The sequence below is a fragment of the Lucilia sericata genome, unplaced genomic scaffold (assembly GCF_015586225.1).
Source record: "Lucilia sericata isolate MDLA Ls3-8-SP2 unplaced genomic scaffold, ASM1558622v1 Contig000524F_arrow, whole genome shotgun sequence".
NCBI classification, from domain to species: Eukaryota; Metazoa; Arthropoda; class Insecta; order Diptera; family Calliphoridae; genus Lucilia; species Lucilia sericata.
Genome location: NW_023994536.1, coordinates 36,271 through 154,242, shown reverse-complemented (window position 1 = coordinate 154,242; position 117,972 = coordinate 36,271). Strand labels below are relative to the sequence as shown.

The 117,972-nt window shown below is 32.4% G+C and overlaps 5 protein-coding genes and 1 non-coding gene across 12 annotated transcripts in view; 3 read left to right on the top strand and 3 right to left on the bottom strand.

Moving 5' to 3' along the window:
• The first annotated feature begins 29,540 nt into the window (after nucleotides 1-29,540).
• Nucleotides 29,541-95,662, top strand: LOC119605828 (serine-rich adhesin for platelets). Of its 7 annotated transcripts, none has more exons than XM_037959149.1 (18): nucleotides 29,541-29,954; nucleotides 30,028-30,366; nucleotides 30,429-39,470; nucleotides 41,946-42,033; nucleotides 43,440-43,578; nucleotides 48,310-48,559; nucleotides 48,784-48,873; nucleotides 51,052-51,255; nucleotides 53,351-53,502; nucleotides 54,211-54,389; nucleotides 57,215-57,769; nucleotides 88,144-90,496; nucleotides 90,564-90,834; nucleotides 90,901-91,153; nucleotides 91,260-91,500; nucleotides 91,661-91,937; nucleotides 92,032-92,421; nucleotides 92,486-95,662. In XM_037959149.1, the coding sequence occupies exons 1-18, from the start codon at nucleotides 29,911-29,913 to the stop codon at nucleotides 95,274-95,276; spliced, it is 17,658 nt and encodes a 5,885-aa protein (XP_037815077.1). In that variant the 5' UTR covers nucleotides 29,541-29,910; the 3' UTR covers nucleotides 95,277-95,662. The 7 variants fall into 7 exon arrangements, with proteins under 7 accessions (XP_037815077.1, XP_037815076.1, XP_037815078.1 ...); XM_037959148.1 differs by having other exon boundaries at nucleotides 43,440-43,593; XM_037959150.1 differs by lacking the exon at nucleotides 57,215-57,769.
• Nucleotides 39,477-41,450, bottom strand: LOC119605831. The gene is made up of 2 exons (XM_037959153.1): nucleotides 40,769-41,450; nucleotides 39,477-40,320 (listed from the first exon to the last, which is right to left on the bottom strand). Exons 1-2 carry the CDS (start codon nucleotides 41,394-41,396, stop codon nucleotides 39,545-39,547), a joined length of 1,404 nt encoding a protein of 467 aa, XP_037815081.1. The 5' UTR covers nucleotides 41,397-41,450; the 3' UTR covers nucleotides 39,477-39,544.
• On the top strand, nucleotides 41,784-41,869 carry LOC119605841. The gene has a single exon (XR_005231607.1). It is a non-coding gene; the product is annotated as a small nucleolar RNA U6-53/MBII-28 (small nucleolar RNA).
• Nucleotides 95,663-101,511: 5,849 nt separating the features above from the next.
• LOC119605824 (TBC1 domain family member 15) lies at nucleotides 101,512-105,234 on the bottom strand. Its single transcript, XM_037959141.1, has 3 exons — nucleotides 104,890-105,234; nucleotides 103,493-104,830; nucleotides 101,512-102,997 (listed from the first exon to the last, which is right to left on the bottom strand). The coding sequence occupies exons 1-3, from the start codon at nucleotides 105,064-105,066 to the stop codon at nucleotides 102,341-102,343; spliced, it is 2,172 nt and encodes a 723-aa protein (XP_037815069.1). The 5' UTR covers nucleotides 105,067-105,234; the 3' UTR covers nucleotides 101,512-102,340.
• A 749-nt stretch (nucleotides 105,235-105,983) lies between these two features.
• On the top strand, nucleotides 105,984-107,272 carry LOC119605833 (KRR1 small subunit processome component homolog). The gene has a single exon (XM_037959155.1). It carries the CDS (start codon nucleotides 106,108-106,110, stop codon nucleotides 107,140-107,142), a length of 1,035 nt encoding a protein of 344 aa, XP_037815083.1. The 5' UTR covers nucleotides 105,984-106,107; the 3' UTR covers nucleotides 107,143-107,272.
• A 6,001-nt stretch (nucleotides 107,273-113,273) lies between these two features.
• Nucleotides 113,274-117,972, bottom strand: part of LOC119605823 — a 24,143-nt gene continuing 19,444 nt past the window's right edge. The window contains exons 4-8 of the mRNA XM_037959140.1: nucleotides 117,572-117,972; nucleotides 117,322-117,443; nucleotides 117,038-117,153; nucleotides 116,828-116,945; nucleotides 113,274-114,131 (exon numbers count right to left, since the gene is read on the bottom strand). The exon at nucleotides 117,572-117,972 is cut by the window's right edge and continues 9 nt beyond it. Coding sequence (XP_037815068.1) covers nucleotides 113,664-114,131; nucleotides 116,828-116,945; nucleotides 117,038-117,153; nucleotides 117,322-117,443; nucleotides 117,572-117,972 — 1,225 coding nt within the window. The 3' untranslated portion in view covers nucleotides 113,274-113,663. The remainder of the gene's footprint in view (nucleotides 114,132-116,827; nucleotides 116,946-117,037; nucleotides 117,154-117,321; nucleotides 117,444-117,571) is intronic.

Here is a 117,972-nt window from a genome sequence, read left to right as displayed (position 1 = left end):
TAGTTAGTTAATTAGTAGTTAGTTAGTTAGTTAGTTAGTTAGTTAGTTAGTTAGTTAGTTAGTTAGTTAGTTAGTTAGTTAGTTAGTTAGTTAGTTAGTTAGTAGTTAGTTAGTTAGTTAGTTAGTTAGTTAGTTAGTTAGTTAGTTAGTTAGTTAGTTAGTTAGTTAGTTAGTTAGTTAGTTAGTTAGTTAGTTAGTTAGTTAGTTAGTTAGTTAGTTAGTTAGTTAGTTAGTTAGTTAGTTAGTTAGTAGTTAGTTAGTTAGTTAGTAGTTAGTAGTAGTTAGTTAGTTAGTTAGTTAGTTAGTTAGTTAGTTAGTAGTAGTTAGTTAGTTAGTAGTTAGTTAGTTAGTTTTAGTTAGTTAGTTAGTTAGTTAGTTAGTTAGTTAGTTAGTTAGTTAGTTAGTTAGTTAGTTAGTTAGTTAGTTAGTTAGTTAGTTAGTTAGTTAGTTAGTTAGTTAGTTAGTTAGTTAGTTAGTTAGTTAGTTAGTTAGTAGTTAGTTAGTTAGTTAGTTAGTTAGTTAGTTAGTTAGTTAGTTAGTTAGTTAGTTAGTTAGTTAGTTAGTTAGTTAGTTAGTTAGTTAGTTAGTTAGTTAGTTAGTTAGTTAGTTAGTTAGTTAGTTAGTTAGTTAGTTAGTTAGTTAGTTAGTTAATTAGTTAGTTAGTTAATTAGTTAGTTAGTTAGTTACTTCGAACATAACTTTTAGCTCAACACAAGTCTATTGTGTCACTGGTCTAGTGTGGGCAGCTTCCAAATTAAAAGATATGCCAAAGAGCTTTCATTTATCTGCTGTTTTTTTTTTTTGTAAAACAACAATTATATTAATTTATTCTAATCAAAATTTTCTGTTTCTTTTCAGGCTTTTTCTTAAGAGATTTGCATTTCTTCGTTAAATTCTTCATATTCCTTTGACAATTTATATCCCATACAAAGTTAGTTATTTAAAGCTAGATTTTTAAAAGTTTTTATTTTTAGATAAAATAATTATTTAAGATAGGATCTAAAATAAACATCTGATTTTAAAATAAGGATACAAATTTAAAATATGTAACTAATATCTAGAGGACAAAAGACTTTGAAAAATCTGTTAAAGAAAATTTTTGAACATTTAAAAGACTAAAATCACAAGTGGCTTTGTTTCTATTATAAAACGCAAATAGACAATGTTTTCAATATACAATAATTTGTAAATTACACTAAGAAAAAGGAAGGAACTAAAATGTCTGCATTCAAATTGGAAACTTTTCGAAATAAATGGTAAGTGAAAATAATTTAAGACTTTTTATTTCAATTTAGACTTATTCGTATTTAAAAAATTGTATGGTACGATTTGGTTATCATTTTTTTTAAATATTAGTATAAGAAATATATGTATACAATTCTTTAACAATTAAAACATAATAACTTATGGCCTAAACAAAATTAATAATAACTAAAACAACTTATGCAGAATTCCACAATTTATTTAGTGAAACTTCGAGAAATTTACAATAAAATTCAGGCAAAAACTGCCTTTTAGAAATACGTACGTAATTATGTATCTTCAAATAATAATAATGAAAAAAAAAACTGTCTATATATTGTATATACACGATTAAAATGGATGTATGTAGGTTTGTTAAGTTTGTGTGCAAGAGAATACATTGATTACAAAAACAAAATACACAGTTTATATTAAAAAAACAAAAACAACAATTAAAATAACAGCTAAAAACACCACTCAAAACAACGATGAGAAGTACGACGACTTTAGACACGACGAGAAGTGTAGTATACATACATATATACATAAACATGTATAAACGTTGAGGTATATTTTTTGTTATTGTTGCTTTATTTTGGTGTTTAATATGGGTGTGAGTTTTGCCAATTGTTTTAGGAAAATAAGCATCATTTTTAAAACATTAGATAAATATTCAAAATTGTAATGCTACAGAAGCCGGAAAGAGATTCGGAATTTGATCTTTTCTTGTACTTATTATACCTATTTGAAAATTTTTGAAAAGTCAGGAAGAGATTCCATATTTGCACTTCTACTGTTATAAAGGATACCATTATTAGGCGTGTGTGGAACTGGGATTGAAAAATGGACGAATAAAAGTTAAATCCCATTATCGTCTTATTTAGCATCACATAGGATGCCTCTGTTAGGTTAGTTGGTAGTTTTATATTAGGTCTACAAACACCGCAATGAAGAGGATTCTTAAGAGACTAAAAGCTTCTGATCTTAATGGGTGGTGATGAGCTATCTGATGATTAAGTTGACATTTTCTTGAATTAAGAGGCGGATTTTGTGACAATTGTAATTGTAATTTGTTGATCCGTTGCAGTATCCATCAACGCTCATTTAATTTGAGCATTGTGATCTGTAGGATCATACTCGTGTTTAGTTAGGCCAATTGGGACATTTTCTAATAGTTTGTTACGAATACATTTATTTCGCATAAAAAACCGACACTTTAGCATTACTTGCGATTTATTGCATATTTTAGTTCTTTATGCTATAACCGTTTATTACACTATAAACTGATATGGCAAGTCGTTGTTAGATTTCGTCCGTTACTCAACGAACAAAAATAACATAATGACGACGGGGACGACAAAAATACAAAGAACAACAAAAGCAGCGCATACAAATTTACCACCATGTTTGACGGGTCGTTTTTTTTTCTTCTCTCCAACATTCATATTATTATGCAGGGGCAATAGGCAGAGACAGCAAAAGCAATCAAAATCAAGTTGACATTCGTAAAAGTGTAGTATTACTACTTTTTTTCCATTAGATAAAATTTTGCTACAGATACAGATGCAATCAAGAAAATAACTGAAAATATCTACTTTTTTGTTTGCATTATATTTACAGTTTTCTTGTGTGTAACTCATTTACACGAATGTAATTTTCTGAATAAAGAAAAAAACTTAAATAAATGCATCGCGTGAGCAGATGTTTGCAAATTTTTCTTTATTAAAAAAGTTTTAAATGATAAATAAAATAAAACAAAATAATATAATGTCCAATACTGTAAAAAAAAGCTATTGCTATTACATATTTCCATTAAGTTTATTTTATTGCAAAATTATTTGCATTTTTTACATTCAATATACATTTTCTTTGTGACAGATACTGTGGCTCTCAGGGATGGAAATAGTATGCAGAGTATTTTATTCATCTTTAAGCCATGGGGGAATATACTAGCATCAATATCCATATGCTAAACAAGATATTACTTCTTAAACAAATTACATGAAACTTCCTTCCTTCCATATTAGACTTGCAGATAACTTAACTGTTTTTACAAACAAAGATATCTTCGAGCTCGTATAACATCTCAATTTTGGCCAAATTTTAGGAGACGATATCTCGAAAACATGATGTAATGGAGTAACAGGGCAGCTTAGGATTCAGCTCATCTCAATCTTTTTTAAAAATATGGATTACAAATTAGTTGGGCTGTGTTATCCAAGGTTATCTATATGATTCATTTCGGACCCTATAAACAACTCTATAGCGCTTGCCTTTGACCGAAATTACTATTCCAGCAGTTACACATTTTCGACCACTGCAGTCACATTCTTGTTTGGGGCAATACAGCACTCACTTTGGAAGTAAATTTTCAATCTTTCACACCATTTTTTCAACTGTAAAACGATATTCGACTTTTTTTCTTCTTACAAGCCTCTCGCTATATTTAGTTCAAAGTTTCTTTTATCAATTAGCTTCAATGAATCAAAAAAAAAAAAAAAAAAAATAAGTTGATTTGCTTGTGCAAATTATTTTTGATTAATTTTTATTATCATTTCTTTTCTAATACTAAATACTAATTGAAGTGTATGAGTTATGTACCCCGATTATTATCGCTACTAAAGCTATTAATTGTATTATTGTCTTCCTTGCTTTATAGATAGGTACCGATTTGACGTTTTATTTTAACGGAATTTCCTTTTGATAATGTTTTTCTTTTTTGTTTCCTCTTATTGTTTGTTTGGCCAAATGTCATCGTACAAGTACCTACAACAACTCACACACAAACACAAACACACATATTGTATGTGGTTGGGTGACGTAGTTGTTGGGTATTTGCATTTATTACTCAAAAGTGTGCGAAAAAAATAAATAAAATCAACAACAATTCTACAAAGCACTCAAATTATTGTGTGTATAACTCTTTGTGCTCTCTTTTTGGAAATTTTCATCTTTTTATGTCAAAATCTTTATAAGAAAATAAATCATTAATTGTCAATATTTGTTGTATTTTTTTTATGTTATGTTTTAAACTTTTGTATATTATCTTTGATATGTTCGTTTTTCTAAGTGTGTGTATCTGTAAAATTAATCGTGATAAAAACAATTTATAAAGAAAAGTGTGCAACACTTTTTCAAACAACAAAAACATTTTACTCTTTAAAAAACTGTTGGTGTTTTGAACTGTATTGTGTGTGAGTGTTTATTGTCTGAACGACCTAGCGATTGTCAGTCTGTCTGTCTGCCTGTCAGCTGGTATAACGGTCTCTACATATATACAATAATAACAACAACAACTAATACTACAACAACAAATGAATAAATAACAAAAAAGGCAGACGTGTGTCTAGTGTAGATTGTATAAATTTGTTGTTGTTATTGTTGCTGTAGAAAAGTCAGGCGAGTAGCTGCACGTGATATTGTTATTTTTTTTTTTGTATTTTATTTTTGTTTATATTTTTTTGTTATTTACTTTTATATTCGATTCCGGCATGTTGTTTTATTTTTTGTTTTCTGTTTTACTGTTAATTTTATCTGTCTTTTTACTTTATTTCATTATATTTTTCTTCTACTCACTCACTTGTTGTTTAGTGAGCGTTTGCTTTTGCTCTCTTTAATATTTGTTTTGTATTCTTTGTTTTTTTGTTATTCAATGGGGGCATATTTCTCCACATGCCAAAAAACAATGTTGCCAACTTATTGAAAAAAATAAAAAGCAGTGTTATACAAGATTTAAGGTTTTAAATGATAATTACCTAAAGCTCTGTAAATGATTTAAAATGAAATATTTAAGGAACATTTCTTTAAAATCATTAAAATTAATGAAATCCATTTAAAAGTTATTAATTAATTTATATTTTTAGAGGTTGTTTGGAATTTATTCATGTTACAAGTTAACATCACTGCAACTTTTTAGATTTGCTAAGTCATTGCCGTCATTTGTGGTTGTTGTCTTTTTTGTTGTTATTGCTTTTATTGTCATATGCACAATATTGACGCCTGCGTTTTTTCATCGCATTAGCTCTTGCGTTAGCTTAGTGTGGGATACACACAAGTAAATCAAACAAAATCTAATAATTTTTCCCAATACCAACCACCCCACCTTAACTCTTGCTCTATATAGGTACATACAGTGTCTCACATAAATATTCGAATTTATTATTTTTTATGAATTACTGTGTTATTGTATGATGCTACTTTAAAAATAATAATAGTATTTAAAATTTTTTAATGAAATTTTATTAATTTATATTATTTTTACAAAATACAAGAAAAAAGTAATAAAAAATCATTAATGGTTTCCAAGAAAATGGAAAAAACCCAAAAAGGGTCATTTCAGGTACTGCGCAAAAATATTCGAATTTTTTCTAAGAACTTTATTAGAATCCTTGAACACGTGTTTTATTGCCCATTAATTAACCCATTATGCAGGTAGTGGTTATATGGAATATTTAACATTATATTTTTTGGAAATTTGCATAATTATGTTGTAAATCCTTCCTGTGAAAGTGCTTAAAATGTTCAAAGAAAAAGAGTTGATCAATTCAAATTAAAAAATTAATTTATATCTGTATAAACAAGGCCGATCAATTAAATATATATAGGAAATGGTTGATAGATTCCCATCGACAATATATTTTGTCATTACACGCATGGAACAAAGAATTCCATCGAGTATTTACCATTATCAAGTCGTCCAAAACTGCTGTCAATACAGGGCGACAGAGAAATACTGAAGAAATACCGAAAGAACCTTCATCTATCAGCTCCAAAAATTAACAACGAACTCATGACAGTCCTGTGAATAAAAATTAGTGTCGAAATTGTGCGCAAAGTACTAGGGAGCAATAATTCGCATGGTCAAGTACCAAGGTGGAAACCGCTCATATCGAAGTTAATTGATGTTAAGTGTCTTGACTCCGCAAATAGACTCATAAGTAAGAATATTGGATTCTGGAAGGAGGTTATCTTCTACGATTAGAACAAATATAATATTTTTGGCTCTGATGGTCGTCAAATGATATGGCGAAAGCTTGGAGATGCCTTGGAATTATCAAACTTAAAATCAATTGTAAAGGACCCAAGTTGCTCTGCCATATTTTGGGGTTCTGTGTCCGTCCACGGTGTTGGACTCCTAAAATTTATTATTGTAATTATAGACTAGAAGGTCCACTTGTCAATTTTAGAGCAGAATTTGCATGCTAGTACCACCAAAATGGGGCTACAACCCATTCAATTTATTTTTCAACAGAAAAACGATCCAAAATACACGACCTGGTACGTGAAAATGTTGATCATTAACAACACTAAGTATCTTCTTTCACCAAATTTTCAATGGAGTTAATGTCTGGACTTAAACTCCATTGAAAATTTGTGGTTATATTTACAAGAACAACTTTTAAATCACTCATTATCCTCTAAAACCACCATACGGTTGCTTTGCATGAAGAATGGGACATAATAACGCCAGAACTATTCCATAAATTGGTAGAAACGGTCCCACGACGATTGGAAGTTGTTTTTAAAAACAAAGGCTACTATACAAAACATTAATTTCATTTTAATTATTTATTTTTACTTCATAATGCTAATCTAAATATGATTTATACAAAAAATTCGAATACTTTTGTGAAGCTATTTTTTGCACTTTTTTAAAAAAAAGTTAAATTAGTTTATGTAAATAATTTTTTTTTTTAATTTTTAAAATGTGGTATAGAATTTAAGGACTGTCTGGACAACATAATAAATTTATTTATTTATTTTTCCCACAAAATCTATTATAAAATGATGTCTGTTTTCATAATACATTAAATTCGAATACTTATGAGAGACACTGTATGTACATACATAATTAAGGAATATTTAGTAATTTAATTTTCTTTCTAAAACTCTTTCACTGGTTTGTTGAAAAATTTCATGTTATTAAAACTAAAAAAAAAAATTAATTTATATTTATATTTAAAAAATCTATTTTGTTCTCATAGCTTCTAATTTTCTTTATTTTATTTTTTATGTAGTATTCTTTGTTGTTGTTCAAGGCCGCCGCTGCCGTCGTTCACATTTACTACTGACCTATCCCAAAAATTGATTACTGAGCGACAATTTTTGTTATTGTTTTTGTTTTATTCTCTATACAAAAATAACTGTAAAACAAAATTATTATGTTTGTAGTATATTTTTCCACTAGAAGAGTGTTACCAGAGTTTATGGGTTTCTAAAAAAGTTGTTAATAGATTTTAGGAGTAGTCTAAATTAAAAGTTTTATTATCAACCTCTAAATGTTTGTAGACCAGATGTAGTAAATGTTATAGAAAATAATATATAGAATTTTACTGGCGAAAATCCAAAGAGTTTAGCAATGAATAACACTGGCTAACAAATTATTAAATCTGAGACCGAATTTCGACTCAATCACATCATGTATCTATGAAGGTATTCTTCTAGTGTCATTTGCTCCCAAAACCCACGGTGTCGCACTAAGTTTCGGAGTCCACACAGGCGCTACATAATTTACTAATGGTTTTACTTTTAGATGGAGAGAGAAAGAGCTACGATTTTGTCTCGATTTAGAGACTGTTTGTTTTAGTGCCCTCAGTATGGGACATCGTACCGAAAAAAAACTGTAGATATCAACCATTTTTTGCTTAATGAATTTCAAGAGTTATCAGTATTCTGAACCATCACCAATATCAAACAGTCTTGAAAGTATTTAAACCCATTCAAGACTGTTGTCAGTACATAGTAATTAAATAGGTTCGGTTCAGTTCTAGTTCAAGTTCAGTTCTAGTTCAGTTCTAGTTCAGTTCTAGTTCAGTTCTAGTTCAGTTCTAGTTCAGTTCTAGTTCAGTTCTAGTTCAGTTCTAGTTCAGTTCTAGTTCAGTTCTAGTTCAGTTCTAGTTCAGTACTAGTTTAGTTCTGATTTTGTGTTCTAGTTCAGTATTAGTTCAGTTCTAGTACAGTTCTAATACAGTTCTAGTACAGTTCTAGTTCAGTTCTAATTCAGTTCTAATTCAGTTCTAATTCAGTTCTAGTTCAGTCCTTGTTCAGTTCTAGTTCAGTTCTAGTTTAGTTCTAGTTTAATTCTAGTTTAGTTCTAGTTTAGTTCTAGTTTAGTTCTAGTTTAGTTCTGGTTTAGTTCTAGTTTAGTTCTAGTTTAGTTTTAGTTCAGTTTTAGTTCAGTTTTAGTTCAGTTTTAGTTCAGTTCTAGTTCAGTTCTAGTACAGTTCTAGTTCAGTTCTAAAGCAGTTCTAGTTTAGTTCTAGTTCAGTTCTAGTTCAGTTTAAGTTCAGTTCTAGTCAGTTCTAGTTCAGTTCTAGTTCAGTTCTAGTTCAGTTCTAGTTCAGTTCTAGTTCAGTTCTAGTTCAGTTCTAGTTCAGTTCTAGTTCAGCTCTAGTTCAGTTCTAGTTCAGTTCTAGTTCAGTATCTAGTCAGTTCAGTATAGTTCAGTTCAGTTATAGTTCAGTTCAGTTATCTAGTTCAGTTCTAGTTCAGTTCTAGTTCAGTTCTAGTTCAGTTCTAGTTCAGTTCTAGTTAAGTTCTAGTTCAGTTCTAGTTCAGTTCTAGTTCGTTCTAGTTCAGGTTCCGTTAAGTTCATAGTTCAGTTCTAGTATCAGTTCAGTTCTAGTTCGTTCAGTTCTAGTTCAGTTCTAGTTCAGTTCTAGTTCCGTTCTAGTTCAGTTCTAGTTCAGTTCTAGTCAGTTCTAGTTCAGTTCTAGTTCAGTTCTAGTTCAGTTCTAGTTCAGTTCTAGTTCAGTTCTAGTTCAGTTCTAGTTCAGTTCTAGTTCAGTTCTAGTTCAGTTCTAGTTCAGTTCTAGTTCAGTTCTAGTTCAGTTCTAGTTCAGTTCTAGTTCAGTTCTAGTTCAGTTCTAGTTCAGTTCTAGTTCAGTTCTAGTTCAGTTCTAGTTCAGTTCTAGTTCAGTTCCAGTTTATTTCTACATCAATTGTACCTGTGTATATGATTGTTTCGTCATATGAACGGATGTTCGGCATACAAACGGATGAATCTTTAAATTCAATGATCGGTTTTCGTATGAGCACGATAGTAGTCAAAGAAGTTGTGTTTTGGACATAAAATGACATACATAGACTGATGTTACAAATTGTAAAGGTATTACGAAGACAAATTCACTCCTACTAGAGAAAATTAGTTGTAGGTATCTTTAGAAAATCCCTGATAGAAGAACCAATCAATTCACGTGGAATTTAATAGTCTACTGATACTGATGAAGGAAGATTTGATATCAACTCAAATTAAAAATGTATTATTGGCAATGTTTTGCTTTCTCTGCGGTTGTATTTAGAGATATGTGTGTATGTATGTATTTAGTGCCGATGTGATTAAGGATTTTAAAAAAATATTTTTGTAATTATTCTATTAACCTAAGAAGACAATTGATTTTATTGTGTGAATTAAACAAAATTGCATAAACGAATAAAAGTGTTAAATGAAAATGAAGCCATTTGTAAATTTGTGGTGAAATAGAGAATAATTTACAGCCAAAGACAGAAACAAACATACAGATGAAAAACAAAAATAATAAAAGTAATAATTGTTGGCATATACAAAAAAAAAAATACAACCAAACAACTAAAATAAATGAGCATAAAAAATAATAAGAGAAAACAAGTACAGTTGGGTAAAAAATAAAAAATTAACATTTAATATAATCAAAAAACAACAACAACTATATACATATAATAAAAAAGTAGCTAAAGTAACAAAATATTTATGTACGTCTGTATGTACTAGTAAGTACATAAAGAACGGTGGCAAGAAATGAAAACAAAAATCAAAAAACAGCAACAACAACACTAAATAAAAGCTACAGCAGCAGTCAAAATAATAAGAAACAACAACAACATCCATACTAATCATAAATACAACAAATGATTGGATTTTGAATGATTTTTGTAGAACAGCAAAAGCAAATTTTATACTTTTTAGATTTGTTGTTTTTTCTTGTTTTTCTGCTACAAAAACAAACATACATAGAAATTCATACTTAAGATACGATATATGTATAAACGTGGACGACTTACACACCAATTTTATAGGTTTCTTTTTTTATTATGGCAGTAATTGTTTTTGTTTTTTTTCTTTTCAAAAAAAGATAGATGAAATATAATAAAAACGGGATAAATGACTGAACTGAACGAATTGCCATAGTAGCTGGAATTGGATACATTTATACATTTTTTCCAACTGTCTGTGGTGATACTGTGCGAAATAACAAGATTGAATTTAAACACACCACCATCATCATCACCACCACCGAGTAAATATGTATGTATGTACATACATAGTTTTCTATGTACACTTAAATGTTAGGATTGAATATACCGATGTAGAAAATGTATCAAACATTATATAGTCATATAATAATCGCATCATACCACAAACATTTAGATATGGATTAGAGACAATGACTGACTGACAGACCAAACTAAAGACGCGACTTCACTTACCTTTAAATGTACCCCACATAGGTACTATTTAGTTTATTTTTTTAGTACATAGGAGGTCTATAGGAAAAGTGTCTTTAAAATTTATGTCAATGCTGTCGAACTCTTGTTAATTTTTTGTCCCAAATACAACTTCTTAGATTGTTCTCGTGCTGATATAAAATTCGACCATAGAAAAGAAAGATTCATCCGTTTTTATGGTATTTGTTATGCCAAACTTTCTATTACACGGCACGACAAAAAGTTTCTTAAACAGGTAGAAATGAACTACTAGTTCAGTTCTAGTTCAGTTCTAGTTCAGTTCTAGTTCAGTACTAGTTCAGTTCTAGTTCAGTTCTAGTTCAGTTCTAGTTCAGTTCTAGTTCTAGTTCAGTTCTAGTTCAGTTCTAGTTCTAGTTCAGTTCTAGTTCTAGTTCAGTTCTAGTTCAGTTCTAGTTCAGTTCTAGTTCAGTTCTAGTTCAGTTCTAGTTCAGTTCTAGTTCAGTTCTAGTTCAGTTCTAGTTCAGTTCTAGTTCAGTTCTAGTTCAGTTCTAGTTCAGTTCTAGTTCAGTTCTAGTTCAGTTCTAGTTCAGTTCTAGTTCAGTTCTAGTTCAGTTCTAGTTCAGTTCTAGTTCAGTTCTAGTTCAGTTCTAGTTCAGTTCTAGTTCAGTTCTAGTTCAGTTCTAGTTCAGTTCTAGTTCAGTTCTAGTTCAGTTCTAGTTCAGTTCTAGTTCTAGTTCAGTTCTAGTTCAGTTCTAGTTCAGTTCTAGTTCTAGTTCAGTTCTAGTTCAGTTCTAGTTCAGTTAGTTCAGTTCTAGTTCAGTTCTAGTTCAGTTCTAGTTCAGTTCTAGTTCAGTTCTAGTTCAGTTCTAGTTCAGTTCTAGTTCAGTTCTAGTTCAGTTCTAGTTCAGTTCTAGTTCAGTTCTAGTTCAGTTCTAGTTCAGTTCTAGTTCAGTTCTAGTTCAGTTCTAGTTCAGTTCTAGTTCAGTTCTAGTTCAGTTCTAGTTCAGTTCTAGTTCAGTTCTAGTTCAGTTCTAGTTCAGTTCTAGTTCAGTTCTAGTTCAGTTCTAGTTCAGTTCTAGTTCAGTTCTAGTTCAGTTCTAGTTCAGTTCTAGTTCAGTTCTAGTTCAGTTCTAGTTCAGTTCTAGTTCAGTTCTAGTTCAGTTCTAGTTCAGTTCTAGTTCAGTTCTAGTTCAGTTCTAGTTCAGTTCTAGTTCAGTTCTAGTTCAGTTCTAGTTCAGTTCTAGTTCAGTTCTAGTTCAGTTCTAGTTCAGTTCTAGTTCAGTTCTAGTTCTAGTTCAGTACTAGTTCATTTCTAGTTCAGTTCTAGTTCAATTCTAGTTCAATTCTAGTTCAGTACCTACTGAAAACTCCGATAAAAGAAGCAAACAATAATAAATTCGAAGTTTGTGATGGAAAGATTACTTAAGGTTTTAAACGTTTGCATAAGACGAGTGACCCAATTCATTCAACCATTTTTTATGTCGTTAGCTGTAGTATTTCAATATGACAAGTAAAAAAGTACATAAAATTACGAATATTGTATCTACAATAGATGTTGTTCTTGTAGCTGACTATGACTACGATGATGATGGGAATAATAATGGAAAACTTATAGAACACGATAGAAGAAATACAAGTAAAAGGTGATAAAAATAATTCGTTACAATGGTGGTGGGATATTTTACACTCAAACATAATATTTTTATATAACAAATATGTTTAAATGTTTGTATGTAGTAGATTAAGGTTCAAAAGATATAAAGCAAAAAATAATTTTATAAAATTTTGCTAAAAACACATTTACAAATGTTAATTTCTTGTTTTTTTTTCTGTTATTCAACATTTGACAGTTTTGACAGATTACAAGCAGAGATGGAAATTTGTAAGAGGATTGTTTGAGGTTTTTAATAAAAAAATATGTAAAAACTTTAAATTTTAACGAAACCAGAAGCTTTCTCTTAAACTTCCATTTGGAATAATATTACCTTTATGTACATTAATTGATTATTTACATAAAGTTGCCTAAACACTGTGTCTGCCTCTTGAATGGCAGGTTGATGAACCCATTTAAAAAAATCTATGTACAAATACGTATACAAACAAAAAGGCAAACATTAACAATCTGTATAACAAGAAAATAATAATAAGAAAAATTAAATTTCTTAATCATTTGGTTTGATTACTTTTGCTTGTGTCTGTCTAATGTTGCTTCTATACTGATTCGCCAAATTGTCCAGAGATGGATAATTCGGTACTATTGTAAACAAAGAACGCACAGGTGTATACATTTTTTTACTTCCATCATTCACTTCAGCTACATATCTAACCATTGATATTCGGCGTCCCCTCCTTAACGTCCGGCAATCTTCTGATCATATACAAAGCATTCTCTTTCTACGATTTGAGTTTCCGCCACAATCCTACGTGCACCCCCAGGTTATCTCTCGAAAAACCGTTGCAAGACAAAGTCGAAAACAATGCCCTGCGGTACACCAGTTCCCTACTCACCAGATAAGTTAGATTATCTGGTAAGACCGCAAGTCAAGAAAATTCGCCAGTTTATAGTACCGACGGACTAGAGCTACTTGTAGCACCTCAATTCCCCTGACGTTTTAGAAGGCAACAGAGTGAAAGTTCAAAGTTTTTAGGAAAGTCGTTGATTTTGCCAACTCTGGATTGAATTATTCCCATTTATGAACACTTAGCTTAACAGCTTGATTACAATTGAGACCACAACTACTGGCGGCAATAAGTTTACATACAAAGGGAAAATTAAGACAATTTTAAAGAACTAGGCATTTATGACTTCGGTAAAAGGTCACTTCATTCAAACTGCCAAAATTTGACGAAAAGTTTATTAATTTTAATCCAAACATTTCAATTAAAAGATCTGTCACAGAATGCTTATGAAAGTGACATGTCGTAAAAGTGTAAACAAACTTTCCCTATTACTATTAAACTAGTCTCATAAATAGTTTGAGTTACATTTCCCCTAGGGGTTTTTAATGTTTTGTGTAGGGCGACATAATGGCTTCCCTGGCTATCCCTTAATTTTAAATGGAATATAATAATAAAATTGAAAACGTCTGTGGCCTGCGGTTTTAATTGTAATCAAGCTTGTAACTTGTCTTGTATTTCGTTGTTGTTGTTTCTTCTAGCTACTTGTATAATTGTTTTTTATTTCATTTTGTAGCCAGATTATTAAAATTTGCACTAATGTTGTTGGTAATCTTGTTTTCTTGTTATTTTATGTATATGAATGTATGTGTTGTGACTGAGTGGCAAGTCTACAATATGTCTGCCTTGTTTTTTTCTGTTGCTACCTTTTCCAACGCTCTTTTTCTTCTTACATATTTCTACATTTAAAAAGTCTAAAATAATTGTGTGTATGTACATATTTTCAATAATTTCATGATGTTTTTTTTTTTCAGTTCACTTAATACATTTATTTAATTCTTTTTTTATAATTCTCCCATACAGGTATTATTTAGAAGCTAGCTCATTAAAAACTATTATAACTTTTATCGTATTTTAGATGATATTTTTATTCCAGTAGTTGTTGCAATTCCACTCCCTGTTTGTCTCTAAGTTCTGAATTTGAATCTTCAACTTAGAAATATGATTCCATAATTGAAACAAAAAGTCGACTTTACGACCTTTTTCGACAAAAAGTCTTTCATATGATTGTTTTAAAGTCGTCTTAGAAATTCTTTCCTCTAGCTTGTAAAGTTCATCTCTTTTGTTACTAACTGGACTAAAAAAAAATAATCTGACTTAAGCTAAAAAGTTTATAGCGGATTTTTCAATTTTTCTCGATTTTACTATTTTTTAGCAAATTTTTTTTTTTGATTCTTTTTGACATAAAGACTTTTTATCTATTGTACGATTGTTTGAAAATCGAAACACTTGCCTCTAGCGTGTCAAGTTGTTCTGTTTTTTAGGCCGTTAATTGGTCTAATCAAAATTTGACGCGGACTTAAGCTAAAAAGTATATAGCGGCGTCGATTATTTCTTAATTGACGGCTAGGATTTTAATTTGCATTTCTTGTTTTCTCAATACTGTAATTAATATACCTATATATTTTTTTCTTTTTAAAAAATGTTTTCCATTTACGGTTAGTTATTTAGATAAAAATTAAATGTGTATTTAAATACAATGTAAGACGTGTTTTTTGTTATTTTCTTTTGTATCTTTACAAAATTTTTTCCATACTTACATACTTGAAATTCCATTATAAAAGAATGTAAACTCGAAAGGGTTACCAATCGTTTGAATTATTTAGGGTAACCTAACGAGTATGAAACATCATTTTACGTAAATAATGGATCAGGATGTATTTTTTTTTTAATATATTTTAGTCAATATCGACTTTTATTGATCAAAATAGTAGACTTCAACCTTTAAACCTTTTTCGACAAAATGTCGATTGTTCGAAAGTCGATCTAATGGACTTTTTTAGATTTATCGATCCTTTTCCGACAAAATAGTAGATTTTTTCTACAAAAAGTCTACTGTTCGAGAGATAACTTATAGAACCCTGATAAGTTCTATAATTTAGCTGGAGTTTACTTCGTATTTCTATGCGAACGTTCTATAAGTTAGCTGGAATTCACTTCGTATTTCTATGCAAAAGTAAATGCTTTCTAAACTTACATACATTAAAGTTGGTCTAACATAAGTTATGCCCCCGAATAGGAAGCTGTGAAATGACTTTTTAATCACCAAACTTTAATTCGAATTCACTCTAGACTATTTAGAAATCTGAAAGGCGGTCTTAAAAAAGTGTGGGAATCAATATCATTAGTAACGAGTCTTTTTCAAAGTAATCGTAAGAAGCGAACACTATCATACGATATATAAAAATTCGCTAATGTTCCGATCAGCACATATGTGATTTTGTTTACATGGAAATGTGAAAAGTTGCTTAGGTTTAGCTCAATACTGTATTTATTCTTTTTGTGGCTGATTATAAAAACTCTTGTACAGGCATGAAACTTCTTTGAAATCGTACTAAATTTGACCAAAAAAGGTACTTTTTAGGATTGAAAGTGCTAAACTACACTTTTTAAAGTTTTTTGACAAAGCTAATTGTTATTGACGCTATGAACTAGCCTATTGTGTATTCTATGGAATAGCCTATTGTCTAGTCCATAGACCAGTATGCTGATTAGTATATCGCCTAGTCTATTTACTATATAATGGATTTTTTTCTAATGTCTGGTTTATTGAATAGTCTATGCACTTGTCTATGTACTATTCTATGGACTAATCAATAAAATAGTCGATTAAATAGTCTATTATCTAGTCTATGGACTTGACAAGTCCAAGGACTAATCAAAATTCTAGAGTAAAGGGCTAAAGTTTAGAAAAATAGATTAACATTCTGGTACTGTGTGGTATTTTTCTATCTCAATAAGTACTGAAATAAGTACAATAGTACAAGGTTTTCCATGCCTGGCCTATCATATACATATTTAGAACATTGACAAATAAATTTTTAACACAACCCTCGTATTTTTTACCAAGATTTTTTTTTCTCTAAAACTATTTATTGCCATTTTTGTAATTACAAGTTGACAATCAATTAAATATTTGTTTGTTTTTGTTTTATACATATTTTAGTTGTTGTTGGTATTTGTTATTGCATTAAGAGTAGACAGCAAAATAAACAGCACTAACAACACCTATTAAAATAATTTAAATTGTAAACTTAAGCAAATAAAACCGAAATGATATAAAATATTTTTAATTTTATATAAAAAAATTTTAGTATGTATGCCTATGTATGTGGTGGAGTGTTTTTAGGTATGTATCATTTTAACCCACCAGTTCGGTGTGCTGGTCCCGATTACAGAATACTCGAAGTATTTAGTTATTAAGAGCTAGTCTAAGTAGGACAGTTGGAAGATTACAACTGTAGTTTAAATTTGTTTCTAAACGGGCAATTGTTTAGTTAACAGATTACTTGTGGAGGGTTAAAAAACTACTTTTTTAAAGTACACTATAGTGTAAAAATCTTAAACACTTTTAGGCTATATTTCCTCTGTAGATGATTAAAAAATATATCAATTGGAGTCAAACAAGTTGTTACTTGGTGAAAAAACTGTCTACACTGCCATCTCTTAAAGCTGCTGGGCAGTTTTAGTAATTTTTTTTGTTATTGTATTTTATTATATTTTATAAAACGCGTCACATTAAAATGTTACAGTTAGTAAGTGAGCGAAACTGTACTTTAGAGTATTTGTGTGTTTGTGGTGAGTAAATGTGTGTGTGCAATCTGCATGTTTGTTGTTGCTGTTGCAAATGAGAGCAAAAATCGATTATAGTTGATGATAATATAAAATATATAATTGTTTGTTGGTCTGTTTGTTTGTTTCTTTCTTTCTTAGTTTCTACGTTTAATTTTTATTCTGGCGTATGTTTGTACAATTTATGTATGTACAAACATATGTACATAATATACATTTGTATGCATCACCAATGTAGGTACATAGTTAGTTAGGTAAATTAAAAACTAAAATATGATGACGTTCAATAACTAAAAACAACAACAACAACATTTACGTTTAATCCAAAGTTCTACAGTAAACGTGTAAAAAATGAATAGAAAAAGGAAGCAAAAATAAGTGAAATTTCTTCTATATTTTTCTTTGTTTTAGTTATTTTTTTAGTTTTCTTTATCCGTAATAATATGGTCATCATAATTTAGTTTCTTTATACATAAAGTATTTGTTGTTTTTGTTTATGTATTGCTGGTATAGCTATTACTTACTGGATATATAATAATTAGTAAAGAGGTAACTACTAATTATATAGAGTTGGATTTATACTGAACACTTGTGTTAAAATGTTTAAATGAATAAAAATGGTGGAAGAAAGCAATTTTAAAATTCAATCAATCTACTATTTGTCGAAAAGTCGAAGTCGACGAGTCGAATAATTCCTAAAGAATTATAAACGATGCAAAGTCGAAGTAAACTATTTTGTTCTAATAAAGTCGTTAGGATTCTATTAAATTTTAAACTATATTTATATACCTATAAAAGTCAAAATTCATAAATTGCAAAATGTCTAAAATTCTACTTATTGTTTCAACAATAGTGACTATCTTGTAAATAAAAGGTCTGAGAGTTCACTTTTTGTTTTAACTATTGAACAGTATTGTTCGAAACATAAGCAACTTTTAACACTTCGTTACCTTAGTTATAATAATATAATAATACAGTAATCAGCTAAATAAATATCCTGAAGCCATCAGAGAACATTTATGTGACATCATTGCGGAGGGAGGTTTAAATTAGTAGACCATACATTTCTGTCATAAGGGTTATGAACAATTACGAATAATGTACCATAGTTACGGTTTCAGTTTGACATATGTATCTGATAATTTTTCACCAGGTATTCCTGAAAGTTTTATAATTTTTTAGTTCTAATTTCTGTAAAAATATCTACCGGGAAAACCTCGCTGATTAACAATACATTCTGTTGAGCTGATTAACAATACATTCTAAATATCATAAGTGAGGACTTCTTCATTCTCTCTGTGGGGTTTTTGCTTTCTAACTCCTCTCACTTTCTTTTTATTTACATTCCTTACCAATTTCTCTCTTTTATTTCAGCTAAAACACCGGAGGTGTTGCCATATTTAATGGAATTATTTAAGAGATTTTGGCAACGGAAAATAGCAAAATACATAGCACTATAACTATAAACTTGACCATAACTAGACTAGACTAGACTAGACTAGACTAGACTAGACTAGACTATAGACTAGACTATAGACTAGACTAGACTATAGACTAGACTATAGACTAGACTATAGACTAGACTAGACTATAGACTAGACTAGACTATAGACTAGACTAGACTATAGACTAGACTAGACTATAGACTAGACTAGACTAGACTATAGACTAGACTAGACTAGACTATAGACTAGACTAGACTATAGACTAGACTATAGACTAGACTATAGACTACTATATAGACTAGACTATAGCTAGACTATAGACAAGACTATAGACAACTATAGACCTAGACTATAGACTAGACTATAGACTAGACTATAGACTAGACTATAGACTAGACTATATACTAGACTATAGACTAGACTATATAGACTATAGACTAGACTATAGACTAGACTATAGACTAGACTATAGACTAGACTATAGACTAGACTATAGACTAGACTATAGACTAGACTATAGACTAGACTATAGACTAGACTATAGACTAGACTATAGACTAGACTATAGACTAAGACTATAGACTAGACTATAGACTAGAACTATAGACTAGACTATAGACTAGACTAGAGACTAGACTATAGACTAGACTATAGACTAGACTAGACTAGACTAGATAGACTATATACTAGACCTATAGACTAGACTATAACTAGACTACTAGACTATAGACTAGACTATAGACTAGACTATATAGACTATAGACTAGAATATAGACTAGACTATAGACTAGACTATAGACTAGACTATAGACTAGACTATAGACTAGACTATAGACTAGACTATAGACTAGACTATAGACTAGACTATAGACTAGAACCTATAGACTAGACGATAGACTAAGACTATAGACTATACTAATAGACTAGACTATAGACTAACTATAGACTAGACCTATAGACTAGACTATAGAACTAGACTATAGACTAGACTATAGACTAGCACTAATAGACTTAGACTATAGACTAGACTATAGACTAGACCTAGAGACTAGACTATAGACTAGACTATAGACTAGACTATAGACTAGACTATAGACTAGACTATAAGACTAGACTATTAGACTAGACTATAGACTAGGACCTATAGACTAGACTATAGACTAGACTATAGACTAGACTATAGACTAGACTATAGACTAGACTATAGACTAGACTATAGACTAGACTATAGACTAGACTATAGACTAGACTATAGACTAGACTATAGACTAGACTATAGACTAGACTATAGACTAGACTATAGACTAGACTATAGACTAGACTATAGACTAGACTATAGACTAGACTATAGACTAGACTATAGACTAGACTATAGACTAGACTATAGACTAGACTATAGACTAGACTATAGACTAGACTATAGACTAGACTATAGACTAGACTATAGACTAGACTATAGACTAGACTATAGACTAGACTATAGACTAGACTATAGACTAGACTATAGACTAGACTATAGACTAGACTATAGACTAGACTATAGACTAGACTATAGACTAGACTATAGACTAGACTATAGACTAGACAATAGACTAGACAATAGACTAGACTATAGACTAGACTATAGACTAGACTATAGACTAGACTATAGACTAGACTATAGACTAGACTATAGACTAGACTATAGACTAGACTATAGACTAGACTATAGACTAGACTATAGACTAGACTATAGACTAGACTAGACTAGACAATAGACTAGACTATACACTAGACTATAGACTAGACTAGACTATAGACTAGACTATACACTAGACTATAGACTAGACTATAGACTAGACTATAGACTAGACTATAGACTAGACTATAGACTAGACTATAGACTAGACTATTGACTAGACTATAGACTAGACTATAGACTAGACTATAGACTAGACTATAGACTAGACTATAGACTAGACTATAGACTAGACTATAGATTAGACTATAGACTATCTTTTACCTTGGCTATGGAAGAGTATTTTTTGACTGTAGTATAGTCTATAGTATAGTCTAAAGTATAGTGTATAGTATATAGTCTAGTCTATTCTATAGTAGACTATAGACTATACTATGGTCAAAAAATACTATTCCATAGCCAAGGTAAAAGATAAAACACTAAGAAGTAATTTCCTACTTTTTATCCTAAAAGTAATATTTAGAAGTAACTTTTTCTGTAAAACACCATAAACATTTCAATACCTAAAGTTTTCCTCATACTGGCAACTCATCTACAATCTAAACCTACATTCATTCTAAATGTCAACGTTTAGTTTTTATTATTTTTTATGCTTGAAATTCTGTGTGTTGTAGGATTATCTTTTGACACTTGTTTTATACACAAATTCTTTCTAATATTATTCTCGTTATTTTGTTTTGCTACACCTAGAATATTTTTTGACAGCATCCTTTTGATTTTCGTTTACAACTGCTCTCATTGAATGTTATGCACAATTGCTATAACAAGTAGTATAATAAAAGAGATGAAAAGAGATAATAGTAGTGAGGAGCATGACAATTTGTGCTCTCTTCTAAAAAAAATCCTTTTTTGACATATGAAATTTTATCTGTTAGTTAGACAAGCAGCAGCAACATGCTAAAAAATTTTGTTTTATAAAGTGGAAAACATTTAAATAAAATTATAAAAAGAAAATTAAAGAAAAAATAGGAATTAAAAAGAATATTAAAATATTTATTAATAAAGGTTTCTAATAAAAAATATAATTTGTTTAAAAAAACAAAAATAACATTTGAAAATGAAAATCCTTTGTGTAAATTATAAATGTCTGGTCCATTTTTTCTTGTAACAAAAATGTCTATTTGAGAGTGTGTCTGTGTTGTTTTTTTTAAATGAAAGTGCATTTTATGGAAATAAACCTTAAAGTAAGTTTTTTTTAAATAATAAATTAATGTTTATTTAAATTTTGTGGTTTTTGAGGGTGTTTTTTCTCATATTTTTTTCAAAGTATCAAATTTTCACTTTGTTACTTCATTATGTTCTGTCTACAAATCCTTTTTTTTCTTTTAAGTGTTGTTGTCATTTCATGCCAGCCAGAGTTCACTGTTGTTATTGTTTGTGTAAAAATAAAAAATCTGAGAAATGTAATATAAATTTTATTCAAATTTTTCTGTGATTACATTGTTTTTTTTTTGTCCCATTTGCCACCTTCTTTTTGTGTTCTTTTTTTATGGCGTTTTATGTGTTTGCTTGGGTTTTTTCCTGTGGGGACTCTTATTTCGAGACATAAAAATCAATAATTGTAATTTTTTAAAACCGTTTTTTGTCAACCATAATTTGGTTTTCCCTAAAACCTTTTGTTCTGTATATGGGTAATGGGTGTTTTTTTTTCAAAGAAGAATACTTTGCAATGATATTTTAATTGTCAATTTTGTTTCTATAATACTTCTTATTCCAAAGTAGTTCAACATTAGTCCACATAATATTCCAAAGCTTACTCTAAAGAATAGGATACATAAGACCATTGACAGACTATTACTTCAATAACACGTCTCAATAGACTAATCCATATTCCATAGACTAGACGTTCGTACGGGATACAGTAGAATAGTCTATGGAGTAGTCAAAACTTATTAAAAGACTAGACTATAGACTAGACTATAGACTAGACTATAGACTAGACTATAGACTAGACTATAGACTAGACTAGACTAGACTATAGACTAGACTATAGACTAGACTATAGACTAGACTATAGACTAGACTATAGACTAGACTATAGACTAGACTATAGACTAGACTATAGACTAGACTATAGACTAGACTATAGACTAGACTATAGACTAGACTATAGACTAGACTATAGACTAGACTATAGACTAGACTATAGACTAGACTATAGACTAGACTATAGACTAGACTATAGACTAGACTATAGACTAGACTATAGACTAGACTATAGACTAGACTATAGACTAGACTATAGACTAGACTATAGACTAGACTATAGACTAGACTATAGACTAGACTATAGACTAGACTATAGACTAGACTATAGACTAGACTATAGACTAGACTATAGACTAGACTATAGACTAGACTATAGACTAGACTATAGACTAGACTATAGACTAGACTATAGACTAGACTATAGACTAGACTATAGACTAGACTATAGACTAGACTATAGACTAGACTATAGACTAGACTATAGACTAGACTATAGACTAGACTATAGACTAGACTATAGACTAGACTATAGACTAGACTATAGACTAGACTATAGACTAGACTATAGACTAGACTGTAGACTAAACTGTAGACTAGACTATAGACTAGACTATAGACTAGACTATAGACTAGACTATAGACTAGACCATAGACTAGACCATAGACTAGACTATAGACTAGACTATAGACTAGACCATAGACTAGACCATAGACTAGACTATAGACTAGACTATAGACTAGACCAGGGGTCGGCAAACTTTTGAGTTGGAAGAGCCAAAATTTACAGTTTACAAAACATGTGTTTTAAAAGAGCCACAAAATTTTTGTTTATTAAAACTTTACAAATCGTCATATGAAATCCAAAGTTACAAAAAAATCAAAATCGACTTTTTGATTGATTATGACGCACCGTATCAAAATACATGTTCCTGCTAAATTTTACACTCCCACAATTAAAATCAGCGCCCCTATCGAAGAAATTTTAAAAGGTTATGTTCTAAAATTACCTTAAAATTCATGAAAATTTTAAAATTCTTTTAAATTTTTAACTTCGAAACTGTTTAATGTTATAAGTCAAATTAAACAAAAATGGCACTTTTAGCGAATCCTTGTAATATAGAGATTATTTTAACAGTTTTAGAATTTTTTCAAAAAAAAATTCCAATTTCCGAAAATCTTTATAAAAACAAAGAAGCTTTATGATTTTTTCGGCCTATTTGACCAACAAAACCAGATTTGAATTTAGTTGAAAATGTTAAAACTTACTATTTTTAATGTAACTTACGCTCTTTTGGGTTTAAGAAAAAGACAAATTGTCAAGGGCGTATGTTTCATATCTCCGTAAGCAAAACGGGTTTTTGCTTCTCCTAAAAAATTTGTTCAATGTAACTTAGGGCTTTTTGGATTTCATATGACGAAATACTTTTTGAATTCACTTCAAAAACATAATTTTTGATTTAATTATCTACAGGACATTATGCAAGGAATCTTTCTTATAGATTTTTGACTACAAATACTTTTTGAATTTTTATGTGTCATTCGAATGCATTTTTTAAACACTCGTTTTATAAAAATATAGAAGTTTATTAGAGTAGGGCGACAGTGCTATAATTTAAAAGACTTTTCGAAGCATATCAGGAAATGTAAAAATAACGAAAATTGATGACGCAGATAATACAGCATAAAGTAATATATTAATTTGGCGGCAATCAAGATAAAGTTTTTTTTATGCATGCAGAAATTATATTGTGATGTATTGCGGACATCGAACCACATTTTACCAACCCCAATATAAGGTCCTTTTCAGAAAATGACTAACGATCATAATTGACTTAACAGTAGCAAAATATATAAATCTTTTATAGATCACTGTAAAACGTTTCTAAAACATGCAATATTTAAATATTGAGGTTTTCAAGTTTTTTAGTATTTAACTGTATCCAAACTCTCCACAATATTAATTAATTAATTACGATACTTTCAATTTCCAAAAAATATGTTTTAATTCGAAAAACATGAAAATTTCGGAATGTATGATCATGATTTACATCTTATCTTCATAGGAGCGCTCATGATGCCCCATTCGTTTATAGTGAACTTTTCAATTAAACATTTAAAGAATTAAACATTTTCTTACAATACTACCTTATACATGGAACAAATTCAGTGGGAGAGATAGGTTTATATGGCTTTAAAAACTTTGGATCACAACTTGTTGTTTAAAGTTTCACAAACGACTCTAAACTTTCAATTGTTAGTTGGCTTTTACATAACTCTATCAACTGTCTTTTAAACTTTGACAATTTTCCACAACCAAAGCTTTACTTTTTAAATTGATCAACTGCATTTCTAGAGATCCAGTACCAATTCTAAATGGCACAAGGGTAAATAAAAGCAAGGAAATGAACGAAAACTAATTGTTTTGTTTTCGTTCTTTCTCGCCCAAAAATAATTTGCTTTATTTTGCTTACGTACAGAACGATTAAACAAAGATGAAAAAGATGAAAAGTTGTGTATATTGTAGAAACGTTTGCGAATTGTTTTGTTAATTTTAACAAACACTGCTCGTTAATCAATTCCGAAATATTTTAAAATATATAAATGTTTTTTTATAAAATAAGAAAGTGTTTATGAAACTAAAGAGCCACAGCTCCACATCCAAAGAGCCGCCTTTGGCTCGCGAGCCGTAGTTTGCCGACCCCTGGACTAGACTATAGACTATAGACTAGACTATAGACTAGACTATAGACTAGACTATAGACTAGACTATAGACTAGATTATAGACTAGATTATAGACTAGAGTAGACTATAGACTAGAGTAGACTATAGACTAGACTATAGACTAGACTATAGACTAGACTATAGACTAGACTATAGACTAGACTATAGACTAGACTATAGACTAGACTAGACTATAGACTAGACTATAGACTAGACTATAGACTAGACTATAGACTAGACTATAGACTAGACTATAGACTAGACTAGACTAGACTATAGACTAGACTATAGACTAGACTATAGACTAGACTAGACTAGACTATAGACTAGACTATAGACTAGACTATAGACTAGACTATAGACTAGACTATAGACTAGACTATAGACTAAACTACACCGTTAACTAAAAAATTGCTTTCAACTTCAGTCTGTGGATCCGTTAGAAGATCAGTTAGTCCATAGTCAACGACTAGACAAGACTATAAACTAGACCATAGATAAGACTGTAGACTAGACGGGATACTCCAAAATAGTTTTCAACTTCAGTCAGTGGACCAGTTAGTCATCGATCTTCTTAATAGACTAGACCATGCAATGATGAAATTAACATTTAAAGAAGATTTGAGTAAATTCTTTTAGCAAAACCATAGTTTGTATATTGCAAATTTGCAATGGTATGATATTTGCAATCAATTCATATTAAAGGAAAAAATTTAGATATTTTGGCAAATTTAATCCATCAGTATAATAAATAACACATTCTACACTACTCTCATATATACATTGTAGAGTTTGTGAAAAAACATTGCAAGGGTAAGTCATAAGTGAACAAAACGAAAAATATACAATTTCTTTTAAGTGATCTTTTTAATTGTTTATAATTTGATACTCCTCCTCTTCCAGCTTCATTTTTGAGGGGTAACGCTGTACGTTATATGTTTTTTCACACAAATATATGACTATTTTATATTCATAAGCGTATAGCTTTTCCCCTTAAATGTGAATGTAATTAAACAGCAAAATTTATACAAAAAAATAAATGAAAATAAAAGTGAAGTGGAAAAAAATTGTGAATTTATGGCAAAAAAAAAAAAAAAAAAATGTAATAGTGAAAAACAATAAAATGAAAAATGTGAATGTGATATTTTTATGATTATAGAAAAAAATACAAATAAGCAGATTTTGAAATAAGCAAGATGTATTGCAAATAAATAATTACTAATTTTTTGCACACTTACATATACAAACAAAAATTAATAAATACAATTAAAAATGTTTAATTAGCTTGAAAAAATTATTTAGTTTTGAGATACGAAATAAATATTCGATGTAATGAGGAAAGAAGGTTAATTCAAAATGATTTTTGAGAAGATTTCGTTCAATAAATAAGATTTAAGCATGGAATTAGTCTAATGTATAGACTAGACTATAGACTAGACTATAGACCAGACTATAGACTAGACTATAGACTAGACTATAGACTAGACTATAGACTAGACTATAGACTAGACTATAGACTAGACTATAGACTAGACTATAGACTAGACTATAGACTAGACTATAGACTAGACTATAGACTAGACTATAGACTAGACTATAGACTAGACTATAGACTAGACTATAGACTAGACTATAGACTAGACTATAGACTAGACTATAGACTAGACTATAGACTAGACTATAGACTAGACTATAGACTAGACTATAGACTAGACTATAGACTAGACTATAGATTAGACTACAGACTAGACTATAGACTAGACTATAGACTAGACTATAGACTAGACTATAGACTAGACTATAGACTAGACTATAGACTAGACTATAGACTAGACTATAGACTAGACCATAGACTAGACTAAGACTAGACTATAGACTAGACTATAGACTAGACTATAGACTAGACTATAGACTAGACCATAGACTAGACCATAGACTAGACCATAGACTAGACTATAGGCTAGACTATAGACTAGACTATAGACTAGACTATAGACTAGACTATAGACTAGACTATAGACTAGACTATAGACTAGACTGTAGACTAGACTATAGACTAGACTATAGACTAGACTATAGACTAGACTATAGACTAGACTATAGACTAGACTATAGACTAGACTATAGACTAGACTATAGACTAGACTATAGACTAGACTATAGACTAGACTATAGACTAGACTATACTATGGACTAGACTATAGACTTGACTATAGACTAGACTATAGACTAGACTATAGACTAGACTATAGACTAGACTATAGGCTAGACTATAGACTAGACTATAGGCTAGACTATAGACTAGACTATAGACTAGACTATAGGCTAGACTATAGACTAGACTATAGACTAGACTATAGACTAGACTGTAGACTAGACTATAGACTAGACTATAGACTAGACTATAGACTAGACTATAGACTAGACTATAGACTAGACTATAGACTAGACTAGACTATAGACTAGACTATAGACTAGACTATAGACTAGACTATAGACTAGACTATGGACTAGACTATAGACTTGACTATAGACTAGACTATAGACTAGACTATAGGCTAGACTATAGACTAGACTATAGACTAGACTATAGACTAGACTATAGACTAGACTATAGACTAGACTATAGACTAGACTATAGACTAGACTATAGACTAGACTATAGACTAGACTATAGACTAGACTATAGACTAGACTATAGACTAGACTATAGACTAGACTATAGACTAGACTACAGACTAGACTATAGACTAGACTATAGACTAGACTATAGACTAGACTATAGACTAGACTATAGACTAGACTATAGACTAGAATATAGACTAGACTTTAGTCTAGACTATAGATTAGACTATAGTCTAGACTATAGACTAGACTATAGACTAGACTATAGACTAGACTATAGGCTAGACTATAGACTAGACTATAGACTAGACTATAGACTAGACTATAGGCTAGACTATAGACTAGACTATAGACTAGACTATAGACTAGACTATAGACTAGACTATAGACTAGACTATAGACTAGACTATAGACTAGACTATAGACTAGACTATAGACTAGACTATAGACTAGACTATAGACTAGACTATAGACTAGACTATAGACTAGACTATAGACTAGACTATAGACTAGACTATAGACTAGACTATAGACTAGACTATAGACTAGACTATAGACTAGACTATAGACTAGACTATAGACTAGACTATAGACTAGACTATAGACTAGACTATAGACTAGACTATAGACTAGACTATAGACTAGACTATAGACTAGACTATAGACTAGACTATAGACTAGACTATAGACTAGACTATAGACTAGACTATAGGCTAGACTATAGACTAGACTATAGACTAGACTATAGACTAGACTATAGGCTAGACTATAGACTAGACTATAGACTAGACTATAGGCTAGACTATAGACTATTAAGGTCCAAATTTAATAATATTTTGCTCTAAAATTTTCTTCAACTTCAGGGCCAAGTAATCCCTTAAACTACCCTCGTTTATGACAGCGCATTCATAAAGCTCATGCATTTATCTAAATATTTAATTATTTTAAAACGTTTTAAGTATCGTTTTGTGTTTATTACTCTTCTACAATTAACACACATACACATACATTACATACATATTTATATACTCAAAAGTAGTTTATATATTTTTATAAAATATTTATGTATACTACTGTAATTTAGGTATATAAATACTATTATTTATTTTAAGCTTATTACATACCTATTTTATAATATTAAATTTTTCAATTTTACAATTTGTTAAATGTTCTCCAAAAGGTTATAAGTTATTAAGGTTTTAATAGTTCTACAAAATGGCACGATTTTTTTTTAATTAAATATTTATTTTAATAATATAAACTTTTTGAAAATACATACATACATTGTTTAAAAATTAAATTATTTTTGTTTATAAATTTGTAATTAATTAACATTTTTGTCTCTTTTTTTTGCAGATTTATTGCCAGACAGAAAGAATGATGCACACACACATACACATAATTAACCAGACCAATGCTTCGTTAAACGAATAAAGAACAAATTTTAAGATTATTGAAATATTTTAAACTATTTTGATATTGGAATTCTGTGATTCTCTTTTAAACACATAATTTGATCACCCAAACTTACTAAACCATATTTTAAAATTTTAATTAACTTCTTCTTATTTCTCTTTTATTTTTCAGCTGTTAATAAGAAAAATAATGTCTCATTACTAAAAATAATAAAGAAAATTTACAGTAATTACCAAAACAACATGTCGTCGAACCCCATTTGTTAATTTAAAACAATATAACTAAAAGTAAAATTGTTTAAATTAACCTAAAACTACACGAAAATAAAATATATAAATATATTACAAAGACGTTAGAAAAGCTATTTAAAAAAAAAATAACAAAAAACATAAATTAAAACTAAGTAGTAAACTGGCTAATCTTGATATTAAATAAAACAAAATATTTGCATGATTAAACAACAACAACCAGCCGCCGATAAAAAAAAAAAGTGTGAAAATACAAGTTTTTCAAAATCTTTTTTTTTTCATAATTTGGACGTAGAAAGTTGCAAAAATTTGAAAAAAACACACAAAATTTCAACTTCTAAACTAAAAAAAAAACAACAAAAATCTTTAATTATTTTATATAACAAAAATATATACTTATATATTAACTACTACAACAACAAAAAAAGAAAAATCATCTATAAATTCTTTTACTATTTATTTTAACGTGTCGTCGTGGTGTATTTGTTTAAAATTAAATTAATTTATTTTCTAAAAACAACAAAAAAAAACTATTTAAAAAACTTTGTTATAATTCCTACTAAACAATGGATTCAATTGAAGAGTTTTTGCAAAATTATTAAAAGGATTTTAAATCCTTTCAAACATTGACCCTCCCAAAAAAAAAAATTAGTTTTAAAAGTTCAATTAAAACTGATTCTCTCGTTTGAATCTTATGTGGGATTTGAAAAATTCTATTATATAGAGGAAATTTTCAAAGTATTAGTAAGCCGTAGAACGCGAGAGACATTTCATCAACGAGTTTAACAACTGATGGATGGAAATGCTCAAAATATGTTTCACGGAAATCATCAAGGGTGAGTAGTTTGTAACTTGTGTTCATTTCAGTTATAATACTCAACTAAACTATTCATATTATTATTCTTTTAGAGACCCCTACTATCGCTATGACCCCGCCGCTGCAGCCGCCGCAGCTGCAGCTTCCCCTAGGGCCATGGGTCCTCCCGGTGGCTATCCCCGCCATCGAGCCCCACATCCGTTGCAACAGCAACCTCAATATCCCACTTATCAACCAGCGGCAGATAATATTTATGGTTTAAGTGCAGCCGATCAACATGCCGGCATGGGTATGGGTGATTTAAGCGGTTGGGGAGCCGCCCCTACAGTGCCCGGTCAGGCTGGGGCCTATCCAGGTACCGGTTTAGGAGCCTATGGTCATCCCCAGGCTGGTCCGCCTACGCAGCAGAGGCAATCATCAGCACAACCAAGGTATAGAGAATTACAAGAATATTTTAAACAGTTTTAACTTCATCTTTATACTTTTGTTTTAGTTACCGCCAACACATGCCCGCCTATGGTCAGCAGGATCCCCAAAAATTACCCTATGCCACACAGCAGAGTATGATGAGTGGTTTATTGCAACAGCCAGGCGCAAATGTTGGCCCTGCCGGTTACGGTGCCCTTACACAACAACAACCACAGCAGCAACAACAGGCATCGACACCACAACAACAGCAGCAACAGAGTCAACAATCACGTCTGCCTCAGCATTATCCACAAGCTCCCACACAACATCCCCTCTATCCGGGTGCTCCTACACAGGGACAACCGGGTAGCTCAAGTGGACCCGGTGTACCCAGTGGTACGCAAGGCTATGCTCATAGTCCTTATGGCGCGCCCATGCAACATCAACCTGGCCGATCATCACAGCATGTTGGTTATGGTCATGCTGGTCTAGAGCAACCAAGTCCGTATGGGCAACATGTACCGGGAGGAGCAGCAACCCCTGGTGGAGTGCCCGCACATCATTTGGCTGCCCAACAGCAGGCTGGACAATTGGGTGCCCATCCTTCGCCTCATATGGTGAGTGCAGGCGCCCAACAACAACAGCAGCAACAAACACCAGCTGGCATGCAACATGGTGTACCAACCGGTTTGGGTACACCACAACAGCAGCAACAAAGTTCTACACACTTGCTGCAGAGTCAACAGCAGCAACAACAACAGCAGCAACAGCAACAACAGCAACAATCCCAAAATCATGTTGGTCTTATGCAGGGATCAACACAACATCAACAATTGCCGGCTCCGCATACCATGGGAGTACCGCCTACCTACGGAGGTCATCATCAGCAACAGCAGCAACCCCAACCACAACCTCCACCCACACAGCAGCCGGTTAGCGGTGCCCCTCCCTATATGACGGCCTCTGGCAAACATCAGGCCACTGCATCGCCACAATACAGGGCCCCTTTTCCCCAATTATCTCCGCAAATGTCTCCCCGTCAGCCGACCATGTCCCCGCATCCGCAAATGTCGCCACGGCCAGGCATGAGTCCCGCAAAACCTCCACCACCAACACAGCAGCAGCAACAGGGACCATCGCCTCAAGCCCAACAGCAGCCTCCGGTCAATTCACCCAGTCAACAGCAGCAGCAACAACCCACACACCACAGTATTTCCGGTATGGTGGGTTTGACTTCGCCCAGACAGCCAGCTGGCAGCAGGGGTCCTGAACCTCCTAGTTCAAAGGCCAGTTCGGTGGGCGGTCCACCGGTGAACACGCTACAAGCTTTGGAACAAATGGTTATGCCAGGACAAGGCATGTCTTCGGGACCAATGGATTATCCCTCAGCCTATCGGCAGGCAGCGGCTCAGCATGGTCCCATGGGTCCTCGAATGCCGGTATCGCCTCAACATCATCAACAGTGGTCGGCTCATTTGAGCATGCAACAGAGTCAACAGCAGGCACCACCAAATCCCATGAGTGTGGGTCAAATGACGGCGCCACCACAAATGCCTCATCCGCAACAACAGCAGCAGCAACATCAACAGCAGATGGGCATGTATGGTCAGCCAACGCCGCCGCAAACACACCATCAGCAGCAACAACAAACAACATCACAACAACAGCAGCCACAACCACCAACGCAACAACAACAGACTGTAACACAACCACCAACTTCACATGCTGGTCATTTAGCTACACCTGCCTCTCAGACAACGCAACAGCAGCAAGTAACACCTCCCCATGTACAACAACAACAACAGCAGCAGCAGCAACAACAACAACAACATCAACAGCAACAACATCAACAGCAACAACAACAGCAGCAACAACAATTGAGTGAGCAATTGCAGCATTCCATTAATGATATTGTGGGTAATACATCCAACTCTCAACAACAGCAGCAGCAACAGCCATCTCATACCTCCTCCATGTCACCCATGCATCACCAACCTGGCGGCATGTCTTCGATGCATTTGATGAGCTCAGCCTCTGCGGCTCATCATCAAATGACACCAGAAGCTCATCATACACCTTCAGCTATGATGCAGGCTAGAACAGCAACTCCCTCTCAAGAAACGCAAATGACTCCGACAACACCAACGAGTCAACAACAACAGCAGCAGCAACAGCAAATTCAGCAGCATCATGTGCAACAGCAACAATCACCTTTACAACCACCCCCACATATGCAGCAACAGCAAAAACAACAAAGTCCTCATCCTCATCAGCAGCAACATAGTCCTCATCCCACCACCACACACCATCAACAACAACAACAGCAGCAGCAACAAAGTCCACATCCCCACCAACAGCAACAGAGTCCCCACACCCACCCTCAGCAGCAATCACCGTTGCATCCAACCCAACAGCAGCATCAAAACTATCAACAACAACAACAGCAGCAGCAACAGCATCAATCACCTTTCAATCCACAACAAGATCCTTTTTCGACAATGATGCAACATCAGCAGCAGCAACCCACACCTACACCCCCGGCCCAGCAACAACCCCCTACCATACAACCTACAGAAACCAGTTCCACACCTAATGCGGCTGCTCCAACATCAGCACCCTCATCCATAGCCCAACAACAGACAACAACACCTACATCCGCCATCATGTCACCGGCTCATGTTTCTTCTCCTCTGACAACAATGTCCTCGACTCTGACCAACTCCCAGCAGCAATCACAATTGCAAACAACACAGCAACAACAACAACCATCAACACCCTCAACACCCACACAACATCATCTAATCAGTGGAATCCTTAATGAAACTGCCAATTCAAATGATTCTTCAACACTCGCCGTTGCGGCCAATGACAGCAACAACAGTAGCAGTAATTCCTCGACCAACAGTACGGTCAACAATCATCCTACATCAATACATGACAGCAATTCACAGAGTTCCATTAATAGCAATCATAATACACCGGCTACTCTAAATGCCATGGAGTCTAGTTTAGGAGCCACAAGTAACGCTCTCTTAAATTCAAATTCCAACTCTGCCACTAATGCGGGAGTGATTGGTGGTGGTGGCGGCGGTAGCAATAGTGTGAGTGGAGGTATTTTGGATAGCGCTGGCGCTAGTCTATTCGATAATAATTCCATGTCTTCAAACAGTGGAGCGGTAAATACCCAAGTATCCGCTTCATCCACTGCAGCGGCAGCCATTATGGATAGCAATTCGCAAAGTTCATTTATGGGAGCTATGGCTGGACAAGATTTTAGAGATGAAAAGTCAATGGGTAAGTCTGCGGAATCTGAGGAGACACCCATGGATACAACAGAGGCCAGAGATATGCCAACCAATACACTGACTGATACGACAATAAACGAAGAAACTAGTGTGACGACAGGGGCTGCTGAAACAGCAGCCAAAGTTATCGATGAAGATACTATCTCTTTGCCCACAACTCAAACACCAACTGGTGTTGAACAGGAAACAGCGGATAATAACGTTACATCCCAAGAGGTAACAAAGGAGGTGACAACACCGGAAATAACTCCTGCAACTGAGGCTACAAAAGAAGAAAAAGTGGTTGAATCGAAACCGGAGGAAAAGGTCGAAGCTTCTTTGACCACCTTAAATACACCTCAAACGCAGACACCCACACCAACTTCGACGCCCTCTCTGCCCACTACCCTGCCCAGTCAGACACCAACGCCTCCAATTGTTAGCGAAGTTGTTGGCATGATAGGACAAAAACCTCCACAAACGGCATTACAAACATTGGCACCACGTCCACCACATCCATCTATGGGTCCCAACTCAATGACGGGAATGATGCCTCCTCATCCACCACCTCCACCGCATGTTATGCCTCCAGGACCGGGAATGACGGCAATGGGTTATGATGGCACACCGGTGGGACCTACAACGCCCCAACCCACAATGACACCACATGGTATGCCACCGCATGCCATGATGCCACCCTATCCACCACCACCGCCGTCAACACAAGGAGGTCCTCAGGGTCCCCATATGGGGTATCCGCCCTATCCGATGCTTCATCAACAGGAAATAGCAGCTTTGCAACAGCAACTACAGGAACTTTACTGTATGCCACCACAACATGATCATCAAGAGAAAATAATGCGTTTGCAAGAACGTCTCAATATAGTGCAACAGCATGAAATCACCGATCAGTGTGCGGGTGGACCACAATGTCTGCTATATCAATCCATGCCTCCGCAACTGTATGGACCCGCAGCCATGCATCAGGCTCAAATGATAGAAACCCCCCAGGTGTCGAGCACTACTGGCAGGGGTAGAGGCAAAGGCACCAACAAACCGCGCAAGCCAAGAGTTAAAAAAGGTGAGAAGGGTCTTTTGGCACCTACCAGCGAATTGATGGATATCAGTGGTAACGTGGTAGTGCAACAAACATCCATACCGCCCAATCAACTGCCGGTATCGGAAGATTGTGTTACCCAAGGAGCAGGAGATACCTCGGTAGTCGGTATGTTGGAGTATCATGAAGGTAGTGGTGGTGATCATTCCCAGGATGTACATTCGGCCAATGAACTTGATACATCCACCGATGGCACTGGAAAGAAAAAGAAACCGAGAAAACCGCGCACACCGAAAGATCCCAACAAACCACCTAAGGAGAGAACACCAAAAGTGAAGAAGATTAAAGGTGTACCGGTGGAGGGACAAGAGGGTGTCGAAACTACGCCCGGCACTGTAGGCCGTAAACGTCAGCCAGGAGGTGCACGCAAAAAGAAACTAGCTGAAGAAGCTGATGCGGATAAACCGGCTGGTTTGTTGACGACAGAAGCTGGTAGTGAGAACGAGGATAACAAACCTTTGATGGCAAAAACTCCAGCAGTGGAAGGTGCCGAACCAGACGCAGAAGGTGATAATAAACCAGAAACTACCACTATGGATGTGGATATAAAATGTTCGACGGTAGATGGAGAATCTCCCGATTACGATGACATACCAGTATCGAAAATACCCAAAGGTGATGATAGTGCCGGTCACCATGAAGTGGGAGATGAAACTATTGACTCCATACCAGATTCAGCGGGAGATTCCACGGCCACTCCCAGCAGACGTACCAAAAAGAGACGTGGCCGAGGAGCCAGCAGTAATCATGGTGATGATGGTGAGGGTAGATCGGGACGCAGAAGGGGACAACTCTCGGCTAAAGCCTTGAAAAAGAGACGTAATAGAGGACGCATAGTGCCCGAATCAGATGGTGAAGATGATAATCTTCAGGCCACACCGCCGCCATCGCCACCACCCGATAATGAACTGGACACCAGCAAGCGTAGATCATCGCGTAATACACAACGTAAAAAGTACATAGACGATGTCATGCTTAGATTCTCAGACGATGAGAACGAATCGTTGTTGGGCTCCTCGCCCCTGAAAAAAGAAAAGAAATCTTCCTCCGCCGCCTCAACTTCAGCATCGGCTGCTTTAGCAGCTGCTAGTGGTAACACTAGTGATAACGAGAAAGGCGATCAATTAATCTCTTCACAACAAACGGAGGGTGGTCAAGAATTGCCAACTACCAGCAGTGAAGATAAATCTAACAATGCTGAAGATATACCCGGAGGTGAAGCCACCTCCAGCACGACTTCTTCAGCTACATTTGTTAATGAGAAAAGTGAAAAATCTCAAGATGCACCACCACCAGCTTCAGCAAAACCAAATTATGTTTACATCAATACCGGAGACGAGGATAGCATGGTGGTACAATATGTATTGGCAGTGAGAATGGGTAAACGTGAGTTACTGCCCGAACCTCCGCCACGACCACCAACACCTAAACCTAAGGTGGAAGAAGAGAAACCCAAAAACGAAGAGGAAAATAAGGAAACTAAAGATGAAAATGAAGATAAAGAAACTAAGACGGAAACCGATAAAGAAAAGTCGGAAGCTCAAGAAGTTAAAGAAGAAACTGCCACTTCTACAGATGAAAAGAAAGAAGGAATAAGTGAGGAGAAAAATGCCACAGAACAAGAAGGCAAGGAAGAGGAGAAAAAATCTGATGAAGAAAAGGAAATTTCTGAAAACAAGACTGATGAAAAATCCGAAACAGAAGAAAAAATGGAAGTAGATGAGAAAACATGTGAGGATAAAGAAGCTTCCGAGGAAAAAGATGAAACTAAAGAAAAGAAACCAGAAGAGAAGGAAGAAGAAACAAAAGAACAGCTAAAAGATAAAATGGAAGTTGAAACAGACGAAAAGAAAACTGAAACAGAAGAAGAGAAAGAAGAAAAAATGGAAGTAGAAGAAGAAGTTGAAAAAGAGAAGGAAAGTGAGAATGAAACAGAAAAAGAAAAAGAGGAATGTAAATCTCTTGAAACAAGTGAAGAAAATGTTTCTAATAAAGACAAAAAAGAGGAAGAAGAAACTAAAGAAGAAAAATCCACTAAGGATGATGAAACCATGGAAGTGGAAACCACAGAAGAAGACAAAAAATCAACTGAAGATAAAACTGAAAAAGAGGAAAGCAAAGAGCCAAGCTCAGAAGAAACTAAAGATGAAAAGAAAGATGACAAAACAGAAGATGATAAGAAACCCGATGAAGATAAAACTAAACCAGAACCTGTATATATAGAAGTAGAAGAATTCTTAGTTAAATACCGCAATTTCTCTTATCTCCACTGTGAGTGGCGCACGGAAGAAGAACTTTTCAAGGGTGACCGCCGTGTAGGAGCCAAAATCAGACGTTTCCAACAAAAACAAGCCCAACAAATGAATGTTTTCGAAAATCTCGAGGAGGAATATTTCAATCCGGACTTTGTTGAGGTCGATCGTGTGTTAGACATGTCCGTGCACACCGATGAACAGACAGGTGAAACTACCAAACATTATTTGGTTAAATGGAAGTCATTGCCCTATGAAGACTGTACTTGGGAATTGGAAGAAGATGTTGATGATGATAAAATCGAACAATATGTTCGATTTAATAAAATACCACCACGTACAGAGTGGAAACCCAAAAAGCGTCCCACACCCGATCAATGGAAGAAATTGGATAAGACGCCTGTCTATAAGGGCGGTAATACTTTGAGACCCTATCAATTGGAGGGTTTAAATTGGTTGAAATTCTCCTGGTATAACACACACAATTGTATATTGGCCGATGAAATGGGTTTGGGTAAAACTATACAAAGTTTAACATTTGTCCATTCCGTGTATGAGTTTGGCATTAGGGGTCCTTTCCTGGTTATAGCACCCCTCTCCACTATACCCAATTGGCAGCGTGAATTTGAAAGTTGGACTGATATGAACATTGTGGTATATCATGGTTCGGTAACCAGTAAACAAATGATTCAGGATTACGAATTCTTTTTCAAAACCGAAAGTGGCAAAGTTCTCAAAGAGCCTACCAAGTTTAATGTGCTTATTACCACATTTGAAATGATTGTGACGGATCATATGGATTTGAAAAATTTCAATTGGCGTTTGTGTGTCATTGATGAGGCTCACAGATTGAAAAATCGTAATTGCAAACTGTTGGATGGTTTGCGACAGCTTAATCTAGAACACCGAGTCTTGCTATCCGGTACTCCTTTACAGAATAACATGAGTGAATTGTTCTCTTTGTTGAATTTCCTCGAACCTAATCAATTCTCTTCGGCTGAAGAATTTATGGCGGAATTTGGCAGTTTAAAAACTGAGGAAGAAGTTAATAAACTACAGGCTTTGCTAAAACCCATGATGTTGAGAAGATTAAAGGATGATGTTGAGAAATCCTTGGCTCCCAAAGAAGAAACTATTATAGAGGTAGAGCTGACAAATATACAAAAGAAATATTATCGTGGTATTTTGGAACAAAATTTTGCCTTTTTGAAAAAGGGCACCACCTCCGCCAATATACCCAATCTCATGAACACCATGATGGAATTGAGAAAATGTTGTATACATCCATATCTTCTCAATGGTGCTGAGGAACAAATCCAATATGATTATCGTCATCAGCATGGTGAAGATCCTGAGTCTTACTACAAAAACATTATACATTCTTCGGGTAAAATGGTATTGATAGACAAACTGCTGCCCAAATTAAAGGCCAACGGCCATAGGGTATTGATTTTTTCTCAAATGGTTAAATGTCTTGATATCTTGGAAGATTATCTTATATATCGCAAATATCCCTTTGAACGTATAGATGGTCGTATACGTGGTAATTTGAGACAAGAAGCTATTGATCGTTATTCCAAACCCGGCTCAGATAGATTCGTTTTCTTGCTGTGCACCAAGGCTGGTGGTTTGGGTATTAATTTAACAGCTGCTGATACTGTTATCATTTATGATTCCGATTGGAATCCTCAAAATGATTTGCAAGCTCAGGCCCGTTGCCATCGTATTGGTCAACGTAAAATGGTTAAAATCTATCGTTTGTTGTGTCGTAACACCTATGAACGTGAGATGTTTGATAAGGCCTCCTTGAAATTGGGTCTTGATAAAGCTGTTTTGCAGTCTATGAATACACACGCTTCCAAGGAGGGAGGCAATAAACAGCTGTCGAAAAAGGAAATTGAAGATCTTTTGAAAAAGGGTGCCTATGGCGCTGTTATGGATGATGATAATGCTGGCGATAAGTTTTGTGAAGAAGATATTGATTCTATACTAAAGAGACGTACACAAGTTATTACCATGGAACAGGAGAAAGGTTCTACCTTTTCCAAAGCTTCCTTTGCCGCTTCCGGTAATCGTTCTGATATCACTATCGATGATCCAGACTTTTGGACTAAATGGGCTAAGAAAGCCGACATTGATCCCGATGCTGTGGAAAAAGATGAAACTGAAGATTTAGTTTTGTCCGAACCACGCAGAAGAACACAAATTAAACGTTATGGCCATGAAGATGTTATGGAACTTAATTCAGAAGATTCTTCCAATGAGAATAGTGATGAAGAAGGTGGTATAGGATTACGTTCTACACGTAGATCACGCAAGGAAAAACGTGAAAGATGTCGTGAAAAGAAAGCCAATGATGAGTATATACCCCGAGAAAGAGATGCTTTAGCTGCTTTGGGACTGGAAGAGATACACTATGGCAATTGGGCTAAATCTGAATGTTTCAAAGTCGAAAAGGGTTTATTATCATTTGGGTAAGTTTCGCAGATTTTAATTGTTTATTCTTTTAAAAACATAAAAAATATAAGAAATTATTAAAAGTCTTTAATTAGTCTTCTACTATATTAATAAAAATACTCGAATCCATTTGACGTTTACATTTCTTTTGTGTATTATCCAGTTTCATGTTTAAGATGTAAATTTTTCTTCTCAACATTTTCTCCTCCTTCTCTAACGCCAATACCTCTTCTTTCTTTTGTACATACTCATTAATACTGGGCGCCTCATAACGTTCCAATTGTAAGCGCAAATTTTCCAATGTGGCGACATCTTTTTCATTCTCTGCTTCCACTATTTCCGCCTCTTTTTCTAATTTAGCTATAGTCTTTACCACCTCTAAGGTTTTGTTATTCAATTGTTTAGATTCTTCCTCTATATTCATCATAATTTGTTTTTCTTCAGCCATCGAAAGAGAAGCTTTACCCGTTACACCTTTCAGTCCAGCCATGTGTGAATTTTTCTCTTCCAAGGCATTTAAGAGTTCCGTACGTTTTATTATTAATTTCTCAAAATCTATGGCTGTTAAAATACCACTTAAATCGGCTTTGGTTAAAAGTTCATTGCGCAATTGCTGGCAATGTTCTTGTAAAGCAGTGATTTTTAAACGCATGGTGGCTAATAAGGCGCGAGCCGTCTTAATCCAATTATTAACAAATTTTCGAAATTTATGCTCCAATTGTTTTTCGGTGGCATTGCTTAGGAAAGCCAAATCACTTTCATCACGAAGAAAATGTAATTCGAAATTTTTCGCAGTTTCTTGAGTTTCGATATGCTGAAAATGCATTTCTGCCATGTGACCACGTAAAAGTTTAATTTCCTGGGAAGCTGAAAGAGATTTCGGAAAAGTTAATAAACAGTTATTCCAAAGTTGATTTGAAGGACCAGGGACATGTGGTTTTGTTCTATGGTCCTACGAATCGTTCTTCTATATTCCTAACAAATCCAATTCGTTTTTAACAATTTAAGCGGAAAAAATCCCAGATAATTACAATTAATTACATAGGCCAAGAATTTTTTTTACCCAGAGACCAAAGTATATATTCTCTGAATCTGAGATTTTCGAGTGAAAACCCCGTTTTTGGCCATATTTGAGGCGCAAAGGCGCCTTTATTTATAATATCTGTTATGTCATCTGAAAATAAAGGTTTAACCTCTAATGTAACTCCTTCCTTCTTCGAAATGTCTTCCTAAATACTTTGACCTCTGTGTTTCTACTTTTTTTTAAACTTTGTTGGCCCTTGCTATTGCCCACAAAGTTCCCCCTTATTCTTACCATTCTTTTCCATTTCCTGCACTCGTTTCTCCACCTCATTCGCTAGTTTCTCGGCCATATCAGTCTTAGCACGAAAATTTAATTTGTATTCATGAGTCTTCTTTAGCGATCCCGTTGTAAGTACAGACATTAAAGATTTTGATAAAACACTTTTCGCCTTGAAACCCACTAAACTACCACTACCGCCACCAGTACCACTAACACCACCACCCACTGATATATTACTCGTTCTTTTAGCACCCGTTTTTAAAACATTAATCTGTGCTGCCGTTTGTGCGGTAGCACGTCGCTGTTCCAAACCTATTAAAAGTTTGGGATCATTTTTCTCTAGAAAATCTATAAGAAAGAAATTCTCCAATTTAATCATGCCAAATTCACGATTTATATTTTGTGCCGCCTGGTAAAGTTCCAAAACATCCAATTTATCCAAACGTAACTTTTGTTCGTCTTCGGGTAATTGGAAGAATGTGGAAAGTTCTAGACTATTAATGAAATTTTCCAATGCTAATTCATTACTAGCAATATCATTGCTGGTTAAGGGCTGAAGTTGTTTGCGTGTGGGCGTGGCAAAAGTTCCGCTAGTGTGTCCGGTAAAGTTTGAAGATTTGGAGGTTATAGAACTGGACATGTTTGATTGATAATATGGTGATAGAAAATATAGTTTTTTTTGGGTTTGTTTGCTTTCCAATTTTTAATTATTTATAATGTCAAGAAACTTTAAAACAATTTTAAAAACTAGAATTCTTGTATAAACACAATGAGAAAGGCGACGTCTAGTTTAAACGTTACACAGTGCGGAAATTTCAAAGATACTGGAAATATATGTATAAACAAAATAGGTTCATATTTTGGAGTCATTAAGCTGCGTTCCATTCAAATAGTGTACAACGAATGTAAAAGTAATGCCAAAGAACGGGTTCTAAGAAAACGATTTTGTAGAACTTTAGAATTACAAAAATGTACCAGGGGATCTTTTTTATTATTCGTTATTTATACTTTTTGGATTTGTTTTCCGTTAAAATGATGATCAACCATGCTAATATTGAGAAAACTTTAGGTTTTCGCTGAGTAAAACAATACTTCTCACTTAAACTGATTGAAAAACTATAAAAATTTTAAAATAAAATTAAATTTCTTTTTCAAGGATTTAAATATTTCTTCTCTTCCTTTTTTACAGCTGGGGACGTTGGCCAGAAATCTTGGAATTGGGTCAATTTAAACGCGGTTGGCGTGAAATTGATGTTGAAGATTGTGCCCGAATAATTGTAAGTATTAAAAGTTCTTCAATTCTCAAAGGAAACAACAATAAAGGCATATTAAAGCTTTTGTTTTATTTCTATTAAAATGTACCTACTTTTCCAACAAAAAATGATGATTACCATGCTAATGTTGAGGAAACTATAGGTTTTCGCTGAGCACAACAACAAGAACTTCTCGCTTAAAACTGATTTATTGGAATAGATAAAAAGAAAAGGGTTTAATAAGATTATAAACATTTAGTAATGATGTTGAAAAAGTGATAATTAAAATAGACGACTTTCTTTGTGGTTTATTTGCAAGAGTAGTAAATATGCCACTGATCAACCAAGAGCTAAAGAAACTTATAATTTGGTAAAAGTTATTGCTGAAACGTTTTTGACAACAAATCAGCTTTAAAATTTAATATAAAATTTTGAAACTTAAAGTTTTGATCATTTAAATGAAAAATTTTCTTTGTAGTATATTTGCAAGTATAGTAAATATGCTACTTATCTACCAAAAGCTGCAGCAACTCACACTTTTTTAACATTTTTTGCAAAAATACCTTTGATAACAAATCATCTCTAAAATTTAATATTAAATTTTGAAAAAATTATAATTTACATGGAAAACTTTCTTCGTAGTATATTTGCAAGTGTAGTAAATATGCTACTGATCAACCCAAAAGCTATAAAAACTCAAAATTTTGTCAATTTTTTTTTTCCTAAAACGTCTATGATAACAATTCATCTTTAAGATTTAATATAAAGTTTTTAAAAGATGATAATTTAAATAGAAAACTTTCTTCGTGGTATATTTGCAAGAATAGCAAATGTGCTACTGATCAAGCAAGAGCTGTAATAACTCACAGTTTGCTCGAACGTCTTTGATAACAAATCAATTACAAAATTTAGTATTAAGTTTTGAAAATGCGCCAATATAAACAGAAAACTTTCTTCATAGTATATTTGCAAGATTAGCAAATGTGCTATTGACCTGACTGTAGCAACTCACAGTTTTGTCAAAATTTTTGCTGTAACGTCTTTTATAACAAATCAAGTTAAAAATTTCATATTTTTCAAACTCTTGCTAAATGTTTTCAAAAGCGGAAAACATGCTTCATGGTATATTTGCAAGAGTAGCAAATAAGCTTCTCTTGCTACTCAACTCAATCGGTAGCAAATTACGTTTTTATAAATTTGGTTTTTAAACAGTTTTTGACAATAAATCTTAATGCATATTTATTTTAATTTTGTACAAATTTGTTAAATTTACTACATTTGCAATAACTACAAATGTATGTATTTACCATGAAGTTAGCTTAACGCTACAATTACACCCTTTTCTTTAATTGAGTAACTTAATTTAAAGAAAATTTCCTTAAAATCGTATTTATTTAATTTGAATTTTAAAAATCTTTCTTTTCCAACAGCTACTCTATTGCTTGCAAGTCTACAAGGGTGATGAGAAGATAAAAACATTCATTTGGGATCTAATAACACCCACCGAAGATGGTGAAATACAAAAAATTAGCCGGGATCATAGTGGTCTCCATAATTTGGTGCCACGAGGTAGGAATGCAAAAGGTATGGTAAACAAATAGCTACAAACACACGCACTTATTTGAAGACAACTTTTTCCCCCTCTTCTAAAAAAAAAAAAAACAAAAAACTGCACGGATGTAGTTAATTGATAAATTGATTAATTGATCTTAAAATAAAACGCGTAATCAGACTGTAAAAAAAGCACGCATTAAAAATACACTCACATAGAAAAAACTTTTAGTAAAAAGGGTTGTTGGCTTTAATTGAAACTTTTTCTCTTTTTCTTGACTAACAATTTATGATTTGATGGTGATAAGTTGAAATCAGATTTAAAAGTCAGATCAATTTGTTAGCATCAAATAATTTCTTTACTTTTAATACTAATTTTCCCCTGTTTCTATTATAGTTTTATAAAAATTGGGTTCCTTTCTTACTATTCTTAACAATAAAGGCGTAGTTATAGAGCAACTTTTTGTTTAACATTGTTGAATTAATTCTCCCTCTTTCTTTAACAGTAACAAAAAAGGATAGTCTTAAATTTAGTGGCTTTTATAGGGACCAAATTCTGTCTTTAAGAGTTCTTAAAGAAATGTTCATAGTTCTAGAATTATTTATTTTAGCAAAAGCATTTTTCAATATTACATTATTGGGTTTATAATTTAAAAATGCAGTTATTTTAAATGTATTCAAAGTATGGGCCTTTGTTAGCTATGAACCTTTTCTATCTCTACGGCAATATATGATTTCCACGGCTCATCTTTAAAGGCCAAGAACTAATCAAGACAATTTCGGATACTTTGTTCTGAAGTGAAAAGTATTCCGGAAAAGCGATTGAAACAAATAGTAGTAGAACAAAGCAAGGTCTTTACTATAAGATGAGAAAGGCAAAACTTCCCTTCTTTCTGAATAGTTTTTAGGAGGTATTGTACATAACTCTTTCCTTGGCTGGCAGCTTGGACTTTTTTCGCCCAATTATCTCTTCAAAGAAATCAATTGCATTCGGTACAGGTTCTCTGTGATAGGGTCTGGTCAGATTCATAATAGATAGGACCTTTTTGTTTCCCACAAATGCAGAGCATTAGCTAAGTGTCATTAATACTTGGTTTGGTGTTGTTGTTGTTGTTGTAACAGCTAAAACTATACAATAATCTAGTTGAGGGTTCTACATCAATGTCCAGGCCAATTGTGCTACTTCAACTGAATGTGTCCATAAATCCATTTGACAAAGTGAAGAAGAGTTGGCAGAACTGTCATGTGGACCTTGACCACATGCTGGACATTAGTTGGGGACGGCACGGTCTATGCGTGACCAGTAGGCATTAAGCCTGTTGCTCCATCCCTATTTTAGTTGTGCCAGAACTATTCATGTTTTCCATGTTGCGACCGTGGAATTGATGGTGTCTCTATGAAAGTCATTCAAAGCTACCTTATATAAGAACTGCGTATGTTCTACTTATATGTACGAAGATCCTTCCTGACATGCCTCGGGTGAACATCCAACTGTGTGATGTTAAAGCTGGGATGACTGCTCCGAAGACATCCCAGGAGGAACTGTATAGTCAACATGACATTATGTTCCTTGACTGGGAGGACCTACGTTTACTCGTGTAGGTGATGTTCCCAGGTAATTTTTAGGCAGCCCGTTATTATCAGTCTTCAGTCTTTGAATGGTACCCAATTTCCTTGCTTTAGGATGTTGTTGTTGTAACAGTTTCTTTGTCGGGGAAACGCCATTTTGCATTCTCTTGTTGAATTTGACAATAATAATCATGGAGTAAAGCCCTTATAAACTCGTTTGGCTGGTCGTAATCCGCACAAATCATCTCGTTTAAAAGATTACGCACATCAGCTGCTGTGAATCCCGCATTTTTAACTTATACACCCAATATTTTTAGAGAAATTTATAAATTTTAATAAAATATTCTTGATACATTAAGAAAGTACTTTTTTGTTGTTAAATTTACTACTAAATTCTTGTAATTGTGTTCTATTTATGTAGCAGTAAGAAAAGTACTTTTGAATCATTTAATACCAAAAAAGTCAATTTTCATAAAAACTTGATTTTTTGAAAGGAAAATATGCTTCAAACTAAGAAAAGTACTTTTTAAAAACTTTTTAAAAACCAAAATTCTAATAAAAACTTTTTTCTCCCAAAAAGTACTTAGAATTTATGACATTTTTACAAAAAGTACTATTTCTTTCTAACAACCGCTTTTATCCCAACTTTCTGCTGGAATTTTCCTTAATAAACTAACATTTATTATGTATTAAAATAGTTATAATTTATTAAAAATAAATCAAATTCCTTCTGTAAATTACGGCTTATTTTCTGTGAGTGTTAATTATTGTTGCTAATTGTAATTAAAAAAAAATCCCGTTATTATGAAATGAAAACGTATTCAAATGTGTTTGTAATATGCTCTGTCTTGCTGTACCATATCTTTTTTCTTCAATATTTTTAAAGAAATGTATAAATATTTTAGATTTTTAATAAATAGATTTAAGTACAAATAAGTAGAGTTAGTTATCCTTTTTTAACAAAAATGAAGGATTTTATTGAAGTACATAAATATGTCTGCTAAAAACTTCATTTTTGTTAATTTCATTTCATTGACAAAAAGTGTTACTATTCTTTTGCTTCCTTAATTTTTGGGCAAAAATTTTATCAAAATTTAGTTTTTTGTAGTTTTATTCGGCTATAATTTTAATAAATTTTTATATTTTTATTAAACGACATTGTAGAAAAACATTTGAAATGTAGAAATATTTCTTAGAGAAACATTAATTTTCTTTTTATATTGCAAAACATGAAAGGGAAATTGTTTGGAAATTTTTAGATTTTTGTTAAAAATATTTATAATTCGTACAATTTCCGTAAAATTTTTCGAAATTTCTCTAATGAAAAAAAATTATTTTAAGGGAAATTTTATTTTAAAGCCAGATTTTAAAAATTTGTGTAATTTTTATCAGGACTTGATCATAGATAAGAATTTGGTACTTTTTTTTCGAAATTTCCCTTACTACCAATAATTTTCTTTAAAGGGAAATTTTATTTAAAAACTAGATTTTCAAAATTTTTATATTTTTGTTATAGGCATTGATCGTAGAAAACAATTTGGTACTTTTTTCCAAAATTTCCCTTATTACTAAAAATTTCCCTTAAAGGGACATTTTATTTAAAAGACAGATTTTCAACATTTTTATATTTTTGTTATCGGACTAGACCGTAGAAAACAATTTGGCACTTTTTTCCGAAATTTCCTTTATTACAAAAAAATTCCCTTAAAGGGAAACATTATTTAAAAACTAGATTTTCAAAATTTTTATATTTTTGTTATAGGCATTGATCGTAGAAAACAATTTGGTACTTTTTTCCGAAATTTCCCTTATTACAAAAAATTTCCCTCGAAGGGAAATTTTATTTAAAAGTTAGATTTACAAAATGTTTATATTTTTGTTATCGCACTTGATCATAGGTAACAATTTGGTACTTTTTTTTCCAAAATTTCCCTTACTTTTAAAAATTTCCCTTAAAGGGAAATTTTATTTAAATGATAAATTTACAAAATTTTTATATTTTTGTTATCGGACTAGATCGTAGAAAACAATTTGGCACTTCTTTCCGAAATTTCCCTTATTTCAAAAAATTTCCCTTAAAGGGAAATTTTATTTAAAAGACAGATTTTCAACATTTTTATATTTTTGTTATCGGACTTGATCGTAGAAAACAATTTGGTACTATTTTCCGAAATTTCCCTTATAACAAAAAATTTCCCTTAAAGGGAAATTTTATTTAAAAGCCAGATTTTCAACATTTTTATATTTTTGTTATCGGACTAGATCGTAGAAAACAATTTGGCACTTTTTTCCGAAATTTCCCTTATTACAAAAAATTTCCCTCAAAGGGAAATTTTATTTAAAAGACAGATTTTCAACATTTTTATATTTTTGTTATCGGACTTGATCGTAGAAAACAATTTGGTACTTTTTTCCAAAATATCCCTTATTATAAAAAATTTCCCTTAAAGGGAAATTTTATTTAAAAGCCAGATTTTCAAAATTTTTATATTTCTGTTAACAGACTTGATAGTAGAAAACAATTTGGTACTTCTTTCCGAAATTTCCCTTATTACAAAAAATTTCCCTTAAAGGGAAATTTTATTTTAAAGCCAGATTTTAAAAATTTGTATATTTTTGTTATCGCACTTGATCATAGATAACAATTTGGTACTTTTTCCGAAATTCCCCTTATTGCATAAAATTTCCCTTAAAGGGAAATAAACTTGACAATAAATAAAAATTTTAAACTTTTTTTTAGAAATTTGCCTTATTACAAAAAATTTCCCTCGAAGGGAAATTTTTATTTTAAGCTAGATTTTAAAAATTGTATAATATTTTTAATACAAATCGATCAAAAATACATGTTATAAGAGTTTTTCTTAAATTTCTCTAATTACCAAAAATTTCCTTTAGGAAAATTTTATTTAAAAGCCAGATTTTCAAAAATTTTTATATTTTTGTTGTAGACATTGATTGTAGATAACAGTTTGGTACTTTTTTCAAAAATTTCCCTTATTACCAAAAAATTTCCTTAAATATCTCTTATAAATTTTTAACATTTTATTATTCTTGTCATAGATCTTTCTACAATGTCGATTTAGTTTAAAAGTTTAAAAAAAAACAAAAACAATATTTTAAACATTTAAAATCCCTTTACTAAAACACTACAACTTACTTCCTTCCTCCCTTCCTTTATAGGACGTAATGGCGGTAAAACCCAAAAAGAATTAGCCGCTCAAGCTGCTGCCGAAGCAGCAGAGGCAGCTGCTGCAGCTGCGGCGGCCGCTGCTGCTGCAGCCACCGGTCTAAAGACAGCTAAAAAAGAAATTGGCACACAGGGTCTACAAAATATACAGGATCCAAATCATTGGAGTAAACATGAAAAATATGATGCTGATTCATATTTGGAAGGAGCCTACAAAAAACATTTAAGCAGACACGCGAATAAGTGAGTCGTGTGGAATCGAATTTATTATATTAACCCCAAACAAAAGAATACATTTTTAAACTAATACCAATTTCTTACTATTTCTATTTTCTGTCTTTTTATATTTTTATATTTTTCTATATTATTTTAATTTTTTTATTTCTTCTTCTTTTTTGTTTCTCACCTTGTTTTTCAATTTTATTTTTCTTTAATTTCTGTTATAAAAACAACTTTATTCCAAACAGAGTTTTATTACGCGTTCGTATGCTTTATTATATACAACATGAGGTGATTGGAGATCTGGTACAACAAATTAAAGAGAATACCCCGGTCAGGTATGTATTTATTTTGTTATTTATTTCTATTATTTTTTTGGTGTCTTTTCTACAGTTTTCTTTTAAATTATTTATTTCTTGAGCATTTTACTTTTGTTTTATTGTTATTAAATGTTTTTAATAATTTTTCATTTGTTTTTAACTTTAACTATTATTACTTCCTCAACTTTCTTTTGTTAGTGTTTGTTATAATATTAAGATTTGTTGTAATTTGTTTTCCATATTTGTTGTTTTATTATTATTTTTTTTTTTTAATAATTGTTTGCTTTGAAAGTTTCTTTTGTTATAACAATATTTGTACTTTCTTTTATAAATTGTTATAATCTGTGTGTAATGATTGTAATTTGTTTTAAAGAAGTTTAGATTGAAAAGTTTTTGATATTTTTCAAAATCTATTTTAGAACTGAAAACTTTTTTAAATTATATATTTCTTGTAAATATTAATAATAAAAGAAAATTTTTTTGTTATTTTTCCACCAATTTTTTTCAAAATTTCTCTTTTTCAAAAAAAAAAAATCCCTAAAAGGGAAATTTTATAAAATTTGGAAAGTTTTAAATTTTTGTTATATGTTTTGTTTGCTTATACAATTTTTAATGTTTTTTTTACAAAATTTCCCTGATTTTGAAAAATTTCCCTTTAAGGGAAGTTTTGGTTGAAAGTTAGATTTTCAAAATTTTATTATATTTGTAATAGAAATCGATCATACATAATTTTTAGGCAATTTTTTAAAAAATTTCCCTTTTTCAAAAAAAATTTCCTTTAAGGGAAATTTTGGTTGAAAGTTAGATTTTCAAAATCGATCATAGATCACTTTTAGGCTATTTTTAACAAAATTTCCCTTTTTCAAAAAAATTTCCCTAAAAGGGAAATTTTAACTAAAAGATAAATTTTCAAAATTTTATTATTTTTGTAATAGATTCCCAAAATTTTATTATTTTTGTAATATAAGTCGATTATATATTATTTTTAGGCAATTTTTAACAAAATTTCCGTTTTTCAAAAAAAATTTCCCTAAAAGGGAAATTTTGTATAATAGATAAATTTTAAAAAATTTTATATTTTTGTTATAGTTTTTGATCGTTTGTGGCATTTTTATTGTTTATTACAAAATTTCCCTGATTTTGAAAAATTTCCCTTTAAGATTTTTAAAATTTTATTATTTTTGTAATAGAAATCGATCAAAGATTACTTTTAGGCTATTTTTAAAAAAATTTCCCTTTAAGGGAAATTTTATAAACTTGATAGAATTTGAAAATTTTTAAATTTTTGTTATATTTTTTTGTTTGCTTAAACAATTTTAAATGATTTTTTACAAAATTCCCCTGATTTTGAAAAATTTCCCTTTAAGGGAAATAGTTTTGAACTTTTCTTCTACGAAAATGTTTTCAATCTAAACTTCTTATTTATTTTCAATATAATATTGCAAATGTTTGTTTATATGTATGTATGTGTGTGTTTATTTGTATATAACCTCCTTTAAAATGTTAAAGCTGGGCAAAACATGCGCCAAAAATTTCAAAATTCTCAAACTTTAACTAGACTCACTAGAAAAGGTTTTGGAAAACTCAAAATTTATTTAAAACCAAAAATTACCTTATATTCTAATTGTAAATTTCCAAATCCTTAAAAAACAACAACAAATATTGCTTGTATTTATTAATAATTTGCATTTCTAAACAATAATCATTAAACCATAAAAAAACTATGATTTCATAATATAAAATGAACCAAAAAATTTTCAGATGTTTAAAGCGTTAGTAAGTAAAAAAAAACAAACTCTTCAACGCCTTAACCAAACAAAAAGAAACCTTTAACTTAACAACAAACAATTAAATTAGCAAATTCATATAAAAAGTTTAACAAAAGTTTGATTTTAAAATCAAATATTTGTTAAACAAGTTAAATGAATCCTTCTCTATAGCTCTCCATTTGTAAAATGTTTATTTTAAACAAAATTTTTTATAATTTTCTTTTAGTAAAAATAGATTTGTTTACTTTCTTTTCTTAACAACAAATTGGCTTTTTCTTTAATTATTTTAACTCTTATTTTTCTTTTCTTTTTATTTAATTTCACTATAAATTTAATTTTTTCTAAAAAAACTTCATTTCTCATTCATAAAATTTATGTGTGTATATCCTCCTCCCCCCATCTCTATACGATACGAAACAAATTTTAGCGAGCTTCCTATACGCCCTCCTACAATGGCCGAGACAGTGCCTGCTTCTTGGTGGAATCCTCCCTGCTGCGATAAGAGTCTTTTGGTGGGCACTTTTAAACATGGCTGTGAAATGTATCGTGTTATGCGTTCAGATCCTGCATTATGTTTTGCTGGACACGTTGGTTCGACGAACGATGATGTTACCGTAACTAATCTGCCGATGTAAGTCTTTAAAAAAATTATATTTCATTAATTCTTTATCATAAATCATTTAAATCATATTAGATCAAGAAGATTATTTTGTTATTTAGTTTGCTAAATTTATTAAAAAAACGATTTTTAAATTAAATGTTAAATGTGTTTTATAGAAAATTTGTATTTCACTACAACTTTTTCAAAAAATTTAGAAAAGTTTTAAACGATTTTGCAAACTTAAATAAAATAAGACTAGACTATAGACTAGACTATAGACTAGACTATAGACTAGACTATAGATAGACTATAAACTAGACTATAGACTAGACTATAGACTAGACTATAGACTAGACTATAGACTAGACTATAGACTAGACTATAGACTAGACTATAGACTAGACTATAGACTAGACTATAGACTAGACTATAGACTAGACTATAGACTAGACTATAGACTAGACTATAGACTAGACTATAGACTAGACTATAGACTAGACTATAGACTAGACTATAGACTAGACTATAGACTAGACTATAGACTAGACTATAGACTAGACTAGACTAGACTATAGACTAGACTATAGACTAGACTATAGACTAGACTATAGACTAGACTATAGACTAGACTATAGACTAGACTATAGACTAGACTATAGACTAGACTATAGACTAGACTATAGACTAGACTATAGACTAGACTATAGACTAGACTATAGACTAGACTATAGACTAGACTATAGACTAGACTATAGACTAGACTATAGACTAGACTATAGACTAGACTATAGACTAGACTATAGACTAGACTATAGACTAGACTATAGACTAGACTATAGACTAGACTATAGACTAGACTATAGACTAGACTATAGACTAGACTATAGACTAGACTATAGACTAGACTATAGACTAGACTATAGACTAGACTATAGACTAGACTATAGACTAGACTATAGACTAGACTATAGACTAGACTATAGACTAGACTATAGACTAGACTATAGACTAGACCCACCATAAGACTAGACTATAGACTAGACTATAGACTAGACTATAGACTAGACTATAGACTAGACTATAGACTAGACTATAGGCTAGACTATAGACTAGACTATAGACTAGACTATAGACTAGACTATAGGCTAGACTATAGACTAGACTATAGACTAGACTATAGACTAGACTATAGACTAGACTATAGACTAGACTATAGACTAGACTATAGACTAGACTATAGACTAGACTATAGACTAGACTATAGACTAGACTATACTAGACTATAGACTAGACTATAGACTAGACTATAGACTAGACTATAGACTAGACTATAGACTAGACTATAGACTAGACTATAGACTAGACTATAGACTAGACTATAGACTAGACTATAGACTAGACTATAGACTAGACTATAGACTAGACTATAGACTAGACTATAGACTAGACTATAGACTAGACTATAGACTAGACTATAGACTAGACTATAGACTAGACTATAGACTAGACTATAGACTAGACTATAGACTAGACTATAGACTAGACTATAGACTAGACTATAGACTAGACTATAGACTAGACTATAGACTAGACTATAGACTAGACTATAGACTAGACTATAGACTAGACTATAGACTAGACTATAGACTAGGCTAGACTATAGACTAGACTATAGACTAGACTATAGACTAGACTATAGACTAGGCTAGACTATAGACTAGGCTAGACTATAGACTAGACTAAAGACTAGGCTAGACTATAGACTAGACTATAGTACTTTTATACAATAGACTATAGACTCTTCGGGTAAAAATAAAAATTTAATCTCAAATTCATTTCCTTAAAAAAACATTTCATTTTGTCTTTAAACATTTTCTAAAAACTCTTGCTCGTTGATAAAAGCTTTTTTAAAAAACTTGTTATTTACAACACTAAAGAAAAAATCTTAATAAAATTTTTCTGTAATAAATGTTTGTTCAAACAAAAATAAGAAAAATCTAACTATTGTTAAGCATGTTTTTTCTTTAAATAAAATAAAGCCAAAAACAAAACAATCTCAATTCAAACTCTTAAAAAAACTAATAATCAAATTATTTATTACTTTTTTATTTTTTTTATTAAACAGCAACGAAGACGATGCAAATTCCAAACAAGATGCTGATGTCGAAGAAATCGATGATGATGGCACTGCCACCAAAGACTCTGATTCCACCAAATTGACGGCGGGCGATAAAGATAAAGATTCTTTAGATCCTCCCGAACGTCCCAGCTCTTCGGGTAAGAATAAAAAATTGGCGAAAAAGGCAACCGCTGACGAAACAGTTGCAGTCAATGCTAACGACAAGGCTGAGGAGAATAAAAAGGCCGTAGATGAAGCGACCAAGGAAACAAAAGAAAACAAATCAGAAGCCAACGACGATATGACAGAAGATGAAAAAATTAAAGACAAGGATAATGCTAAAGCTAAAGCTAAAGACAAAGAACTTGAAACTGAAAATGACAAAGATAAATCTTCTGCTGTAACAACTTCTGATGTTTCCGATAGCAAACTAGAGAAAATGGAAGAGGATAGTGAAACGGCGTCTGCTGTTGTTATTGGTGATAAATCTGAGGCCGATGCCACTACTACGGACAATAGTAATGATACAACAGCAGCCGCTGCTACCGATTCCAATTCTATGGATGCCACCGTTTCCGAGTCTGGCGCTACAACTACTGCCGGTGCTGATTCTCCTCTAGCCAGCACATCGACTGAAACTGTTAACGTCGAGGAAGCTACTTCAAATTCGGCCTCTAATACGGCCACAAATACATGTACTACCACCACCATCACCTCAACTACCACTACTACCAATTTAACTACTACCACTACATCCACCACTACATCTTCTACTACTACCACCACCACCAATTCAGCTACCACCAATTCATCTTCAAATGAACAAACGCAAAATGATACTGTTAATACCACAACCTCATGTTTAGGCCTGGACGAAGAAGAAAGTGGTGCTGGTTCATATCCACCCACACAAGCGCCCATTGATGATAATTCCGCCACACTGTGGCCTTCCATGCAAGATTTAAATACACGTCTACGACGTGTCATCACAGCCTATCAAAGAAACTACAAAAAAGAAGAATTGAAACAACAACAAAAGGCCAAGGTAAGTTCGTTTTTAATTATATTTTTTTTTTTCATAGTTTCATCATTATTTGCAAAGAATTCCATAATGCGAATTTTTTAAATTAAAAAATACTTCCTTTGAAAAATTTAAACAATTTTGCACATTTTTTGTAAATTACTGGTAATTAAAAATTTTGAAAATTTTATTGGTAGTTGTAAGTAGTTTTTGTCTAAATTTTGTTTATTAATTATTTAACTTGTTTTGGGTATTTTGGCTGTAAACAATAATAATTATTGGTTTTAGAAAGTATTTAAAAAAACATAAAATGTGCAAACTTAACCTTAAAGTATTTTAACAATTTTTATACATTTCATAACTTGGCTTTTACCATTATTTTTAATGAAAGTGTAAAGAAAATTATACTTTCATGTAAAACTGTAAAGAAAATATATTGTTAATTGTTTTCCTTGGAAATATTTTGTAGTAAAGTAGTACAAAGTAGTAAAATTTATTTAAATTAAAAATTGTGTAATATGTATTTATAATACTGATAAATTTGTTTAAATTCTAAGTAAACTGCCGAATGCCTCCCCCCCTTTTAACAGTATTTAAGTCTAAAAAGACAAAATATTGTTGTAGTTATGTTTAAATACTAAAATTTATTAAAGATTTTTTTTAAAATATTTACGATCTAGTGTGGATAGTAGGGACTGTATGTGTGAAAGTTTTTGGGTTACGTTGAAAGTTGAAACTATGTTTGCTGGAGGTTCCTTAGAATTTTCTGCTAACATCCAATATATTTGAATCTAATTTCGATGAAGCCTGGTCATGACAAAGAAAGTGTTGCAGAGTTTAGGCGGACGTGGTTGCTATAAAGACATTGGGACAATCGTAGTCTTAACCAATCCGCAACATTTGTTAGGCCGTGTAGGCATATGTTACCCATCACAACAAAGCAAATATAACCTGGGACTTTTTGCGGCGGAGAAAGTATTCTCCTATTTCTTCATCACTTTATATATGAATCCACAAAACAATTTGAGTCATGCAATAAATGTTTCTTAACACTGCAAAATCTAAGATTAACTAGAGATAGATAGTAATAGAGGAAGTGCTCAACTATTTCATACTTTCCTTCTTCATGAATTCGTGGTATAATTTTCGAAAGGAGTCGCAAATAGAAAAGAATTTGGTAGAATTAAGTCCCGACCCAAATATTTCGTTTGTGTGGAAGTTATTTGCGAACATAAAGACAATTATTCTTTGAACAATGTTAGACGCAAAATATTGTTCAGTTTCCGAAAGAAACGTTGTTCGATCTGTGGACTTTGTCAACAGATCCAGTCTCTCTGTTGCTGTCAAAGGTTATCTTGAATCAAAAGTTTGCGAGATTAATGCAGCACGAGAGTCAAATAGTAAAATTTTTTAAAGTTTTCCTTTCGGCAAATGAAAGCGGCACGACAATAGATCGATTGAACTAAGATCAAAGTTTTCCTTTGTGTTGATTATGCGATATCTTTGTTAGTGCTTCTAGAATCCAAATTTTGACAGATGAAAGCAACATGACAATTAATCGATTGAACTTTTTGTCTAAGATCGATGTTTTCTGTTTCTCTTTATACATGAATCCACAAAACAATTTGAGTCATGCAATAAATGTTTCTTAACACTGCAAAATCTAAGATTAACTAGAGATAGATAGTAATAGAAGAAGTGCTCAACTATTTCATACTTTCCTTCTTCATGAATTCGTGGTATAATTTTCGAAAGGAGTCGCAAATAGAAAAGAAAGTTTTCCTTTCGGCAAATAATTCAGGAATACAATACATTGAAAGCGGCACGACAATAGATCGATTGAACTAAGATCAAAGTTTTCCTTTCGCAAATGATTCGTTCTCTGTGTTGATTATGCGATATCTTTGTTAGTGCTTCTAGAATCCAAATCGATTGAACTTTTTGTCTAAGATCGATGTTTTCTGTTCTGGAGAATCATTCCGGAATACGAACAGCCAAGAAGGTAATTCTTCGAATAATTTAAGTCTCAAAAGGTTTTTCCGTTTCCGAATGATTTGTTAGATCAATCGCAGAGAATTCCGTCTAAAGTTAGGTTTCTTTGTATTCAAAATGAAAGCGACGCTTTAATCAATTGCCTAAACTTTTTATCTAAAATCGAGCTTTACCTTTTCGACAATTGATTGGAGAATACAATAGCAGGATCAGTTTTTAATGTCCTATTAACCTGTTAAATTATCGGCAATATGTCACTCAATTTCGTACATTGAATGACGTATAAACTCTCAGTATATGTTCGAATATTAAATATTCACCTCTAACGCAAATCAATACTTCACGTGAAATATGTTAGCATTCGATTTTTGATGTGAAAAATGTTTCCTGTTGTGAAATTTTTTAATGGAATTTTGTAAACAATGAACAGCTGTTGTATACAAAATCAACTATTGTGAATGAATTGTTCACAGCAAGATAAACTATAAAATAACAAAATTGGCATTTATTGAGATCCAAATTAAGGCCTTTTGATGAATTTATTTACATTACAAAATTATACCTAATTTTTATTAAAAATTTTACTACTTTACTACTACTGCAGCTACTATTATTACCAAGTAAAATGATAACAATGTTTTTACTTTACAAAGCAAAAACTCACACACAAAATTTATTTTATAAAAACCCCCTCCCCCATACTCCACAATTTGCTCAAATTCCTTACCCCAAAATCATCATATGCATAATATTGCTAAATCTCATGTCAAACGGAACCATAACTCTAAAAAACGCAAAAAAATATAAATCTTAAACAAAAACAATCCCTCCTCCTACTTCCCTACTTTTAATGACAGCTACAAGCTTTGGTCTCATCGACACCACCGCTGTCGGTGCCAACTACCCCAACATTGCAATCAATGCAAATGCAGATGCAAAATACTACAGGAATTGCTACAACTACTAATACATCGAATCAAGATCCTGGTAGTCGTAGTTTACAATCATTGATACAAAATCAAAATAGTGCACTATCAACGGGACCAAGTACTTCGGCGGCTGCTGCAGCTGCTGCACAAAATGCTGCCCAAAATGCTTCTATACAGCAACAATTACAGCAACAGCAGCAGCAACAACAACAGCAGCAGCAACATCAACAACAGCAGCAGCAACTGCAACAACAACAGCAACAACTACAACACCAGCAGCAGCAACAACAACAGCAGCAGCAACAACAACAGCAGCAACAGCAACAACAAGCTAGTGCTGCTGTAGCTGCTCTTACCTCTACACCCATGCCAACAGCGGCCGACATTAGTTTAATGCTGAACATTTTGAATACGACCGACGTTAGTCAATTGGCTAATTTGGATATCAATAAACTGGCCATGTATTTGGTTAGTATGAATAATGTAAATGTTCGTTCCAAACAATACTATATTTTTTTTACTTCTTCTTTTGTTCTTCATCATTTAAAGTTTTTTTTTTTCACTTAATTCACTCATCATCCTCATTATTAGCTGTAAGATTAAACCAATCAACCAATTTTCATGAAATATTTTCTCACATACAACATATTTTTACACAATCATACATATTTACCACTTGATTTTTTTTCTACCGATTTCATTAATATTTGTTATTTAAAAGAAAGCATGATTCTTTACAGATTTTTTGTCTTGTTTTTAAAAATTAATAATAATTTAAGTTGTTTTTTATATATTTTATAAAACTTTGGAATCCTTTAAAGATAAAGATAACGTCGTATAATCGTAATTTGCTTTTGCAACAAATTTATAGTTTTTTGGAATTATAACAAGCGGGGAAACTTTTAAAAGTTGTAACCATTATAGCAAAAGAATGAGTCCAAATTGTTAAAGACAAGACAATAGATTAGTCTATAGACTAGACAATAGCATAGTCTATAGACTAGACAATAGCATAGTCCATATACTAGACAATAGCATAGTCTATAGACTAGACAATAGCATAGTCTATAGACTAGACTATATATTAGCCTATAGACTAGACTATAGATTTGTCTATAAACTAGACTATATATTAGTCTATAGACTAGACTATAAATTAGTCTATAGACTAGACTATAGATTAGACTATAAACTAGACTATGGACTAGACTATAGACTAGACTATAGATTGTTCTATAGACTGGACTATAGATTAGTCTATAGACTAGACTATAGATTAGTCTATAGGTTAGACTATAGCATAGTCTATAGATTAGACTATAGCTTAGTCTATAGCCTAGAATATAGATTAGTCTATAGCCTAGACTATAGCTTAGTCTATAGCCTAGACTATAGCTTAGTCTATAGCCTTGACTATAGATTAGTCTATAGACTAGACTATAAATTAGTCTGTAGACTATAATATAGATTAGTCTATAGACTAGACTTTAAATTAGTCTATAGCCTAGACTATTGATTAGTCTATAGACTAGACTATAGCTTAGTCTATAGCCTAGACTATAGATTAGTCTATAGCCTAGGCTATAGCTTAGTCTATATCCTAGACTATAGCTTAGTCTATAGACTAGACTATAGATTAGTATATAGACTAGACTATAGATTAGTTTATAGACTAGACTATTGATTAGTCTATAGCCTAGACTATTGATTAGTCTATAGACTAGACTATAAATTAGTTTATAGACTATACTATAGATTAGTCTATAGACTAGACTTTAAATTAGTCTATAGCCTAGACTATTGATTAGTCTATAGACTAGACTATAGCTTAGTCTATAGCCTAGACTATAGATTAGTCTATAGCCTAGGCTATAGCTTAGTCTATAACCTAGACTTTAGCTTAGTCTATAGCCTAGACTATAGCTTAGTCTATAGCCTAGACTATAGCTTAGTCTATAGCCTAGACTATAGCTTAGTCTATAGCCTAGACTATAGCTTAGTCTATAGCCTAGACTATAGCTTAGTCTATAGCCTAGACTATAGCTTAGTCTATAGCCTAGACTATAGCTTAGTCTATAGCCTAGACTATAGCTTAGTCTATAGCCTAGACTATAGCTTAGTCTATAGCCTAGACTATAGCTTAGTCTATAGCCTAGACTATAGCTTAGTCTATAGCCTTGACTATAGATTAGTCTATAGACTAGACTATAAATTAGTCTATAGACTATACTATAGATTAGTCTATAGACTAGACTTTAAATTAGTCTATAGCCTAGACTATTGATTAGTCTATAGACTAGACTATAGCTTAGTCTATAGCCTAGACTATAGATTAGTCTATAGCCTAGGCTATAGCTTAGTCTATAACCTAGACTGTAGCTTAGTCTATAGCCTAGACTATAGCTTAGTCTATAGCCTAGACTATAGCTTAGTCTATAGCCTAGACTATAGCTTAGTCTTTAGCCTTGACTATAGATTAGTCTATAGACTAGAATATAAATTAGTCTATAGACTATACTATAGATTAGTCTATAGACTAGACTTTAAATTAGTCTATAGCCTAGACTATTGATTAGTCTATAGACTAGACTATAGCTTAGTCTATAGCCTAGACTATAGATTAGTCTATAGCCTAGACTATAGATTAGTCTATAGACTAGACTATAGATTAGTTTATAGACTAGAAAAAAGACTAGTCTATTAAACAGTCCAAAGACTAATACACGAACTAACTAGTTTTGTATCAAATAGCTCTTTGATGTATGTACTTATAAAGATCAAATTGTAGCAAAAAAAAAAAAGTACAATTTGCCAACCCTGTTCCATACACTAGCACTCTTATTTTCCCCCTTTTAAAAATTCTCCTGCTCTTATTAACTCTTGAGTATTTTGTAACACAACTCTCACACTAAAAGACAATGTCAAAATATTGGAAAAAATCCGCTAAAAACTATAAAACCAAAAACCCAAATCTAATAGGGAAAAAAACTTTAAATAAAATTTAAGGGGGATAGAAGGTGGCAGCAAATGAATAAAACACACTAAAACGCCTGCTCATTTACAATGACAGTTAAAAGATTTTCAAAAATGAATAAAGGAAAGAAATACAAAAATAAAATAAAAGCAACAAATCCTCAACAAAAACAGCAGCTATAATTTATGGGTATTTATTCATTCATTTCAACCCCCAAAATATTATACCAAGAAAAAATTTTAGATACGATTTTTCGCTGTTTTTTTTTTGTGTGCAAAATATGTAACTTAAACTTCAAATTGTACATATTCCTTGTATGTATAATACTGTAATAATAATAAAATAAAAGTAAAAACAAAAAATCTATTGAGTAAAATAGGAACAACAAAAAGAAGCCGTGAAAAAAAAACATTTGATTTCAACATAAATACCCCTATTTTTTCTTATTGTAATTTAAACTCTTATTGTCACTAACCATCAAAAGTGTGCTCTCTCTTGCTTCCTTGTTTACATATTTTTTTTTTTTTTTGGAAAATTTACTTCTTTTTTTACAAGAAATATCACACCTTTTTCATAAATTCCAAAAATTTTAAACCTGTTTAAACAACATTAACCAAACAAATTGTTTTTAACTTTGAAATTCAGTTAGAATCTTTTTTTACTCGCTCTCTTTTTCTCTCCTCTTCACTCCCTTCAAAATCTTTTGCAAATTGTTGACACTTTTTTCTAGTATTTAATGTTAACCTTCTGCCTCCTTTGAGGGTAGTAGTAGGATTCTTAGTTTAGGTTATTAATGAGTGATTTGTGTTTAAATAATAATGCGTTTTTCGCATAGAGGGGGTGGGCGTTGTTTAGAGTTGGCTGGCGGTGGTGGTTTTATAACATTTATTTATTTGTATGTTTTTCTTTTCAATTCACTGATTTTTTCAGATTATAAATACAAATATTGTTATAATGCAGTTTCTTGTTTTCGTTTTCAATATTCTTTGTTATTTGTTCGACATTTGTATAGTATATGTATGTATGTGTGTTAGGAAGTTGACAATTATGTTTGGCCAATTTTTCGATTTATAAATAGATTTCATCATGTGATGAGAAACTGTACTTTTTGGATTAGTTGTTTGGGAAAAAAAATATTTCTAAACACTTTTTTTAAAAAAGGGGTTAATATGCAGTTTAAAGTCTTTTTATTGTTTGTTGATGAAGCAGAGCTGAAAGGCGAATGAAGCAGAGCTGAAAGGCGAATGGGTTATTAATTCGAAAATGTCATTTGAGGTCTCGTCTGCGTGATAAAGATCTCGTTTTCGTAATGGATAATGATTTCTGTTCTAATTTTCATTTTATTAATTTGGTAACTATTTTAAAGTGTTTCATGTGGGACATATTTGTCACATATTTAATGACATTGGATGATCTTAATCCTAAATTAATATTACAAATATCGTAATAAAGGCATCATCTCAACTATCCACAGCTTAGGAACTAATAATTTTACACGACACAAATTTAGTTTGAAAAGAAGTAGAAAACGAAGGTTTTCAAGGTAATAGAGTACCATTACTTTATATTTGCTAAGCAAAATGATATGCCAGGATACCAAGCAGTTGAAGCCTTCTCCCAGTAATGAACTTCTTATGTTCTGTTGGATCCTGTTTGAAAGACTTTCGTTACGAATTCGTAGTTGGAAGTTTCAAATTCATCATCTAAAGCAATATTGATTTCGGCATAACTGAGGTGGTAATGGGACATTTAGGTTATAATGATTTTTTTTTTTTGAAATATCGACTGAACTTGGAATGAATCAAATAATTTTTTCATGAAAATGATTTCAAACATACATATGTAATCTTTAGCAGTTCTTGACGTAACGCATTCTGGATGTCCAATTTAGAACACGAACAATTTTAGCCTCTAAGGCATCAAGTTTTGCTGGTTTATCAGCATAAACAAGTGACTTCATAGGACCCACAGAATATGTGTCAAATCATACGATCTTGGAAGCCGATTTACATGTTCTTGATGTAACGTTTACTGAGCGTCCAATTTTGGGACAATTTTTCGAGCATTGCAAGTCGTATGTCACGAAATACACGGACAATTTTGACTTCCAAGGCTGGTACATCAGGAGAAACAAGTCACTTCATAGAATTGGTGTCAAATCACACGATCTAGGAAGCAGATTGACATTTCTCCTAGTAGTAAGTAATGTTATCACGAAATTTTATCACCACATATCGTCCGGATCAATGTCATCCATATTTTCAACAAAAAAGTATTGATCATGGTACAACAATGATCTCATTTGACCATAATAGCTTCGGCTTAATTTTTAAAGGAAATAAGATCTGCACCAAATGGAGCACTTTTATTATACCCTCCACCACCATCAGTGGTGATAGAGGGTATATATAAGTTTGTCGTTCCGTGTGTAACACCAAGAAATATTCATCTAAGACCCAACAAAGTATATATATTCTGGGTCCTTATGAAATTCTGAGTCGATTTAGCTATGTCCGTCTGTCTATCTGTGTAAAACACGCTCACGTTAAAACTAAGTAAAGGAAATCAACCAAATTCACCCAAAATATTTATTGTTATCCTAAGCAGTTTGGTATTGAAAATCAGCAAAATCGGTTCACAATGTAAAATGTTATGAGTAAAAATTTCAGACTACCTCGAAAAAAATTACGTTTTTTTCCTAATTCTTTTGAAGTTTTCTCAGAAACTAACAAAGATATTGCGATGAATTTTGTCACACTTTATTTTTTTAGGGCAGTGATAAATTATGTTCAAAATCTTTATAATCGATCCAATACTTCGCATAGCCCCCATACAAAGGTATATATTCCCGGAAATTAGTTTATCGTTAATAACACAATTAGATATATCGGTATCAACACCAAATTTTGCACATACAAATATAATATGAACAGAAATCATACTACCAACGTAGATCTCAGTCGGTCCACAATTGGTCATAGCTCCCATATAAGGTCCACTTCCGAAAATCACCTAAACGCACATATTTCATTGATGAATAAAGCTATTGTGATAAAATTCGGGCTGGATATGTTTTGTGTACATACAAATCATTCTACCAAATTTTTTGCGGATCGGTCCATTATTGGTCATAGCTCCCATATAAGGTCCACTTTCGAAAATCACTTAAACGCATATATTTCATTGAATTCTAAAGCTATCGGGATAAAATTCGACTTGAATATGTTTTGTGTACGTACAAATCATTTTACAAAATTTTTTACGGATCGGTCCATTATTGGTCATAACTCCCATATAAGGCTCACTTACGAAAATCACTTAAAAGCTCATATTTCATTATCAAATAAAGCCATCTTGATAAAATTCGACACAAACTTGTTTTGCCCAAATATAATTCACTCTGCGAAATTTTTCCCGAATAGGCCCATAATTGGTTATAGTTCCCATATAAAGTTATCTTGAGAAAATTCGACACTTATATATTTTGTCTTTACATAAATCACTCTACGAAATTTTTCCCGATAGGCCCTTAAATGCTCATAGCTCCTATATAAAGTCCACTTCCTAAAATCACCTACACGCACCTATTGGAGTAAAATTATACTTGATCTTTTTTTGACATATTTGGTATGTATGTATATAAATCATTATACGGAATTTTTTCCGGACTGGCCCATAAGTTGTCTTAGCTTCCATATAAGGTTAACTGTTGAAAATCACTTAATACCACTTAATTCGTTATTAAATTATTATATCCGGATAAAATTCGACATAAGTATGTTCTGTGTATAGATAAATCATTCTAAATTTTTCTGGACCTAATCAAAATTAGTTCGACAAAAATTTTGGCGACTTATCTAAAAATTAGATAGTTAGATGGGTTTCAATAAAAAGTAGCTTGCTGGTGGAGGGTATTTAAGATTCGGCATAGCCGAATATAGCACTCTAACTTGTTTTTGTTTATTATTACATACATATTTGCAATAATAGATCGGGTTAGTCAATGCCCGATTTTACTAAATTACCCAGCAGTTCGGCATTTTCGCTAACGTCTAACCACCCGGTTAGCTCTAATTCGTCTTTCGTCACGGATGTACTTTTTGTAAACGAGGGTGAATGAAGATAATTCCCTTTAGTGTCCCCTTTGTAAGCGAGAGAGGGAACACTTCAAAAACAAACATAAGCTTTTTGTCTGTCTCTTTGTAATCTATGGGGTGACGAATAATTTCCTCGTAGGACAAGCACATGTTAAAATAGCTAGTCACACGTACTGTCGGTGGCTAAGGGTTACCTTAAGTGGTATGTTAAAATAGGTAGTTCAGGACTGTCCGACCGAACTGTAAATTTAGATATTTTGATTTGCCAGATCATAAACGTCAAAAAGTGATCGGAATATGACAGTCAGCAAAAGTCAACGTAATTTGATCAGAATCAGAGTGATATATTTCTTATGAAATGATTATGAAAACTTTTGTATGATTATGAGATAAACGATCCTATGACATCTTAACCAACTCATTGGTTCACTTTAAGTTCATTTCATTTTTAAATATTTGAGAAGCTTGCCAAGTAGATAGCTTCAAGGTGGAGGTTATTAATGAAACTCTAAACAATTTTATTGGCTTTCTAAAATGTTAAATAATTCGAAAGATCGTTCATTATCACTTCTCTAGCATGGAATTATGTTTTGGACATAACTTACTTACTTTGATCGCGACGATATGGAATATATGAATATATATAAATTTTGAATAAAAGCTATTTTAAAGTTACGATATTACGGTGTTTTTTATTTTATCCTTATCTCTCCCTCTCTCTCTCTCGGTTAATCATTCTCCGTTTTAATTTAAGATTTCCAATATTTTAAAATAAATCTAAACATTCTAACCAAAGTATAACATTCTAACACTCTCCTAAATCAACAACAAACAATTATAACACTTTAAAACAATAATTACACATGCCCAGGTAGCCAAAATCATTACGAAAAGAAAAATTCTTTATAAGTAATTTTTACACGTCACATTTAACTCCAGCAAATACACAACAGACTGTATTTGTTTTAACATCAAAAGAAAAAAAGAAAAAATATTGGACAAATTAAAAATGACAGCATATTGATGGAATACCAAATAAAATGAAAACTGAATAAGAAAAAAAAAAAAAAAAAAAAAAAAACAAATCAAATGTCAGACAGGTAGACAAAAAAGGACAAAGAATTTTTCATAGTTAAAACTACTACAATAAATATTAAGAGTAACTAACCAACACATTTTCCCAGCATAAATTATTTCTATTTTTTTTTAATTTTGCTTTATTACTTTATGCAATACAAATATGTTTGAGACATTTAATGCGCATTAGATGGTAATTTTTAACCCTAGAAAAACCACAACTAACAATTCATTTGAAATGTCATTAAGAATTTCCCTTTAAAAGTGTTTTGAAAAAAAAACTATTTTTAGATGATTTGAGGTCGATTTTGAAATAAAATACAAGGTCATTGATTGATTGACAAAGAGTCCTTTTGATTTGAAAAGTTCATAAATCAAGATTTGCCTAAAACGTATAACAAAATCTTAGACACCATGCTGTCCGTCCAACAATGATCGTTTTTTAGATATAGCTGGTTTATTCCAAAGTCTATTGTTCCAGAATTATCACAAACATGACAAGTTTTACTCTCATATAAGTTCTCATTTTGTTTCTAAAAAGAGACTCTTAATTAGTTTTCAACATTTTACAATCATATACTCAAATATAACCTCGAAATTATGTTACCAAAAAAAGTACCCACAAAATGCTCAATGTCTGCTTAAAAAAATCTATAACTAAACAAAAATTAATAATGCACAAAATAAGAGTAAAAACATTACCATTCTCATCATAAATGTAATTACAACAGAATACTGAAAAAAATATTAGTAATTTCCTTCATTTTTTTTGTAACTGATGTACATTCGAACACTGTGGCAAGCTTTCATACACATTTCCATAAAATATGCGGATGGCGATGATGAGACAGACGTTGGGGCGAGTAATGATGGCATCGACTAACTAACAAATCAGCATATAATTCAAAGATTCCATATACATACGAAAAACTGGAAACAAACAACAAAAGAAACAAATTCAATTCATCTAACTTTATAACAGGAATGCAAAATTGAAAGAGCTTTAGTAAAAAAGTACTTTTTTGAAACTACTTTTTTCGTTTCCTTATAATTATGTACATTTCATGATCTTTTATTTCGATATTTTAATTAGGAATTGGATTTAATATCAGAAGAGGGCCATCTGGTTTTCTCCGCGAATAGAGAAACTTTTCTTCGAGGAAAGATTTCTAGAAGAGAGGGACTTTCCATCGAGGAAAAATGTCTAGAATAGATCGACTTTCCACCGAGAAATGTTGTCTAGAATAGAGGGTCTTTCCTCCGAGGGAATTTGACTTGAAAAGAGAAAACTTCTAGAACAGAGAAACTTTAGTCCGAAAGAAGTTGTTAAATTATAGCAAGAAAATTTGTCTGGAAGAGAGCAACTTTCTTCAAGAAAGTTGAACTATCCAAGAATAGAACAATTATCCTCTGAAGAAAGCTGTCGGTAATAGATCATCTTTCCTCCGAGCAAAGTTGTCTAGAATATAACTTTCCTTCGAATAAAGTTGTCTAGAATAGATCAACTTTCCACCGGTGAAAGTTGTATAGAATGGATCAACTTTCCTCCGAGGAATGTTGTCTAGAATAGATTAACTTTCCTCCAAAGAAAGTTGTCTAGAATAGATCATCTCTCCTCTGAGGAAAGTTATCAGGAATAGATCAACATTTCTCCTAGGAAAGTTGTCTAGAATATATTAACTTTTCTCCGAGGAAAGTTGTTTCGAATAGATTAACTTTCCTCCGGGGAAAGTGGTCTAGAATAGAACAACTTTCCTCCGAAGAAAGTGGTCTAGAATAGATCAACTTTCCTCCGAGGAAAGTTGTCTAGAATAGATCAAATTTCCTCCGAGGAAAGTTGTCTAGAATAGATCAACTTTCCTTGGAGAATAGATCAACTTTTCTCCAAGGAACGTTGTCCAGAATTGGTCAACTCGCCTAGAAATGTTGTTTGAAAGTTGTCTAGAGTAATACTACCTTCATTTTGCAATAGTGTATCAAAAAGGCTCACAAAAAAGTACCAAATTTGACTAATTTTTATCAACCCTGCCATTATAATTATTTGACACATGTGTGTACACTTGAATATATTGAAGCCCTGCTCATTCTATGCTACTCTACGGTACGGTGGTTATAAAATATTATTGTAAAAATGGATAAGAGAAAAATTCACGTACATATTTTATTGATACATACACACGCACACAAAGGCTTACGAAAAAAATTTCAACCAAAAAAATGTTTTACCTTTTTCTGTTATTTGGTCTAAAGTCATACATTCGTATGTGTGTACAAATATTGCATTGATTGTGGATATGCCTGCCTAGGCTGGCTGATGTACATACATATACTTAAATGGTTGGATGTGCGGATGGCAGGCGACAAACAAGCGTTTATACATAATCATACAGATGTTTAAACCTAAATTTGTTTTAAGACAAAAGCATAACGTGTGAGAGAGAGAGAGAGAGAGAAAAATACAAAAAAAGAAAAGAAAGCATGAGCTGAGATGACGTTTTATTTTATTTTCCCCCCTTCTTTGACATTTGTTTTTAGTATAAGAAAACATACCTATCTACTCTCTTGAACTGTGTATTAAGAATTTAAAGACTTACATACGTCCTTATATGTATTGAACAAAACAACAACTACAACGAAAAGAAGAACAATAAGTTTAAGAATTATAATACGACTAATAATCTAAAGAAGAATATCAACAAACAAACGTCAAGTGTAGTAGTTTGACCCTGGATATAATAAAGAAGAAAAAAATTAAAGCTCATACTAGTACTTGTACATATCAACACTTGTTTGCCTCGCTAGGTGGCTGGCAGGGTAATAGCAGAGACAACAGGCAGTCATATAGTTATGCTTAAATGTAAGGGAGGTATACCTTAACGCACTTTTTTAGATTTCAGCCTCGAATTTCATTAGGTTTTGACCTAAAGTTATAGATGCCGCAGCTCGTCAGCAATAGCCTAATGTCTCAAGAATATTAGGGCAAAGGATGGTTCTTATTATGACCATTTCCTCAGACGTCACTTAGTGTAGACTTGTGCAGCCACAGCTCCAATATCTGCTGATATGTTTCAGTCATTAAGATGTCAAACCAATGTCGATATCAAGTAAATTTCCCTAAAGGAGAAATTCAAGTTTTGCTTTTATAAATGAGAACAACTCTCTCTAGAATAGAGCAATTTTCCTTCGAGGAAATTTGTCTAGAAGAGAGTTACTTTCTTTCGAGAAAATTTGTCTGGAATAGAGCAACTTTTCTCTGAGAAAACTTGTCTAGAAAAGAGCAACTTTCTAGCGTGGAATGTTGTCTAGAATAGGGCAACTTTTCACCAAGGAAAGTTGTCTAGAAAAGTTCATCCTTCTTCCAAAGAAAGTTGTCTAAATAAGAGCAACTTCTTCCTGTGGAAAGTTGTCTACAATAGAGCAATTTTATCTAGAATATTGCAGCTTTCTTCCCAAAAATGTTGATTAGAATAAAGCATATTTCCTACTTAGAAATTTCCTCAATTTCCCTAAAAGTTCCTCGATCTCAAGTCAGCGTCAATATCAAATCAATTTCCCGGATATAATTTTGGGCTCTCGCTGGGGCTCTATCTAATGAAAATCCTATTGGAGGCACCGATTTGTGTTAGTCAATATAAATCGAAAAATATTTTTTGATTCTTAGTTTTATTTATTTATATTACAGCGGTTACCTTCCCTCCTCCATCACATAGGTTTAGCCATGCGGTAGTGAAAAATGTCCAAACTTGACTTCAAACGGCATGTTGAAAAAAAGGGTGGATGTTACAAAAAGAATACCCAACGATATATTAAAACCGTAAAGTAAAAGAATACGAATAGATTACAATACGACGAGAACACAAACCTAATTTCGCATTTGTATATAAGCGGCGCGATAAAACCAAGAAGAAATTCTTTTGAAACCTAAACAAAATGAGCACTTTTTAATAATAAAGAAAATAATAAATCGACTTTAGAGCCAAAGCAGCAGCAGCAGCAACATATACATTTTACTTTTATGGGAATTACTCACTTGACTGGGATAATTTCGAAAATGTTGGTTTGTTTGTTGTAGGCTTTGTAGGCAAACGTAGAGTGGCCAGAAGGTGGGAAAGATATGACGAATAAGAAGGGAATTGTGTCTAGAATTTATGACAGCAAAAAGATATTTTGTAATAGAACAGTTCAACCACAATCACCCCTATCGCCAATATAAGTGAGATTTTTGTTTCCTTGAAATTTTCATTCCCTTCGAAGGGAAAATTGCTATCGTGAACTTGTTGTGAACAATTTATTAACAATAGTTGACAGGGGAATTTTTTCACGAAAAAAGTTAGTGAACGAAAAAAGTGAAAAGGGAACATATTTCACGTGAAATGATGATTGGCGATAGGGGTGAATTTGTGACTCTGGGCTAATATATTTGTTCATTACAAATTCTTAGAATCTATTTGGCATTTTGATGATTTTTTAAATTGACACGTTATAAAAGTGAGGAAAACAGGTATTTCCTTAAAAAACTATCTGGTAACTTTAAAAATTCATAACCTCACAACAACATGGGAGGTTTGCTAGAGTTCTTGGGTCGTCTATTTGACTAAATGGTTGAACAACGACAGCAGTAATAGTAAAAGCACCATCAGTTTGTTGTAAAAAGTTTAATATAGAGAAGCTATAAAATACTAGCTTCATATGTATAAACCATATGCATAAATATGGATTTTGGGAGTCTTGATTATGGCTAAATTCTTACATATTTGTAAGTGTATTTGAATAATGTATGGTTGAATCAAGTCTGGTAATAAAATGTAGATGTAGCTAAAAACTAAAATCACTACAGTGGTGGTCATGTAATTAGCACTATTTATGGAATGTTTTTTCTTAATATGAATCTTACTTACTGGTTTCATCCTTTTTTTTTGATACACTTTCTACAAAGGCTGCAGTTTTAGTTAAAGAAATCGAGTGTCTTCGCGCTGTTATAATGTCTCAAATAAGGACAAGGTTTTATCAAACTTTATGACACAATATCTCTTATCTCTAATTCTTAATGTGTGCATTCGGAATCAGTTCAGGTCTTCAATCCTTTAGAAAAGTATACTTTGGTATCTGATGAAAAAAACTGTTAGCGTCACATCAACCTTTACCTAGATATTTTAATCTTTCAATAACTTTCTTTAATTAAAAATAAATTATCATAAACACAACAACAACAGTGGAACAAAATCAAAGCAAAAAACTTAAAATAAACACATGAACATACTAGCAACCACCATTTTCTTTCTTCTTTTAACTACATATTACAAATTGACAATTTTCTCTTACTCTCTTATATTAATTAAACATATTTTTTTTATTCATTTACATACATTATTACTGCCACCCCTCTTCTAACTATCACACGTTTTAGACACACGCTCTCACACTCTCTCTCTCACTTTAAATTTGTTTATTTTCTCCCATCTGTAAGAATTTTATAGTTTCTTACATTTTATATAAATTATAAAACTATTATAATTATTTATATTGCTTAAACAAATCCTAAAGTTGTCGCCATTTGTACTATAATCAACTCTCACATACACACTAGCACACTTCGGCACACATACACATTTATATACATATGTATGTTGAGTAAACAGTGTGTGTTTTTTTTTTATTTATTTACACTTGTCAAATCAAGCCGTAAGGGAAAAAAATGATTTTTTTGATAATATATAATATAAAAAACATTTTTAATTAAAAAATAGTTTAATTTTAATAATCATAAAACCTCAGCTTTATTTTTTTTTTGCAAAAATCAAGATTACATTTTCAACTAGTGTCAATCATGAAATCCCACCAAAAGCGTTTGGGGGAAGAGAAATGTGATTATATACTTCCTTAACAATTTCCTTAATTTTAAATGGGTTTTTTATAGATTTTTTATATGTCTTTTTATATACAGTACAACTCAGCTAATTAGTTCCATCAACACTTTTTTCTTTTACTATAAACTAAGCAATTGATCTCCTTAGAAAAATAAAGAGAGAAGAAAAAATCCGTTAATACCTTTAGAAGATTATTCAGTATAAGTAGTCTTAATTCAAAACCTTTCTTTGTACAACATTTATTCATTAAATTAGGAGAGAGTACCAAACTAAACCATTAAATACGAATTGTTATTAGTTTCACAATGTTAGAGAGCAACAAAGCAATGATATTCATATTTTGTTCTCTTTATTCAGACATTGTGCTATAAAATATCCTTTTGCTGACACGAATACTGTCAAACCAATAGCAATAATAACCCAGCAGTTCGCTGGCACATTCCTAAACTAGCTACTTAAACTAACTTATTGTTAACCCTAGCCATACTGCTACCCAGATGATTAGCTACTTTAACATGTGCTTATCCTGGGAGTAAGTAAATCGTCACTACATTCAAGAATAGATGGTAATGAACCTTTTCACTTCAATTTTAGGTACTGTAAAGTATCGATTGTCTCCGCTCCCGATTACAAAAGGTACACTAAAGTGACGACTGTCTTTCAATCTCATTTACAGAGTACATTCGTGACGAAAAACGAATTACAGGTGGTTAGACATTAGTGGAAACGACTGTCATTTTCAAATGCATTAAATCTTTGTCGAACTTCTGGGGGTATGATGGGAAAACTCAACTAAATGAGACACATAACAACAACAACAACTACATTAAAAACCCAACATTCAGAAAATTCGGGAAAGATGTCATTCCTTTTGTAATGCATCTACATTTTTGTCTTATACCCCTTTTCGGGACTGTATTTCGGGACTGACCTACCACTAATAGCTATCCGACTACCTAAGTGAGCTTCTCCTAAAGAAAAGTCAATCGCCACTTTATAAATTACATAGAGACAGTCAGAAAGTTAGCCCAAAGGAGTTAATACATGGCAATGCACAAATCGAATCGAAATGAGGATTGCTTCCTGTGGGTTAGTGGTTAGTGTTCTAGTCTAAGACCGGTGGTTCCGGGTTCGGTTCCAAACAGGCATACTGGCAAAGAAATGCACAACGGCCTCTATGAAGGATTAGGTGTATTTCTTGGAAATTGATCCTCCTTTAAAATTAACTAAAGTAACAAACCCTTCGTATTACTTGAGGACTAAAAATTTTACGAAAGTCCTCGTTCTGTATAACAAAGATTATATTAGATATACGTTAGTGGAAATGCTGGTTATTTATATATTCTGAGTCCTTGTAGACGTAGAGAATGAAAAGTTCACAAAGTATGTATGCTGAACCTGTTATAACAGTTTTCAATAAAAAAATATATGTAAGGAACTTCTCGCCAACGAGAGATGTTTAAAACATCTGATATTGCAATATATTTGCTACGAACCTTTCATTCATTTTCTGATGTTGTCTTCAAACCGAAATGTTTGTTGGGTTAAATATCATTCATATATCACTGGCTTTACAATTTAGTTAGTTTTGTCTTGTTCTTATTGTAGCTACCTACCTCCTTCTCATCTTCTCCTTTTTTGTGTATGAGAAAGACTGACTGACAAATACTTGCTGTAAAATTCATTTTTTCTTTCTTTATCCTTACCAACAACAAAAAGAACAGGCTGTTTATAAATTTATAGTTTAGTTTAGGTTACTTTTTCGTTCTTTTCTGTGGGGCTAATATATGTATGTATTTGCAACAAAAACAACTGAAAAGTTATATTTTATGTTGTTGTAGAGACAAGCTCATTTGTAGAAAAAATCTTTTATTGAAAATAAGAAAAATCGGTAACAAAACTGTATTGAATCTAAATAAATACACAAATTTGACTCTCTGTGTCTCAAAATAACAGCGATAACAGAGATGGAAAAGTTTTCAAGATGGTACTTTTTCTGGTCCTTAAAGTACCATGATATGACTCTCTGTGTCTCAAAATAACAGCGATAACAGGGATGGAAAAGTTGTCAAGATGGTACTTTTTCTGGTCCTTTAAAGTACCATGATACATTAATGTTTATTGAGGTACAATTTATATCCATTTATAAATGAAATAGTAATAATCTGACGTCAGTTTTCCTGAAAATCTGACTAGATCTGGGGAACATCTTCTGAGGATGTTATGGTTGGCTAAACGTATTTTTTTATTTTAATTGCTAAATTTCGAATAAATATGAGATTTATGTAAATTTTTCATGTTATTTGATACAATTTTAAAATGTCATTTCCCATCCCTGATTCATAACAACATTGTCGTGTAATAATCATGACGACAATAACAACAACGTAAGCAAACAGTGGTAAATTTTTAAGCAAAATCGAAGTATGTATAAGAATATTTCTTAGTTTGGTTATTGACGTTGTTGTTGTTGTTGTTTTTTTTTCGAGTATTTTCCTATATTACTCGATATTGTATTTAAGTAAACATTGAACAGCAATTACACTAAAATAAAATGGGAAGTATAACACGTCACTAATGATGCCAGAAATTTATCTGAAAAAAATTTATAATATAAAAGCGGATAAAGTCACATTTTTGGAACCACATAAAATAGCTTCTCACTTACTATCCATTTTTATTGACGTGAAAAATTTTTTTATGGAATTTTGTAAACAAGAAACAGCTGTTAAGAACGAAATCATCTATTGTGAATGAAAAGTTAAAGGGAATTTCACGATAGCAATATTTACTTCCAGAGAAATTAATATGCCATGGGAACACAAATTGTTCATGTTATTGCCGTTAAGGGCGAATAGTCTAGTCTATAGTCTGGTCAATAGTCTAGTCTATAGACTAGTCTACAGTCTAGTATATAGTTTAGTCTATAGTATAGTATATAACATAGTCCATAGTTCAGTCTATGGTTTAGTCTTTAGTCTAGTTTATAGTCTAGTCTATAGTTTAGACTATGGTCTAGTTTATAATCTAATTTATATTCTATTCTAGAGTTTAGTCTATAGTCTAGTCTATAATTTAGACTATGGTCTAGTTTATAGTCTAGTCTATAGTCCAGTCTATTATTTGAAATTTTGTAAACAATGAACAGCTGTTGCGAACAAAATCAACCATTGTGAATGAATTTTCACGTCATGCTTACAATAGCAATTTCCTTTGGAGGGGAATAAAAAGTGCAAGGAATAAACATTTCACTTCTATTGGCGATAGGGATGAACCTTTTAGAAGTGATAAACTCTTCTTCTCTTCTCGTATGTGTCAGAATAACATTTAAGACGGAAAAGACTGCCGGCAACACCAAGACCATATTGTGATCTTTACATTATTATGTTAAATGAAGTGCTAAACTCATTGTATAAACTTAAATAATTTTTGCTAATGGGTTATACTTCCCATTGTAATTGTAAAATATACACACAAACACAATGTGTCCGTGTTCCTACATTTAAGTATTTTTCTTTTTTTACAACTATTATATTCTCTACTCTATTGGTACTGCGAGCCTGGCACTGTCATACAGGCAAAAAGGCTGCCTGTTTTCTTATATGAACGAGTACTTTTTGGTGATGATGATGATGGTTGGTTATATTATTTGGCTGGTTGGTGGATAAATGTACTTTACTCTATCAAAGCAAGCTGATGATGGCTGGCTGGTTGGTTAGCTTACTTGTATGCTCCTCTTAGAAGCCAACTACAAAAACAATAACAAATATGAAAATGAAATAAATAAAAAGACATACAAAAACAAAACAAAAAAATAATAAAAGAAATATTCTACGCTGGCTTGTCGCACAACAACACATGGTGCCTGTGCTGTGCTGCTGCTTCTTCTTCTGTTTCTTATTCTACTGCTGTGGGTTTGTTTGTTTGTCTCTTGTGTAAGCTATGCAAGGCAAGCTAGCAGCGAGCAAGCAAGCAAGGCACAAACAAACAAAAACGACGTTTATCTCTCTTGTATTTAGCGCGTTGTGCTCATTATTTGTTTGAGCGCCGCGCTGTAAAGTTGTGAAAAATTTCAATTCATTAAAACAAACGACGATGACAACAACAATAAGCGGCACCAATACCACCACTACATAAGAAAAATAATAATCATTAAATTAAAAAAAAAAACAAAATCGAAACCAAGAAATATAGAATTATAATAAAACTTAAAGAAGAAGAATTATACCTTTTATTATAATTTTGCTCTTAACCAAACGAAAACCTACAAAAAAAGTAGTAGAACCAGTAGTAGTAGTTGTGTTTAGTAGTGAGTGCAGAGTGTACTAAAGTGGTAACAACAACAAAAATAAGAAGAAAAAACACGGCATAAAGGAAAGAGGAATTTTTTAACAACAACGGCCACAGAAAAAATTTGAATTTCAAAAGGAATTAGAAGAAAAGAGCAAGAAGCAGCAAAAAAAATTAAAAAAAAAGAAAATTATATTCTAGTCTAAAGCAAATTAAAATAATTAAACAAAGTCTTTGCAGTTAATAATTAATTAATTATTCATTTATGTAAACAAATACATATGCAAATAATATTAATAATAAATATGCAAAATTAATAAAAATAATAAAAAAATGTTATAAATAAATTGAAATTAGCACCTGTGATGATGAAATAAATATAATTATAAATAATATAAATTGCTTATACATATTAATAACAACAACAACAACCACTAACAAGAAATTAAATTAATTTTCAATTAAATCAAAAAACAAAATAACAAACAAATGTGTTGAATGCTTAAAGTAAAACAAAAAAAATTTAAAAGAAAGAGCAAATAATTAAATAAAATTGAAATTAAAATTGTGTGTGTGCGTTTGTATGTTTGATTTTCATTATTCTGCTTCTTCTTCTACAACTAAAACAAAATGGAAGTTATTAAACCTATGGATTTTAGCAGTTTTACTGCTTTTTGTGAGCATTTAAATAAATCAACAACATCTTCGACAACTACAGCAGCAGCATCAGTAGCAACAACAACAAACAGTCAACATTCTGTGGCGGTGGTGACAGCAACAACGCCACCACCACCAGCTCAACCGCCACCACCACCACCACCACCATTATTATTACAGCAACAACAAGCCATACCAATGCCGCCATCATCCTCACCTCAACCAACTTCTCACATTAATGGCACTATTTATTTTGAGGTAAAATTATATTACCCCTCGTGAAAAAAAAAATTAAAAAAAAAATTATCAATGATAATTTTTCTTAAAAATTCTTGTAATATTTTTAACTCAAAATCAATCATTGGGCTTTAGTTTTTATTAATAATTTATGTCCTCATTTTCTTTGTACTTTTTCTTCCTGTCAGTCTGTTTAATTTTCATTTATTATGTTTTTTTTTTTATTTATTGTAAACAGTTTTTTTACTTTTATAACTCATCTCATTTCTTTATATTTATTCTTTACTCATCTCCTTTTTTAAATATAATTTCAATATTTTTTTTTTCGTCTCTCTCTTTTATTATAACTCATACCTACTCTCTTTTTGTAATTATGGGTATCGTACGTACACTCTCTCTTTTTAGTTTGTACCTCATTTACATTTTTTTTGGTACAAAATTGTGTGCAATTGTAGGTTTCTGTTTGTGTGAGTGTGTATTTGCTTGTGTTTACGATTCTTTTAAATTATTTTAAATAATTTCTTTCCTTTATTTTGGTTTCCTCTCGTCCCTAAACAGGGTTGTCAATTTAGTTGGATGTTTTTTAAACGCTAAAATTTTAGAAAATGTATTATTCGATTCGAATTGAAATGTAGAATAGGGGCGATTGAGAGGAGGATGTATGCTAGATCTGATGCAAAGAAATTTCAGACCTTTTGTGCCTTTTGTTCCTTTAAATGAAAATCGTTCGATATTAGAAACTTTTGTGTCCTAAACGTAGTTCCTTGGAAAAAACATCGATGCCAAAATATATAAATATCGCCAATCAAAATTTCACCTGAAATGAAATGTTCCCTTTTCACCATTTCCATTCACTAACTTTTTTGATGTGAAAAAGTTTCCCCTGTAGTGAAATTTTTTGATGAAATTTTGTTAACAATGAACAGCTGTTGCGGACAAAATCAACGATTGTGAATGGATTTTTCACGACATGGTCACTATAGCAATTTTCACATCTATTGACACGCCTATCGCCAATAATTCCAGTGAATGGTAATGAAACTAACAATTTTCACAGTCTTCACCGCAAAGACTATATTCATGTGAATCTGTTTGTGAAGTCTTGTTTAGTTGCTCCAGCAGTCCACTTGGAATACTTATCATCGCTCTCGTTATGGTCACTCCATAAGATCTTTGTGGTTCTATCCCATATTTCTAGTCATTCGCTTTCGACTATTAATCCCGAGTAGCTTGGTTGTACCTAGCCTATAAGCTAGTGTTGCTATTAGGTAAATGTTAGTATATTTCTGTTCTGATCCCCCGACCCGTTTTGTTTACAATTACAATAAAAATATAGACCTACAAAAGTACACAGATTCTGGAACCTAATTAAATAAAAGAAAGTTTTTCCAAAATATTATCTGTTCATTAGAAATATTTAGCGTTAAAAAAACACAAAAAGCTTTAAAATGCTAAATACCAGTCTATTTACCGCAAGAAAAAGGACTTAAACAAAGTGACCTAGAATATAGCTTAAGACCTACCTAATTATCCTAATCTTTTCTCATACATACCTATTTAAACGCTTAAAGTCCCATCTTTAGAAAAATCTCTAAATAGTCAACATTTATAACTTCCTCCATCTTTTCCCAATATCTCCTTTGTTTGTTATTACCACATTTTCTCTTCCTTGTTTGGGTTAATTTCTTTCGTCTTTTATTTTTTTTTGTTATTGACTCTTCTTTTTATATCTCGTGAGAGTTTTTAGGTTTTAAATATCTTTTTACTCATTTCTCATACATGCACATACAATATAAATATTTTGTAATAATATGTGTGCGGGATTTTATATTACAAAAAAAGGACACTGTTAACTTACACCGCAACCCCGTTTTTTTCATACATATGTGTATGATATTGGTACGTATTCTCGCGTATGTGTTTGTGTAGGGTTCTAGATAGATTTTTTTTCTGAATGCTACCTTTTTAATTATAAATCATTGTGTCTTACATTAACCCATTGTAAGGCAGCTAGGGGGATTTTATTTGCACTCTGATTTAGTAATTTTTGATATTAATAGGAAAGGAGTAATGAAGTTTTTCTTCTCCATTCTCATGAAACTGTTAGAACATTCAGCTTAAGATTCGGTTTTTAATAATCAGCTTAAAGCGCCTCTTGTTTAGTTTGTACCTACTTCTTGCCTAACCTTGTTTTATTTCTGTTCTCTTTGAACAGCTCAAACTTTTAGCATTTGTTTAGCTCCGGATTCGAAGATGCATTAATAATATGATGTATCTTTTTAATTTTATGTCTAAAAGCTTAAGTTTAAAGATTAAGTTAACTTCATGTCAATGCTTATCTACAATATTCGATTTCGGTTATATCTGATTCGCTAATTTTTCAACGTTTGTTTATCTCTTGATTCGTAGAATAAAATACTTATTTCATTTTCATTATTGAGGCAACAGTTGGAGTTCTATAAGACAATCGCCCCTACTCCACATTTCGATTACGACACACATTCAATTGCACAACGATCAATAAAGGGTATTCCAACAAATAAGCAGAAACGTATGAAAAAGAAGGTGCAATTCCACTTCGTTTCAATTCTTTAGGATTGTGTGTATTCTGCATAATGATCGAAATGTAGAATATCTAAGTTGTCAAGCGGCGAATTGAAATGCAGAGTAGGTTTAGATATGCTCGTCATCGAATAAGAGTTGATTCTTCTCGACAATTGCGAAGATTTAACGGTCGTTCACCTTTCAGTTCTAGTTCAGTTCTATTTCAGTTCTATTTCAGTTCTATTTCAGTTCTAGTTCAGTTCTAGTTCAGTTCTAGTTCAGTTCTAGCTCAGTTCTAGTTCAGTTCTAGTTCAGTTCTAGTTCAGTTCTAGTTCAGTTCTAGTTCAGTTCTAGTTCAGTTCTAGTTCAGTTCTAGTTCAGTTCTAGTTCAGTTCTAGTTCAGTTCTAGTTCAGTTCTAGTTCAGTTCTAGTTCATTTCTAGTTCAGTTCTAGTTCTAGTTCAGTTCTAGTTCAGTTCTAGTTCAGTTTTAGTTCAGTTTTAGTTCAGTTCTAGTTCAGTTCTAGTTCAGTTCTAGTTCAGTTTTAGTTCAGTTCTAGTTCAGTTCTAGTTCAGTTCTAGTTCAGTTCTAGTTCAGTTCTAGTTCAGTTCTAGTCCAGTTCTAGTTCAGTTCTAGTTCAGTTCTAGTTTAGTTCTAGTTTAATTCTAGTTTAGTTCTAGTTCAGTTCTAGTTAAGTTGTAATTAAGTTCTAGTTCAGTTGTATTTTAGTTCTAATTCATTTTGTAGCACAGTTATAGTTCAGTTGATTTTGCTTTCAAATAGAGTTACAAAATAACCCCCTGATAAAGCTGATCTTGTTAAGATTTTTATTCCTAATAATTTCAACATAAATAGGGATTATTTCCTTTAGCCTCCAAAATGGTTAACTACAAACTATATACTTACATTTTTACATTTCATATTATTGGTGTTTGCCTATTTTATTCTATATTCTTTACGAAATATTTCTATACTTATAAGGAAGACAAAAAGAAGGCGGCAAGCAGGCGGTTTATAAAACTAAAAAACTTCGAAAATTTATTACAACTAAATGTTGCTTATTCTGATATTTTTCTCTTCTCTAACAAATAATGAAGTTTTTGTTTTATTCATGTTTACACTTCGGTCGCTCTCTCTCTCTGTCTCACTCTCCCTAGCAAACAACCCATTACCCACCATCCATACATTTAGTCAGTTAGTCTACCTTCTGCTAAATATACATATTTATATATGTTATGACTGTGACTTCCTCTATTTGGCCTGTTGGTTTCAATTCATTTCGTCGTTTTTATGTTGACGATGGTGGTGTACATTGTGGGGTGTTTGGTTTAGGAGGTTCAATACCTTTTTTAAATTTTCGTAAGTTATTTTATTATTTTCATTTCCATTTTTTGCTGCTGCTGCTACTACTCAAGTAGATTTTAAACCGTGCAATTGGTTTTATGTAATGTAAAGTATGTGCTGCATATAAACATAATATGTACAAAGATAGATATTTGTATATTTTTACTTCCAAGCAGTTTTTATAGGAGACCATGTATCCTTTTTTAGGCTGTTTTTCTTTTTAATATCTAATTACTTGGTTGACATAATTTTTTATAATTTGTGAGCATTTAAAACATAAGAATTAGTTTTAGTTCAGTTCTAGTTCAGTTCTAGTTCAGTTCTAGTTCAGTTCTAGTTCAATTCTAGTTCAGTTCTAGTTCAGTTCTAGTTCAATTCTAGTTCAGTTCTAGTTCAGTTCTAGTTCAGTTCTAGTTCAGTTCTAGTTCAGTTCTAGTTCAGTTCAGTTCTAGTTCAGTTCTAGTTCAGTTCTAGTTCAGTTCTAGTTCAATTCTAGTTCAGTTCTAGTTCAGTTCTAGTTCAATTCTAGTTCAGTTCTAGTTCAGTTCTAGTTCAGTTCTAGTTCAGTTCTAGTTCAGTTCTAGTTCAGTTCTAGTTCAGTTCTAGTTCAGTTCTAGTTCAGTTCTAGTTCAGTTCTAGTTCAGTTCTAGTTCAGTTCTAGTTCAGTTCTAGTTCAGTTCTAGTTCAGTTCTAGTTCAGTTCTAGTTCAGTTCTAGTTCAGTTCTAGTTCAGTTCTAGTTCAGTTCTAGTTCAGTTCTAGTTCAGTTCTAGTTCAGTTCTAGTTCAGTTCTAGTTCAGTTCTATTTCAATTCTAGTTCAGTTCTAGTTCAGTTCTAGTTCAGTTCTAGTTCAGTTCTAGTTCAGTTCTAGTTCAGTTCTAGTTCAGTTCTAGTTCAATTCTAGTTCAGTTCTAGTTCAGTTCTAGTTCAATTCTAGTTCGGTTCTAGTTCAGTTCTAGTTCAGTTCTAGTTCAGTTCTAGTTCAGTTCTAGTTCAGTTCTAGTTCAGTTCTAGTTCAGTTCTAGTTCAGTTCTAGTTCAGTTCTAGTTCAGTTCTAGTTCATTTCTAGTTCAGTTCTAGTTCAGTTCTAGTTCAGTTCTAGTTCAGTTCTATTTCAGTTCTATTTCAGTTCTAGTTCAGTTCTAGTTCAGTTCTAGTTCAGTTCTATTTCAGTTCTATTTCAGTTCTAGTTCAGTTCTAGTTCAGTTCTAGTTCAGTTCTAGTTCAGTTCTAGTTCAGTTCTAGTTCAGTTCTAGTTCAGTTCTAGTTCAGTTCTAGTTCAGTTCTAGTTCAGTTCTAGTTCAGTTCTAGTTCAGTTCTAGTTCAGTTCTAGTTCAGTTCTAGTTCAGTTCTAGTTCAGTTCTAGTTCAGTTCTAGTTCAGTTCTAGTTCAGTTCTAGTTCAGTTCTAGTTCAGTTCTAGTTCAGTTCTAGTTCAGTTCTAGTTCAGTTCTAGTTCAGTTCTAGTTCAGTTCTAGTTCAGTTCTATTTCAGTTCTAGTTCAGTTCTAGTTCAGTTTTAGTTCAGTTCTAGTTATAGTTCAGTTCTAGTTCAGTTCTAGTTATAGTTCAGTTCTAGTTATAGTTCAGTTCTAGTTCAGTTCTAGTTCAGTTCTAGTTCAGTTCTAGTTCAGTTCTAGTTCAGTTCTAGTTCAGTTCTAGTTCAGTTCTAGTTCAGTTCTAGTTCAGTTCTAGTTCAGTTCTAGTTCAGTTCTAATTCAGTTCTAGTTCAGTTCTAGTTCAGTTCTAGTTCAGTTCCAGTTCAGTTCTAGTCCAGTTCTAGTTCAGTTCTAGTTCAGTTCTAGTTCAGTTCTAGTTCAGTTCTAATTCACTTCTTGTTCAGTTCTTGTACAGTTCTAGTTCAGTTCTAATTCGCTTCTTGTTCAGTTCTTGTACAGTTCCACTTCAGTTCTAGTACAGTTCTTTCTTAGTTCCACTTCAGTTATAATTCAGTTGTACTTAATTTCAAGCACAATTCCAACTCAGTTCTAATTCATTTAGTTCACATAAATGAGTAGTAAAATCACAAATTGGATACAGCCACTCCGATCTGCAGGGAAATGTATGTAGTTAGACAAAAAGACCGAGAGGAGCATGATTATTGTCATCGTCGTCATCATCATCATCATCTTTATTCAGTGTTCAAATCGAACTCATTTGAGTATGTGTGTCTTTGTTTTTATACGAGAATTTTAATATATAAAATAATAATAAAAATTCAACGTGTGGCATACAGACGTCGGCGATGACATTCATCGTCGTCCGTCTCCTCTGTTCCTTAATTTTTTTTATTTAAACAAACACACTCAGCTTGAGATAGATTTTGGTGGCTGTGATGTTCATGTTGACGTCTCTGATGACGACGTCGATGATGATGATGATGATGAGTACAATAATGTTTTTGTTTTTGTTGTTGTTGTTTGGTAATAATGTTAATGTAAAAAATTTCGTTTTGAAATTAGGGGTGCAAAAATGGATTTTTACTCTTATTTTTATTATTACATATTTTATTTATTTTTTTTCTTGTGTCTTTTTTGTTGTATTGTTAATTTTTGTTCCTTTTTATATTTGTACAGTAAAACTTGCATATGAAAATGCTTTGTAATGAAAAAAGGGAGAAAGATTTACAAATACAAAGAATTTTTGATTAATTTAATCAGCAGTGAAAAAAATATTTAGTAGAAAATGTTTCGGATACATTTTAAATTGTTGGAAGGTAATTTAGGTATTTTTTTAACTAATCGCCTATCATTGGTTTATTATAGTTTTCCTCTTTCAACAAAAATTCATCAAAAACTTTATATTTCTGTTAATTCTCTAATTTAGTTTGCTTAGCTCTAGATTCAATGGATTTAATCCAATTTGCAGTTTTCTGAAGAATCTAATAGAACAGATATCTTGCAAAGAAAATTAATATGCTACCTTTATTATAAAAATGTATTCTTGCTAAAATATTGCCTCTTTTTTTAATATTCGTATAATAACCTAAAATCTGAGTATGTAATTCTTGTGAAAAAATAAATTTCTTTTGAAATCACCTAAAACAACTTATTTATTACGATTTTAATTAGGTTTCACTAAGAGATATTTTAATGATCTCAGTAACTCAACAAAAAAATCAATAACTTATCACATTAGTTGACAATAATTTATAATTTATTCGTAAATAATTTATTTCTAAACCTAAAACAATGTATATAGAGAACACATGTGTGTAATAAAAGAAATTCTAAATGACCTTTTTTTCACAACGAAACAATATAAGAATTCACATGTATAAATGTCAACCTAACAACAACTACAATTGCACCAACTATTTATTCATTCATTTTATTTATTTTAAATACAAATAGGAAAATGAAAACAACAACTATGTACATATGTACTATAACATACAACCAAAAATATTACAAAAAAAATAACGATTAAAATGGAAAACAAAACGAAAATGAACCTCTAAAAGAGTCAAGTCAGTTTATATTTATACCCTAGAATCAGCATACTGTTTTGCATAGTTCATTGGTTTAATACATGCCAATTGGTTATATTTCAGTTCTAGTTCAGTTTTATTTCAGGTTTAGTTCAGTTCTAGTTCAGTTCTAGTTCAGTTCTAGTTCAGTTCTAGTTCAGTTCTAGTTCAGTTCTAGTTCAGTTGTAGTTCAGTTCTAGTTCAGTTCTAGTTCAGTTCTAGTTCAGTTCTAGTTCAGTTCTAGATCAGTTCTAGTTCAGTTTTAGTTCAGTTCTAGTTCAGTTCTAGTTCAGTTCTAGTTCAGTTCTAGTTCAGTTCTAGTTCAGTTCTAGTTCAGTTCTAGTTCAGTTCTAGTTCAGTTCTAGTTCAGTTCTAGTTCAGTTCTAGTTCAGTTCAAGACAAAGAAATGAAACCAGAAGATTTAAATACACTTAAAGAAGATATAGAAACACAAGATTTAACAAAAGATGAAGATGATGAAGTAGTAATTAAGGATAAAGAAGAAAAGGAAACAGAAATAAAAACTAAAACAGACACTTCTGAAGAAACAGAAGAACAAGAACAAGAAAAGAGTCAAGTCAGTTTATATTTATACCCTAGAATCAGCATACTGTTTTGCATAGTTCATTGGTTTAATACATGCCAATTGGTTATATTTCAGTTCTAGTTCAGTTTTATTTCAGGTTTAGTTCAGTTCTAGTTCAGTTCTAGTTCAGTTCTAGTTCAGTTCTAGTTCAGTTCTAGTTCAGTTCTAGTTCAGTTCTAGTTCAGTTCTAGTTCAGTTGTAGTTCAGTTCTAGTTCAGTTCTAGTTCAGTTCTAGTTCAGTTCTAGATCAGTTCTAGTTCAGTTTAGTTCAGTTCTAGTTCAGTTCTAGTTCAGTTCTAGTTCAGTTCTAGTTCAGTTCTAGTTCAGTTCTAGTTCAGTTCTAGTTCAGTTCTAGTTCAGTTAGTTCAGTTCTAGTTCAGTTCTAGTTCAGTTCTAGTTCAGTTCTAGTTCAGTTCTAGTTCAGTTCTAGTTCAGTTCTAGTTCAGTTCTAGTTCAGTTCTAGTTCAGTTCTAGTTCAGTTCTAGTTCAGTTCTAGTTTAGTTCTAGTTCAGTTCTAGTTCAGTTCTAGTTCAGTTCTAGTTCAGTTCTAGTTCAGTTCTAGTTCAGTTCTAGTTCAGTTCTAGTTCTAGTTCAGTTCTTAGTTCAGTTCTAGTTCAGTTCTAGTTCAGTTCTAGTTCAGATCTAGTTCAGTTCTAGTTCAGTTCTAGTTCAGTTCTAGTTCAGTTCTAGTTCAGTTCTAGTTCAGTTCTAGTTCAGTTCTAGTTCAGTTCTAGTTCAGTTATAGTTCAGTTCTAGTTCAGTTCTAGTTCAGTTCTAGTTCAAATCTATTTCAGTTCTATTTCAGTTATAGTTCAGTTCTAGTTCAGTTCTAGTTCAGTTTCTAGTTCAGTTCTAGTTCAGTTCTAGTTCAGTTCTAGTTCAGTTCTAGTGCAGTTCTAGTGCATTAGTTCAGTTCTAGTTCAGTTCTAGTTCAGTTCTAGTTCAGTTCTAGTTCAGTTCTAGTTCAGTTCTAGTTCAGTTCTAGTTCAGTTCTAGTTCAGTTCTAGTTCAGTTCTAGTGCAGTTCTAGTTCAGTTCTAGTTCAGTTCTAGTTCAGTTCTAGTTCAGTTCTAGTACAGTTCTAGTTCAGTTCTAGTTCAGTTCTAGTTCGGTTCTAGTTCAGTTCTAGTTCAGTTCTAGTTCAGTTCTAGTTCAGTTCTAGTTCAGTTCTAGTTCAGTTCTAGTTCAGTTCTAGTTCAGTTCTAGTTCAGTTCTAGTTCAGTTCTAGTTCAGTTCTAGTTCAGTTCTAGTTCAGTTCTAGTTCAGTTCTAGTTCAGTTCTAGTACAGTTCTAGTTCAGTTCTAGATCAGTTCTAGTTCAGTTTTAGTTCAGTTCTAGTTCAGTTCTAGTTCAGTTCTAGTTCAGTTCTAGTTCAGTTCTAGTTCAGTTCTAGTTCAGTTCTAGTTCTAGTTCAGTTCTAGTTCAGTTCTAGTTCAGTTCTAGTTCAGTTCTAGTTCAGTTCTAGTTCAGTTCTAGTTCAGTTCTAGTTCAGTTCTAGTTCAGTTCTAGTTCAGTTCTAGTTCAGTTCTAGTTCAGTTCTAGTTCAGTTCTAGTTCAGTTCTAGTTCAGTTCTAGTTCAGTTCTAGTTCAGTTCTAGTTCAGTTCTAGTTCAGTTCTAGTTCTAGTTCAGTAGTTCTAGTTCAGTTCTAGTTCAGTTCTAGTTCAGTTCTAGTTCAGTTCTAGTTCAGATCTAGTTCAGTTCTAGTTCAGTTCTAGTTCAGTTCTAGTTCAGTTCTAGTTCAGTTCTAGTTCAGTTCTAGTTCAGTTCTAGTTCAGTTCTAGTTCAGTTATAGTTCAGTTCTAGTTCAGTTCTAGTTCAGTTCTAGTTCAAATCTATTTCAGTTCTATTTCAGTTATAGTTCAGTTCTAGTTCAGTTCTAGTTCAGTTCTAGTTCAGTTCTAGTTCAGTTCTAGTTCAGTTCTAGTGCAGTTCTAGTGCAGTTCTAGTTCAGTTCTAGTTCAGTTCTAGTTCAGTTCTAGTTCAGTTCTAGTTCAGTTCTAGTTCAGTTCTAGTTCAGTTCTAGTTCAGTTCTAGTTCAGTTCTAGTTCAGTTCTAGTGCAGTTCTAGTTCAGTTCTAGTTCAGTTCTAGTTCAGTTCTAGTTCAGTTCTAGTACAGTTCTAGTTCAGTTCTAGTTCAGTTCTAGTTCGGTTCTAGTTCAGTTCTAGTTCAGTTCTAGTTCAGTTCTAGTTCAGTTCTAGTTCAGTTCTAGTTCAGTTCTAGTTCAGTTCTACTTCAGTTCTAGTTCAGTTCTAGTTCAGTTCTAGTTCAGTTCTAGTTCAGTTCTATTTCAGTTCTAGTTCAGTTCTAGGTCAGTTTTAGTTCAGTTTTAGTTTAGTTCTAGTTCAGTTCTAGTTCTAGTTCAGTTCTAGTTCAGTTCTAGTTCAGTTCTAGTTCAGTTCTAGTTCAGTTTTAGTTCAGTTTTAGTTCAGTTCTAGTTCAGTTCTAGTTCAATTCTAGTTCAGTTCCAATTCAGTTCTAATTCAGTTCTACTTCAGTTCTAGTTCAGTTCTAATTCCTATATTATTTTGTAGGGTAATGATATACATAGTCGTTTTGAACCTACTATAAATTTTTGCTTCTACCTCTGTTGCTATGTTTTTAAACTCAAGTAAGACAACAACTAAAAGGGGGTGTTATTTACAAATATTCACAAATATGTATTTGTCCTTTTTGAACTATAAAAAAATTTACAAATGAACAAAAAATAATGGTAAATTTTTCAAACATTTATAATGGTGTAGAAAACCCCTAACTGTAGCTGTTGGTATATAATATTACGATTTTTTTATATTGTATATTTTAGGGGTATTTATAATACGTACTTGAACAATTTTTATACATAAATCCTAATTTTAACCCCACCATACACACATTTTCTTATAGACATAGTATAATATGTGGAGTGAGAGGAACAACGTTACAAAATAAATACAAATAAATGAAAAGTAGTTTATTCTAGAAATATCCTACATTTGCAGATGTACAAGATTTGGAAATTATTAGAAAGCAGAGTTGTAAAATAATGTTTTAAATAAATTGATTTAGGTGTTATTTAAACATATGTATATAGGAAACTTCATTTCCTTTTAGAGAATTTACTCTTTTATAGGACTTAAACAATATTGTGAAATATTAATGGTAATATTAACACCACAAAAACAGAAACACATTTTAACAAGTATAACAAAATTAAATTGTAAGAAAAAAAAAATAAGGGCAAAGGGATGGTAATAGCTTCAAAATATTAGGGAAATTTTTGCAGAACCAGGCTAGTTGGTTATTCTTAATATAAATTAATCTTAGCAATTTTAACTTAATTTTAACACAACTTATGAAATTTATTTAAATTACTTAAACAAATTATCAGCTGTAAATGAATTTCCTAGAAAATTTACTAATAACATAAATAACAATATAATGAATAAGTAAATTAATTGATTTTTTTTATAATAATTGTGTATTTTTAAAACTAACTTGTGGTAAATTCCAACACTTTTACTTTTACACGTTGAAAAATATTAAAATTAAAATTAACAAATGATAATAAACTGCATGCTATTGTTAATATTTTAAAAGAAACACAAACCTAACCTCACATTTTTTTATTTAGAAATCATAACTTCACTTTAACCTATTACATACACATTATTTAGGCACAACTTAGTTTTTTTCCAACATAACTTATGGCCATTTTCCTCCTTTACTTTTATTTCAAACAGAAAATGGAACGTCAGGGTAAAATGGAAATAGCTGCCCGAGAACGAGAAATGCAACGTTTACAGTGTATACCTAAAAAATGGAATCGTCGTGAGGAATATGAGTTTTTACGTGTACTCACCGGTTACGGTATAGATCTTTTGCCACCCTCTGCCTTAACACCCGGCCTTACTACACTCTCTCCCGATTGGACTAAATTTAAACAAATGGCCCATTTGGAGCGAAAAAGTGATGAGACTCTGGGTGATTACTATAAAGTATTTATAGCCATGTGCAAGAGACAGGCCGGCGTTAAGTTGTCTGAAAATGAAAAGGGTCTAGAGGGCATAATTGAAGATATAAGTGAAGATCATGCTAAATTAATATTAGATCGTTTGGAATTGCTTTCGAAATTGCGTGAAATAGCAAAACATCCTCAATTGGAGGAACGTTTAAAATTGTGTACGGTTAATGCCGATACACCCGATTGGTGGGAGCCTGGTAAACATGATAAAGAGCTAATAGCAGCCGTACTCAAACATGGTCTCTATAGATCGAAAACATTTATATTCAATGATCATACCTTCTCATTTGCCGATTCTGAAAAGAGATTTTTACGTGAATTAGAGGCTCAAATGCAACGTTCTATTAAATTGGAAGCCTTAAATGCTGAGAAATTAGCCGCAGCTTCAAAAGCAGCTTCCGTAAAAGATGAAATTATCGATTTGGATGAAGAACTTTTAACCAAGGATAGTTTAATTAAAAAAGAAAATTTCTCACCAGTTAAAACGGAAATTAAAACAGAATCATCCTTAACAAGTGAAATTAAAACAGAAGTTACCAAAAAGGAGCCTGGTGAAGAAGACAAAGAAATGAAACCAGAAGATTTAAATACACTTAAAGAAGATATAGAAACACAAGATTTAACAAAAGATGAAGATGATGAAGTAGTAATTAAGGATAAAGAAGAAAAGGAAACAGAAATAAAAACTAAAACAGACACTTCTGAAGAAACAGAAGAACAAGACAAAGAAAAGTCTGTAGAAGAGGAAGAAGTTGCTAAGAAGGACATGTCCAAAGATGAAACAATGGAGGTGGACAATAGTGAGGAACAAGATACAACTGAAGATTTAAGTAAATCTAAAGAAGAAGATAAATCTTTGCAAGATGTGGATAAATCTGTAGAAGCAACAGAAACTAAAGAGGATAAACTCGATTTAGAAAAGGAAAGTAAAAAATCCGAAAACAAGGAAGAAGAAGATGAGGTATTGTGTTTAGAAAAGGAACAAGATAAAACAGAGGAAAGCAAAAAAGAACAAGATAAGGAATCAGAAAAATCCAATGAAACAGAAGCTAAAGAAGCATCAACAGAAAAAGAAGCTGAAAAATTGGTAAAACCTAAAGATGATGAAGAAATGCTGGACTTAACCACAGCCACTACCGGTTCCAATGATCCCGATGATGAGGAAGTTATGAAGGAAAAAGAAAAGGCAGTCGAAGAAGAATGCAAAAAACAGGCGGCCGAACTGAAAGCCAGATTCCCAGACTTGGAAGTCATACAGCCGGGAGCTGCCAAACAGAAACAAGAAAAACCCAAACTTGAGATAAGTATTAGTTGGTTTAAAGATTTCGCCTTGGAGAGACGTATCTATCATATTGTTTCCTGTATTGAAACAGGCAAATGGCCAGTGGATAAATCCTATTCAGCTTTGGTGGGTTGCAAGGGTATTGAACTTAACATAGGCTTACACGAAGCCATACCACATCTCAGTGTGGCAGTGGAGAAACGTTCTACTACCCCTGATGTTATAACCATTACCACAGATCATGGTGTTACCAAACATTTGTCCACTTCACAAGTGCAACAAGTGGTTTCACCTAATATTACTAATGCCACAACGGCGGCTATAGTTTCCACAAATGTGCCGGTGCCCACAATTAATACCACAAGTACCTCTTCCAAATCGGCGTTGTCTTTGTCAACGTCAACGGTGGCGCCCATAACTACCTCCTCCGCTCCCTCTTCAGTACCAGCCATATCGCCAGCTTCATCTGCTTCCTCAGCAGCTGCTGCGGCCGCCGCTGCTGCTGCTGCAGCCGGTTTGGGTGGCTTAGATGCCAATAGTTTTAATGCTGCCATGGCTGCAGCAGTAGCTGCTGCCGGAGGAAATGCTAGTGCTTTAAGCGCTTTATTACCCGGCATGTCCTTGACATCTTTGCCTGGTTTAAATATACCCAATGCTAGCAGTCCTGTCCCCAGCAATAGCTCGAATACAACAAATACAAATTCGGGTAAAAAACGTAAACGTCACATTGCCATTGATGTGGAAACGGAAAGAGCCAAATTACATGCTCTTCTAAATAGTGCTCAGACTTGTAAGTATAAACGCTTATTGGACAAGAAACTTATTTGATTAAATTGTTATTATTTTCCTATTTTTAGTGGCTCCCAAAGATTGGGAAACCGAAATTGCTAATATGACAGCAGCGGCTGCTGCTGCCTCTACTGGCGTTAGCACTTCTTCAAGACGTCCATCGTCAGCTGCTTCGCCCGCAGCCAATTCTTCTCTAAGCAGTGCTTTGCAACCACCACCAGCCCATCAACATGCTCCTTTGTCCAGACAAAATTCAGGTCAATTTAGTAAACCTGCTGTGCCACCACTTAAAACACCACCACCCTCTTCAATGGGTGGTGCCATGGATTTGTCTTCAAGGTAAATATTTTCTAATTTAAACATAAATTTAAAGATATTAATTAAAAAATTCTTTGTCACTTCCAGCTTACCCAAAATGAATATGGCTGAAATAATGAAATCAGCTTCTTCTTCTTCGGGAGCTATAGATTTAAGTGAGGTACAAGATTTTTCCATGAGTTCGAAAAAGTTATCATCATCCTCGAGTTCGTCGTCATCTGCATTGTCTGCTAATACCTCAAGCATACATGCGGCTTTAAGTTCTGCCTTCCCCTCCATGGCCAGTAAAGGAGGAAAACTTGATGATACCTTAAATAAATTAATGAAGAAAAACAATTGCGTAAGTTAAAATCTAAATTAAAACACGTTTATTTTACTGTTTTTTATAATTTCGTTTCAAAATTTTCGAAATTTAATCAAAATTTTCTTTAATTTCTCCTTAACAGACCATTGAAGAGCCAGTTGTGGGTAAAGAGAAGAAACGCAAGAAGTTGGATGAAATCGTTTTGGGACTATCGGCTGCCAAGGAACAAAAGACTTTCCCAGATCCTTCCTTGCCCTCATCTAAGAAGCCACAAATACCACCAAGTGTTTCGGTAACCCCCGCTAATATACCAACATCCATGTCTTCACAACAACAACAAAATCAAAAACCTTTTACTATCACTGTTACGACAGTGCCCGGAAGTGAGTTTGAGTCTCTGAACTTTATTAATTTCTAAGCACAGACAAAAGAAACGGGGGGAATTTTCAAGAGATTGCTCATAATTGCCCCGTCTTGAGGAATAATTACTAATATTTTTTTTGTTTTTTTCTTCTTCTTCTTAATCTCTTTTCTTACAAACAGAAGGTAAAGGTAGCTCTTCATCTTCGTCGGCTGGACAATCGACTTCAACATCATCGTCGTCCTCGGCTAATACTGGTTTGTCGGCTTTACAAAGTATGGCTGGCATGGGTGGTCTATCGGCCAAGGATAGTCTTAATGCTTTATTAGCTCAAACAATGGCCACAGATCCGCAAACATTCCTTAAGCAACAGCAAAAGATGATGCAATGTTTGCCACCAGCTCAACGTAAACTTTATGAAAGTATGTTGGCTGATATGGAACAGGCTATGAAGTCAAAGTAAGTTTCTAATATTAACAAATCTTAACATTTTCCTTCATTCTTTAAACATGGAATTTAACATTGATTTCTTGTTACTACCTTTCTCCAACAGTAAATATGGTTCTCCTCATGATACAAAGGTAGATAAATGGCTTACTGATGTCAATTCTCCCTTAACAATGGACTATACCGGCGGTGCATCCTCGGCCAATAGTGCCAGCAGTAGTAATACGCCCAGTTCAAACAGTCGTAGATCTAGTCGCCAACAATCTTCGACGCCCACACAACAATCTTTAAGCGCTTCTCAAATGTCTTCATCGAAATCATCCAATTCTTCAGCGCACAGTCAATCGCATCAACATCAGCAACAACAACAGCAATCATCAATGGGAGGACCACCACCTGGTCTAACCGGTGATGAACCAGTGCCGGTAATAAATAAACAAACTGGCAAACGACTGACCGGTAATAAGGCACCTCAACTAAAGAGATTAATGCAATGGTAAGTAATTCTCTATAAACTAAATTAAAATCCCACTATAAATTATTAATTCATTCCTTTGCAGGCTTACGGAAAATCCAAATTATGAGGTGGATCCCAAGTGGTTGGAACAAATGCAAAATCCCATGTCTGCTCCTTCACCAAAACCTATGGAATCATCTTATAGTTCGAGCAGTAAATCTCATACAGGCCGACCATCCTCTACATCCAGCAATGCCTCCTCCGGTAGTCATTCGAATTCTCAACAACAGTCTTCGTCACAGTCTACATCCTCGAACTCCAGTTCCTCGAAGAAATCCTCCCGGCAGTCGGCCATGGATCAGGCTAATGCTGCCATGCAGTTCGGTTCATTAGCGGGTTTAAATCCCAGTCTTTTGGCCGGTCTACCCAATTTGGGTGGCTTCGATCCCAAAAATCCTCTTTCAGCCTTTGATCCTAAGAATCCTCTATTGTCTATGCCGTTTGCCGGTATGCCTGGCATGGGCAATATACCCGGTTTGGGTAATCTAAACAATATGAATCTGTTCGCCAGTTTGGCGGGTATGGGAGGTTTAGGCAATTTAGCTGGCATGGATACACAATCTTTGGCCGCTCTTATGGCAGCAGCTGGACCTGCTTTAAGTGGTTTAGGCGGTGTTACAGGTAGCTCCTCAAACAGCGGTTCGAATAGTAAAAACTCTTCACAATCGAATACATCGTCGAGTAAGAAGAGTAAAAATGATCAACAGGCTCAGCAAAATGCTGCAGCCGCCGCTGCTGCTGCTGCCGCGGCAGCTTTGGGAGCTAGTTCCTCTACAGGTAGTAATAATTCGTCATCGGGATCAAATTCTAAGAATTCTGCTGCTGCAGCAGCTGCCTCAGCTTCCCAATTGGCGGCTGGTTTCCCCTTCTTATTTGCCAATCCCTCACTACTGTATCCACCCATGGGTATGAGTGGTTTAAATCCCTACTCTTTGGGTTCCACCGGCTTGGGTTCGGCCTATGATCAATTGGCCCAACAGTATTTAATGAATGGAGCTTCCTCAGCCGGTTCCACCTCGACAACACAATCCAAGGCTCATCAATCACAGTCCAAATCATCCAACTCCCGTTCATCAGCCTCCTCAGCAGCTGCCTCGTCGGCAGCCCAGGCAGCAAATCTCATGAATGCTATGGCTGCCAGCATGTCTGGTTCCAGTGGTCAAGGTTCTAGTTCCACACAATCGTCCTCATCACGCGGCCGTCAATCGTCAGCCAGCAGAGCAGCTGCCCAAGCTTCCGCAGAAATGGCTCAATTATCTAATCTATTGTTGCCGCCAGCAGATGCTCAAATCTTGGAATCATTCTCAAGAATGGCAAATATGGATTTGGCTCAGGCCACTAGACTCATGAACTCCTTAGGCATGCCACCAATATCTGGTTCATCAACTTCATCTTCAAACACCGTTAGTGAGAAGAGATCTTCTTCGAGTTCATCCGCCTCAAATGCTGCAGCCGTAGCTGCTCAACAGGCTGCCAAGGAACAACAGAAACTTATGGAACAATTGGCTAGAGGTCAGCTGCCTACCGACTTAGCTACACTACAAGCCTTATCACAAGGCAAACTGCCACCCTCTATGACCGGCGCCTCCAGCAGTTCTTCAAGTAATACCTCCTCTTCTAATACATCCAACAGCAAGAGTGCTAAGGCAGCGGCCGCCGCGGCTGCTGCAGCTGCTGCCGCCTTACCACAAATACCCGGCATGCCAGCTGATTTCAGTCAAGCCTTTTTGGCTGAAATGGCAGCTCAAGCTATGGCGGCTGCCGGTAGTTCCTTACCACTTACCGGTCCCGGCTCCCTGGCCAGCTTGACAGGCAGTTTGGCTGGTCTTACTGGAGGCTCCTCAACCACTACCAGCTCTTCATCGTCGTCAGCCTCGAAGAGACAAAGAGATCAAGATGCTTTAGCCAAGGATGCCTTCCAAAAACAAATGGACTATTATACCAAACAATTGGGCTTGGGCTCCGGTATATCCCTAATACCCACTTCGGCATCGGCCACCACACCCTCCTACTCGAGCACCTCGTCTTCACAGGATGATCATCATAAGTCCAAGAGACAGCGTACTGATACGTCAACATCGCTTAAAGATGATCTAAATACAGCAGCAGCTTTGGCGGCTGCAGGTTTTCCATTAAATCTGGGGGGAGGCATGACAAGTATAGAGAAATCCATACGAGGCTCTTCTTCATCATCTTCTAGCCAACAGCCGGAGGCCGATAAGGTAACCTTAACACCTTTGAACTCGGCGGGCATAGCGGCCAACTTACCCTCACAAACGACCATAACTATAGCACCGCCCATAAGTTCGGGAGCCAGTTCAAGCAGTGAACGTTCCGAACGTAGTGAATCTAGAATATCTTTGACCATTACAAATGCGGCAGAGGCAGCCAAGATGCCACCACCCTACGAGGAAGCCGATGAACTGATAATACAACCAATACTCAAAAAACCCTCAGCAACAGCTCAAACGCAATCACAACAACAACAGCAACAACAAAATCCATCCACATCCAACTCACAAATACCACCACCCACCTCGACAGCAAATACTAGCACAGCTAGCGCAGGTTCACACAGCGGTAGCATAGAAGATTTAGCCACTGAATCGGGTAATAATACATCTGCCTCATCGACCAACGAAGAGACACGTAGATCTTCGGGTCGTCTAAAACGTCCACGTTCTGGGGCCGATCATTCCCTCATTAGCGAACAGCCACCAGAGAAAAGACGCGAATTAAGATCCACACGCCACACACGTCAATCGTCATCAGGTAGTGCCGACAATTCCTTAAATCTGTCCACAAGTAGTGAAAACGAAGAAAAACAAGAATGAGTTTTAAGGCGCTTAAGGCGCACATCTATAAATAAATAGTAGGAAATTATTGTTAAAGGACGCCGTCAGAGGAGAAAATGAAAATTAAATTTAAATGGGTGGGGAGAGTAAAACAAAAACCAAGAATGAAAAAAAACAAGCTGCTTTAAAATAATGAACATATAGGGGACTTTAACAGAAAGTTAATTAACAGCTGCTTAAAAGCACGAAAAGAAAATAACAGAGAAAAAAGAGTAGAACTTTTTATTAGTTTTTAGTAAAGAGAAAAACAAAAAAAAAAACATTAATTATAAACTAAAGAGTAAAATATCACAGAAAGACTCTTTATAAAATTATAAATATAAAAACAACTTCAAAAGCAAGTAAAATAAAAAAAAAAAAACAAATATGCAAAAGTGAGTTTAGTTTAGTTGTTAAAATTAAGCTATAAAACAAACAAACCCCCTACCCCCCCCCCCCCCCCCCCCTCTAGTTATTAATACTTATACAGTTTTAAAAATAATTTTATGCTAAAACAAATTAATTGATATAAAAAAAAAAACAAACAAAAAAAATTATTAAATTTTGCAACATAAAAAAATCTATATATTTTTTTTAAATTTAATTTTGTAATATATTATATAAGATATAAATTCTTTTAATATTTTTCTTTTTTTTTTAATTTTAAAATTTTTATTTTATTATAATTTTATTTTAAATAATTTTTACTCATTTTAACAAATCAACACACACACCCACACACACACACACACACTATTTAGAAATTATATTTAAACCCTAACAAATACACAACAATATTAAGAGAAAAGTTTTAATGTTTTATTGTAATAACAAATAGAAACTATTTAAATATAACAACAACGTTGACTTTAAAACAAAACTGCTATAATAGTTTCTTGTAGGGAAAATTGCTATATTAATGCTGCTGTTGAAAATTATTATTTTCATTAGCAATTCTCTTTATAAGCAACTATTATTGCATATTGTTTAATAAAACGTTTGAAAAATAAGAAAAAAATAATTAAATTAATAAAAAAATTATTTCAAGTTTAAAAATTTGCAAATTTAACTAAGTTATGTTATTTACTAATTTGCTGCTGTGACTTTCTTTAACTAGTTAAATATTTTTCAATTTTTTTTACTAGAAATAATTTAATATTTTTTTTTGGTTATTTTTTTCATTTTTCTTGTTTGATTTTTTTTTAAGCAAAAAAAATTTTTTTTAATATAAAAAATTTATATTCGTATTTATTCGATTATCACTTGTAAAATTATTATTATTATTATTATATTATTGTAACTACTATTAAATCGTAAAACCAACAACAACAACAAAAATCTGTAATAAAACACACACAAAAAAAATATACAAATTATTTTCATATATAACAAATGAAATGATAAACAACAAAAAAAAAAAAAAACAACACATTATTGGCATTTATTTCAAATTAAGAGAGAAGTTTTTAGGTTTTCTTTAGAAACGGCAAGGTTAAGCTATTATTAGCAAGATTTATGAGCCTATCAAATCGTTATAATACGGACCTAAGCTTTGGCGGTGTTTAAAGTTTTTAAATCATGAATTGCTGAATTGAAAAGTAATGCTTTAGGAATTGTTTTGAAAATATCCACCCATTTATCCCACAAACAGTTTGTCTTAAAAGCGGGTACTTATGGTAACTTCGTGATGACCTCAAAAGAAATGGACACTAAAAAGGAAGCAAGAAATAGCGAGTTAGGTTAGGAAGTGTTATACATCCTAAGTTGCAACTCCATTCGAAGATAGTCCACTCGAATGTTTATAGTAACTTAAAATGAAGAAATGAAGAAAAAGGAGGAAGTGAATTGTTCAAGAAGAATTTGAGATAGAAGATCAGGATCGCATACAACTCATCGAGTAAAATTGATTGTAATTTTCCTTTTTGAGATGATGACATTCGATATCGAACAAGAAATCAAGTATATTTTAACGTAATTTCGATATTTCAGCTCCAGAATCCTCATTGGTGGCCGCATCCAAATTAGCCCTTCTAATTCCCCTGAAATTTTTTTTTGGTTTGGATGGTTTACTCCCCGCAATGCTTCCCAGTTTGTCGTAGAATCTATTTTCTAGCCATTTTTGTCTGAGACCCTGCCTTCTACTCAGGACAATGGCAAATTGTGAGCTCCATCGTCTTTAGTTTTCCAACCATTTATGCGTAGTCTGCAGAAACCCGTATCAGAATCATTAGATAGCATCTAACCAGTCCAATAAGTTTCCTGCTTGCCATTGCATCAAGTTTTCGATAATTTACAATCCTTAACTCTTCTAGAACTGGTTAGTGATGTCCTGTTAATAGAGAATTGATATAGAGAGAAATAAAGACAGATGCTTTTAGAGGTGACAGTTGGGGAAATAAGTTATGAGAAAGAGTCAAAAGTTCTCATTATCGAATCAATCTGAACGCCTTATGATATTTCTGTTAAATTTTTAGTCTCCTCCTAATGCAAGCTAAAGACAGAGAAGAGATTCAATAGATCCCTCATACTCTTTATCATGATAATTTCTAACGCGGTTATTATGAAGTATTTAAAGTCTTCCTGATAACAGTAATTATATTGGTCAGTTGAGAACGAATGAAGTTTTCCTTCGATATTTCTGACACAATTTTGGTCTTCTAATGCAATATATCCCTCGTCCTCTTTATCATGACAACTTCTATCGCGGTCATTATAGAGTATTTAAAGTCTTCCTGATAACAGTAATTATCTAGCTATAGTTGGGAACTAATCAGGCTTTCATTACATATCTACATTTAGCTCTTACCTTCTTAGTTATAGCACAACACTATTCATTAGTCCATCTCGTTTGAGAGAATTTGAATAGAATTTGTTTTTCATACATTCAGCGGAATTTCGCAGAAATTATTAAGGTCTATATCTGATATTTATGCGCTTATTGCCGCCAGTTACTTGATAATTCTATTGCCAATAGAATCCCCATATGGGTATTAGTACGACTGTTAAATCTCACATCGTCCTGTCTAAAGATGTCCGGCATTCCAGGATCAATCTTGATGTGGTGTTCACACCTGTTAGAGATATAATTGCAGTCCGGTTGTTACTTTGTAACTTTTTTTATGGCCCATATTTCAGTCTGTACTAATAGTGCGTTCATTTTGAATTCACAACTATCCATTTTGAATGGATGTCACATACAGAATGACTCTGTATGTGACATTTTTGAATATATCAGCTGTTAAACCTCACAATAGCAAATTTTTTGTCAGTTGAACTGAAAAAACAATACTTTTCCATATGAATTGACCATATGAATTTGTTTTGAATTATTCTGCCATTAGATGCAATTGTTCTTGTTCAATACTTTTCGTTTAAATCGCTCTATATGATCACTTATATATGATCGTTGAACGTGTGATATTCAAAATGCAGAATAGAAATGAATAAAGTCTTTAAAAAAGTGTTAAATATTTTAAAATACGTGCATTCTGTTTGCGCAATGCTGCTGTGCAACAAAATGCTTCAATTTTAGTAAAATTTAAAATATTTTATAAAATTTTTGTAAAACAATACTTTTCCTATGCTGCTGGAAAAGTTGAAATCATAAAATTTGTTTAAACAACTTCAAAGGTTATTAAAATAAAACATTGCTTTTCTTTTTAAAAAATAATAATTTTCAAGAAATTTTTTTTTTTTTTCAAAAAAGCTGCTGTAAACCAAATAAAAATAATTTTTTGAAACTTATTATTTTAACTTTAAAATTAAACTATTAAATATTAAGTAAAAAGATAAAAATAAAACTTTATAAAGCGCTTATAAAATTAGAAAATAAAAAAATTAAAAACATAAACATTAAAAAATCAATACAAACAAAAAATAAAATTGCATGCTTATTAATTAAATTATTCTATAAATAATAAAACTTTAATTTTAAATAAAAAAAACATAAAACATTTCTATAAAAAAGCACAAAAAATTCAAAAAAAAAAAAAAATGATTTAATATGTAACTAAAAAAAATATATATATTTTCTTAAAAAAACACTATATTAAAAAAAAATAATTTTGTAAATACATAAATAAATATTTTATTAATAAAAAAAAACAAATTCAGTTTTATAATTGGACAATTAATTAAATGTGGCTAAACTTAAGTTTATTAAAATTTTATAAAAATTATTTAAAATATCTTTTAAAAAACCAACAACCATCAACACAAACAAACTATATAGAATTTATCTTTATAAAAAAAAAAAATAAATAACAAACCCAACATAAATATAATAGTAATTCAAAATAAATTTAAATAAAAACCTGTTGCTTCATTATTAAAAACAAAATAATTCATAAAATTTATAAATATAAATATAAAAAAACAATTATTTTTTAATCTATCAGCAAAATAACAAAACATTACATGCTCTGTTACCAACCATAATTATACAAATATAAATAACAAAATAAAAAAAAAAATTAAAAACATTTTTGCAAAACAAATTAAGAAAAAAAATCTCCATTTAAATAAAATAAAAATAAATAAAACAAATTATGTATGAACATTTATTATGACATCATTTTTTTTAAATAATTACTATTTAACTATAAGTATGATTTAATTATTAAAACAAACAACAACAACAACTATTACTACAACAACAAATGATATTGAATTATATATACAACAACAAAACAAAAATTCTAAACAAAATAAAAAAAAAATGTATAAAAAAACCAATGGTTAGTTTTATTTAAAAAGTAGGCCGTAACCCTAATAGATCGAGCTGCACCGAAAACGAATCTGATCTCAGAATTTTTATATCACATTAAGGAGCGCCCAAAACACACATAATACCGTTCCCAAGTTAGTTAGTAGTGTGGCCTGGTATGAAGTAAACCTTACCACTGGGAGATTATTCTGTTAGAGCTTTCTTACAATACGGTCTTAGATTTAACTTTAGCGCCTGATATCGCTCTAATTGCCTGGAGCTTGTATTGTGATTAGGAAAACGGTGGTATATATATTTCTGTTTCTGGGTCTTCAATATAGAACCCCAGGCCTACTATGTCCCTCAATTAAGAACCATCCGTGTAGCAACTGATTCCTAGGTGTAATTGCTCTAATGTTCTGCTTGAACAAGACATTCTATCTGCGATCAGTGTTTCAAAGTTTTCGACTTTGTGTCTGGTATGTGATTGGATATGTTCGATGATTGTGTATAGCCTTCCAATGAGTCCAGTATACATTGATGACGTGTTCTATAACCGTTCTTGGCCAGTTCGCCTAAATTTTAGTGCCTTCTCATACCTTAAATGTGTTTCAATGGTTGGAACGTTTTCAGAGCCTTGGTGGACGTATTCCCTGTAGTAGTTTGATATTACCACTTTTTGTCCAACGAAGTCCACCAGATTATAGAAGCATCAGCTAGAATTGGTCTAAATATATAGTAGGACTGAGACCCTAATTCATGCCTATAGTTCTCCTATATATGTATATCGCCCAGCGCCGACGTACCTTGTTAATCCTATCCTCTATGTAGTGTATCCATTTAAAATTTCCGGTCAAGGATTACACCTAAGTACCTAACTCTGACTGCCACCGGTATCATCTTGCCCAGGAAATGGGGTTCAGTATACTTATAAATGTTTGTTTTTCCGTCTTAACATTGGGGTTAACATTGAGACCTCTCGCTTGGGCCCAGCTCAAGACCGTATTCAGAACCTCCGCAGCTCTTTTACACAAGTAATTGCGATCCTTAGAAGATCTACATCATCTGCATAGCAGGCAGGTCTAAGTCCTTAGTTAGTTAGTGTTAGTTGGTTAGTTAGTTAGTTAGTTGGTTAGTTAGTTAGTTAGTTAGTTAGTTAGTTAGTTAGTTAGTTAGTTAGTTAGTTAGTTAGTTAGTTAGTTAGTTAGTTAGTTAGTTAGTTAGTTAGTTAGTTAGTTAGTTAGTTAGTTAGTTAGTTAGTTAGTTAGTTAGTTAGTTAGTAGTTAGTTAGTTAGTTAGTTAGTTAGTTAGTTAGTTAGTTAGTTAGTTAGTTAGTTAGTTAGTTAGTTAGTTAGTTAGTTAGTTAGTTAGTTAGTTAGTTAGTTAGTTAGTTAGTTAGTTAGTTAGTTAGTTAGTTAGTTAGTAGTTAGTTAGTTAGTTAGTTAGTTAGTTAGTTAGTTAGTTAGTTAGTAGTTAGTTAGTTAGTTAGTTAGTTAGTTAGTTAGTTAGTTAGTTAGTTAGTTAGTAGTTAATTAGTTAGTTAGTTAGGTAGGTAGGTAGTCAGTCTCATTATATAATGCTGCTTGCACCAAAAAATGTACATCCAATGTATTGCTTTTGTTAAAAAAATGACTTTGTTTTACGATTTTATTTAAAAAAATGTGTTATTTTTTATTTCACCATCTAATTAAATTGTGTGGCTTTTTCTTTCTTTGTTTTTCAATAAAAATTAAAATGTTTACATTTTATTATAATTAAATACTATGTATGTTTTATATTTGTGTGTATGTATGTGTGTGTGTTTATATTTCGTTTTAAACATTTAATCATTAATTGTTGTTTGCGTTATAAAATAATTGATATTAGTTTTTGTTTTTTTCGGCAAATACATAAAGATATTGGATATATAAGGAATAAAGCTTAATATTTATCGTATAGATTTTACGTTTTTTTTTTTTGCTTTTGTTTGTTTTCTCTTTTTTATAACAATAGTTGTTGAGGCCATTAAATGGGGTGTTTTTTATTTATTTTAATATAGTTAATAATTTGTAATTTGCTTTAACCTGCCTTATAATTATAAAATAAGAAAGAAAAACTAATAATTCAACTTAAATACAAGACTAAACAATTTAACATAGACAGGCGTATTTTTAAATGAAAAAGACTTGAAATTCCCTAAAGGAAACTTAGCTTTTCTATAGATAGCTAGGGAGTTTAACATTAGCAATACGCCTTATAATAGTAACTATAACAAAAAATGAAAAAAATAAAAATTAAATCCTACTTATAATGTGCTATTTTGAATTTGCATCATAAACTGTACGATTGTTTGTTATATGTTTATATATATATAAAGTTATTACATATATTGCAAAAACATGGAACGTTCACAGGCTTCTTCTAACCACTCTTGATTGCGTTTCTTCTCCTCTGGAGTCTGCTCTCTAACCAATTCATCAAAATCATCATCAAATTGTTCGGGTGTATCATTGTCACCCTCTCCAGTGGCTTCTGTCTCTATTAGTGGTTCACCTATTATTAGTCTTATAGCATTGGGTAAATTTTCAGCCTCTTTTATTTGATGATATATGGCTTCCGCTATTTCCAAAGTACGTCTCAAGTCAATATTACCCGATAGTTCATTGACATGTTTTAGTATCTCTGTAAATTCATATTGACTTTCGATAATAATGTCAGTTTGTTGATCCAATATTGCCACCGATATAAGTATATGAAAATTAGGACAAGGTAATTTCGTCCACAGACATTCCCATAGTTTTAAAATATCATCATTGGAAAATTCACGTTTATACCAAACCAAAAGCCAACGGAAACAAAAATACATATTATCCGAATCATGGGTAATCATGTATTTAAAAAGTCGTGGATTTGCAAATTCTAAGAGAGCACGTAATTGATTGAATTGTGATTTCATGCCGGCTTGATCGATATCAAAGTTGGCGAATACCATGTCCATAAAGCCAACAAAGCACCAAAAGGCATCGACTTCATTTTCCTGGAAAAAGTAAAGATCATGAGTAAAGAAAAACGTTTTAAATTTTTAAATTTTCTTCTTCTATGAAATTTTTGAAAAATTTTCTTTTTTTAGGAAATTTTTGAAAAATTTTCTTTTTTTAGGAAATTTTTGAAAAATTAACTTTTTTTTAGGAAATTTTTGAAAAATTTACTTTTTTTTGAAATTTTCCATTAATTGCATTTTTATATAAAACTCTTTTTATTCGATTAGTTTTCTTATTATAGAAAGATAGATACATTTTCCTTTTAAAAATAAAATTTTCCATTAATTTTCCCTTTTATAGAAAAGTTTTCAAAAAATTTTCCTTTTTATAAAAAATTTTCGAAAATTAAATTTTTTTCGGCAAGTTTTCTTATTATAAAAAATTATCTAGAAAATTTCCTTTTTATATACAAAATTTTCCAGAAATGTTCCTTTTTATAGAAAATTTTCTTTTCATAGAACATTTTCCACAAATTTTTCCATTATACTCACCAATGTTGCCAAAATGGGTGCCAATAAATCCGACATGCCCTGGACATAACCCAAATCAAAATTATACATGACATAGGTCATCAATATACCCTGCAATGTCAACAAATTTGGATTATCTTCACCGGCAAAATAGTCCAATGAGCGATCAGTCCTCTTAACATCCTTTTCAATTTGACACTTGCGATCACGATAACCGGAAAAATTGGCCTCTTGTATTGTGGTCATCGACAACCATTGAGCCTTCATACTATAGTATTCCATGGATTTTTGTTTTCTTCTGGCTATACGCTCCACCTCACTGTCACTCCATTGATAGTAGTTTAGCAGATACTTCCACACTTCGCAACGTAGTTTGGGTTCAATGCCACCTTTGAATATGATTTCTAATATACGACAAGGATCTGAAATGCGACCATCGGGTGTTTGAAATTCCAACCATTGATTTTCGTTAAGAGGTAAACCTCTTAAAACCGGCTTTCGTTCCGGTAGGGGTGGTATAATTTTCTCATCGATTTCCTTAACATTTTCCATTTCACTTGAATCCATTTCGGGTGATTTATCCAAGCTGCTGGCACGACTGCGCGAGTCCGAGGTATTGGTGCTGCCGCTTATGCCCACCATTTGGTAGTTGTCAGAAGGTGGTGATGATTTCTGGCGTTCTTTTACTTCTATGGTGCCAGGTCTAACTTTGGGTGGTGTTTTATGAGCCATATAATCGGGGATACTAGCTAGTAAGCCAACAACTTTATTCGGTAGCCAGCCTTCATTGCCCAAAGAACTGGCTTTTATTTCTCCTATATCAAGCTCGGCAAAAGTTTTCTTCAGTTTTTGGGTCTCGGTGGTTAAGATAACATATTCTTCCCCAGCTCGAGCTGCAGGAGCCATATCGATGACGTGTAATTTCTTAAGGCTGCTTAAAAATAGATCAGCATTACCGTGTTGGAAAAAGAATTCGGTGTGTAAAGTACCATCTATTTTCCGCATAAACTTAATGGTCTGGCGACGTTGTTTGACCTCAATACCAGATAAATCCTCCAAAAAGGTGCGTATCAGGCGAACTTTTGGTATAGAACCGGTAGATGTTTCCATGGGTTTTGTATTGAAAACCTTACACTCCGAAACGGTGCGATTACGTTGTGATATAGTATCCACCAAAGCCCAATCGCCTTGATCCTGGCTGTCATCTGCGATTAAAATATTTTCATTAGGTTTCCACTCTATGTACAAACGTTTAGAGGGACCATATTCCACCAACGACAAAGATCCGCTGGTATTAAGGTCAGCTATATGTTCAGCACTGGCTTTTTTCAATAAAACACCGTCATGGGTGCACAGTATCTGTAAAGGAATAACATGTTTATCATAACATTCCAATTGGAAAATCTTATTTCACCTACATTTCCTATACCCAAGGGTTCTTCTGTCATGCTATTAGCAGGCGTTGTTGATGTTTGGCTAGGAGTAAGAGGTGATTCACCACCTCCAACACTACTACGACCACCACTATCACTCAAAACATTAAATTGCATTTGTTCACTGCTGTTGCTGCGTTCATATCGCACGGAATTTATCATTTTTTCTTTTTTGTTAATTTAAAACTGAAATGCAGTCTTTTCGAAAAGATTTTGTTAAAAATTTCTATGTATAAAAGCTCTAAAAATCTATTTTTTCTTCGATAGATAAAAAATTGTCGCAAAAATTTTCTTTATTTCGTCGTTGTTATTTTGCTTTCGGTGAACAGCTGTTCGAACAAGCAAAAAAATCAACAAAGAAAAATTTTGTTTATACAGTACTTTTTGTTGGGAGATTGCCAGATTGTTGATCACAGAAGAACAGTGGTGAAAGTTGTGGGTGCAGGGTAAATTTCATTTAAAAAGTAAAGAAAATATTCCTTTTCATAGAAATACACTGATAAATTTAAATTTTTGATAAATATTCATTTTATAGAAATTTTCGGTAACTTTTCTTTTCATAGAAACAAATTTTTTTCATTAGAAAATGTTCCATAAAATTTTTCTTTCTATAAAAAAATTTTCGATATAATTTTTCTTCTTATAAAAAATTGTCTACGAAAATATTTTTTATATAATTTAACTTTTTCGATAAACTTTCATCTTTTTTAGAAAATTAATAAATTTTGTCTTTACAATTGAAAATTTTCTATAATATTTTTTCTATGGATATTTTTTTATAAATTTTTATTCTACAGTAAAATATTGATAAATTTTGTTTCTAAAGACAATTTTCGATAAATATTGTTTTATAAAAATTTTCGATGAATTGTTTGTAGAAAATTTGTATGAATTTTCCATCAAAATAATATTTTTTTAGACAATTTTATAATAAAATCTGGAATTACTTAACAATTTTCAATAAAAATTATTTTTGTATAAAATGTTTCAAAAAATTTTATTTTTTTGTAAAAAAAATTGAAACAGAACCAAACTCTTGGCAATATTAAAAATGCTGACAGTCTGGTAACGTCATACAATGTTTTTGTTTCGAGAAACGTCATAAACAAAACTGGTCGCACGTGCATTACTATACAACTTTTTTTTGGAAATTTTGTAAAAAAATTAAAGAAAACTGAAAATAAAAGTAAAATTCTTTTCAAAATGAGTGACAGTGAGGGTGAGGAACAACCGAAAAACACCAATGAGCCGGTAGAAAATGCTTGGGCCATGAAAATACCAGCATTTAAACCGGATGACAATCCTAATGGTTTAGTTGAGGAATCTTCCTTTGCCACTCTATTTCCGAAGTATCGTGAGAAATACCTTAATGAAGTATGGCCTCTAGTGCAACAAGCTGTGGCTGAGTATAATCTTAAAGCAGAACTCGATTTGATTGAAGGCAGTATGGTGGTGAGGACAACACGTAAAACTTGGGATCCCTATATTATCATCAAAGCCCGTGATATGATTAAGTTAATGGCACGTAGTGTACCCTTTGAACAGGCAAAACGTGTGCTGCAAGATGAAATCGGTTGTGATATTATTAAAATTGGTAATTTAGTAAGAAAGAAGGATAAATTCGTGAAAAGACGTCAAAGGCTGATTGGACCCAATGGAGCCACTTTGAAATCCATAGAACTGTTAACAGATTGTTATGTTTTGGTACAGGGCAACACGGTAGCCGCTTTGGGTCCCTATAAAGGTTTGCAACAAGTACGAGACATTGTTATAGACACCATGGAAAATGTACATCCCATTTACAATATCAAGGCATTAATGATCAAAAGAGAGTTGATGAAAGATCCCAAATTAGCTAATGAGGATTGGTCACGTTTCTTGCCCAAGTTCAAGAATAAAAATATTAGCAAACGTAAACAACCTAAAGTTAAGAAACAAAAGAAAGAATACACACCCTTCCCACCGGCACAGCCTGAAAGTAAAATCGACAAACAATTGGCTTCTGGTGAATATTTCCTTAATAAGGAACAGAAACAACAGCGTCGCCAACACGAACGTGAATCCAAACAAGCCGAAGCCAGAGAGAAGCAACAGGAAAGACGTCAAAAAGATTTCATACCACCCACCGAAGATCAGGCCTCTACGTCAAGAAAACGTGCAGCTGGTGAGGATAATAAATTTGATGTTAAGGCTCTGAAGGCTAAAGTGGCGAAAGCTAATAAGAAAATGAAATCGTAGAGCTTAGTTTTAAAAGTTTATTTTAGTTTATAAGAAGTGATTTTTTTGCTTTCTTCATACCTGTAATAAGTAAGATTTTATAAATGGATTTTATTTAATGTATAATAAAAAGATTAAAATATAGAAAAAACGAGCATAATTTACTTCAATTATTAATAAAATATTTACTTGCAGTTAAAAAATCAAGAATTATTTTGAACCAAGTAAGTTTTCTTAATATTCTATTCATTCTTTCGATATTTAGTAACCAGCTCTAAAATACACCAAAAACAAACATATAACTGTCATTTTCAAAATATCGATAAAGTTATGTTTTGTTTTTAGTTACTTTTGTTTGTTTATAGTGCGGTAGTCGGTTATTGTGTCGAGTTGCTCGTTTTTATAGAAATTCAATGGTAAAAAGTTAATAGTTTTTTCATAAAAGTGCTTAATATTATAAATAAAGGGATACAGTTTATATATAAATAAAAAGTTTCCCAATAAAAAGTGGTTTAAAAATGAAAAATGTGTGTAAAGTTTAACTGGCAAGTTGAAGAGAGTGTGGTTGCCATTTTTTATTTTGCTTTCCATAGGGATGTACTTTTTTTGTTTACGTTTTTATGTGAATTAGTTAAGGTAAAGAGTTATTAATCGATAAATGAATTTTCAGTTATGATACATTATGTTTAAACAAATAATTTAATCAAAATATAAAAAGCAAAAATTTTTAATGAAATACATACATATGTACCTATTGAAAGGTAAGTTATATTTTACTTATTACAAACGTCTAGTATTAAGTACGTTATTTAGTTATTAAAATAAATAGCAATGCCTTTACTAGTACATGATTATCCACTTTTTACTTTACACAAATTTAGAGTATCTGGTTAATAAATAAAGGAAATTTACTTTCCATAAACGATCGGTACATAATTGGCCGTATTTTCTTTCTAGCCCCTTTTACAGAATATAAGCTTATTGTCAATGAATCATGTAACAATTAAGGCATCAAGAGAAATATTCGCAAACATTTTTTTATAACAAATAAATCTCTCGAATTCTGTAGAGTTAACTTCAAATCACGAACCAACGCGATAGGATACTAGTTATATTTGAAATTTGAAGTCAAATAACTCTTTATAGACAGTAAGCTCTCATCACTCAAATATCCTCCAGGGTACAACAAGTGACGATAATTTTCCACCATATCCAGTTATACCATGTCAAAAAACCAGCTAGAAACTGTTAGAGTTAGGGCTTTGCCAAAACCTAAAATCTGAGTTTTATAATTTACCAAATAAATATGTATAAATTTCAGTAAATTTTTAAAAAAAATTAACAAATATTGAATCTTTGTACTATAAATAAGACTACCGACAATAGCTCATACTATTAGAATAGACTATAGACTAGACCAAGATAGTCTATAAACAGAATTATAGCCTAGACTAAAATTGGACTAGACTATAGACAGGACTATAGATTAGATATAGACTAGAATATAGACTAGGATATAGACTAGACTATAGACTAAACTATTATACAGTATTAGATAGGACTATAGGCTAGCCTGTAGACTACACTATACTAGACTATAGACTAGACTATAGACTAGATATAGATAGACTATAGAATAGATATAGGCTAGACTATAGGACTAGGACTATAGACTAGACATATAGACTAGACTATAGACTCTAGACTATAGACTAGACTATAGACTAGACTATAGACTAGACTATAGACTAGACTATAGACTAGACTATAGACTAGACTATAGACTAGACTATAGACTAGACTATAGACTAGACTATAGACTAGACTATAGACTAGACTATAGACTAGACTATAGACTAGACTATAGACTAGACTATAGACTAGACTATAGACTAGACTATAGACTAGCTATAGACTAGACTATAGACTAGACTATAGACTAGACTATAGACTAGACTATAGACTAGACTATAGACTAGACTATAGACTAGACTATAGACTAGACTATAGACTAGACTATAGACTAGACTATAGACTAGACTATAGACTAGACTATAGACTACTATAGACTAGACTATAGACTAGACTATAGACTAGAACTATAGACTAGACTATAGACTAGACTATAGACTAGACTATAGACTAGACTAGACTAGACTATGACTAAAACTAGACTATAGACTAGACTATAGACTAGACTATAGACTAGACTATAGACTAGACTATAGACTAGACTATAGACTAGACTATAGACTAGACTATAGACTAGACTATAGACTAGACTATAGACTAGACTATAGACTAGACTATAGACTAGACTATAGACTAGACTATAGACTAGACTATAGACTAGACTATAGACTAGACTATAGACTAGACTATAGACTAGACTATAGACTAGACTATAGACTAGACTATAGACTAGACTATAGACTAGACTATAGACTAGACTATAGACTAGACTATAGACTAGACTATAGACTAGACTATAGACTAGACTATAGACTAGACTATAGACTAGACTATAGACTAGACTAGACTAGACTATAGACTAGACTATAGACTAGACTATAGACTAGACTATAGACTAGACTAGACTAGACTATAGACTAGATATAGACTAGACTATAGACTAGACTATAGACTAGACTATAGACTAGACTATAGACTAGACTACTAGACTAGACTATAGACTAGACTATAGACTAGGACTATAGACTAGACTATAGACTACTATAGACCTAGACTATAGACTAGACTATAGGACTGGACTAGAGACTAGACCTATAGACTAGACTTATAGACTAGACTATAGACTAGACTATAGACTAGACTATAGACTATACTATAGACTAGACTATAGACTAGACTATAGACTAGACTATAGACTAGACTATAGACTAGACTATAGACTAGACTATAGACTAGACTATAGACTAGACTATAGACTAGGACTATAGACTAGACTATAGACTAGACTATAGACTAGACTATAGACTAGACTATAGACTAGACTATAGACTAGACTATAGACTAGACTATAGACTAGACTATAGACTTAGACTATAGACTAGACTATAGACTAGACTATGACTAGACTATAGACTATAGGACTAGACTAGACTAGACTATAGACTAGACTATAGACTAGACTATAGACTAGACTATAGACTAGACTATAGACTAGACTATAGACTAGACTATAGACTAGACTATAGACTAGACTATAGACTAGACTATAGACTAGACTATAGACTAGACTATAGACTAGACTATAGACTAGACTATAGACTAGACTATAGACTAGACTATAGACTAGACTATAGACTAGACTATAGACTAGACTATAGACTAGACTATAGACTAGACTATAGACTAGACTATAGACTAGACTATAGACTAGACTATAGACTAGACTATAGACTAGACTATAGACTAGACTATAGACTAGACTATAGACTAGACTATAGACTAGACTATAGACTAGACTATAGACTAGACTATAGACTAGACTATAGACTAGACTATAGACTAGACTATAGACTAGACTATAGACTAGACTATAGACTAGATATAGACTAGACTATAGACTAGACTATAGACTAGACTAAGACTAGACTATAGACTAGACTATAGACTAGACTATAGACTAGACTATAGACTAGACTATAGACTAGACTATAGACTAGACTATAGACTAGACTATAGACTAGACTATAGACTAGAATATAGACTAGACTATAGACTAGACTATAGACTAGACTATAGACTAGACTATAGACTAGACTATAGACTAGACTATAGACTAGACTATAGACTATACTATAGACTAGACTATAGACTAGACTATAGACTAGACTATAGACTAGACTATAGACTAGACTATAGACTAGACTATAGACTAGACTATAGACTAGACTATAGACTAGACTATAGACTAGACTATAGACTAGACTATAGACTAGACTATAGACTAGACTATAGACTACTATAGACTAGACTATAGACTAGACTATAGACCAGACTGTACACTAGACTATAGACCAGACTGTACACTAGACTATAGACCAGACTGTACACTAGACTATAGACCAGACTGTACACTAGACTATAGACCAGACTGTACACTAGACTATAGACTATACTACACACTAGACACCACACAAGAACCACACACTAGACACCACTCGTACTTGCCATTTAGAAGTTATAGATATTTCCAACTGTTTTTCTCCTATTCCACTGTGCAAAGTTTTTGCGATTATTCGACTATACCAAATTGCTTTAGAGGCTACTAGTTGTCTGATTATCATGTGATCGTGAATGACTAAATAAAATTTCATAGTTGTTTTACTTACCATAACCCTTTCTAATTTCAAGAAAATAAAACATTTTTTGTTTTGGTTTCACTATTTTAGTTTTAGTTTTCCTTTTTTATTCGTTAACAAACTTTCAGAATGGAAATGTATGATTTTATGTTTTTCTTCTTCTTCTTCTTGTTGTTGTTCTTTAATTTTCTTAGGTATGATATAAAATTCTTAATGTCTTAAATTCACTTATGTATGATTTTGTTTTATATTAATTTTTGTTGTTGTTGTCGTAAATCCTTTAAGGTTTATGTTATTTATTTTTGTTTATGTATATTTTAGACTTTTTGAAGTCATACAAGAGTTTTATTTTTAAATAATGGCTCGTACTTAATACAATCTTCAATGTTTATTTTAGTTTTAATAATTTTCTTTTTTTTATCAAATTGTTTTCTAAATATTGTAAGATATGTGCAAACATACAATGTTGCAAGTTTTTAATTTATTTTTTTTTTTAGATTTTTTTTTCTCAAAAATGTATTAAAACTTCAAAACTTATTCGGAGACAAAAAAGATTTTTCATTTTGCGGAATTCAGTATTTCGAATGGAAATTTTATTTTTGGATTTTGAGTAATATTCATACAAATTTGGAAAATAAAATTTCTACCCTTGATAATGAATATTTCGATATTTTATTGAAAATTGTGTCCATCGCGTTATTGAATAAGTTTTTAAAAAGTATTACTGCAAACTCCAGCCTTGACCTATTCAAAACATTGATAACAAAGGCCAACAAATTTTTAATCAAAGTATACTCTTTTCTAAAATATCTATCACATTGAGTTTTCAAGATATCGTGTCCTTTAAGTCCTCCTATTTGGCCATAACAGCGTGAAGACATCTTTATTTATAAAATATGTTATGATTTCAGAAAGTCCAATGTATAGACTTTAAAATAAAGATTTAACCTAGATTATATCTCCTTTATTTTTCGAGATATTTTAACATAAAATTTGAAACTAGCTTAAAGTATTACAGATTTTCATCTATATTTCGCCTTTATTTTACGACAAACTTATATATCACAATTTTTCATAAATTGTTCCATAAAATTAGTTTTTGAATTGTTTCAAAATCTCTGGTATTTGCTGAGATATCGTCTGCCGTAAATTAAAGGCAATATCTTATTCTTTGAATTAAGATATCTCGAAGTAAAAAGAAGATATAACAAAGCTTAAACATAGTTGTTAAAGTCGACAGATTAGACTTTCCGATGATATAACATATGTTTACATATAAAGCTATATTTGGGCTGTTATAACGTCTCTAATATGGCCAATTTTTTATAATACGATATATAGAAAACATGATGTAATGAAGAAATTCTGAGGCCAGTGCTCTAGAAAAGGTTTTTGAAATGTTGTTGGCCTGAGTAATTTTTGCACCAATGTCTCTGAATCGTGGTTTTAATCCGTTAGAGGGGAATAATACTTTAAGTTTTAATATAGTTTTCCTTTAATTTTGGACTTAATTTCTACAAAAAGGTTTAAATGTTGAACTTGTTCAAAATTTTTGCTTTTTTTCGATTAAAACTCTAAGTATACTTGGTTGATAATACAGATAGATTTCTTTAGGTATATTTTTATGTATATAGTAAGTAGTATATACTAACGGAATTAGGTTTTGGTTTAGGTTTTCTTATGTATTTCTGTCTGGCTATCAAATTTAAATCTAAAAAAAAGTATAGAAAATAATAAACCTAATTAAATTGTCTTGTTTTTCTTTTTTGTTCGTTTCTTTTTTTTTATTATAAATCTACACAAAATTAACATTAAATATATATATTTTGTTGTTTTTTCGATTTTATATGTTTGTTTTTTTTAAAAATGCATACAATAGTAGTCGAAATAATCTCTAAAAACTATACACAAAAAAAGAAAAAAAGCTTAAAGCCTTCTAACAATCTCTCCCTTACAAATTAATCATAATAATATAATAATATTTAATAATAATTATAATCAGATTATGGTATAATAAATATACTTCTTACAAAGAATTTTTAAATTTTTAAAAAAATTTTCTCACTTCAATTTAGTGTTTTTTGTCTTTTGACTAATTTTCCTTAGTTTTTCTTTTGCTTATCCAAAAAAAGAAAAAAATCTCTAATTTATTCATTTCTTTTACTAGTATTTTGTTCAAAACTTTTTGCTTGCAAAAATTATAAATTAATTATTTTATTTTGGTAATTCATAAAATTGGACGGGAAGCGCTTTAGGTGTTATTATTTCATCATCGAAATCATCATCATGTATGGAATAATCACCATTATTACCACCACTCTGTTCATGATCAAATTCATTTGGTACTATTTCAACATCGGTGGGTGTTCCCAAAGTCGATGATCGTCCATTATTGCCGCCGGCATAATTTGTTCGCGATTTATGTTTGATCACATATTCTCTTAAGAGATGTGAGTACAGTATATCGTCTATATAGAACATGGTGCCCAAATTGTAGACAAATACTTCACTTTCTGTTATTTTGGCATTATTGACACTTGTTGCATTACTGCCGGGATTTCGTGTGATTTTTATGTGTCCACCACCGATTGTTTCGAAAACTTCATTGTCCTTTAAGTCACGATTGTAGAGACGTCCCTTAACAAAGTGATTTAAAAGCATTTTAACACCGCGTTGTGAGGCCTGAAAGAGAGGAAAATATGGATATTAGAATAGTAGATAGAGTGCTATAGATTTAGTCCGCATATCAGAATGCATTCAAAGAGAAGATCCGAAGATGGCGACAATTGCCAGTTTTCTACAGATGTTTGTGAAGGTAAGAATTCCATATTGATTAACCCTTGATCGAGTCTAAAATGAACAATAGTCTGAACATTAACACAGTGAAAGTCGAGTTCCTGTATATCAGATGGGGATTGTGATCAGTTGGAGAATGTGATCCTCAAACTTTAAAAAATCGAATAAAGTTTTGGTTACAAACTCTTAATAAAAGTCCCATATAGTAATAAATGGGTAGATATAAGGATTAAGGACTTTTAGTTCAGATTAGTATCTTATTTAAAAGCAGTATCTTGAGATCAAATCCAAAGTACTTGGGCTAATGTAATCACCTTGGAGGCCATCGATTAAGGTAAAACACTCCTAATAACGATCCCAAATAGTGTTAACTGGATTAGATCCTCAAAAGTATTGCTCAGCATTCTCATACAGGAAGTCATTTCGTTATTGTCGCATAATTCAATTCCGAAAAAGATACCAATGACCAAAGTGTCTACACCAAATAGACGCTATTTCTAGTTCACTTGTTTATCCAGAGAATGTGAACTTTGTCACCCGCTGCAAATTGTCCAGCATCCTGAAAACTGTCCTTCCATAAACTCACAAAGTCAGCATCTGTCCTCAAATTTAACGGTTTGTAGTTCACCGATAGTTTATATGTACATGTTTGGCAATCGGAATAAGTTTGGACAACCAACTATTTCGCTGTTTTAGGCTTCTCTGAATATCCCCCTGGGGCTTCCCCCATTTTGTTGTGGTTGCAATCCGGGGGAAAAGAGGTCTACCGGGACTATAAACTGATGATGTCAAATGTATCCTCGGCCTTTCCATGGAATGATTTTACCTGTGGTCGAACTAGAGAGCTATATAATTTGGAAGCACTGGAATATGTTACCCATCTTGGTGTGATAGCAATTGTGCTGAAAAGAGATGCTCTAGTCTGCCGGGACTATAAACTGATAATGTCAAATGTATCCTCGGCCTTTCCATGGAATGATTTGACCTGGGTCCAACCATAGAGCCATATAATGTAGTACCACGGGAACCGGTAGCCCACAGGGCAGAGTTTCGTACTTCGTCTAAGCATTGGATATGAGTTGTTTTCAAGTATTAACGATACGGGGTGAATGTAGAGTATACGGACTTAGTCCACCCGTATACCTAGAGTGAGTGTGTCGGATATTTTTCTCAATGAATGTGTCTGATGAATGAGAAGTTTGTTGGTTTTAATAGTAATGGATGAAATATTATACAAGGGATACCATTGAATTGTCCTTCCTTGTTAGACAATCTCATCTGAGTGGTTGTAAAGGGAGGTGATGTTTTTGAAACAAAGCAGCAATGGTCAGGAGATTAGATAGCTCGAGAACTTGATCAACATGCTCGTACATGATCCGGCAGAATCATGTGCGTGTAGGAAACACGGGGCTATAAACTGATGATGTCAAATGTATCCTCGGCCTTTCCATGGAATGATTTTACCTGTGGTCGAATTAGAGAGCTATATAATTTGGAAGCACTGGAATATGATACCCTTGATGATCTTCCACCATCTTGGTGTGATAGCAATCGTGGGGAAAAGAGATGCTACCAGTACCTCTAGTCTGCCGGGACTATAAACTGATAATGTCAAACATATCCTCGGCCTTTCCCTGGAATGATTTGTCCTGGGGTCGAACTAGAAAGCCATATAATGTAGTACCACGGGATCCGGTAGCCCACAGGGCAGAGTTTCGTACTTCGTCTAAGCATTGGAAATGAGTTGTTTTCAAGTATTAATAATACGGGATGAATGTAGGGTATACGGACTTAGTCCATTATACAAGTGATACCATTGAATTATCCTTCCTTGTCAGGGTATGTTCAGGGGTTACTATGTTCATACCAAACTTACCACAGTGTATTCTCTGTAAGTAAATAATTTGATGGATTTGTATTTCGGTCTACCGATTACGTCTGTAGGTCCTGTGCCGAATCAACAAAGACTATCCCATCTGAGTGGTTGTAAAGGGAAGTGATGTTTTTGAATATCGGTAGTTACGCAACAAAGCAGCAATGGTCAGGAGATTAGATAGCCCGAGAACTTGATTAACGTGCTTGTACATGGTCCGGCAGAACTATGTGCGTGTAGGAAACACAAAGGAGCGGTGATGAGACGTCTAAGAGCTCACACAGTGGTTGTAAAGGCCAACCCGGCAGGTGTTCACATAAAGCACATCGGCTTATACTCTTCGTATTTATTTAAAAATTTCATAATCTTCGAAGGAGCAATCTTCAGTATCTGTTTTGGCATAGAAAGTTGCTACTGACGCCTCATATAAAGAGGTGATAACGTAAGTCTACGCCGGGATGCAAAGTACTAATCGGTAAAGTTAGAAAACAATAGATATTTTGAGTTTGTTATATGATGGTTTTTCGGTACCAGATATATTTCTCAAAGGCATTTAAAGTTAATGCGGTATTCGATACTGTTGAAAACTCTGCGAAATTAAGGTGTCCTCGGTACACCCTAATATCGGCATACCAATATACATACGACGAAAAATCTTCCCAAATTAATAATTACAAAATAAAATATTCCTTTGGAATTTGTAACTTACCATAACATCATCACTTAATTTATCAAATCCTAATTTCTCAAATGCTTTATCGTCCGGAACAAAGAATGTGTAATTGGCTCCTGATACGTGTGGTGCTATTTCAGCATTATTTAAAAATCTACAATTGTAAAAACACACACAAAAATTATACATACATAAATCATAAAATACAACAGACAAACTATCATAAGTCGTAACAGCAGCAAATACCTGGTGATTTGTGTAAATCTGGGATCTCGTTCCAAAGCCAAAAATGAATGTGACAAAAATTGTGCACCAAACCAAGGGAAGGCCAGTAATGGTGGTGTCTCCTTATCCTTGTGCATCTATGTTTACATAATATTAAGGTTGGTTTATGGTATGATTTTATTACCAGTCCAGGAGAAGTAAGACGAAAAAGAGAGGGAGGAAATAAAAAGAATAACAATACATATAGATATACAAACATTAATCTTTTCAAACACCATCACCATTCATAACAACACACCATTTACCTGATGCAATTTGGATACAACAGCCTCGGAGACAAACAATACCTCTGTTATAATAAATACCTGATTACCATTAGACAATGTGTAATCGGACATTATGGATACATTGTTGACCGAAGGTGCAGCTAAAGGAATGTTGTTTGTTATGGCATAAGAAGGATGAGATGCAAAACATAAATCAAGGATTATTATTGGAAAATATTTTAAGTAAAATATGTAGGTAATAATCAAAAAATGTATATTTAATGCTTACGTTGACCTCTGAAGATGACATTCTCACCACCCATGGTGCGTACAACCATTTGATCCATATTCTTAACGTCACTCATACGTAAAGGCTTTTGGGTGGGCAAGAAATGATTGCGCAATACACTTTCTGTGAAATCTTGTACACTGAACGGATAGAAGCCCCAATCGATGGGATGCCAACGTTGAAATGCATTGTCGGTGGGTATGAGAATTGTATAAGAGCCATCGTCCATTATTTGTGTAAGATTACTTTTCGACAGGAAATGCTGGAAAACTTTTGTGCCACTTTTCATGCTGCCAAGAAATGACATTAAAGGGCTCGCCTTTGACTCCTTTAAAATGGGTTCATTCTTCGTATGTGCAATATTGCTGGTTGAATTGCGCATCTCTAAACGTTGTGGTTCA

Coding starts and splice junctions, on each gene's coding strand:
- LOC119605833 (XM_037959155.1), top strand. CDS start 106,108: ATGAGTGACAGTGAGGGTGAGGAACAACCGAAAAACACCAATGAGCCG.
- LOC119605831 (XM_037959153.1), bottom strand. CDS start 41,396: ATGTCCAGTTCTATAACCTCCAAATCTTCAAACTTTACCGGACACACT. Junction 40,321..40,768: donor GCAGGAAATGGAAAAGAATG/GTAAGAATAAGG, acceptor AATCTCTTTCAG/CTTCCCAGGAAATTAAACTT.
- LOC119605824 (XM_037959141.1), bottom strand. CDS start 105,066: ATGATAAATTCCGTGCGATATGAACGCAGCAACAGCAGTGAACAAATG. Junction 104,831..104,889: donor AACCCTTGGGTATAGGAAAT/GTAGGTGAAATA, acceptor ATTCCTTTACAG/ATACTGTGCACCCATGACGG. Junction 102,998..103,492: donor CACCCATTTTGGCAACATTG/GTGAGTATAATG, acceptor TACTTTTTCCAG/GAAAATGAAGTCGATGCCTT.
- LOC119605828 (XM_037959145.1), top strand. CDS start 29,911: ATGGATGGAAATGCTCAAAATATGTTTCACGGAAATCATCAAGG. Junction 39,471..41,945: donor AAGGGTTTATTATCATTTGG/GTAAGTTTCGCA, acceptor CCTTTTTTACAG/CTGGGGACGTTGGCCAGAAA. Junction 92,422..92,485: donor CTAAAGAGATTAATGCAATG/GTAAGTAATTCT, acceptor ATTCCTTTGCAG/GCTTACGGAAAATCCAAATT.